This window comes from Schistocerca serialis, chromosome 5, assembly GCF_023864345.2.
Source record: "Schistocerca serialis cubense isolate TAMUIC-IGC-003099 chromosome 5, iqSchSeri2.2, whole genome shotgun sequence".
Lineage (NCBI taxonomy): Eukaryota > Metazoa > Arthropoda > Insecta > Orthoptera > Acrididae > Schistocerca > Schistocerca serialis.
Genome location: NC_064642.1, coordinates 786,576,172 through 786,720,350, shown reverse-complemented (window position 1 = coordinate 786,720,350; position 144,179 = coordinate 786,576,172).

Sequence of the window (144,179 nt, the reverse complement as noted above, 5' to 3'; positions counted from 1 at the left end):
TGTCAGTATATTTGCAATATTAGTGTCAAAAAGCTTGAAAAACACAAAAATTTCACTAGATATATATATTTTTTTCTTTCACCCAATCTCACAAGCTATAAAAAGATATGTCTCTCATCAGAACAGGTGCACTTTCAGACAAGTATCTGTTCCAGCTATTAGTTATTAAGAACCAAATACAGGGTAATGCAACTGTCATTCAACTTGAATATTTAAAATTTCTACAGCCCTGTACCCATACTGTTTGGCTGATCCATGCGCAGGAGATGTGATAAAATAACCTTGTTCGCCTTATTACTTGAGGTCATGGAGACTAAGGAGTTATTGGCTCTTCAGTTTGATTGGGTATGTAGATTAACAACAAGGGATTACTTCAGTCAAGAAGACACATCTGTTTGCAATTGAACAATGATAATTTATGTTAAACTTTCTGCCCCTCCATAATTTTGAAGGGTTGCCTTTTGGTAGCTTGCAGAAGTGAAGGTTCAGATAGCCACCTAAGATACATGTCATAGATATAAGACAGACTATTAGGACTTGAAAAATTTGTCAAATATGCTTAATTTCAGATCTCATTCGTTGCAAGTTTGCACATACCATCTTGTGCTGAATAAACTGTTACTGCAGAGGATGAAAAAATAATGCACTGCCAGTAAGTCTTATCAAATATGCTTGTAGAAGTGTTAGATTGGGTCAGCTAGCAGCATTTGATTTTTTTCTAATGGAAATTAATTTGTTATCTGATTGCTTCTCATTAAACATGAGGAATAAACCCATTGTAATTTACACTAGATGTTAGTGTGCATACGAAATGTTTCCAATGTCTGACAAGAAGGGGGCATGACAGAGACCAGGCAGTATCAGTACTTGATATTGTGTGCTTGGGATAAGCCAATAATCGTGGCATTTATGCAGGGTTCATAATTGAGACACTTCATGTGCTTGAAAAACAAGAGAAAAATTATCCCAGAACACTTAAGCATTGATTGGCAATCCCTCAGTACAGGTATGGAGACCCCAATTTCCACCACTTGTATGTGAAGTGGTCCTCGCAACTACTGTGGCCAGCGTAATAAGCAGAGATCCAAGGTTGTGGCAATCTGCTGGAGCAATGCTGTTATCTCACCTAACTCAAATCTTGTAATTTTTTCACCAAAATAGAGATCAGTTAGTCCACCAATGAAATCAAAATGGCACAGCAGACTTCACATGTCTATGTATGCAGATAATGAGTTCAGGCAACTTTCCATAAACTCACATTGTGTGGAAGTTTCTGGATTGAACTATGTCATTTAGATGTGCAAGCACTGGATAGAAATTTGCCCTTAGTTGTGTCATTGCTGTATTTCCATACTGATGCATTCTTGGCAGCATTAATTGAATGATTCTCATAAACAGTGTTGACCAAATTATCTGAATAGATGGTCTATGGTGTTATTTTATAGTATGCTAAAAATATCTGGGATAAACTTCCAAATTTTGAATTCACTTTCAAAACCAAAAGGAACCATCAAAATCTGATATACTTTTCTGAAGAATTTAGCATTTGCATTGACAAATGAACACATGATTTCCAAACTATTTTTCAAATCACCGAGGACTGATGTCTGAATTTTTAAGAAGGAAACTCCCTTCACAAGCTGTCATTGACACACCAGAGCCATCAGCGAAGACGAAGAATGGCCATTACCATGTGTGTGGAAGGAAAAAAGGTAACTCGAAGTTGAAGGTTTCTATAAAGTGCAGTAAGTTCACTTGTCAAGCACATCTGACTACAGTGCCTTTGTGTGTTGCATGTCATCAAGAGGAGACTGACTGGATGTGTTGTGTCAGTTGTGCAACGATACTCTTGTCAGTGGTCATGTGAATATTGTCACACTCACTGTTTGGTTGGTTGATTTGGGGGAAGTGACCAAACAGCAAGGTCATTGGTCCCACTGAATTAGGCAATGATGGGGAAGAAAATCGGAAATACCCTTTCAAAGGAACCATCCCAGCATTTGCTTGAAGTGTTTTAAGGCAATCACGGAAAACCTAAATCGGGATGGCTGGATGCAGGTTTGATCTATCATCTCCTGAAAGCAAGTCCAGTATGCTAACCATTGCACCACCTCACTCATCGTGTCACTCACATGAAAGAAATCCTGGACCTACACACAGCACAGACATCTGTCTAGACATACATATGGTAAGGGGAACAGTGGCAGATCGTTTATCTGCCACACCACAAATAAGAGGGCTTGTGAGCCCATATGTGCCAACATGAACTGTTGCAAACTGGTTATTAGTAGTGTGGCTAGCCTATCTTCCACCCATGGCACAACGTGGACTTGTGCTGTTCATGCTATCAAGCATCATCATAGACTTCAACAATTAAAGCAGATTCTGCCTGCAAGCAAGTCATACTCATTTGCGTGTATGACATGTACTGGTGAGTGATGTCTCGTAAAATGATTTCATTCAAAGCTCACTGGTCTCACAACAGGCCTTATGGTCAGGGTTGTGATAAACTACAACTCTCATTTATCTTTGCATTTCTGAAAGGGATGTGAACCATTGCTCTGTCCAGGCAGAACGTTGTTAGCCCAGTTCTTTTGCCATTCTTGCAGCAGGAAAATGATGTGTCATTCCAACAGGATAATGCTAGCCCACACAGTGCCCATAGAACTCAACATGTTCTGCAAGACATGCAGAAACTTCTCTGGCCAGCACTTTCTCCACACTTGTCCCCAATGGAGCCTGAGCTGGAGATGATGGTTGATGAGTCATTTCCTGTCCCAACAGCTCTTACAGGACTACAAGAACAGGTCTGACAGGTGTAGCATACAATATTCACCATGTGTACAATGGACTGGATGCCAGGGTCAGTATCCGCATTGCCACATGTGGAGGCTGCACCACATACTATACTGGGTAGAAATTTGCCCTTAGTTGTGTCATTGCCATATTTCCATACCGATGCATTCTTGGCAGCATTAATTGAATGATTCTCATAAACAGTGTTGACCACATTATCTGAATAGGCCGGAAGGTGGAGCTTAAGATTGTAATGAAATCTGTTGTCCATAACATTTTTGTGTATATCAGTTGATCAAATGATGGAGCATAGTAATAAATGAACAGGAGACTTGTTGGCTATATTGAGGTATCAAATAAGATCATAGGGTGACCTGACCAGTCTGTGGGACTAGTGTAGACACCACCCTATTCCTTAAACCAAATGGTGTGATTTTGATAAAAATTACACCATTCCCTCATGCAAGAACAAAAAACAAACTATCTTGATTTAGTTTACAATTTAATATGTAGTTGATGTACATACTTTTAAGGGTTTTGAACACCAAAGAAAATTTTTATTGACATAATGTAACATTTTTTGAAAATGCAACACTTTGTCATCATCAACCACCATAGTTTGTTGTCGTAACATCAGATAGAGGGAAGACATGCATCATAGGTCAGTCTGCACTTCCCAAGCAATTGGAAGCAAATGCAGAAAGACAGAATTTGAGTGACAGCAGGGTTGATTGCTTTGATCAGCGCCAAACTGTCACAGGGCATATACGAGGGGCACAGGTTTTCGAATTCTAAAGGCTACTAGCTGCAGGAAATTCTAGGAGCTCATATGTCTGAATAACACAATTTGCATTCAGATTTATTATTACACTGAAGGGTAATTGTAAACCTTAAAGAAAGTGAAGGATGCAACTGGCTGGATGACAGAAGACAGTGTTCCTGCCTGCAGGGTTACAGTGAATGGCTGTATCACACGTGCAGCACTGTAAAGTGCAAACTTCAACAAGGGCACCACTCCAAGTGAGAAAATAGATTTGTTGAAGCTTATCTGAAGCTTTTGGTAGGGAGCACACAGCATGTTATATTGGATGGAGAGTCATCTTCAGACATAGAAGTAATGTTGGGTGTGCCTCAGGAAAGTGTGTTGGGACTCCTGCTTTTCATGTTGTGTATTAATGACCTCTTTCAGATGATGCAGTTACATATAATGAAGTACTACATGAGAGAAGCTCGATAAATATTCAGTCAGACCTTGATAAGATTCCTACATGGTGCAGAGACTGGCCACTTGCTCTTAATGTTTAGAAATGGAATGTTTTGCAATCCACAAAACTAAAGAGTGGAATTTCCTTGGACTGTTACATCAATGAGTCACTGGAAACTGAATGAGGATCATGGGTAAAGCAAATGGTAGACTTCACTTTATTGGTAGAGTACTGAAGAAGTGCAAGCAATCTACAAAAATGATTGCTTACAAATCACTTATGCGACCCATCCAAGAATATTGCTATGAGGGTCTCATACCAGATAGGGCTAACAGGGAATATTCAACATATACAGAAGGGCAGCATGAATGGTCACCAATTTGTTTAATCTGTGGGAGAGTTTACAGAGATACTGAAGGGGAAAAAACTCGAAGATTCTTGAAGGTAGACATAAACTACCCAGGGAAACGGCTGTTAAAGTTTTAAGAACCAGCTTTAAATGATAACTGCAGTGATTCAGCTTCGGCCAGTATCTGTTACCTCAGTACCAGTTCTTCTACCAACCTGTAAATGTAGTCATTTCATGTACCCCATATGCACTGTTGCAACAATAAATCTTGAGTGAATTGGAAATCTTTGAGAGGGTGTACAAATTTCATTTTCCAGTAGTATATTTTTACACATGTCACTATTTACTTTTAATTATGACAAAATCTGTGTAACCATTAAGTAAATATGTGGATCATGTCAAATGCATGGAAGAAACCAACACAGTTTGCTCTCACAGCAGAAAAATATGTAATATTCATTGGACGTACATGTAGCTATGTGTAGGGGCAAACATCCTTTTTCTCAGAACATTAACAGCATCACGTAAGCATGATATTAACAGGGACATTACGCAACTAATCCAGAAGTCAACATCTTTCCAGTGTCATGTGCTACAATAGTTGTGCTTTAAATGAACTGGTCTCACACTTTTGATGAAATGTGTAGTTTGGCATCATCTTACAGTAATGAGTGCATCAGCATCAGTGTCGCTCATGTAGAGTTTTACCAGTAACACAGGCAGTCACATCAGTCTATTCAGAATTAGGTAGTGGAGCTGAAGTGTTTGAGGGCCATAAATGTCACTTTGTTACTAAAAGCTCCAATCTTACGCAGACTTTACAGTTCATGATGTGAATGTCTCCCTAGTGCCTGGTAAGGACATTCATCAGAAAACCCTGTGGTGTGAGGATCTGTCGTCAGAAGAAGTTTTAAAACCATTCAGTCTCTTAAGTCCCCCATGCAGTACCCTCCCAAATCAAAGCACCAGGTGACATCACCATCATATACAGTGAACCGCTTCAGCCTATGGCACCAACTCACCAGATGATGCAGAAGTCACTGCCCCTAAAACTGAAAAGCCTAGCTGAGATGGACAAACCTGATGGTAACAATGAGAAGGAGACCCTGAGGCACTTCAGAGAAATCCCTCTCACTTTGTGTGGCATGAGGAGGCTGCTTGCCCCAAATGGTGAGAGTTGTGGGACAACAAAACCACATGGCTTCAATTTGTTACACCCAGCCTTCCTCAATATAAATGGATGTTGATATTTATTCTATTTCATTACTGTCTGCAGGTTAGAATGAATTTTTTATTGAAGTGTTTGTGCTGAAGAAACCGTTATCTCCAAAAGTGAACACCAGATCAACCGTTTCACTCCTCTGCTCTCAGACCCACACACAGATCAGCCCCACCATCAGCAACAATCAAATGGTATGTGGGAAGCTACAAACAAACAAGCAAATTCCAGTTCTCACTCAATTTCTGTCCACCACAGCTTACATGGTTGAACGGACTGCAGATTTGTATTTGTTTATTAATGATACTGACACTGAAAATTTGTTTGGGTTGCATACTTTTGTTGCTTTTTTCTATTAATGAAAATATGTATCTTTCGTCAGATCTGGTTCCTTATCAAGACCTAGATTAATTGTGTTCTGAATTTTCAGATTTGTTTCTTTGGGATTACGGTGCGCGAACAACTTCACAGCACACATCAATCTAACAATTTGGCTTGGCCGCATTTTTTCACATTCTTACATGATTGAGTACAAACTGAATTTGTTGAGTCACTAGGCATAATTCAACTGCTTTAGACAAGTGAGTGGGCTACACCATTAATGATAATCAAAAACACAGGTGTGTCACCTCCAGCTTTGTGGGGACATCAAATTTATCAGAGTCCTGTTATTGACACATACCTTCTGCCATGAGCTGATGAGTTACTTGCGAAAGTGCACTAATCCTTTTCCCAAACTGTCTGGGGTATGGTCTCCCTGCAGGTTCCATTAAAGGACACAGTGAAGTAATTTCTCCTAGAAAGCATGCCTTTTGGTCTTTGTCAATATGAACATTAAATGTTTGGAGTAGCCAGCCCACAGCAAAATTTCTGTGCTCACCAGAGAATCATATGGCCGATGTTGCTTGCTGCATCAGTCATCTGTTCCCACAATATTGCAGTAACAGGCACTTCAACTAAATAACAATTATGTAACCTTCAGTCTCTCTCTAACATTTTGAACAGTGTCTGAAGTGTAATCTAAGTGACACACATTTTTCCCATCCTCTGTTGTATACCTTGGACACACAATTTGCACGAACAATGTGCAAGTCCAGAATAGCATGTCACCACTGCTAAAGCCCTGACATGTCCAACCAATTTGTGGGAACTACAGGCATTCCTCAGAACGATAGCATTGTATCACCAGTTTATTTCAGGTGCAGCCACTCTGGGACACCTCTGCACCAGTTACTTTATAAAGTTTTTCCTTTTAAGCAGTCTCTCACCTGTGGGTACACCTTTGTGGAACTTTAAAACAAATTATGCTCTGTTCCTCATCTTGCAAATTTCCATCCTGGTAAATCTTTAGTCTTGCCTACAGGCACATCTTAGAATGGGGTGGTGGCTGTTCTGCCTAAATGTCATGCAAACGGTTCTGAGCAACCTAGCATTTATTCATCTAAAGCATTTAACTTAGCACAGCATCACTATTCACAACTCAATAAAGATGCCCTTATAGTAGTTTACGCACCAAAAAAATTTTACTTATTCTAATATGCAATGAAGTTCCACTTAGCCACATGTCAATCTGTCAGTTTCCTTGTTTAACCCATCGTCTGATTTAGCTGACAAATCCACTCATCGCCTTTCAATATCATGGATTACTTTTATCAAGAAAAAAATTTACACCTCACGTCACAGCATGCAAATGCTGATACATTGTGTTGAGTGCCCATTACGGCTCCATCCACCTCTGATTAGCAATATCTGTTGGGTTTTCAGCTTTAGACAGAGGCATGATAATTTTTCCTGTACCAGCTCCAGGACTGCACCTGCAGTAGCTGCGGAGCCAGGGCTTAAACAAGTTGTGCGCACGATATGACATGGGTGGCCTGACTGTCTGCCAGGCCACCTGTCTGGCTATTTTTGGATCTTTTACAATTTCCATCATCATCTTTCTGTGTTAGATGGTGTCATTCTCTTCTCAATGGAGGAGGGTACTACCCTCGTCATGATTCTTACAACGTTACTTAGGAAGGATCTCAACCTGTTACTTAGTGGCCATCAGAAAGGCCACCAAACTAAACACTTGGCACATCTGCACATGTTCTAGACAGGTATCAATCATGAGGTAGAGTGCCAAGTCATGTTTAGATTGGCAGAGGGCACCGTGAACTGTTCCCCCCTTCCAGTATAATAATGCTGGCTTTCTTCAAGTACTTCCTCGTTGTTTTCACTGTCATTTTCCTCTGTTTCTGAATCTTCCTGCCTAACTTCAGCTGCGTCATCACAATCTGTGTCTACTTCATCTTCAAAACCCTTTTGAACTTCATCATTATCCTCTTGGAACAACATTTTTTTGTATTTCTGCAATATTATTTGGGTCAAGGAGGTTGTACATCTTACTGTAGCCTGCCATGATCAAGTGTCTCACACCTAAAATGATAAAATTCCTATAAAATAACACAGTCAGGCGCAGTGTATCAATTTGATACCTGATACTCAAACATTCTTAACTGATGATTAAATGGTCCAAAAAGAAAGTAAGCGCATTACACATTGTATATTAACATTGTACTACTTACTAAGTTATGTTGATAACCAAAGAAATGAACTGTTGAAATGAAACACGAATGGGCGCAGTGTATCAAACTGATCAATCAGCACATATATCGACAACAGGGCAGTCGTATCGACACTGAAGCACACAACAATGACAAGCATTTGGAAAAGGCTAGCTACTAGCGAGTTGGCATCAGTGCTGCCACTCGTTGGCAAATAATTTACAGTGAACTTCGAGGTGTATCAATTTGAACAGCCGCGCCCGATGGAAGGTTAATTATTTTAGCTCACACAATAAGCTCTGAAACATTGTGGCTCCTCCCTTTCATCCAGATTCCAATGGTGAGGCAAAACATCTTGTACAAACCATTGAATCTCAAATGGGCAAATACATCATGGAATTTCTGATAAAGGAGGTCCTCACATGTTTCTCAGTTCTTACTGAAAAACTCCAATTGTGGGCAAGAGTAGGTCCAAACACACACAGCCAGCAGCTGCAAACACTGCTGCCCCTCCTGCTGCGAGACAGGGATGCCCGTAACACTAGTATCTATCCGCACGGAATACAGGCTCTGTCCATAGCTGTTGTGAGCGCTTGTGTTGACAGTGCGTGCTTATGAGTGCTGGTGGTGCACCACTATGATTGGCTTTGTCCTTGGAATGCAAAGAAGCTCCCTACTAACCACCATGGGGGTGCCTCATCTGCAGTCATTGCAGTTCACTGTGGGCAGCATGCCATGTGGACCATGTCTGGCCACCCTCCCAATGTGGTCTCTGGCTGCTTCATCAGTGGACTGGTCCCCACAAGCTGCAGTGGCTTCTCTCAGTGGAGAGGACACTGAAGTTTGTGTGTCTGCAGGTGCCTCCTACAGTGATGCATTGCTACACTGAGAATGGTGACTGACGTCCACCCGCTGGCACCATCTACATTACCTCCAGACACTGCAGCTTTCCAGTTCACAGCACCACTCTGACAGGGGAGGCCAGAAGGTGTGTGTGTCTGCACTCACATGACATTCATTCCTACTCAGCAGTTTACGCAAAATGGGAACTGTTCGCACCTGAGATGACCACTTCAAAACTATGGATGTGTCAACAACTGTGCACCACAGAAGCACCGGAATCTGGTCGCTCTTCCCCCAAAACAATGAGGGTTTGTAGTTACACACACTTTACTATACCTCTGCCACCACTGACACAGAGTTGTTGGTACGTGTGCTAACTTGGGTAGTGTGCAGTTCAGCTGTTCTGTGCCCCCATCCGAGGACCCCGACCTCAGTCCAGCACCTTTATCACCTGCAACATAAAACTCTAGTGGGTGACTGCATCTTATATAACCATGTACCAGCTCCAGCCGGAAATCTTGTTTATGGTCTCAACCGTATTGTACTTAAGTCTGCACGCCATGACTTAGTAGGTATTAGGTTGATGTATAATTTTGTTGCATCTGTGTTTTGCATGTTGTTATTCCAATTGCTATGGATTTATTTGTGGTTCACCATTGCATGTTAAGTTTATATAATGTCATTTTTCAGTTGGAGATGGAGAGTGTAGCTGTGGACACTAGAAAATTGAGTGCCAAGAGAACATTTCTGACATATTCCTCTGTTTGAATTCAACTGAGGGGTGACAGCAGCAGAGACAGCCAGGAACATTTGTGCCATGTATGGTATTAATGCCGTTGGACACAGCACAGCAAGAAAATGCTTTTCTCGTACTAAGGATGATCGTTTTGACATTAGTGACACTCCATGTTCACGAAGTCCTTCGGGTTTAATATAGACCACACTAACCCACAATGATCCACGTCAGTGTACTCGAGAACAGGGAAATATAATTAAGTGTGACCATTCCACCATATGTTACATTTGCATGCACCTGGGTGTATGAGTACCATGTTCTCCAAGCCAACAACACAAAAGTCAGCAGGTGGAGATGTGCGCCTCTCTGCTTGATCAGTTTCAATTGGTTCATGAAGAAAACCAACCATTCCTGTCCTGTATCACCACTGGTGACAAGAAATGGTTTCTTTATGCTAACACAAGTAATAGAAAGGAATGGTTTAGTCTAGACAAAACAACAACTCCCCATACAAAGATCTGCACGCATCAACAAAAGCTTCACAAGGAAAAGACATTCATTATCAACAACTAAGACTTCTTGCAAATCCAATCCAAGAACAATGACCAGGAAGACTGTATGGAGTGATGCTGCTCCATAACAGCAGCCTCCAGCATTCTGCTAGACTGACAAAAAGTACTATACAGGAGTTGGTTTCGGATGTCATTCTGGAACTATCTTATTCAGATTATCTACTGCACTCAGGTTTTCACCTTTCCTGCTCTGTGCCTAACAAGCTTCAAGGAACTTACTTACTTTCTTTCTTTCTTGATGAAAGCGCACTCTGAAAATGGCTTGGCAAGTTCTTTGCCTCAAAACTACGTGATTTCTGCAAGCACAGAATGGTAAAGTAGTCCCCATTTTGGCAGTCTGTTGTAAATAGTGAAGGAGAATACATTACTGGTGACTGATAAACACAAGAGATATACATAAGAGACTTCAAACATATCACGCCGGTAGTTTAGTGGTAATTTGGCAGCTTTGGCATACAGACTCTCAACAGGGCTGGTGTAGAATGCTCCAGTCGCCAGATGTAACCCCCGACGGTGGATAGAGTTTAGACAGTGTACGATGGACTGTCGGGCAGAAGACTAGACAAAGCTCCCATAATATAGCTTTGATTGGACAATGGACCGATATAAGCAAAGCAGGACCATTCGATCTGCTCCCCATGACGTACCGCTGAGAACACGGAGGACATTTAGGGAACAGGTACAATGAGCAGCCAAGTAAGACACATGTGGAGACCAGCAAAGTTTCCTGTCAAATGTAAGACTTAAAAATTTTGTTTTCTCCACGAATGGGAGAGCAATGAGACTGAGATGTAAGGATAGTGGAAGAAACTGTTGTAACGCCAGAAGTTCATACAGACCATTTTGTCACCAGAAAAATGGAAACCGTTAGCGACACTCCAGGAATATAGATGGTCTAGACAATGCTGAAGACAGCACTCTAGGAGACATGTTCTCTGAGTGCTGCAGTAGGTCGTAAAGTCATCCACAAAAAGGGAGCCTGAAACGTCACCTGGAAGGCAATCCATTATTGGATTGATAGCTATGGCAAAAAGAGCCACGCTCAAAACAGAACCCTGGGGCACCCCATTCTCCTGGTGAAAGGCATCTGACAAAACAGAACCCACACATACCCTGAACATTCAATCCATTAAAAATGCATTAATAAAAAGAGGGAGGTGGCTGCGAAGGCCCCAAGCGTGCATGGTGCGGAGAATGCCCGCCCTCCAACAGGTGTCTTAAGCCTTCTCCAAATCGAAGAATACAGCCACCGTCTGGCGCTTATGCAAAAAGTTGTTCATAATGAAGGTCAACAAGGTAACTAGGTGGTCAACAGCAGAGCGGCGCCTACGAAAGTCACATTGGACTTTGGTAAGAAGGCATCGAGATTCAGGGAGCCAAACCAATCGAGAATTTACCATGCACTCCATCACCTTGTGACGCAGCTGGTAAGGAAGATGGGGCAATAACTGGGAGGAAGGTGTTTGTCCTTTCCTGGTTTAGGTATGGTAACAACAACTGCTTCATACCACGGTGCGGGAACATGACCTTCAGTCCAGAAGTGATTATAGGTGCAAAGAAGAAAGCCTTTACCTGCAGGAGAAAGGTTCTTCAGGATTTGAAAATGGATACCATCAAGCCCCAGAGCAGAGGATCGGGACCGGTCGAGTGCACTTTCAAGTTCCCACACAGTGAAGGTGGCATTGTAACTTTCAAGATTCAAAGACTGGAACGAAGGTGGCCGTGCCTCTTCCGCTTGTTTTCTGGTGAGGACAGCAGGATGGTAATGGGCAGAGCTCGAAACCTCCACGAAAAAGCAGCTGAAGGCATTGGAGACATTCTCAGGATCCACAAGGACTTCATTCGCTACAGTCAGGCCAGAAATCGGGGAGTGGACCTCGGTGCCAGATAGCCGGTGCAGGCCACCCCAGACAACCGAAGAAGGAGTAAAACTGTTGAATGAGCTGGTGAAAGCCACCGAGCAAGCCTTTTTGCTTTCTCTGATAACACGACGACATTGTGCACGGAGTCGTTTGTAACTGATACAGTTCGCCATTGTAGGGTGGCGGTGGAAGGTGCATAAAGCACGTCGCCGAGCACAAATGTCATCGCTGCATGCCGTAGTCCACCAGTGGACCGAGACTCGACAGGGAGAAGAGGAAGTACGAGGGATGGAATATTCAGCAGCAGTGAGAATAACGCCTGTGAGGTATGCGACCTGACTATTGCAGCTTGAGAAGTCCTGATCATGGAAGGTCGCTAGGGAGGAGAAAAGCCCCCAGTTGGCTTTGGATATGTTCCAGCTAGTGGAACGTGGGGAAGGGGTGTGATGCAGGAGATGGATTATGCAGGGGAAATGGTCGCTCAGGTATGTGTCAGGCAGAGCATACCACTCGAACTGACGTGCAAGTTGGATAGTGGATAATGAAAGGTCTAAGTGGGAATAGGTATGCATTGCACCCGAAAGGAAGGTAGGTGTGCCGGTATTTAAGCAGACTAGATTGAGGTGGTTGAAAAGGTCTGCCAAGAGGGAGCCTCTCGGGCAGGATGCTAGAGAGCCCCAAAGGGGATGGTGGGCATTAAAGTCTCCAATCAACAAAAATGGTGTAGGAAGCTGAGCAATCAGATGTATCATGACTGTCCTAGTAAAGGTAGACAATGATGGAGCGTAAACAGTACAAATGGAAAATGTGAAAGTGGGGAGAGTAATTCGGACGGCAACTGCCTGCAGATTTGTGTGCAATGTGATTGGATCGTAGTAGAGATCAGCCCAAACCAGCAATATGGCCCCTCCGTGAGCCGGAATACCTGCCACAGGGGGTACATCAAAACGCACGGAGGTATAGTGTGCTAGGTCAATATGACTGCATGGGCGTAACTTCGTTTCCTGGAGACCTACGACAAGCAGGCAGTGCATTCGAAGGATCAATTTTAGTTCCTCTCGGTTGTATCGAATGCCGCGAATATTCTGTTGAAGAAATGCCATTATGAAAAACCAAAAGAAAGAAAAAGGGAAAGAAGAAAGGGTCCCCTCGATGGCCGCTGAGGGCCTGGCTTTGAGGGAGCACTGCTGCTGCAATCGATAGGTGGTGAGTCATGGTCCATCAACTCAACAGTTGTGTCTGGAACCTTCCTGAGGTGGTCAGGAGGGGTAGCTTCCTCCACCAGTGAAAGCCCAGATAACTGGCTACCAGCGGTGCAGCCTGGTGAAACTGAAGATGGCCGAGGACAGCAACCACTGGGTGGCAACCGCTGGGCAGTGCAGGGAAAAGAAACGTACCTCAGCGGAGATGGAGAACTCTTTTTATTATGAGCCTTTTTTGAAGAATAACTTTTGGTCGAACGAACAGTTGATGGCTGTGAAGTTCGGGTAAGCAAGAAATCTTCACGTGTCAGTTCTTTTTTGAAGGTCCGAGCATCTGGCTTAGAGGACCTCGTCTTAGCAGTAGCAGATGATTATGTTTGAGCCTTAGGATTGGTGGGAGGAAGAGGAGACGTTGATCAGGCGATCTTGGCACTGGCCGATCTGACGACCGAATCATTAAATGTTAGATCGCATGTCTGCGTAGCTACATCCCTGGTAGGCCGAGGACAGGTGAGAACGGTACTGTATTTACCTGCTGGAAGCACAGTGGGCTTTCTGCCATTGAATAACTTGCAAGCAGCCGAGGTCGACACCTTCTCTTTGACTCTAATTTCCTGCATACTTTTCTCATCCTTGTAGATGGGGCAGTCGCAAGAGGAGGCAGCATGGTTGCCCATGCAGTTGACACAACGAGGGTACAGAGGTGGACAGTCACCCTTATGAGCGTCCCTGCGGCCCTGCCACAGGTAACGCATTTAGCCACACTTTAACAAGACTGCCACGTATGCTTAAACCGCCGACATTGGTAACACCTTGTAGGGTTGGGTACATACGGCCGAACAGAAATGATCTCATAACCCACTTTAATTCGTGAAGACAACATTGTCAAATGTCAGGAATATGGTTCGGGTTGGTATGAGGTCCTTGTTGACCCTTTTCACGACCCAATGGATGGCCGTCCCTCCCTCATCAGAGAGGAAAGACAGAATCTCCTCATCAATTAATCCATCGAGTGACTTGGTATACACCACACTACGTGACGAATTCAAGGTGCGGTGGGCCTCCACCCATACAGGGAATGCGTGTAAGAGAGGGGCTTGAAGTAATTTCTGGGCCTGGAAGGCGCTCTGTCTCCAACAGCAAGGTGCCGTTGCACAACCGAGTACAAGATTTCACTGGTCCTGCAATCGCATCTACACCCTTCTGAATGACGAAAGGGTTGACTGCTGAGAAATCATGACCATCAGATCTTGTGACAATAAGAAACTTCAGTGCTGGTGGTAGAATTTTCAGAACAGGAGTTGCATCTAGCTATCTTTTTTGGGCAGAAGACAGGGAAGAAGAAGAAGAAAAATCCATTGCAGATGAATCCCCCATGATTGCCAGCATCTCCAATGGCATGCTCCTTCCTTGTTGGGGCCCTTTCAGAGGGCACTCCCACCTTAGGTGATTGTCCACACCTAAGGCCACACCTCCCAAGAAATGGACAGAGGGACCAATCGGCACATTTGGAAGGTAACAGATCAGGCAATCACCCCTCCCTCGGCCTGGCCTTTACCAGGGGGTACGTGCGTACCTTACTTGTCAACCCAGGGCAGGGAATTACGCATTACCCCGTCACCAGCTATGCATGAGAATGCGTGGGTTGGCCTTCAGACACACACAGGGAGGTAAGAAGAGAAGAGAGAGAGAAGAGAGAGAGAGAGAGAGAGAGAGAGAGAGAGAGAGAGAGAGAGAGAGAGAGAGGATAGAAGAAAGAGTCTCAAATGCCGAAGCAGAGAATAGGACAAGGAAAAGAAGACAAAGATAATAGGGCAAGGAGATGGGGCAGAGAGAGAAGTAAGGGCATGAAAGCAAGGAGAAGAGCGAATGTAGGGAAAGACCAATAGAAAGCATGAGAATGGGGAAAAACAAAGGAAACAGGATCTCTGAGTGTTCAAACATCTGTCTCCAGACAAAGGCTCGATACATTACTCCCAAGAAGAGGGAATGTGAACGGAGGTAAGGAGGGGGGGGGGGGGAGGATTGGGGATGAGGAGGGATGGGGAAGGGGGGGTAGGGCAGCCCGGAAAGGAAGAACAGCACTAGCTCGGGGCCCCATGCTCGCCACGCACATATCCACGAAAGAGTTGTGGACTCACTGGGGTGGGGGTGGGGGTGGCGGGGGTGCACTGAGGGTGTCTGAGCAGATGACACAATTGAAAAGCCTGTGTCATCAGATATACTGCATGGCCCGATGCAGGGTGAAGAGCTCTGCTGAAAATACTGAGAAGTGTTCCAGAAGCCGATATCAAACGTACTACCACGAAATTATGTGCAAAAGTCATGAAACTGAAGGTGATAGAGCGAGGCTGAAATAGTGTACCTAGGAATTGAATGAAGGCTAAGATGAACATGGAATGCTGCACAAAGCGAAGGTGGTGAAGGGTTCACACCAATTGAAAAATTGGCAGGTAGTGTGAAGTTAAGCTGCCAGAGCAAGAGTCGAAAGAAAACTCCAGGATGTAACAGGAGAGGTACATACAACATACTGGCGATCAAAGACGTCATTGAAGAAAAGGGTATAGGATGGATGGCTGAGCAGGGAAGACTAACGTAATGCAAATCGGCTGAGGAGAAAGTCACAGTGTTAGGCCAGTGGTAGTTCAGCAGCTTCTGCATATGACTCAACTGGGTTAATGTAAAGGACACCAGTGGCCAAAGAGATGCCATACGGTGGATATTGTTGAGATGGCATAAGAGGGATGGATGTGCAAATGCATAAACAAAGCACCATAGACAAGTTTTGAATGGACGGGGGACTGATACAAACGGAGGAGGGTGGTTCGAGCAGCACCCCAGAAGTACCACCAAGCACACGTAGGACACAGAGTCCGCATACAGCAGGCTGCCAGGTAAGACATGTGGGAGGACCAAGAATGTTTCCTATCAAGCATGAGCCCTAGCAATTTCATAGTTTCAACAAAATGGAGAGTAAAGGACCCAAGATGGTTTTGGTTTCAGTGAAAATCAATGACACTACATTTACAGTGAGAATATAAGGTTAGTGTATGGTCTGTACAGAGCAGCAGGGGCTATGTTGTGTGTGGTGTAATGAATCGTCTTACATCACCTTTCTAATTGACTTTTACAACTATGCACTGTAGTTCTCAAAGGCACCTGACAGGAAAGGATCATACCTCCAATGGTGGTGGTGGTGGTGGTACAGGTACCAGTGTTGACACCAGAAAGGTCATTGGCATTACTGTGTTGTCAAAATACTGTCATTGTGCTAATAAACTGAATACTGAACACAGTAATAACATATATTTTCGATTATTTTAGGGGTAGAGATTCAAATTCTTTCAAACATGTTTTAGAATGCAAACCTTATGCAAATGGGATTGAGATACAGGAGCTAGGAATGTGTGGGGAATTTTCAAGAAAGGAAAGCCATTAGACTTTAATGGCTGAAGACTATGATCTGAGTAATGGAAAAAATGGTAAAGCTAGATCCACTGATATTTCAGCATGCAGTCTGTTCATGAACTACATGTATGTGGAAACTGTGAGTAAAGCTGTACGGACACTGATTTTCACATTACCTCCCCTTATGGTTGGTTAATAATCAAACTGGTGTAAGTCACTTTCATGAAAGTGGCTTAACATGATATATGAACACATGATCACTTTTTCTGTTAGGTCCAAATGTGATATAAATCATAGTACCATTCTAGTACAAAAGGTAACAGCACTTGCTTGTCTTACTGAATGAAATCTAAAAACTTTAGATTCAGTGACCTAAGCCAGACTAACACCAATTTGTTACTAAGCTTTGTCATGGAAACCCAGTCTTGAGGATGATGTCTGAAGAGAGAAACGTATCTAATGATGAGTTTTTGTACAAGGTATTATGTTTAGACAATATCAGCAGTGAAGGAGTGTGATGTGGGAGTGACAAAGATTGGGAGTATCATCCTAGTGAACACAACTTTGAAGATAAGTTACTTCAAGCAGGAGGCTACTATTTTCTCCAAATTGTCTGAACACTGTTTACTTATCTGCTACAGATTCTGAGCCTCTTCTAATATTATCATCTTCACTACATTTGACATACACAGTTTGGACTATTAACAGAAATGCCTTTAAGCTGATAGCTGTCTAGCTCTTTTGCCATAGGCAAAACTGAAGTATAGACTGTTTTACTTTCCCACATTTTTTTTCAGATATATATGAAGACCACTTCTACAATAGACAGAAAAGTACGGAAGTGACTGTTGACAGCTTAGCCTACACTCCATGAAATACAGAACACACTAATACTATCAGGTAGACCACTGAAGTAGATCTAAACTCAATATTGTATAATATAAATTTTTGATGAAATTTATAATAAGGTCTATTGATACTTCATCAGTTACTATCTCAGCTGAAGGCTTATTCAATAACATGTGATACTTTTCTTCTCTACAAGAGAAGATCACACAACACCTTCTGATCCTGCTGAACATGATGACAATAATTGAAGCTCCACAGATGCTAAGAGGCCAGAAACACAGACGATTATAATTGATACACCCCACAAACAACAAATGGAAGTGAAGAAAATTCTGAAGACATTGACAAGACCTGAAGCTATAAACCAAGCTTGTGCAGGATGTTTAAGAAATTCAGGTGAGACCTAAAAATAGTACAATGGGGAAATAACAGTAGACAATTAACTCTCCAATAAGGACTGCCAGCACTAATTGCACTGTTTTCATAATCTAATAATGGGAAGTCCAGGTTGGAATGATAATATTATGAAACAGGTAGACTGTTGAGGCTGGGATGATCTGGCAGTGGAGAAGGGGTGGATCCAGATTGCTCAAGTTGTGAAGCATCCATTGGCATCGAGAACATTATGTTCACCTATATGTTGTGCAGCAGGGTAGTCCACTTTTCTCTTGGCCACAATTTGGTGGTAGCCATTCACCCTGGTGGAAAGCTCATCAATAGTAAAACCAATATAAAATAGTGGGCAATAATTGCAGAAGAGTTGGTATATGACATGACTGCTTTCAAAGGTGGCCCAGCCACTGATGGCATAGGATAAGCCTGTGACAGGTCTGATGCATGAAACACTGGATGGGCGTACTGGACAGGCCTTCCACAGGGCTACAATCTCTGTGACAAGGGATTGGGATTGGAAGTTGCATAGGGATGGTCTAGAGTGTTGTGAAAGTTGAATGGGTGATTGATCACCACTTTAGAAGGGGAAGGATGTCCCTATTCCAGGGCACAATGATAGATAATCAAAGTCCTGATGAAGGATATGGCTCATTTGTTCCAGCCCAGGGCACTATTTGGTGATAAAGGTATGCTCCTTTGTAGCTGATCCTTGGGAGCGGTGGGAGAATTGGGGGTTTGAGGAGAAACGGCATGGGAGATCTATTTGTGGACTAGGTGTGGGGGACAGTGTCTGTCTGTGAAGCCCTTTGTGCACTCTTCAGTATTCTGGTCAAGGGAGTTTGTGTCACTGCAAATATTCTGCCCCCAGATAGCAAGGATTCTCTTGTGTGGAACAAATCACAGCTGTCAAAATGCAGGTATTGAGGTGGTAGGTGGGTTTAATGTCAACAGAGGTGTGGATGGAGCCATCAGACAGCCAGTAGTTTACATCCACAAAGTGACATTCTGGGTTGAGGAGTACCAGGTGAAGCAGATGGGAGAGAAGGTTGTGACGGAAATGGGGTAGGGTGTCTTGGCCTCGAGTTCAAATCATGAAGATGCCATCAATGAACCTAAACCAGACAAGGGGTTTGGGGTGGCTAGGAAGATTTCTTCTAGATGGTCCTTAATAAGGTTGGCATAGAAGGGTGCCATGCAGGTACCCACAGCTGTGCTGCAGATTTGTTTGTATACTTTCCCTTCAAAGTTGTAGTAGTTGTGTTTAGGATAAAGCTAGTAAGGCGTATGAGCAATGAGTTAGTGCACTGAAGCCAGAAGGCCATTGGCAGAGGTAGTGTTCAATAGCAACAGGAATATAGGCATGAGAGACATTGGTGTTTAGGGAAGTGGTTTCAATAGTGATGAGCAGGTATCGAGGACATAAAATAGTGGGAATGGTGTGCAGTCTGTGATGGAAGGAGTTGGTATCTTCAATGTGGAAGGCTAGATTTTGGGCAACTGGTTGGAGGTGTTTGTCGATGAGGGCTGAAATACTTTCAGTGGGAACATAATAAGCAGATACTATGGAGTGTCCCAGATTGTTGGGTTTGTGGATTTTGGGAGCACATAGTAGGCAGGTGTGTGGAGTGTCACAGGGGTTAGGAGGGAAATAGGTTCAGGTGAGAGGGTCTGGGAAGGGCCTAAGGCTTTAAGCAGGGACTGCAGGTTAATTTGGACTTCTGGAATGATATCACTCTGGCAGTGTTTAATAGGTAGAGCAGTCAGAAAACTGGTGTGGCCTTCCAGCATGTAGTCACTGAGATACATGACAACAGTGCTGGAACTTTGGTCTGCAGGTAGGAATACAAGGTGAGAACCTGCTTTGAGGTTGTGAATGGCTGTCCTCTTCAGCTGAACGGTTTGTGTTCTTGGAAGGGTCCTGGGGAAATATGGTAAGACCAAGTTGGAAGTAAGGAATTCCTGAAAGATGATCAGTAGGTGGTTAGATAGAGGATCATGGTTGGGTAGTGGTATGATCTGGGAGAGGCAGGGATCAATGTTGGAAATGGTTTGGCTTTGGATGGAGGGAGTGGTGGTAAAGAAGTGTTTCCATTGTGGTCACCAGAGCATCTCTTTGACAAGTCGATTATGGTTGAACTTGGGTGTATGGCTAATTGTGGGGAATTTGTATAGGACTGAAACTTGGGTGGAACCAATGGTTTTGGTGGAAAGGTTAATAACAGTGTTATGGAAATGTTATGATGCTAGATTTAGTCAAGTGCTGGTAGGGAGTTTTTGGTGATGTGGCAAGCTGAAAAGTTCTGATAGGCAGGATCTGAGTGCAATGAGGTGTTGGCAAGAGTGAACAATGTACGTAGGATAGGGGTTGGAGTAATGGTGCCCCAAGGTGGCAATAGGATGCCAGCAGGCTGGATAACTTATGGAGGTGGTGTTTGGAATTATCTTAAACTGTTGGAAAACAAGCAATTCAATTTCAGAGGTGTGATGTATGTAATAGGGATTGCACAGTACCATTTCTCTTGGAGACATAGCAGAGGTGATACAGGGATGCTTGTGCCATGGAGATGTACCTGAATTTTGACAGCTGCCATCTCTTCCACACTTAAGACTCCTTCCCATAAAGCCTGGGTCTCTGCAGTGACAAGAACTCCATTGCCCTGTATACTAAAGGACTCTCAAAGACCTTCACAGGCAGATACTGTCCCCCACCAAATCTCATCTGCAAACACATCACCCATGACATTTCCCCTCACACTCCCAAATCCTCCCACCAAATCCAACAATCAGCTACAAGAACCAGCTACAAAGAAGTAGTCCCATCGTCACCCACTTCCAGACAACATTGGAGTAATTTAATCACATCCATTATCAGGGTTTTGATTATCTATCATTGTTCCCTGAAATGAAGGGCAACCTACCCAAGATCCTTCTCACCACTCCAAAAATGGTCTTCTGCTACCCAGCCAACCACCACAACATCCTAGTCTCTGTCCCTCTCCCAATCCCAACCCCAACACACAGGCACTATATCTCTGTGTAAGACTTGCTCAATCCTCCCTCCCAGCACTTCCCATTCCCATCCTGTCATATGTTTATCCTATCTAATCTGAGGCCGGGCCACCCATGAAAGCAGCTGAGTCATATACCAGCTCTGCTGCAGTTATTGCATGGCCATCTTTATTGGTATGACTACCAACAAGCTGTCTACCAGAATTAATGGCCACCATCAACCTATAGCAAAGTGCAAAGAAGACAAACCATGGCACAACATGCACCTGAAAGTAACATGCTTGATTTCACTGACTGCTTCACAGCCCAGGCCATCTGGATTCTCTCCTCCACCATGTACTCTACTGTTTGCACACCTTCCACCCAAACAGTTTCCATACCATCTGCCCCATTACCACCTAGCTAAACATGTCCCCTCATCTAAATTGTGAACCACTCTCTGGCAAAATGCCCACCCAATTTTTGCCCTTCCCCAATACTCTCCTCCCCCCACCTCTCAAACCCCCTGAAAAATGCTAACATGAACTTGTTCTCCTTACCCCTCTCACTTGCATCCTGCTATCCCTCCACCTTCTGTGTCCACTCTGGACTGCTGCTTTTATTCAACATGAAAGCCAGAGATAGCTGTCACATGTGTATGAGGTAGCTTACGAGAGAGAGAGAGAGAGAGAGAGAGAGAGAGAGAGAGAGAGAGAGAGAGAGAGAGAGAACTGACTTTCCAAAAGCTAAATGCACAATTGTCTTTTCATTGTACCTGTCTGCAACTCAATGTGTCATGTCATCTTTGTGGTGGGTAGCACTATATTTTTCATAATATAGTTTTTCACAAATCTTCAGATAATCTATATTAAATAACTGCTTGTACAATGTCAGATTTAAGTAATTAAAATATTTACAGGAGTGGATTTATTTATCTGTGTTAATAAGGATGACACACAAAGGTAGAAGAAGAAGAAAAAGGAGAAAACTACCTTTGAGTAATTGGTACTAAATAGACTAGAAAACAATACAATTATGTAAACAGTATTTCCTTGACACACTTTTAGTACCAATGGTAAACATAGTCAACCAGTAAAGAAAATCAATAGTGGGTAGTCACCTGGTGAAGATCAATGGGAAAGTACACTTCATCAAGAAAAAATTCCTGGCATTTCATGTCACTCAAAAAGACACTTGCAAACTTTGTGACAAGTACAAACAAGCTGTTACTATTGAATGTGCTGTACATCAAAAGATGGTGTTACATATCTATGAACATATAAATATTGACACACAATATCAACATAATTGTAAATTACTTCAGACAATTCCCTTGTTCCCCTATGTTAAGGTAAGTTTCAGTAATGGAAATGTGTTAGACTTTGATAGTAAATTCAGTTTTATTTTCATCTTTTGTTAAATGTAATGATTCACCATGAAACTTTATCCATTTGTTAGGTTAGAGCTGGCCAGTTTGGCCAAGCGGTTCTAGGCGCTTCAGACTGGAACCGCGCGACCACTACGGTCGACAGAAGAGAGAAGGAAAAAGACAAGGTGCGGCAGTGGGAACTGGTTAATGGAAGTTTAGTCCAGTGGGAATGTGGGAGTGCAGGACATGTTTGAGAGACAATGCCCAGTTCAGAGAAACTTGTGCTGGAAAGGAGTATCCAAATAGCCCATGTAGTGAAGCAGTTGTTGAAGTCATTTGTGTCATGGTTTGCAGCATGTTCAACAACTGGATGGTTTGCTAGTTTGCTGGTAGCTATTCATGCGAGTAGACCATTGGATACTTGTTATGCCCATCATATGATGCTGTACAGTAATTTCAACACAGCTAATATATAATGTGGATTCTTTCTCATGTGGCCCTGCCTTTTATTCAGTAGTAAATGCCTGTATTCTTCAGATATTACAGCCTCCATGTCTGTTCTTTCTTTAAGACACTCTTACATAAAGACCCTATTGATAGAGTCACACTTATGCCTCAGTAATTTGTACAATCCTGCCTATTCCCCTTCTTATACATTGAATTAATAATTGACTTTTTTCCTTTCCTTAGGAACCTGATCCCTCTCCAAACCCTATTATACAACTAAGCCAAGATATCTTACAAAACCATAGTAGCTGCCTTAATTACTTTTAGTCCAAGGCACTCATGTATTGCTAGAATATTCACATTACAGAATATAAAAGAGAAGAGAATTTCCAGTAGCTTGAGACCCATTTTGTTTTCATTGATTTATAGAAGCCCTATGGTACTATACCACAAAAAGATTTGTGCACAATAATGAAGAATAGTGGCATGTGAACTCTTTTCATCAAATATGTTAACATTTCTATAGGAACTGTGTGAGCACCATCAAAGTATGAAATTTAGTGTCACCCAAGTTTCCTGTTACAAAACAGCTTTGCCAAAGGTGTGCATAGCACTGATGCTGTTTCGAATGCGTGTGGAAGAAGCACTTAAAGCCCGGAGGAGCAAATTTGGAGGCATGGGAGTCCCTAAGGGTAATGAATTTTTGTACACCCTTCTCTTTGCTAATGATCAGGTCACTGCAGGAGGAGACTAGGACGATGCTGAGTATTTGCTTTGGAAATTATCAGAGGTGTATGAAAGATAGGGCCTCACAATAAGCATGACAAAAATCTAATATCTGAAGGTTGGCAACAGTACCATAGAGGACCTGAAAGTTGGAGCATGTAAGGTCATGAGATATAAATATTTAACACCAGTGGGCAATGAGGACAAACAGAAGAAGTGATGGAAAAGATAGCCACTCAGACTGGCAACACGAATGTGCATTTCGTGGAACTGTTTCAGCGTCACGATCAGCCTCATCTTAATGCAGCCATCAGGTGTAATAACATGAGACTTTGGGGTGCGCTGATGACAGAAAGCATGGGTCACATTTCAGTGGTGTTGGTGGAGTCTATCAGCAGGACGGGTTTCACTAGACATGGCCTGCACCTCAACAGGTATGGGAAGAGGAGGTTAGCAAAGCTTATAGATGACAGCATAGGTGGGGTTGGTGGGATCACTGATGGGAAAATTTCTGCAGCAGTGGGTGTTAGAGCTGCACCTTTTTTAGATTGAAGTCAGCTGATAGGTATTCCTGCTTAAGGGAAGTCTCTCTAACAAAAGAACCACTTTTGACAAAGCTTAGGTATCCGAGTAATGAGGGAATTAGTATATTTCATCAAAATATACAAGGTATTAGAGATAAAGTTAGTGAATTGCTTATAGATGTTGACTCTGAAATTATTGGTATATCGGAACACTTCTTAAATAAGGAAATAATTCAGAGGCTTCCTTTACCAGCATACAGGTTGGCTGGCAGCTTTTCGAGGAGCTCTTTGTGGTGTGGGGGAGTAGCCATGTATGTGAAAAACGGCATCCCATTTGAGTCAATTGATGTTTCAAAGTACTGCACTGAAAAGGTGTTTGAATGTTGTGCAGGTGTGGTTAAATTTAATGGAGCTAAACTTCTAACTGTTGTTATTTGTAGATCCCCAGACTCCAATTTCACAACATTTTTGCTAAAGCTAGAGGAGGTTCTTGGTTCACTTTATAGGAAATACAAAAAGTCAGTTATATGTGGTGACTTCAATATCAATTGTATAAGTGATTGTGCAAGGAAGAGGATGCTGGTAGACCTCCTTAATTCATATAATCTTATGCAAACCGTATTCTTTCAAACAAGAGTGCAAGGGAACAGTAGAACAACCATAGACAACATTTTTGTTCATTCCTCATTACTAGAAGGGCATTCTGTTAGCAAAAAGGTGAATGGCCTTTCAGATCATGATGCACAAATTTTAACTCTAAAAGATTTTTGTGCTGCAACATGTGTTAAATATAGTCATCAGCTGTTTAGGAAAGCTGATCCAGTTGCTGTAGAGACCTTTGTAAACCTTATCAAGGAACAAGAGTGGCAAGATGTTTATAGCGCTGATACATTAGACGATAAATATAATGCTTTTCTTAAGACTTTTCTCGTGCTCTTTGAAAGTTGCTTTCCATTAGAACATTCAAAACAGGGTACTAGCACAAACAGGCAGCCTGGGTGGCTGACTAGAGGGATAAGAATATCTTGTAGAACAAAGTGGCAATTATATCAAAACGTTAGAAACAGTCAGAATCTAAATGCAGCAGCCCATTACAAACAGTATTGTAAGGTGCTTAAAAAAGTTATTAGGAAGGCAAAAAGTATGTGGTATGCAGATAGAATAGCTAAGTCTCAGGATAAAATTAAAACCATATGGTCAGTCGTAAAGGAAGTGGCTGGTCTGCGGAGACAGGTCGAGGATATAGAATCAGTGCATAGTGGGAATGTCCATGTTACTGATAAGTCACATATATGTACAGTATTTAATAATCACTTTCTGAATATAGCAGGTGAACTAAATAGAAACCTAGTCCCAACAGGGAATCATATAGCGCTCTTAGAAAAAAGTGTCCCGAGACTGTTACCTGAAATGCTCCTCCATGATACTGACAAGAGGGAGATTGAGTTAATAATTAAATGACTAAAGACCAAGAACTCTCATGGATATGACGGGGTATCTAGCAGAATACTGAGGTATTGTTCTATGTATGTTAGCCCAGTACTTAGCCATATCTGTAACTTTTCCTTTAGGAGTGGTCGGTTTCCTGACCGATTAAAGTACTCGGTAGTGAAGCCACTTTATAAAAGGGGAGACAAGGATAATATTGACAATTATAGACCTATTTCTATGCCATCGGTGTTTGCTAAAGTTATCGAGAAGGTTGTATCTACAAGGTTACTGGAGCACTTAAATTCGCATAATTTGCTTTCAAATGTTCAGTTTGGTTTTAGAAAAACAACAACTGAAAATGCTATATTCTCTTTTCTCTGTGAGGTTTTGGATGGATTAAATAAAAGGTTGTGAACGCTAGGTGTTTTCTTTGATTTAACAAAGGCTTTTGACTGTGTTGACCACAAAATATTACTGCAGAAGTTGGACCATTATGGAGTAAGGGGAGTAGCTTACAATTGTTTAGTAGGGCGTTCCCCAAGGGCCGGTGCTGGGGCCACTGCTGTTTCTTATTTATAAAAATGATATGCCTTCTAGTATTACAGGTGATTCAAAAATATTTCTGTTTGCTGATGACACCAGCTTGGTAGTGAAGGATCTTGTGTGTAATATTGAAACAGTATCAAATAATGTAGTTCATGAAATAAGTTCATGGCTTGTGGAAAACAATTTGATGCAAAATAACAGTAAGACTCAGTTTTTACAGTTTCTAACTCACAATTCAACAAGAACCGATATTTTGATCAGACAGAATGGGCATATTATAAGCGAGATGGAACAGTTAAGTTCCTAGGCGTTCGGATAGATAGTAAGCTGTTGTGGAAAGCTCATGTCCAGGATCTTGTTCAGAAACTGAATGCTGCTTTATTTACCATTAGAACAGTATCTGAAATAAGTGACACTTCAACACGAAAAGTAGTGTACTTCGCATATTTTCACACGCTTATGTCATATGGTATTATTTTTTGGGGTAATTCTTCTGATTCAGAAAGGGTACTTTTGGCTCAAAAACGGGCTGTTCGAGCTATATGTGGTGTAAGTTCGAGAACGTCTTGTCGACCCCTATTCAATAGTCTGGGAATTCTGACATTGCCCTCACAGTATATATTTTCTTTAATGTCGTTTGTTGTTAGCAATTTTAGCCTATTCCCAAGAGTTAACAGCTTTCACTCAGTTAATACTAGGCAGAAATCCAATCTGCATGTGGAATGCACTTCCTTGACTCTTGTGTAGAAAGGAGTGCAGTATTCTGCTGCATCCATTTTCAATAAGCTACCACAAGAACTCAAAAATCTTAGCAGTAGCCCAAACTCTTTTAAGTCTAAACTGAAGAGTTTCCTCATGGCTCACTCCTTCTATTCTGCCGAGGAGCTCCTGGAAGAGCTAAAAAATTAAGCAAATTCCAGTGTTACATTGTTGATTTTCTTTATTTAAACTTACGACTTGTCACCTGAATGTTTTTTTATATTTCATTTTATCTGTTTCTAATATCGTGTTATAATTTCATGTATTGACTCGTTCAATGACCATGGAGACTTCTCCTTAATTTGGTCCCACGGAACAGTAAATAAATAAACAAATAAATAAATAAATGACATAACAAAATAGGGCAGGGTAGGGTGGCCACAAGACAACTGAACTCAGTCCTTCAGAAAAAACAAAATAAAAACAATCAAAAAGGTGACAAATCTTTCAATTGTTGGAAACTCGTATGGAGCAGAAATGTGGGTCATAAACAAGTGTCAGTGAAACAAGTTCCTTGCACTACAGATGGACTTTTAGACATGAAGTTTAAAATCTCCAGCCTGGTCTAGGTTGTACCATGCACCAAATACCAACATAAGAGAGGCCACACATATCAATAAATCAGTAATAGACTCCACAGGTATGGAACATGTAAAATGGTGTGGACATCTGGTAATGCTGGATGATAGCTGATGACTAAAGGAAGTGTGGAAATGGACCACTGTGGCAAGATGAAAGTATGGATGATCTAAGCATCCGGAATCAAGTGGTCTGGGACATGATTGATGCCAGAAGACTAGAAGCAGGAGACAGGTGGTATTGGAAAAAATTGAAAATGGGTAGCAAGAAGTGGCACCAGCCATAGGTGATGTGCAAGATGATGATGAAATGCCTGTGACTGGGCTGTGTGGATGGGTGGATGCACAGGACAGGTCTTGCACCTCAGATGACAAGGGACTGACCTGTGGGATGTAGATTTGAGAGTAAGATTAATGGGGATGGACAAGATATTCCAGTTGTATAGGTTAATTTCCATCTTTAGCAATAGTAATCCGCATCTTATTAAGACCAAATTTTGCTTTACTTTAAAGCATCTTCAATGGTCATTTAACAAGTGTTCACATGCTTTACTCATTAGAATAAACAGTTTTTCTTCTTTTTGTTACTCACAGTGAATTACAGTGATCACTAAAGATGCTTTAAAATAAAAAGAAACACATCTGGTCTTGAGATTTATTACAGTGTTAAAGACAGAGGCCAACCTACACAACTTGTATATGTGTAACTGTAGAGAAAGAAGAGTTAAAAAAGAAAGTCAAAGTAGCCAACAAATATATTATCTATGTCAGATGGGTGGAAAAAGACTAGAGTGTGTGATGAAGGTAGGATTTTGGGTAGGTTATACCTCATCTCAGGTGTAACCAGATGTAGTGTAAGCCCTGGTGGGCAATGTGGTTGAGCTTGTTGAGCTTAGGGTTACATGTGTGATTCAGGGAGTGCTGGTCTTTGGCTGGTTAACAGGTTTATTGGTGTCAAAGTAGCAGATGGCACAGGAGACATGTTTACAGCTGAGCAGGATAGGATATTGTACGTCAGTGAAGATCCTGGTAAGGTTATCTGTTCATTTGGTAACTCATGCTTTACACTACAGATGCAATGTCCACAGATGGCAAGGCTGTAAGGAAGAGACTTTGATATGGAATAGGTGACAACTATCAATGTGGACATACGGTTGGTGACTGGCACTCTAATACGTATAGATGCATTTATGGAGTTATCTGAAATGTGGAGATTGACATGTAGTATGATGGTTCATTGAGTTGAGATAGGACAAAGTCAACCAAGGACCAGGACCAAGTGCAACATAGTCGGGAACAAGTGTTGTGGAGTAAAGGGTAAAGGGTTGCATGAAGTTTGGTGCTGTGGCATCTGAACAAGTCACAGCCGGGGAAAAGGCACCATCGGTGGAAAGATATGAGCTGGTGCCAGTGCCAGAGAAACTCACCACTTTCATGTGGTCCACCAGCACTATGGGCAGCACTAAGGATGAAGATATTGACTTTGTCTATGCCAATTGCTGGCCGAGTGCAATCCTCCAATGACCAGATGCCAATGGACAGAAACCTACTCAGAAGATAGAAGAGTAGCTCTCACCTACTTTGTTATAGATCATCATCCACGACTGAGACAGGAAATGTCTGTTAGTGAACCCTTGGAAGTAAACAGACAGTAGTTGTAAATTGATATTTGCTATTTAGTGTGAAGTTTACCTACAATTATTTCCATTTAGCCATTGAGGACCTTTTTTGTGTTATATTACAAGCAGTGTTGCAAACTTTATTATTCAACTAGTCACAAAGATAAGTAAATTTTTTAACTCATTTGTGTGACTGTTATCAATTTGTTGGAGTCTTGTCTTGTAGAACCTTTGTTAAACTATCCTGTTACCTGACCCTGTGGCATAGCTGTGTAATTGAGGCAGGGAGAAATTGTCTTAGCAGTGTACTGCACCAGAAGCCATTTCACGAACTCATCATACCCTAAAAGTAGTGGCAATTGGCCCCCCAAGAAGTCCACAAAGTAGCAACAACTCCTTTACAAAACTGGTGATGAGGGCTTACAAATTTGATATCAGGAAAACACTAGGAAAGTTAGTGTTCCATGGCTGCAAGGTCACAAACACAGATAGTGCTGGCATATAATTATGTCACATCCATGGTGACCAGCAACATGTCTGGTGGTAGCAGGACAGAAACTGTGGGGAGGTTTGGAAGAAAGTGATCTATGCCTTGAATATAGAATGTAAAGTTACAGACTATAGTTTGGAGATTCATTCTGTAGGAGCATTGCACACAGCCAAATTGAGATGACCACTAGGGAGACCTATGGGGTTATGTCTCTGGAGTAGGTAAGAGGTGGTAGTGCAGGAATGGCCTGGCACGTAGGAGCAGGTGGGGGGGGGGGGGGGGGGGGGCAGACTGCTGGTGTGAGTAGGGAGTCGGATTCAGGTGTCAGGTTTTGGTATGGACCTTAGGCCTTGGGAATCTGCTTGAGGTCCAGCTGGATTTCTGGTATGGGATCATGACTGTAAGGTCAGTATACAGAGATGTCAGAATGTTGGTGAAGTGGTGAAGACCCTCAGCCACATAGTCACTATGATTCATGACCACTGTGATGAAGCCTTTACCTGTGTGAAGGATGAAAAGATTTCTACTATTTTTCAGGTTAGCAGTGTGTTCCATGTGAGTGATGTTAGACTAATGGAGAAAAATTTAGGAAAGGAAAGGAAGGTGAGGCCAGGTTAAAAGTTATGAATTTCTAAAATACGAGATGTGATAAAAAATATGGTGAATAATTTTATTAGAATCAAAGTAACAAGCTTTAATCTCCTTTGAAGTACTGTACTTCGCTACCAATGCACTTATCCCAACACTGGATCAGTGGCTGAGCATTTCTGGAAAGCTGCTTTTGGAAGGGCTTTCAACTGCTCTGTCATGGCCCACTCAGTGTTGGGAATGGTGTCAAAATGGTTTCTTTTAAGTACAGTTTTTATTTTAGGCAATACCCAGAAGCTGCATGGTGCTAAATCTTGTGAGTAAGGCTGATGTAGGCAGACAGGAACACAACCTCTGGCAAAAAACTCACAAATCAAAAAGCCAAGGTGTGGAATGGCACATTGTCATGATAAAGAAGGAAGCCACCAGCCCATCTGTCTGGTCCCTTTCTCAGTCCATCTTTTGCAAACATTGCAGTACAGCCTTGTAAAATTCTAAATTTACAGATGTTCCTGTTAGAATGAACTTTGATCACACACTTCTCTCACTCTCTCTCAATTTTGGACACTAAGTCTGGAGTTAACTGCTGACAATCCTTCAATTTCATTAAAATTGGCACAATTTTCCATCTATTCATGACTCAAAAGCCTGGCAACAAATTTTGCACTCATCAGTCTCATTTACTAACACGAATTCTTTACCGATGAATGGCAAAACTGGTAGAAGCAGACCTCGGGGAAGATCAGTTTGGATTCCGTAGAAATATTGGAACACGTGAGGCAATACTGACCTTACGACTTATCTTAGAAGAAAGATTAAGGAAAGGCAAACCTACAGTTCTAGCATTTGTAGACTTAGAGAAAGCTTTTGACAATGTTGACTGGAATACTCTCTTTCAAATTCTATAGGTGGCAGGGGTAAAATACAGGGAGCGAAAGGCTATTTACAAATTGTACAGAAACCAGATGGCAGTTATAAGAGTTGAGGGACATGAAAGAGAAGCAGTGGTTGGGAAGGGAGTGAGACAGGGTTGTAGCCTCTCCCCGGTGTTATTCAATCTGTATATTGAGCAAGCAGTAAAGGAAACAAAAGAAAAATTCGGAGTAGGTATTAAAATCCATGGAGAAGAAACAAAAACTTTGAGGTTCGCCGATGACATTGTAATTCTGTCAGAGACAGCGAAGGACTTGGAAGAGCAGTTGAACGGAATGGACATTGTCTTGAAAGGAGGATATAAGACGAACATCAACAAAAGCAAAATGAGCATCACGGAATGTAGTCGAATTAAGTCGGGTGATGCTGACGGAATTAGATTAGGAAATGAGGCACTTAAAGTAGTAAAGGAGTTTTGCTATTTGGGGAGCAAAATAACTACTGATGGTCGAAGTAGAGAGGATATAAAATGTAGACTGGCAATGGAAAAGAAAACATTTCTGAAGAAGAGAAATTTATTAACATCGAGTATAGATGTAAGTGTCAGGAAGTCCTTTCTGAAAGTATTTGTATGGAGTGTAGCCATGTATGGAAGTGAAACATGGATGATAAATAGTTTGGACAGGAAGAGAATAGAAGCCTTCAAAATGTGGTGCTACAGAAGAATGCTGAAGATTTGATGGGTACATCACATAACTAATGAGGAGGTATTGAATAGAATTGGGGAGAAGAGGAGTTTGTGGTACAACTTGACGAGAAAAAGGGATCGGTTGGTAGGACATGTTCTGAGGCATCAAGGGATCACAAATTTAGCATTGGAGGGCAGCGTGGAGGGTAAAAATCGTAGAGGGAGCCCAAGAGATGAATAAACTAAGCAGATTCAGAAGGATGTAGGTTGCAGTAGGTACTGGGAAATGAAACTTGCACAGGATAGGGTAGCATGGAGAGCTGCATCAAACCAGTCTCAGGACTGAAGACCACAACAACAACAACAACAACAACAACAAGTCTCATTTGAAAATTATCTGTTAAAATGGTTTTTGCAGATCCGTACAAGATGCTAAGTTCTTTGGCATGCTCTACAATAGTTATGAGCCTGTTTGAACTATCAGTTTTTCTCACTTTCTGCAAGTTTTCTTCTGTTTTAGAGATTAACGGATGTCCCTAACACTGCTCATGTTTCATACACTCATTCCACATTCAAATCGCAAATCAATCTCTTAAACAGTCTTTCAAGTTACTGCGTCTCTGCCATAACCAATTTCAACATTTCATGAGTTTGTCACTTTTTTTAAACTTGAAAAAGATCTTAATGTTCACATGTCGTTCAAAATCCATGGTTTGAGACAGATACAGTAAACACATCCTCACTGGAGCCTCTCTGGATGCTGACTGACAATTCAGAATGTGTTTCAATGTCACAATGCCTGTTACAATAGATCAGGACATTGGACAAATTACATCAAATGGTTGTAACATCAGCACCTGCTGCTAAAAACATTCATTTCCTGTATTTCTCTGATCACACTTCATATTACCAGGGGTTTGGGTGGATAATGAGGATGATCAAAGTTGGAGGGAGCACAGAACTGCTGTAAAGAAGGTTCTCTACAGTGCCTTGCATGGCTGGTGTCAGTGAGATGCTTAGCAAAAAACTGTTTTCACTGCAAAGAATAAGTGAAGGAAAGAAGGTCTTTCAAAGGTCCAGCATGGTTGACATTAGTTTTGGGGCCATGTGAGGTCTTTAGAAAGTACTGAGACTTCTACAGAGATCAGAGCTGCAGCAGAAAGAATGTTACAGATTGAGTGTTGAAGTAATGTGTTTCATGGAGGGTGAAGGGACTTTTTAGTGATATGGAAGGTGGGGTAAGACAGCAAGGCACTGTTGAGGAGCTAAAAGTAGTTTATGTGAGTCTCAGATCACATTGGAAAGCTTTTTATTGGCCTTAGGAAGTCACACAGAGGCCTAAGACCAAAGTAGCTGGGACCGCTTCCACAGATGGTGCTGGGAAAGCTTTTCCAACAGTTTGAGTGAAAGAGTTTCTATCGCACTGATGCCATTCAAGAAGTTGGGGTCAGTGAGTAAAATGATGATTTGAAAATAGTAGAGGCTGTCAAGTAATAGCTCAAGCTGTGTATGATTGCAAAGGACCTGACTGCTGAGGGTGAGGGACTGATGGAATTGCAAAAGGTGAAGGCTCTTACAGTAGGATGGGTAAAATCTTGAGATATCAACTTTCATGGTTAGCCCATTAAGTGGGATACTATGTGCCCAACACAATTTTAGAAAGCAGATGTGTGATTTATAATTTTCAGGAATTTTCACTTATAACCTGATGACACTTTCCTTTCCTAAAGTGGTCCCAGTGAGTTCAACATCAGTCCTCTGCAGCACATGGCAGTTCATAACTTGAAAACCAATCTGGACCTTATCATCCTTCCCTCAGACTAAGGATCAGAAATCTCAGTGACCTTGGCTGAAGGTCTCTGCCAGCTTTTTGAAATATCAGTACACAAACCCAACAATCATGATCCTAGTCTAGAAGTCCTACAGGACCTCCAGCAGTTGTTTGAGGCCATAGTTTCATCCCAAAACCTGACACCTGAATCCACCTCCCTCCTCACACCAGTGACTCCCCAAACTCCACAAACACAACCCCACAGATCTCCTTACTTGTCACCCATTGTGGCTCAGTGCACAGTGCTACTATAAAATAAACTTGTTTCTCTGTTGGCTAACACCTTCAAATTATTTAAACAACCTACTGTCCTACATTCAAGACAATGCTCACATGCTTCCCTGCCACTCCACAGTTCCTGTCCCTTTACAGCCAGACCCCTTGCCAGTCACTGTTGATATAACTTTCTTTTACACTGACATATACCTGCCAATGGCCATTCAACCATGGAACACTAACATTCCTAACGTCTTCCTGGCACAAAGCTCACTACTCTTTCCTATTCCTTGTAGACATCCACATCCTTACCCCACAATTATTTCACTTTCAAAGGCCAAATCAACAAACAAATCCATGGTATTGCCATAAGTACTCTGCATGACACCATCCTATGTTATCGTATCTCTGGGCATTCTGAACGAATCCTTCTCATCCAGTCAACAGATAAAACCTCCTGTCTGGTTCAGATTCAGTAATGGCATTTTCATGATTCGACTCACACCAGAGGACAATCGTTCCCCCACAAACTTAACACCTATTCCCAAACCAAAACAAAACATAAAATCTAAAATACCTTCAGCCATCTATATTTCAGATTTTATTTTACTTATGTGACCAGTTTTGCCATTTCAGTACAACAATTTCAAGCGCCCTAATCAACATGTAAGAAGAATCCAGCCTCTGGTGCAATTTAAATAGGGGACACCATTCAGCAACTGGTATCCCCAGACTGCCTTTGTAGCATTTTGATTGTCTATCGATCTGTAATTGACTATTGTGCATCAATCTATGATTGACCAATGAAGGGATCACATTGTTAAAAAAGTAGTCTACAGATACCAGTTACTGTATGCTGATCTCCCTCTCGATTGCACACAAGGTCAGATTCTTCACACACGTCAGCCAGGCAGCATGTAGATGGTATGGTGCAATTTAAATAGGGGACACCATTCAGCAACTGGTATCCCCAGACTGCCTTTGTAGCATTTTGATTGTCTATCGATCTGTAATTGATTATTGTGCATCAATCTATGATTGACCAATGAAGGGATCACATTGTTAAAAATGTAGTCTACAGATACCAGTTACTGTATGCTGATCTCCCTCTCGATTGCACACAAGGTCAGATTCTTCACACACGTCAGCCAGGCAGCATGTAGATGGTATGGTGAAATACCAAAACTGATTACATAAGCAAAATGTAATCTGAAATATAGACAGCTGAAGGTGTTTTCAGTCTGACACTTTATACTGAATAGGTATGGGGAGGTGGATTCTGGTGTCTGAATTTGGGATGAAACTAAGATCTTGAGGAACTGCTTGAGTTCCCCAACAATCCTGTATAAAGATGGACTTGAGAGGGTTTGAAAATTTGCTTCACGCGGTCCACCTCAAATCACAGCCCCACTGTCCGAGATGTGGATCTCGACGTCTCACACTGCTCCATAATTAAGTCTATCAGTATCGAGAGCACCAACCACAAACACGACCTCCACTTTGACAGCTGCCAACCATTCAATGTCAAAAACCTCTGTTGTACAGCCCCACCATCTGTGGAAGCCACAGCAGCAATGGTACAGGGCCATGTGTGAAAGCAGCCACATACATGGGCCCAACAGGTCTACTCACAACTGTCTACTTAGATGGATGGGTGTGGCTACCACCAAGCTGTGGCATACTGCAAATTGATCATCCAGCTGCCAAACGTTCACATTGCAACACAAATGACTTCAACAACTGCTTCATTATATGGGCCATTTGGATACTCCCTAACAGCACACATTTCTCTAAACTATTTAGTTGTAGTCCAGTCATTGAGTGTTCAAAAGGAGTGTAGAGTGTACAGAATATATAACAATTCTTGACTTATTGACTGTTAGGAGGTAAACATACAAGTTCCCATCCTTGTAAGGTGAGCTAGAAGGGAGAATTTTTCTCTCTTTCTTTTTGTCAAACATTTGTTTGTAGTGCCTCCCAATATGGTTTCTCAGAAAAATTGTCATGGACAAAATATTAGGGCCTCAAATTTCATTCAATTTCATATAAAAATTTGCAATTTTGTCTTCAACAAATCCAAATTACTGAAATTCTATGCTGTATGCTCTAGTTCGATGTCCCTCTGCAAGCGAGCATGTTGAGAGCCTGTAGCATTTTAATTGCTGTAGCTTGTGATCATGATGAATAACATCAATTTAACAATGGACAAAATGTTATTGCACTTGAAACAACTGTTTTTAATTTAAAGCTTTTATAATATCATTAGGAATCATATACTGAAAGTGACTTTTCATATAGTGAGTGCATTTAAATGGAAGAAAATATGCACTCAAGACAACATATTGGTTTTTTGAGGTGCTAGAGTCGAGGAACACTGCTTTTCGTCAGCAATGGAGATGCCGTCAAAGTTGGCCATACCTCAAGCACGGGATCGCACTAACAATGGGGAGGCCCTTCAAGGAACAACAAAGCCCAACCACATGGCTTCTTCTGAGAGACTGTGTGAAGGAGAGTGGGGTTCTCACTCACTCCCTTTATCTTCAGTTCACTTCAAATGTTCATTGTTGAGAGTTGAGCATTTCTGTTTTGTTTCGTTGCCATACATCTGTTCTATAAATTTTTTAATTTACACAAATGTTGACAGTGTAGAGCATGTTACAGCTATTAGATTCTTTTTGTGTAATGAAGCAATTTAAGGTGGTGGGGTTTCCACAGTGACAAAGAAGGACTATTATCAGTCATTGAAGCAAGTAGAGCAAGAAGAGATGGTAATGCCCTTCTCATTCATACTGGACATGAAAAGGCCCTCACATCAGACTGCAATCCATCAATGCTTATTTGGACAGACAGGCTCCTTCAATGTCCTCTGAATCATCTTAGCCTGCAAGTTTGAGATCCAAACAATTAAAATTCAGCTCCAAAACAAAGTGTGTCTTTTGCACCAAAGGTGCTAAGGGTGAGCAAAAGACGTTCAAGGAGAGGCATAAGAGATTTTCGGTTACTAACATCACAAAAGAACACAACAAAGCTGACATACAAGTAATGAATATGGATGCTGCTGAAGCTAGACACAATCAATGAGGGATGAACTGATGGATTGTCTTTTCTCCCTAAATTTTTTTAGTTGCAGAGGAGGCTGCATGTCATGATGAATGTGAGTCGGACTTCCTGAAGCCATTATACCAGAAACTGTAAACATTCACAAATGAAGACTGTGTTTCAAATGCAATTGAAATGGTTGGTTAGTTACTGGAGGGGAATACTTAGTTTACAGGAAATGAAATTATGTGCACTATTACTGACCTGAGTGGAGAAGTATCATAACTGAACTGTTGAGGAAATATGAGAATCACACCCTTTATCACAGGGTTCAACAGATCCAAGGTAGCAATGATTTGATGTGGAAACACTGGGTACAAATTGTTAACCAAAATTTGATATGATAAGGAAAATTATGAGGAAGCAGAGCATGTCAAGATCATGTGAAAAGCTGCCGAGACAATTAGGCAAGGTATTCAGAATGAAGTGTCCAATAACAACACTTAGCCATCAAGAGAACTTCTTGAAGGATGTACATTCTCTCCCCCAATCCCTCCAAAACTTTCTCAAGGTGATTATGTTGGGGCAGGGTGTGGGGACTGAGTGATCAAGGAAGAAGTCTGTTTTGTGTATATACAGGGGCAAGAAGAAAAATTTCCTGGATTTCCCCAGGTGAAAATACGCTTCTTGCAGTGTGAAAAGACACTTTCTGTGTTAAATTACAGTAAATTTCCCCCAAAGATGTAAAACTCACCAATCCGTTCAATGATGAACGTTTTATACACTGCTAAAGAACATCCTGGCACTTAAGGAAATAAAACAGTGAAAAAATGTGTTTTGGGAAGATCTTTGATGCACAGCAACATGTACATTGTGTATTTTCTTATTGGCTCTGAGCACTGTGGGACTTAACTCCTGAGGTCATCAGTCCCCTGATTCTCTTATTATGAAAGGATAAATACAAATTCTGCCACATACAGCACATTAGTTTGCGAATCACTGAAATCGAGATTGCGATGTGCTTTCATCAGCCAATCATAGCTCATGTTATGTGATCTCACCAGCCTATGACAGCAGATACTTAGAGCATAAGATATGTGATGTAGTTAGCCAGTAGCAACCTCACTTTTAGGTAGCACTAACACACAAACAGGTAAAACTAATTGTTTAAATTAATACACATACAGCAAAGCTGAAAGCATCACTAAGCTTTTCCATAGAATATTGGCCCCTTTTCATGTGTGTTACCCTTTAAAATGTATCAAACACAAATGTGCCAGTAAAATATTAAATAATGACAGAAATGGTTGGCCTTCTGGGCCTCAAATTTTTCCAAGTGACAGGTCCTCAAAGTGAATAAGAGGCAAATGAGATTTAAGAAATTCATCCCGCATTCTCACTTGTAACATGGTTCATCTTGAATAAAAGGAAATTTACTTTGAAAGTAATGCTCCTCAAGTCACAATTAGCAATATTTTGCCACAACCTGTTAGAAATAGCTCCATTTGAACATGAACAGTTGCCAGAGTGTACTAGAAGAGAAGCATGACCACGCATGCGCAGTTAAGGTTATGTAGGGAGGCCTGCTTGGTGTTTACTCTGCTATTACACCTTTCATCGCATTTCAGTCGTATGACTGGGCCATACTGTTACCTATCATTTACAATCAAGTTTGCATTCACACAGCACAGTAAATAGCTAATTAGAAGAAATTCACATTTCTTGGGTGTGAGGGAGGGGGTGAGGGAGGGGGGTGAGGGGGGGGTGAGGGAGGGGGGTGAGGGAGGGAGGTGAGGGGGGGGGGGGGGTGAGGGAGGGGGGTGGTGAGGGGGTGGTGAGGGGGGGGTGAGGGGGGGGGGGTGAGGGAGGGGGGTGAGGGAGGGGGGTGAGGGAGGGGGGTGAGGGAGGGGGGTGAGGGAGGGGGGTGAGGGAGGGGGGTGAGGGAGGGGGGTGAGGGAGGGGGGTGAGGGAGGGGGGTGAGGGAGGGGGGTGAGGGAGGGGGGTGAGGGAGGGGGGTGAGGGAGGGGGGTGAGGGAGGGGGGTGAGGGAGGGGGGTGAGGGAGGGGGGTGAGGGAGGGGGGTGAGGGAGGGGGGTGAGGGAGGGGGGTGAGGGAGGGGGGTGAGGGAGGGGGGTGAGGGAGGGGGGTGAGGGAGGGGGGTGAGGGAGCGGGGTGAGGGAGGGGGGTGAGGGAGGGGGGTGAGGGAGGGGGGTGAGGGAGGGGGGTGAGGGAGGGGAGCAGAGGGGGAAGGGAGGAGGAGGACAGTTGTTCCTGTACACCAAAACTAAAGACAATAGGTTTTTTAAAAATGTTATCTATGACGCTAAGAAACTGTATAACTGACAGTTTATATTCTACTCCAGGAGTAAATATAAAGCCTTGTGGGAAATTACAATGATAAAACACGGTGTGCTGCCAGTCTATAATTTAGCGAAGGAAGGTGCACAGTAAATAAAAGAGATAAACAATCCAAATTAAGAAATAATGTCAAGCCTATAGGTGGTACTAGACAAGTGTTGAAACATTTGTGATCAAAAACAGTGTGCTTCACAGAAGGCTGATTTCTAAAATTCTGCTAAATCTGTCATTATATTTAAAACCTAAAATTTTATTCAATACTACTGACCAAATTCCACCTGCTTAGTGATCTTCACATGAACATTTACAATGTTTGTATGTAACAGATCTTACAGTATGTCATAACAGAATAAGGACATCAGAAAACTCCAAAAGCATCAGAGTTTTGTAAACCATATTGGTTGGTTGGTTGTTTGAGGGTTAAGGGACCAAACAGCAAGGTCATCAGTCCCTTGTTTCAAATGTGGTCCATTCCGCTAATGTGACATCTCAGGAAAGTCAGAACAATAAAAGGGAAAAGGCTAAAAACGTAAAAGGGCAGTCATGTTGTCAATGGTAAAAACAAAATGAGGGAAGTCAGCAAGAGAACGAACCCAACGCTATGCTGAAGCAGCAGAGGCAAGACCACCGGTGACTTAAAAGGTGCAACTGCTAGAATGTAGAAGTACGTATGGGAAAAGGAGACTAACCAATCCTAAAAAAATGATAAAAACAGAGTAAAAGGGGAAGAAAAGAGGATCTCTGTCAGGGAGGTGAATCGAGAATTTCCGAACACGGCTTACAGTGGGAGACACCCAAACACTCACCGCCCTGCCCCAACAGCAGAGAGAGATTAAAAACCTTAAAACTGAGAATAAAAACCACTTTCCCAGAGGAAACGGAGAGCCAGAGAGACTACCTGGGAATCGTCAGCCAACATCAAAGGTAAAGTGTGGGGGAGTCTGTACTTATCATGCAGAGCCAAAAGAAGGGGGCATTCAACCAAAATGTGGGCTACTGACTGCAAGGCTCCACAACCACAAAATGGGTGTGGCCCATCACGCAAAAGAAAACCATGGGTCAGCCTGGTATGGCCAATGCGGAGACGACACAGTGTGGTTGAGTTCTTTCGGGAGAGGCAAAAGGAAGAATGCCACGGTCCTGGTGTCACCTTAATCGCACAAAGTTTATTAGACAGGGGAGTAGCCTCCCAAGAATTGGCCCATGACTGTGCGAAGTGGGATTTGATGTGAAGCCATAAATCAGCTGCAGGAGGGGTTACAGAAAACGGGGGGTAAGTGACTGCTCCCCCAGCCAAACAATCAGTCAGCTCATTACCCAGGATACCCACATGGCCAGGGACCCAAAGGAAGTCAATGGAACAAGCAGCACAGTGAATATCAGCGAGATGGTCATGGATGTCAGTGACCAAGGGATGGCGCAAAAAACACCGGTCATTAGCAAGAAGGCCACTCATCGCGTCCGTACATAACAAAATTCGGTTGTGTTGGGACTGTTTAATAAAGGTAAGGGCCTGGGAAATTGCCATCAATTCCGCAGTAAACACCCCACATGTAGGTGGCAGCAGATGATTTGCCATTCCAACAGAGGACGTGAAGGCATACCCCACTTGATCAGCAGATTTAGAGCCATCAGTGTAAAAAACAACAGCATCCTGAAACTCCCATAAAATTTGGCGGAAAATGGAACGGAACACCACCGAGGGGATGGAATCTTTTGGACCTCGGCGGAGATCCATCCAAATTCGAGGCCGAGGAACTAACCAACGGGGGGTGGAGGGGAGGGAGCGAGGAAGACAGGACAAAGAAGGAAGCTGAAAATCACGGCAAAGAGACGCAAGGCGGAGCCCAACCGGTAAACCCGCCCGAGGGCGGGAGTCGGCTGGGCAACGTCCATGGTCTGGGAACAGGATAGAATAGGAAGGATGAGTGGGAGAGGAACGGATAGCGAGTGCATAAGACACCAGAAGCTGGGACCGCTGAACAGAAAGGGGGGGGGGGGATCCCAGCTTCAACCAAGAGACTATCAAACAGGGCTAGTAGGGAAGGCACTGGTGGCCAAACGGATACCATGATGGTGTACTGGATCCAGCACATGCAGTGTGGAAGGAGCAGCTGAACCATAAACTTGACAACCATATTCCAAGCGAGACAGAACTAGAGCATGATAAAGACGGAGGAGGAGGGAATGGTCCGCACCACAAGAGGAGTGGGCAAGGAAGCGAAGGACATTGAGTTTACGGAAACATCCTACCTTCAGAAGTCTGATATGTGGCAGCCAAGTGAGCTTGTTGTCGAAAAGAAGACCCAGGAAACGAAACTATGGGACCACAGGCAATTGTTGTGCATCGAGATAGAGCTCTGGATCAGGGTGGATCGTAGTACGGTAACAGAAGTGGACCACCCGCGATTTTGAAGGAGAGAATTGAAACCCGTGTGAGAGGGTCCATGCAGAGGCACGCCGTATAGCTCCATGGAGCTGCCGTTCTGCAGATGCCATCGAGGAGGAACTAACCCAAATGCAGAAATCATCCACATGCAGGGCAGGGGCGACCCAAGGACCGACAGAGGCCACAAGTCCATCGACAGCACTGAGGAAAATAAGGACACTCAAGACAGAACCCTGTGGGATGCCCGTCTCCTGGGTCCATGGAGAACTAAAAACAGTACCAACTCGAACTCTGAATGACCGATGGAACAGGAACTGGCAGATAAAAATTGGGAGTGGGCCCCGAAGACCCCACTGATGAAGTGCGAGTAAGATGTGATGGCGCCAGGCCGTGTCATAGACCTTGTGAAGGTCAAAAAACACTGCAACCAAATGGCGGCACTGGGAAAAAGCCTGCCGAACTGCGAATTCCAAGCGAAGTAAATGATTGATTGGAGACCGTCCCTCTCGAAAGCCACACTGGTAAGGGGACAATAGATCCCGAGATTCGAGGACCCAATTGAGCCGACGGGCTACCATACGTTCAAGTAACTTACAAACAACATTGGTCAAACTAATTGGCCGATAGCTGTCAACAGATAGGGGGTTCTTACCAGGCTTAAGGACAGGAACCACGATGCTGTCCCTCCACTGAGAAGGGATGTCACCCTGGAGCCAGATACGGTTAAACACCTGAAGATGATGGTGCCGTTGTGGAGCACTGAGATGTTGAAGCAGTTTGTTATGAATGGAATCTGGGCCAGGGGCCGTATCATGAGAAGATAGAGCAGAAAGAAATTCCCATTCAGTAAAACATTCATTGTAAGATTCTGACTCACAAGGGGTAAAACATAAGGTGGAAGCTTCAGCCCGCTGTTTCTGGCAAAGGAAAGTAGCCGGATAGGAGGCTGATGCTGGTGCCACTGCAAAATGAGTCGCAAGATGTTCTGCAAGATCTAATGGGTCCGTACAAAGGCCATCTGGGAGGTGAAGGCCTGGGAAGGTGGACTGCCGATGGCAACCTGGGAGAGAGCGAAGTGGAGCCCATACCCATGACAGAGGGACAGTAGAACCAAGGGAAGAAACAAATCCTTCCCAACATATCCACTTGCTCTGTTTGATTAAATAACGGGCTGTAGTGCAGAGGCGTTTAAAGGTAGTAAGGCTGGCTACAGATGGGTGCCTCTTAAAGTGTTGCAAAGCTCAACGGTGATTACGGATGGCAGTGGCAATGGCCGGACTCCACCATGGGACTTGCCGGCGATGAAATGGTCCAGATGAGCGCGGTACAGCAAGGCTAGCAGTGCGAACAATCGCGTCAGACATGTCACGTAGGACGTCATCAATACAACCTGACAAACAGGGAGAAAACACGAACTGTGCAGTGTATACAGGCCAATCGGCACGTTGGAAAGACCAACGAGGTAATCTGTCCATCGGGGAGCGGGAAGTGAGCGTGATGATCAACGGGAAATGGTCACTATCACAAAGGTCGTCGTGTGGCTACCAGTGTAATGAAGGGAGGAGAGAGGGAGAAGAAAGAGAAAGATCAATGGCAGAAAAGGTACCATGACTGGCACTGAAATGAGTAGGGGAGCCATCATTAGTGGTAAGGAGGCACAAGTCATGGTCTGCAATAAACTGGTCTATGAGAAGATCTCGTCTAGATGGAAAGGCACTGCCCCACAAGGGATGATGAGCATTAAAATCCCCAAGGAGGAGGAAGGGAGGAGGAAGTTGCTGAAGAAGGGCAGTTAAGGCAGCAGGTGTAAGAGTCCTGTCAGGAGGGAGATAAAGATTGCAAACTGTGACCACAGAGTCTAGGTGGGCCCTAACAGCAACCGCTTCCAATGTAGTTTGATGAGGAATCCACGTGCTAGGAATGTCTGTACAGACCAACGTACAAACGCCACCAGAAGCCCGCAGGGGTCCGACCCGATTTCGACAGAAAACACGGAACCCACGGAGGGTTGGTGAGTGAGCATCACTAAAATGAGATTCCTGGAGAACCACACAAACTGCCCAGTAAGAAGAAAGAAGGGATTTCAATTCTGGAAGGTGACGATAGTATCCATTACAGTTCCATTGGAGAACCACAGAGCAATGATTTAAATGGGAACTAAACACGCTAAAGCCAGTCATACCGCCGGGTCCCCACCCGTCACCGACAAGGAGGGGGCGACATCCATGAACGACAGGTCAGAATCCGGTTGTGAAGGGACTTCCGGTGACACCAGAGGCTCTTTGTCCCGGGACTTATGTTTCTTCTTCTTTTCAGGCTGAGATTGAGGAGGGCTGTGTGGCATAAAGGAGCCAGCTGCAGCAAGATCAGGAACAAAGAGAGACCGAGCGACCTGTGGGCCTACAGACCATGGCTCTTGCGGTCATCGCGCAGCAGCAGACCTTTGACCTGGAAGGTGCCGGGAAGGGGCATCCTGGGAGAGGTGCCCTTGACCAGCAGCCGCCGAAGGAGTGGGACACTTCTCCGGCTGGGGAGGGGGAGTAGCACCCAGAGGAGAAGGTGTGGGAGCCACAGGGGAGGGGGGAGGAAGGGATGAAGATGTAACCAAGGCTTAACTAGATGTCATGGACACAGGGTGAAGACGTGTATATTTCTTACGAGCCTCTGAGTAAGTTAAATGATCGAGAGACTTATACTCCTGTACCTTCTTTTCCTTCTTATATACTGGGCAATCTGGTGAACGTGGAGAATGACTACCATGACAATTTACACACACAGGAAGGGGAACACAGTGACTCCCCTCATGGAGTGGACATCCACAGTTACCACAGAGAGGGGCCTGTGAACAGTGGGAAGACATGTGTCCAAAACGCAAGCACTTAAAACGCCTCATAGGAGATGGGATGTACAGCTTCACATCACATCAATAAACCATAATCTTAACTTTCTCAGGGAGGGTATCAACTTCAAAGGCCAGGCTAAAGGCACCAGTATCAATGCAGTTGTCTTTAGGACCCTTCTGAACACGACGAACAAAGTGAACACCCCGCCGTCCGAGATTGTCCCGAAGTTCCTCATCAGTTTGAAGGATGAGGTCCCTGTGAAAAATCACACCTTGTACCATATTTAGAGACTAGTGGGGGGTAATGGACACAGGAATTGTGCCAAGATGGGTACAGGCACGAAGGGCCACAGACTGGGCAGCTGAAGCAGTTTTGATCAGCAACGAACCCGACCGCATCTTGCTCAGGGAGTCCACTTCGCCAAACTTGTCTTCAATGTGCTCCACAAAGCATAAAGGTTTGGTATTTGTGAAAGTATCTCCATCAGTCCTGGTGCAAACTAGATAACGGGGGAAAGGTTTTGCCCCTAGACGACGGGCCTGACCCTCTTCCCAGGGGGGTAGCCATGGAAGGGAAGGCCGAAGGGGCAAGAGAAGCAGCACTTGAGGAATCAGTTCCACGCAGAGAGACAGCCGCAGAAGAACAGCCAGAGTTTTGGACCCATATGTGTTTCATCTGCATAGCGTCCGCCCTGATACCACCCACTCCGATCAGGGGCTCTCCTCACGGGCGCCACCCAGCCACAGCAAGGGCCGTCTGGCACGGCGGCCATTGCCGGGAGTTCCGATGCTCCAGGATGACGAGCAACCACTCCAAGGCATGCATAAGGAGGTCACAGCTCAGGCATCAGAAGTGTGATCCCTTTGTGTTCAGGGGGCTCAACCAAAAGGGTACATAGCGACCCCACCACACGGGCTGGCTACCGTGCTGGCTATGCACCCTAGCATCAGGCAACGACGTGAAAGAAAAGGCGGAATGTACTAGGAAGGTGCACGTCGGAGACACTAGGTAAGGTGCTCTTCCCCAAATGGCTCACACTACAGAGGAGAAATTTTGTAATGGAAGTCAAACCCCAGAGAGGGGCCAAGGAATGCCAAAAGGAGGAGCTGATTATGCAACAAAGCCAAATTGTAAAACCAAAAGATCCAGGAGGATAGCGGGTCCAACATAAGCAAGGACACCAAGAGAGGGAGAGGAGAGGGCGAGGAGAAAGGAGCAAGGAGGGGAAAGGAGGGGAAGGGGAAGGGGAAGGAAATGCAGCCCTGGAGAGAAAGAAGGCTGCAATAGCTAGGGGCCCTGTGCTCACCACGCACGTATCCACAAAAGAGTTGTGGACCCCCTGGGAGGGTAAACCATATTGAAGTGCATAATTTGGCTTAAAGAGCAAATTTGTATGTCCAGTTTCACACTGAAGTATGCTCCTACCTAGTATTTATGTTCTAAGTGCGGTTGTAGGGATGCGTATTCTTGGGGTACCAGTACTGTATTACCTAAGTGTTGCTCCTTTATTAAGGCATTATGCCATACTTGCCGGAAAATGGAAACATGCACATGGAATTCAACGAACAGTTCAAACTAGGCAATAGTGAGGGATGAAACACTTCATTTCAAATAAATTGGCTGCCTCTACAGAAAGATTCATGAAAGCTACATTTCTTTATCGAAGCAATAAAAAGGTTCATTTTTCTGCAAGATAATGGTAAAAAAAAGGAAATAAAATAAAATCAGGAAACTGAAAATAAAAACATATTTTAGTCTTCCATGACTACGTGAATGTGTTTTAATTCACGATATCTACAAGCCACAGAAATGTGTAGGATGTGAGAGCTGCAAACAGAAAGAGAACAGCAAAAAATCATGAAAAATAAACAGAAGTCATTTTGAGACTACGTCCCCCTCCCCAACCCTGCCCCTTCACCCACTCACAACAACTCTGACTGTGCTGTAACCGAAACCGCTCCAGTCGCCGTGAATGAAAGCATGGCGGGACTGAACGGGAGCGGCCCGCGAACAAACAAGATGGACGAATGGGAAAGTGATGTGTGCACATCAACCTAGCGGTTATCGATCCCATCTGGCATAAAGTTTGCCTATATAGCATGTGCCTGTGGTGAGGCACGAAGAGCGAGTGAACATGGTGCTGCTAGGAGGTGCGAGTCGTGCATTCACTGTGTTTGGAAGCAAACTGGGCGGCAGTATAAGCTGGCAATGCATAGAACTGAGACAATTGGTACTGGAATTGGTGATTCTGACATTCATTGGTGGATGGGACTGAGTGGATAGCCTTGTTTCTGCTCACAATGGCATTGGAACCACGGATATGTTTTTAATTTTTTTTTTTTTTTTTTTTGGGTGAGCAAAATTTCACTCCATGAACTGTGGTAACAATGTGATTTAATGTATTGCTTCCTCTTGTTGTCTCATTTGAAATTCTTGTTGGCTACTTCACTCTGTGTTACAGGTAGTTGCCATCTGCCAGTCCTGAACGATTTCCTTAGTAGGGAAATGCCATGTTTTGATGGTTTGTCAAGTGTGGTTAAATTTCTTTTATTTTATTTACTGTACCAATTGGTTGCTTGAAGTTTTCCAGGCCATAGTTTAAATTATTATTGTCTTGCCTGTATTTCCTGAAGCACATATGGACATGTTTTTGAGGCTTGTTGAATTAACACCATCTGTTTGCGTATTTTAGAAGCTTGTTTTGTTACTTTGTGTTCTCTCCCATGTGTACAATGACCTGCCTGAGGAGACAGGCGAGGTGGGCCTGTTGATTGTTTTAGAGTAAAAGGGGTCATACCAAGAGTGGCAGTTCATGTGTAATGAAGGGAAAGCTGTGTAATCCTGCTTTGAGTATATGGCTCCAATTATAATCACTATCTCTTGATGCATTTGTAGTTGCATGAGTGGTGGCTTAATTTTAAAACCAGCAGTTTGCTTAATGTTATTTAATGATCCTGTGTTGAACTATTCCAGAAGTTAACTCTTAAGTCATTTACTTGTCATCCTGAATTTCTTTTAGAGATTTCTATATTTAACTACACTTTTTATGAGAATCTTTGAAACTTTTTATGCTGTGTTACTTTTGTTTTTAATTGTGAGCTCATTGGTTGATGCTGGCTTGGAGTAAGACCAAAACTTATATTCTGGCCTAGTTATTTTCCTAGTTGAAGTACCAGGCTTATTGGAGTCTGACTGCTTTGATAGTGGTTGTTTAAATATTACTGCTTGGTAAAATACATTTTGGTCTTATTATTTTAATAGCTTACCTAAAATTCCTTCCATTATCTGAACCTTTCCTGTGCTAGTGTGAAGTTGCGCTACAGAAAGGATGGACACACTCAACGACAGACAACCAAACAAGACATGAAGAGCAACAACACGCAAGAAGCAAAGGGGTCACAAGCAAAAACCTCATGAAATCAACAATGTCCACTCATACATGGAAATAAGCAAAGTAAACATGATTTCTGTAAGCTAGATATCAAGAGACTCATGAGAATATCAGACTGCCTTGCTGAGTGAGAGGCAGGCGGTTAAATACATGAGAGGGTATGCTGGGACCATGTTCTCCACAGTGGTACCCTCACCTTATATGTGGGCCAGGAGCACACACAGTCATGGTTTATGGTACGATGGCTGCAGAGACCTCTAGAGGTAATCGAGGTCCATGCCATCTGGTGCAGATTCAAAACCTGTGGTGCTCGATATCAGATCCCTCCCCCCTGAAACTTGTGCATAGCAATGGAAATGCCCCGGACGGTGCTGCGGTGGTTGGCAGATGAAAGAAGATCTGGGCCAGTCAACTACCGTTGGTGGGGAGGAAGAGATTTTTGAGGAGTCCATGATGGCCGACCCAGCGGCCAGGGCGGCAGAGGGAGCCACCGATCCACCAGGGGTTGAGAGGGCCAGCGGCAGGCTCATGGGGAGACAGCAACCAGGGGCAGTGGCGGCGACTTGAGAACCACGTCTGTACCCGAAGGAGGTAGCAGAGGAGGAGAAGGCGGTGGCAGCGACTGCGGCAGCAGCAGCGGGAGTCCCGTGGGGGTACGCAGATGGAGCTGGTTATGACGGCGGCGCTACAACCATTTTGACGCCTGCACTGACATCACATGCCACCCATGGGCCATGCCGACCATGGTGGGCACCGAACCTGCCTTGCTCCTGTACACATGGACCCACACTGCCGTGCCGGAGCCGTAAAGCTGAGAGAGCTGAAAGTGGAGGCGGGAGGGGGACAGCATCAGCAAATGGAGCAGGGTCCATGGCTGTTGCCCATGGAGGAGCTCCGCCGGACTATGTCTGTCAATTGGCGTGGTGTGATAGGTGCCTAAGAACAGGGTGAAGGCCGACGTGGTTGGAGACGTTTCTACAGTCTTCGTCAACTGTTGTTTAAACCTTTAACTGCTGCATACGTGTTAACTCATCATGCCTCGCCATTCCCTGGTGCACATGATGTGTATACATGTGGCCTTGGGTCTTCCCTACAGCGCTAAGGAAGTATTTATGCATCCTGTGCCATCAGCCTTCCCACTGCTGTGGACGAGTTTAGCTGCACTGAGTCACAGCTACCTGAGCACTACGGATGTGTATACACGCAGAGCTGTCTTTCTGCCCTGCAGTGAAAGCAATTTTTTCCAGATCACAAGAGTGGTATTATGTACAATACACTAACTATCTAGGAGATGGTGATTCTAAGGGATATAAAGCTGTAGAGGAACTCAAACCTTATGGCAATAAAATTCACATTAAAAAAACAGGAGTACATTGGACATGTGCAGAAGCGCATGAGGCCTCGCTTGTGCAAACTAAAGCAGACATTAGGATCCCAGAAGCTTAGTGACAGTAAGACCCTTGAAGGAAGAGGAAGATTGACAAAGGAAGCAATTGATAGATTGCAGAGGTATAATGGGTGTGCAATTAGGCAAAATACAATAAGCATTGAGCATATGAGGAGATTAGTATGGGCATTAGTTTTTCATACAGCATCAACAAATGAGCACACACAACACACACTGTGCCCCACAGGTGATTACTCATGGTGTAAGTACCAATCAGGAAAGGAATATGCCCATAAAAACAATTTGCCAGATGCTGTAATTGATGTAATTAAGCCCATATTCAGAGACTTATCACAGCCAAGTTTATTGGAAAAGTGTTTACATGGGAAAATACAAAATCCAAATGAAAGTGTAAATAATTTAATTTGGATTAGGATTCCCAAAAGAGTGTTTATACAGATAAAAACATTGCATTTTGGAGTGTATGATGCAGTGGCAACATACAATGAAGGAAACATTATCAAATGTGATGTGCTGAAACTCTTAGGTTTTCAACCAGGACAACACCATTTCCATAATGCTCCTAATTGCTGAAGAAAAGACAGAGGAGCAGGAAGAAGAGACAAAAGCCTACAACATGCAGCAAAAGAGAAGAAAAGACCGTTGAAAAGGAAACTAAAACTGGAAAAGGAAGAGGATGCTGATAATTCATCATATGGGGCAGGAATGTATTAAACTTTGGAAGCCTTTTCCCGTAACTTTAAAATTTTCACCTTTGAGGAACATTTTCTCAAAAACTGATAACAGTATACCAATGAAATTTACACAAAATATTGTTTACTTCTTTTCCTTCATTTTTATAACAAATTGTAAACAAATATTGTATAATTCAAGAGTTATGGACGAAAAAGTGCAAAACTTAAGAGAAAAAAATAAGCATCTGTTTAAAAAATTGTAAAACAAAAACCAATAAATATTTCTTAACATGGCATTATAACTTTGTAGAGAAATATTCACTGAACATGTAGCCCAAATTTCAGAGCAATATGTTTCATGGTTTTAGAAAAACAATGTTCCTTCTATTTGCTGAAATTAACGAGGAGGAGATGGATCATTCTAGCTCCGCTTAAGATGTTAAAATTAAGTGATTATAGCTCCAGAGATACACTTTTGAACACACCAGTTTTCAGCAAAATTATGTCCCCGAGACAGTTTTTGTCTACTTCTGAGAATGTTACACTTCAGTGATAACTCTGAGTACTAGAGGCGACAGTCTCTATAAAATTAAAACGATTGTTAACAATGTTCGTAAGATGTTTCATAATTCATTTCACCCACATCACAAACTTTGTATAGATGAAAGTCTCTTTCTGTTCAAAGCATGATTAACTTTTGAATAATTTATTCCAACCAAGTGAAGTAGATTCAGAATAAAGAAATTTGTACTGTGTGACTGTCAGATTGGGTATATTTTTGATTTTATTGTATATACAGGTGCAACAACAGAAATTGGGTTCCACAATTTGGGAAAAATTGGCGACATAGTGGCAACTCTTATAGGACCACATTTGGAACAGGGTCATACTCTATGTCAATAACCGGTACTGCAGCCCAGACATGTTCCTCTGACTTCACAACCATGGAACAGCCACATGTGGCACTGTTTGCAAGAACAGGCTCAACATGCCGAAACTGCAGAAGAAATTAAAACGAGGAGAAACTGAGTTTAGGTCCACTGAAAGGTTATTTATAGAAAGTGGAATGATAAGAGAGAGGTGTACATGTTGACCACAAGTCTCACAATATGGAAATGAAACATATTTAAGAACCTTGTGTTGTTAGGTTACTACATGCCAAGTTTCACGTTTTTCATAGTATTAGTTCAAGAGATGGAAGAAGTCAAACTTCGAAATTTTTTCAGGCACCTATTTTCTGGCTGATTTACCTACAATTTTGTGGCTCAGTATGGCTCATAAAATTCTTTTCATTATTATTCTTAAGAGAACACACAAAGTTGTACAATTTTATTTCTTTACAAAAACTATTACCCAAGATATTACAGCTCAAAGCTGCCAAAAATTCACGCTGGCTCTGCGCAAGTTGTATTCAGCCAAGAAATATTCAGCACAGCATGGGTTGAGCATTGTGGGCCAATCCAGTCCCAGAGGCTCCAAGAGACAGGCATGCAGCACAGGTCAACGAATTACACTGCATGCCTCGGCGACTCAGCAAGATAAGCATGTGGTGTGCCTTCAGCAGTCAAAAGGTTCAATGTGGGGACAAGCCTCTCCACCGCACCAGAGGAGGAAGGGTGGAAAGGTGGGCTAGAGATATGTTTGATACTGTTGGCCTGACAGAAGTCGTGGGAGGAGGATGCCTTGAATTGGGGGCCATTATTGCAGTTGCCTTATGTCCATTGTTAAAGTGGTGTTATTCATCATGACAGCAAGTTACAGCAGTTAAAATGCTATAAGTTCTCAATATATCCACTTCTAGAGGAACATCAAAATTGAGCACACATCATGGAAATTCTGTAACTTTCAATTGGTTGGAGATAAAGTGGCAAAAGTCTATCTAAAAAAAATGAAATTTAATGTTCTACCAACTTTGTCCCTGACAATTTTTCTGAAAAACTATCTTGGGAAGCACTACAAGCTAATATTTGATAAAGTCAGGCAAAAATTATTTTTTCTAAAATCATCAATTTTCTATAATGTGTATCTCTAAAACCACTAGGAGTCCAACAAATATGTATTGCAACAATTTTATAAGAAATTTAATTACCTTTCATATTTATTCAGAATATTTTTTCTACAGTGTACTCTTTCCGAGATGCAAGCGAAAAGCCAAAAAATGGGTCCTTTCCACCCTCTCCCACCTTTGGCTCACCTCTCAGGGGTGGGGAATTTTAGTATGTTTCTCTCCTAACTACTAACAATTTCCTGAAATCAAAAAGTGTTGCATATTTCATGCACGGTACAAAGTGTTCATTGACTGGAATATTGGCAATTGTCTGTCCAACAACTCCTCCACTCTCGCAATCCCTCTGCCCTAAGCATCTGCTAACCTGTTTCCTCTGCCTCATCTTGCCTTTTCCCTTCTCTCTTCTGTCACCACCACTCTTTCTTGGTCCAGATCATGCACTGCCTTACCCACCACTGTTCTCCCTCCTCCCTCTCACATGGACATTCTCCCTCTCCCCTACCCCCTCTTCCCCCCTAACTGCCTCTTTCAACACTTCCCTCTTCTCTCCACCCTCCCTTTATCCCTCTACTTTTTCAAGTTTCTCTCCTTTTCCCTTTCCCCTTTCCCTCTGCCCCCCCCCCCCCCCCACTCAAATATCTCTTGTTCATCTATCCTCTGTATTCTTTTTGTCTTGTTGCGTGGCTGCAGAGTTACCTGTCCATAGACTTACTTTTTTCCTGCCACCCCTTCCATGCCTCCATCAATAATCTAGTATCAGTAAGTCTTCCCTTGGCCACAGGAGTGCGTATTTGTGTGTGTGTGTGTGTGTGTGTGTGTGTGTGTGTGTGTGTGTGTGTGTGTGTGTGTGTGTGGTAGTGTGTAAGACTGTGTGTACTATTGCTAGAGAAAGAGCTAGTGTGAGTGCCATTTTCTGTTACATGTTTCTGTGCTCCACGCGTCGATCTGCTATATACGAGTGATTGCCTTTCCCTTGTTCTACATATTGCTCCACCCAGGAATTTCCATTGTTGTTATTCAAGTACACAAGGTATTATACAAGGAGGATTGTAACTTATTTGTAATGAAGGATGAAGTACTTTGTAAAATATTCAATAAAATTTTTCAAGTAATAATGCCAAATTAGAGGCAAATAATTCTGATGTTGACGAAATTTGACCTAATTTAGACTTATATGCTCCTCAAGGTAACAAAATATTTGAGAAAATTCACGAAACTGTGACAAAGAAAGCATACAAAAACAAATGAGATGAGTTGGTGGATTTGTATTTTAAGAGTGTCTGTAAGGGTACTGAGGATAATCCCATGTTATTGGCTGAATCCTGCAATGACAAACATTTACTTGACTTGACTTTTATTGCAGATCATTAGTTTGGCAAACGTATGAGAATTTTGGAAATCTCATTATGTGGGCGTGTGTGTTAAGTCAAAATTGAAGGTAGAATGTTTGCATGTAAAACTGTCAAGAAATCTGTCAAAATGAAAATGATTTTTACGCCAGTGTTACATTCTGCAAAAGTCAGTCAAAACTTAAGGACTGCCACAACGTGTTTGATGTTTACATTACATCACTGTTACATATGGGTAGCAGTATTAAATGGAACAGAGTGTTTCATCATGTATTGCAACTGTGCAAGCATTAAGGTGCAACATATACGTGACATACTGCCTATAATGTATATAAAGTCAAAATAAGGTTTTATAAGACACTCAGAATAATAATTGTATACACCTGTTGTTAGCAATTCTCTTTTGTTACAACTGATCAGATTTGTGACCAAAATGATTGTCTGTAATAAAAATAAAGGAGCACAGTTATGTATTACACAGTACAATTTTCAACCTTTATTAATGTAGTCCAGCACTGCCTGCACAAAATATTTCAAATAAGAAATATGTAAGTGCTGTGAATAATCGAGTTACATAAAAATGTTGATGCAAGGAACATTTCATTTATTGTTCAAACCACGAGAAGAAATTAATTCTGCTACTGAACTTATCTATGAATCATCATCTCACTTTAAATACATGGCATCGAATAAATCCTGGTGGAGGGACCATGTTTGTCGATGGAAACTCCTCAATAATTTACAACCACCAGTGATTTTCTTCTCTAAGCTTACTGTATACACTGCAACAGTTATCGGATTTGCAGATCCAGTTTTTATATTTGTGATTAAAGAAAATTCTGGATGTAACACATATTTTATCAAAAGCATTCTCTGAAACTTCTCTCTGTGCTCATGTGACCAATGTTCTTTTTCTTGGGACTTCCAAAACTTGCTTTTTAAAGTTCAGTTTCCAAAACATGTTTGCTCTCCCAAAAGGCTTCATCACTTACAATCACATTTGATAGGAAGTTGCTTCAACTTTGGAGATGTTGCTATGGGAAACAGTTTCATTTTGTATCAAAAGCCTGCAAGAGGACAGCCAGCTACTTTGCTGATGAATAACATAAAAAATTGCTCTAACATGGTGGCACAGTATCCTAACAGATTTTGGAGTGAATTGTTTAACCACAGGAGGAGGTCATCAAGTAGAGTAATGCCTTCACAAACCCAGTTGATTATAGCCATCAATTCACCAGCTGAAAGTACTCTCTCAAAATACTACTTCTAAAGAATCAAGTTATACCATAAAGTGGACTGCCATTTTGTTTCAAGCTGAAGGTGGTAACAGCCTGAGCAGTGACACTGACTGTCCACAACTGATTGAATCCAAACCATTCACTCCAAATTCAAGCAAACATGATAACCACCTCTTTTTCCCCACATGCTCCATCTTAAAACATAAAGAAAGTGATGTTCTCCCTTAAATATTTACACAAAAAAAAGTTTAGTTTGTGACATCCTTAAACATTCATGTATCATCTCTTATTTCCACCAACTCCCACCAGATAGCACCATTTAATTGGTCCTCCAAATGGTGCACTGGAACTTAGCCACATTACAAGCAAACAGCAGTTTTCAAATACATTTCTGCAAAAACCAGATTGTCACAAATACTCACAGCCATCTACAGACACCAGGAAGTGGATAAAAAGAGTGGTAAGTTGCTGAGAAAATTCATCCAAAGACCACGAAGAAGGATATCTTTGTTATCTACCACAGAATGACTGGCTATACACAACTTCGTGCAGACACACTTATTCAAGGTAATCAACGAGTAACTATCAAACAACTCGGTGCTCACCTTTTCATGTCTGCCAGTAGAGCTGACAACTGTCTACCAGTTTCTAACCCTTGTGGCCATCATGTTCCTCAATGCCTAACCAAAGAGCTTCAACATGAAAGCTCATTATGAGGCTGACGGTGACTTGTGAAACATTGTCAATAATGTCAAAATGTGGATTCGTCTTGTTCAGCCAGAAACAAATTGTCAATCCACGTTCTGGTACAATGCAACTCCTTCAAAGAGGTATTTTGAAAGAGTACCCTCAGCTGGTGAAGTCATAGCTACTGTCAACTGGGAGGCAGAAGGCATTATTCTATTCAACAACCTCCTCCAAATTTAATGAATAAATGACTGCACTGTGCTTGTGGCCACAAAGATGCAAACCCATTTCTCCTTTCCACTGTAACATGTGGCCAGACCAAAGTCTGTGCACCTGAGAGGAGACCATAAAACTTTGGTGACTGTTCTCTCCCATCTGCCATACAGGCCAGAATTCACAACTTCATACTTTGATCTCTTTGGCCCACTGGAGGATGAATTCCCTGGAAGCACTACAGTAATGATCAGAAAGTTATTGATGCAAGAAGAACTCTGCCCAGACAGACTAGTAGAGGGCTACCGTTACAGCATATGGACTCACATTAAGGTGGTGTAATGCCACAGAACTGAACAGAATCTATGTTGGGAAGCACAGTTTTATAGCCCAAGAGTTGGGAATGAATAGGGTTATTGAAATCATGATTAAAACCATCACACATTACTTATCAAATGATCCTTGCATAAAATACATTAGGATATATGAAAATTGGTATGGAATCTCATGAAGCTAATTTTTTGTCACACGCAACAGTTTTCGAAAATTTTTTCATAAAATTTGCAAGTATTAATAACAATTGAAAAAACTGCTGTCACACAAAGTACTTTATTCCATCTTGGTCTACATACAGCCCCTTTCCCAAAATATGTTGTTAGTGACTGGATATTGTGGTTAACTACTTTTCTTAGGTTGTCTTCCACATATGGCAAAACTGATGCAAACTCCTGACAAGTCAATGTGAAATGTCCTTCATACCTCTCTATCATTGAGAAGGTGGTTGTTTATCAATATGTTCAATACATCCTTATCCTCTCAGTTCAAAAGTTTATAATATATTGCTGGCTACTTTCCTGTCAAGTCATTTCTGAAAGTATTCATACTGAGTGCAGCCCAGTATGGAAGTGTACATGGACTATAAATAGTTTAGACAAGAAGAGAATAGAAGCTTTCGATATGTGGTGCTACAGAAGAATGCTGAAGATTAGATGGTTAGATCACATAACTAATGAGGAGGTATTGAATAGAATTGGGGAGAAGAGGAGTTTGTGGCACAACTTGACGAGAAGAAGGGACCGGTTGGTAGGACATGTTCTGAGGCATCAAGGGATCACAAATTTAGCATTGGAGGGCAGCATGGAGGGTAAAAATCGTAGAGGGAGACCAAGGGATGCATACACTAACCAGATTCAGAAGGATGTAGGTTGCAGTAGGTACTGGGAGATGAAGAATCTTGCCCAGGATAGGGTAGCATGGAGAGCTGCATCAAACCAATCTCAGGACTGAAGACCACAACAACAACAACTTTCCTGCCCTCATTGATGGGTCGGGAGGGGGCTTTTAAGGTGGTGGTGCAGGCCTGAGCTGCCCTGGGCACAGAGTTAAGGAGGGCACCATGATGGGCAGAAGCATTAGAATGGCTATTATGGTTTCTGGGGAGATAAACAAAAGAACTAAACCAACTGCAGTGTAAGCTAAAGCTTACATTACGTTGTGTTAGTAATAACTAACTAGAAATACTTTTGTGTGTATTTCTGTCCATTTTACAACATTTAAATACATAATGCCTTCCCTGCACTTGTGCTGTTTACATGGACTGTTAATTTTGTTTGAACAGTGGTATTGTGACACCCATGCCACAACAGCCAGAACGTTAACTGTGAATTGATTTTGCATGTACTAATGACAGTTAATGCTAACTTAGTTGCAAGAAAATTTAGAAAGTGGGTGAATTAATTATCAGATTACTTAAATCACACTGGTCCACAAATTTTCACTTTTTATTTTTCACAGAAACGGAAGTAGCTGTGCTTTGTAGACGTAGATATGTTGAGCATGAATATCAAGGTTAAAATTGTCTCCTACCTAAGGGTTACAAGTAAATAAGACGTTTACATTTCACAGTCATAAGTATGAAACATTGTAAGAACTACAGACAAAGGCATTGTGACAAGAATTCCTCTGCACCGAGTGAGTGGGGTGGACACTTCCAGTGCAATATGGCAACACTGCTATACACCATGACCCATGTCCACCATTTTGTCACTTGAGCAATGTCAAATGTAAAAACCAGACACATGTTTAACTGTCATTTGTCATGGGTGCATGCTCTTATGCTTTGTTTGTTCACTTGTGACTTAAGTAAGTGTCATGGCAGTTGGCAGTAAAGGTATGCGAGGTGAAGTGCTGAAATTTATGAACTATGTTATTGACCATTGATTAAGAGGTGAAACAAAGATACATCTTTTATTTCAGGTGTAAAGTCAGAAAGCAAGGTAAACTGTGGCCTCCACACCTATGTTGCACCTCAGTTTGTCTATACTGAATGCCTGGATGCATGGTAAAGGCTTTTCCATTAAGTTCACTGTGCCAATGATGTGAACCCTCAAATCATACACAAGACTGCTATTTTTGTATGATGCCTCCCTTGAGGAAAGGGGTCAGTCAACTTTAAGAGGAAGAAGAATATTCAATACCACGACATTTGTCACATGAGCAATGTCAAATGTAAAAACCTGACACAAGTTTAACTGTCATTTGTCACGGGTGCATGCTCTTATGCTTTGTTTGTTCACTTTGTTCATTCATGTTGTGGTTCATTGCAAAGGATTGCCAGTTCCAGTTCCCTGACGTGCACCACCATCGAGCATTGATAACAATGACTCTGAACTGACACATGCAGCCAAAAAAGTGTGATGATCCACCAATGACACTGACCCTACATTTACACCAACATAGTCACCAGGAAACCACACAAAATCCCATAGTGTGACCTCATCTGATTAGGGATTTAGATCTTCCAAAGCATAATGCTGAACTGTTGGCCTTATGACTGCAGCAGTGAAATCTCCTTGCTGACATTGGAAGGCAAGCCAACATTACATTCTGCAGTGACTGACAATTTCTTTGATGACCTGAACGTTACATATAAACAGAAAAAGTGGAGACTTTTTTAGAGACAAACCTGAAGGAACTGCTGTTACCCAATAGTAATGAAAGGCCATCCACTGATACTCATTGTAAACTACATTAATAACAATAAGCATGACTTACTGCTAACTGTGTAAGTGTGACAGTCAGGCAAGATAAAAACATCATACAGGAAATGGCCTCCATGAGCAGTTCTGGTGCCTTGGTAAAAGAATACTGGCAAAGAAGCTCTAATGAATCCAAACAATATTGTTCTTCAATCACTGAACATTCGATAAAGATGTGCACAGGAATGAAGCAGGATTTCAGCATTTGTGTAAGAAGTTTCCATGACTCAGAACAGAAAAGATCAAATAGTGGATATTCATCAGTGCACAGATACACCATCTGTTGAGGGTAACTTACTGAGTCCACTATCCCTGATCAGCTCCATGCATGGCATTGTTCTTGTTAACATAGCAGCATTGTTCTTGGCAAACAGGAGACCTGAAAATTACATGGACATTGTGGATGAACTCATTCATGCTTTAAAGTCATTGGCTGCAACAGGGCACTGGAAATGCACTTCCTTTACTTCCACTTTGATGTGTTCCTAGAGAACTGTGGTGTATTAAATGATTAGCACAGTGAACAGTTGTATCAGAACTTTTCTCTCATGGAACAGCGGTACACTGGATAGTGGGCTATGGCTATGATGGCCACTACGGGTAGACAGAAGCATCCGATCCCACGTGTTGGCTTTGACCCATGGCGTAAGGGGGGTGTTGTGTGTGACATGACAGCGTGGAGTTTGGTTTGCGATAGTGGTGTGTTTGTAGATGTCATCGTGTTGTGGTTTGTTGTGCCCTCTAGTGGGTTTTCGTTTGTTTGGTGTATTGGGCTCAGATTGCTGTTGCTCAGTGTCAAGTATTGTTCAAGTGTGTTTGAAGGGGAATTAGTTTCAGTGAGTTAACAATTTTGTGGTTTTGTGTGAAGATTAATGTAGTGATGATCACTGTATGTTGTGTGGTATTTTTATTAAATTTAATCGGTGGTTGTTTCTTGTTCAGGAACAGATATGACAGATAAGATTAATAGTTCTCGTTTGAGGGCTGTGATGGGGAACACCCCTTTAGAGCTAATTAAGTTTCTGCAGCTTTCTGGCTTAATTGCCGAGGTGGTCAAATGCAGTGTTTGGTATGAAGAAATGAAGTTGGCTGAAGTTCCGGCCTCTCAGACCAGGGACGTTTATATGTGGCACTGTCAGAAAAACGACATTTGGCGTTCCACACGGCGTGGCACCTGGTTCGAGAAGTCCAGGTTGGGCATACGCGAGATTGTATTGGTTACTTATTACTTTTGTTATAGATCCCCACACAGTTTTTGTGTGCATGAGACTGGTGTGAGTGAGAGGAGTGTGCTCGATTGGTATTCTTTTCATCGTGAATTGTGTTCAGAGCTTATTAAGTACAGGGGTAAGCTGGGGGGGGGGGGGGGGGGGGGGAGGGGGGCAAGGGGGGGGGGCGGTTGTGGAGGTGGACAAGTCGTAGTTTGGGAAAAGGAAATATGGGAGGGGTATGTCTGTGCCTGGTCTCCGGGTGTGGGGGGCTGTTGTTCCGGGGGTTGGGTGTTCCAAATGTGTTTTTGGGTTTGTGGAAGGGAGGTCTAAGGCCGAATTAGTGGGGTTAATTGAGGAATATATAGAGCTGGGGTCGACAGTAGTTTCTGATGCTTTTTCTTCGTATAGGGGGTTGGGTGAGAGGTGATTACATCATTTAGTAGTGAATCATAGCTTAGAGTTCAAGAATTATGAGACGGGGGCTTGTATCAATACAACAGAGGGGATGTGGGGGGAGGGGGGGGGCGATTAAGTCAGTTCTTGGGAGGGGAAGAGGTGCTCTTCCAACCTTCAGTCTCATTTAGATAAGTACTGTTGGCGGAAGAGTGTCCCCAAGGGCTATTGTGTTGTTCGGGTTTTCTTACGGGCTGTGAGTAAAATGTATAGGCCGAAAGTGGTTGGTTAGGGTGGTCTGGGTGGTTGGGTGGGTGGGTGGCTGCGGCTCAGGTTGGGGTGGGTGGTTTATTTTGTGTTAGAGTGTTCGTGAGGGGGGGAGGGGGAGGGGGGGGGGAGAGAGAGAGAGAGAGAGAGAGAGAGAGAGAGAGAGAGAGAGAGAGAGAGAGAGAGAGAGAGAGAGAGAGTGTGTGGGGTGTTTTTAGGTGTTGTGGTGTTGTGGTGTTGTGGTTTGTTGTGCTCCTCTCTGGTGGTATGTTCACGATTTTCGTTTTTGTTGTGTAATGGGCTCAGTTCACTTTTGCTCATTATCCAGAATTGTTCGAGTGTCAGCTGTGTTTGTAGTGGAATTCGTTTCAGTGAGTTAATGATTTTGTGTGAAGGTTAATTTAGTGTTGTTGGCTGTACATCGTGTGGTAATTTTAGTAAAATTAATCGGTTGTTGTTTTTGTTCAGGAATGTATATGACAGATAAAATTAACAGTGCCCAGGTCAAGGGAAGTGTTTGATCCCAATGTGTGGCTGTGTATGTTGATATTGGTATCAGGAGATGTTTTTGAGCTATATAGGCCAAGGGAAGTGTTTGATCCTAACTTATGGGATCGGGAGCTGCTGTTGAGCTACATCGGTCAACGGAAGTGTCCGATTCCAGATGATAGTGGTATTTTGGGAGTTTTGTGATGTCGGTTTTTTTCGTCGTTTTGCGTGGTTTTGTATGGGGGTGGTTGTCTAAATTCGTTTATATTTAGTTTTTCCCCACCCAAAAACCCACCAATTTCCCACGCTTGTCCCGTTAGTGTCATTAGTCTTTTTGTGGAACGTGTGTCTGTATTTGTAGATGTGTTTTTGTCCTCATAACGTGTACGTACCGACTTTATATGCGCCATGTTGGAATCATGGTTTATGGTCGTTTCCGCCATATTTGTGACGTCATGGGTCAAAGCAGACGGGCGGGATCGGACGCTTCCGTATTTCCGGCCACTACTAACAAGGGGAAGGCAACGAAGTGGCACAAATAAACTAGGTAAGTTCAATTAATGTAGACACACTATCCAGCGAGAACACTATGCCCTCCTACCGAATAACTAGTATGTCCATCTTTGGCACAGATAACCACAACAATGCATCATGACATGGAAGCAATGTGGCCTTAGTAGGTTGCTGGAGGGAGTTGGCACCTCATTTGCATGCACAAGTCACCTAATTTCTGTAAATTCTGAGGGGAGGAGGGGGACGAACTCTGACACCACATTCTTTCACCTCCCACATGTACTCAGTTGGGTCCAGTTCTGTTGAGTTATAGGTCCAGTGCACCAATTGGAACTCACCAATGTGTTCCTCTAGCCATTCCATCACACTCCTGCCATTGTGACACAGCACATTATCTTACTGAAAAATACCACTCCCGTTGGCAAACTTGACTGTCATGAAGTAGTGTACATGGTCTGCAATCAGTGTATGATACTCCTTGGCTGTCATGGTACCTTGCATGAAGCAAAGGCAAAACTGAACCAAACCTGAGTGATTCCCTTAAAGAAGGAAGAAAACTGTCAAAAGACTAGTTTAGTAAACCAGCTTACTAATGGACAAAAGGTCTGCTGCTGTTGGTTAGCATACAGTAAATAAAAAATAAAAAATAAAAAAATTAAATTTAAAAAATTAAAAATGCTTGGTTTTGCAAATCATGCAAACTATTTAACAATAACTTATTTGAGCAAACTCTCTCTTATGGTCAAGGATGTGATGAAAGTTAAACAAAAAAATTCCAGAGTACGAAAACGAATTGAGCCCCAAAAAATAGTTTTGCTCTTGGTGAACATTAGAGGCATCTCCATGTAAAGGTGGCATTGATAAAGAGTTACAGCAACAAATATCAGATGAGAAGAAGTATTGTAAATCAGTTTTAGTTGTAACTGTCAATATGATTCTGTATTTGGCATAACGAGGCACCCATTTTAAAGCTTTAGATGAAACATCTTGACTCTGGTGCCCCAAATTAAAGGAAGTTCTTAAGCACCATCAACATTGTCTCAATATCACGCCAAACTGAGGGAGTTGAAAGGTTGTCACAAAAAATGTCAAGTCAACTACTTCTCATATGGCATCTTAGGTGAGTTTTTGGAAAGAATTATATGCAAAATAAGGAATAAATAGTAAGCGATATTAACAAAATAAAATACTTGTCAATCATGTTTGTTTGGACCCTGATGGAAGTAATGTCACAAATTATCAGATATGTGAGATTCAATGGAACAGCTGCACAGATTTGGAATAGTGTCATTTACATTTTTTAACAATTTCTGAAAGACAGGGAAGGCACTTTCTGAAGTAATATTATAGAAATTCAGGAATGATGGGCCAGGATTAAAAAAACTATCAAGGTCCAATCTTACAACAAGGGGGCTAATGTTACTGGGAAGTGCAAAGGTATTCAGCCTCATTGACACGAAGATAAGTTAGCATACTTTGTGTTGCGTGTGACATGTTCATGTTCATTACATTTGGTCAGAATAAATGCTGTAACTGCGTCATGTGAGGCAGAAACTTATTTTGGAATCATCATCATCATCAGTTATCTGCTATATTAGCAGGTCCTTTGCCTCTCCATTTTCTGCGATCCATTGCTTCCTTCTTAAGGCTGCTGTATGTTGTACCATCCATCATGTCATCCAGTATCTGGAATCTCTTCCTTCCTCGCTTCCTTTTCCCTTCTACATAACCTTCTAAAACAGTTTTTATCAGTCCGTCATTCTTTCTTAATATATGCCCAATCCAATTTCTTTTTCTTCTCTTTATTACATCTAGTAACTGCCTTTTCTCTCCCACTCTTCTCAGTACCTCTTCATTTTTTACTCTGTCCATCCAACTTATTCCTTCCATCTTCCGCCATGTCCAGATCTCAAAAGTCTCCAGCCTTTCTCTGTCTTTTTTCCTCATAGTCCATGCTTCAGCGCCATATAGAAGAACACTCCATAGAAGACATTTTATGAGTCTCTTTCTGAGTTCTCTGTCCATACCACTGCAGAAGATTCTCCTTTTCTTATAAAATGCCTCTTTTGCCATTGCTATCCTTGTTTTAATTTCTGTGGTGCACTTCCAGTCGGTGTCTATCCTGCTTCCAAGATACTTAAAATTTGGCACCTGTTCTAGTGTTTCTCCATTCAGCACAATTTTTATTTCCTTATTTCCTCCTATTGCCAATACTTTTGTTTTATTTGTGTTAATTTTCATTCCATATTTTTTTCTGTTACTTGCAATGGTGTCCACCAAATCATGTAATTCTTTTTCCCCTTTGGCTAGAAGGACCATGTCATCAGCAAATCTCAAGCACCCTACTCTTCTTCCTCCAATTTCTACTCCTTTGTCGTCTAATGAGCATTGGTCAATCATATTTTCCAAGTACAGGTTGAAAAGAGTAGGTGATAAACAGCATCTTTGTCTTACTCCTTTCCCTAGTCTGATCCAGTTTGTACTTTCTCCTCTCACTTTAACTGAAACTTTTTGATTAAGGTACAATGAGTTTATAAGTCTTCTGGTTTTCCAGTCCACTCTCTTTTCTCTCATAATAGTCGCCAGCTTGTCCCAAACCACATTGACAAATGCCTTTTCTAAATCGATGAAGCACATATATAGGTCTCTTCCTTTTTCAATAAACCTTTCTCCCAACATTTGTAGGAGCCCTATTGCATCTCTGGTGCCCGTATTCCGTCTAAAGCCAAACTGCTCCTCGCCGAGATTCTCCTCTATTACTTTTCCAAGTCTTTTATTAATTATTCTTAACATCACTTTGGCTGCATGTGAAATGAGGCTGATTGTCCTGTGCTCGCTGCATTTCTTGGTTCCTTGTTTTTTCGGCAATGGAATCATTACTGTTGTCAAAAAGTCCTCAGGCCATTCACCACTGTCATATTTTATTACATAACCTCAATATTTCTCTTATTCCATTGTGGTTCAAGCATTTTAGTATTTCTCCCGGTATTGTATCTGTACCTACTGCTTTGCCATTTTTCATTGCAGCAATGGCAGACTTTACTTCTTCCATTATGATGGTCGGTCCTTTCTCTTCATCACTTACACTGTTGTGTCATATAGCTCTTTTATATATTCTTCCCATCTCTGGAGGAATACGAAACATATTCCATTTGCTCTTTGCATCATCTATTAACTATTAGGAGAGTTATCTCTTATCTACATCTACATCCATACTCCGCAAGCCACCTGACGGTGTGTGCCGGAGGGTACCCTAAGTATCTCTATCAGTTCTTCCTTCTATTCCAGTCTCGTATTGTTTGTGGAAAGAAGTATTGTTGGTATGCTACTGTGTGGGCTCTAATCTCTCTAATTTTATCCTCATGGTCTCTTCGCGAGATATACATAGGAGGGAGCAATGTACTGCTTGACTCTTTGGTGAAGGTATGTTCTCGAAACTTTAACAAAAGACCGTACCGAGCTACTGAGCGTCTCTCCTGCAGAGTCTTCCACTGGAGTTTATCTATCACCTCCGTAACGCTTTTGCGATTACTAAATGATCCTGTAACAAAGCGCGCTGCTCTCCATTGGATCTTCTCTATCTCTTCTATCAACCCTGTCTGGTACGGATCCCACACTGCTGAGCAGTATTCAAGCAGTGGGCAAACAAGCGTACTGTAACCTACTTCCTTTGTTTTCGGATTGCATTTCCTTAGGATTCTTCCAATGAATCTCAGTCTGGCATCTGCTTTACCGACGATCAACTTTATATGATCATTCCATTTTAAATCACTCCTAATACGTACTCCCAGATAATTTATGGAATTAACTGCTTCCAGTTGCTGACCTGCTATTTTATAGCTAAATGATAAGGGAACTATCTTCCTATGTATTCGCAGCACATTACACTTGTCTACATTGAGATTCAATTACCATTCCCTGCACCATGCGTCAATTCGCTGCAGATCCTCCTGCATTTCAGTACAATTTTCCATTGTTACAACCTCTCGATACATCACAGCATCATCCGCGAAAAGTCTCAGTGAACTTCCGATGTCATCCACAAGGTCATTTATGTATATTGTGAATAGCAACGGTCCTATGACACTCCCCTGCGGCACACCTGAAATCACTCTTACTTCGGAAGGCTTCTCTCCATTGAGAATGACGTGCTGCGTTCTGTTATCTAGGAACTCTTCAATCCAATCACACAATTTGTCTGATAGTCCATATGCTCTTACTTTGTTCATTAAACGACTGTTGGGAATTGTATCGAACGCCTTGCAGAAGTCTAGAAACACGGCATATACCTGTGAACCCGTGTCTATGGCCCTCTGAGTCTCGTGGACGAATAGCGCGAGCTGGATTGCACACGACCGTCTTTTTCGAAACCCATGCTGATTCCTACAGAGTAGATTTCTAGTCTCCAGAAAAGTCATTACACTCTAACATAATACGTGTTCCAAAATTCTACAACTGATCGACGTTAGAGATATAGGTCTATAGTTCTGCGCATCTGTTCGACGTCCCTTCTTGAAAACGGGGATGACCTGTGCCCTTTTCGAATCCTTTGGAACGCTACGCTCTTCTGGAGACCTACGGTACACCGCTGCAAGAAGGGGGGCAAGCTCCTTCGCGTACTCTGTGTAAAATCGAACTGGTATTCCACCAGATCCAGCGGCCTCTCCTCTTTTGAGCGATTTTAATTGTTTCACTATCCCTCTGTCGTCTATTTCGGTATCTACCATTTTGTCATCTGTACGACAATGTAGAGAAGCAGTCTTCCTCGGTGAAATAGCTTTGGAAAAAGACATTTAGTATTTCGGCCTTTAGTCTGTCATCCTCTGTTTCAGTACCATTTTGGTGATAGAGTGTCTGGACATTTTGTTTTGATCCACCTACCGCTTTGACATAAGACCAAAATTTCTTAGGATTTTCTGCCAAGTCAGTACATAGAACTTTACTTTCGAATTCATTGAACGCCTCTCGCATAGCCTTCCTCACACTACATTTCGCTTTGCGTAATTTTTGTCTGCAAGGCTTTGGCTCTGCTTATGTTTATGTTTGCTGTGAAGTTCCCTTTGCTTCCGCAGCAGTTTTCTAACTCGGTTGTTTTACCACGGTGGCTCTTTTCCATCCCTTACGATTATTGTACGATGGTTTTGAACTTTGTCCACTGATCGTCAACACTATCTGTACTTGAGAAAAAAATTGTGTGTTGAGCCGTCAGGTACTCTGTAATCTGCTTTTTGTCACTTTTGCTAAACAGAAAAATCTTCCTACCTTTTTTAATATTTCTATTTACGGCTGAAATCATCGATGCAGTAACCGCTTTATGATCGCTGATTCCCTGTTCTGCGTTAACTGTTTCAAATAGTTCGGGTCTGTTTGTCACCAGAAGGTCTAATGTTATCGCCACGAGTCGGTTCTCTGTTTAACTGCTCAAGGTAGTTTTCAGATAAAGCACTTAAAAAAATGTCACTGGATTCTTTGTCCCTGCCACCCGTTATGAACGTTTGAGTCTCCCAGTCTATAGCCGGCAAATTAAAATCTCCACCCAGAACTATAACATGGTGGGGAAATCTACTCGAAATATTTTCCAAATTATCCTTCAGGTGCTCAGCCACAACAGCTGCTGAGCCAGAGGGCCTATAGAGACATCCATTTACCATTCTGAGCCTGCTTTAACCGTGACCTTTACCCAAATTATTTCACATTTCGGATCTCCGTCAATTTCCTTCGATACTATTGCACTTCTTATCGCTCCCCCTTCACTGTCCAGCCTGTCTCTGCGGTATACATTCCAATCTGAGTTTAGGATTTCATTACTGTTTACATCTGGTTTCAGCCAACTTTCTGTCCCTAGTACTATATGAGCGTTGTGACCGTTTATTAATGAGAGCAGTTCTGGGACCTTTCTATAGACGCTCCTGGAGTTTACTATTAGCGCATTAATATTGTAATTCCCTGTTGCATTTTGCCTACTCCTACCTTGCCGCGTCTCAGGAGGCGTCTTGTCGGGCCTAGGAGGGACTTCTCTAACCTAAAAATCCCCCATGTGCACTCCACACGTACTCCGCTACCCTTGTAGCCGCTTCCGGCGTGTAGTGCACGCCTGACCTATTCAGGGGGACCCTACATTTCTCCACCCGATAGCGGAGGTCGAGAAATTTGCGCCCTAGATCTCCGCAGAATCGTCTGAGCCTCTGGTTTAAGCCTTCCACTCGGCTCCAAACCAGAGGATCACGATCGGTTCTGGGAACGACACTACAAATAGTTAGCTCAGATTCCACCCCGCGAGCGAGGCTTTCCGCCTTCACCAGTTCCGCCAACCGCCTGTACGAACTGAGGATGATCTCTGAACCCAGACGTCAAGAGTCATTGGTGCCGACATGAGCAACAATTTGCAGTCGGGTGCACCCAGTGGTCTCTATCCCCGCCGGCAGGGCCTCCTCCACATCTCGGATGAGACCCCCCGGCAAGCAGACAGAGTGAACACTGGTCTTCTTCCCCGACCTTTCCGCTATTTCCCTAAGGGGCTCCATCACCTGCCTAACGTTGGAGCTCCCAATAACTAATAAACTCCTCTCCCCGTGTGCCTGCTCGGACCCTGCTGAAGGAGCGGCCACATGTCCACTCACAGGCAGAGTGGGCGATGCCACACGGCCAGCCTCCACATTGACCCTCCGATTCGTGCGCCGCGAACGCCGCTGAACCCGCCACTCCCCTTGGGGAGAGGGTGGCCCAACCGCGCCCGGTACCCTGAAGATGTCTCGACAGCAGGGACAGCGGGTAAAGCATGTAAACCCTGGTTTGTACCATGCGACACACCAGACTCCCCACTGCCGCTACACACCGAGGCAGCAGCCTGAAGACGGCTGACCGCGGCCATCAACACGTTCAGCTGTTCGCGAACAGTGGTCAGCTCCTCCTGCGTCCGTACTCAGCAGTCACACATCCCATCCAATCCTGAGAAATCAATTTACTGTAGAGAGTTAATCAACTTTTAACTAGACTGCTAATTCACTAAAGGCAGCTGATTGTTGACTAAACTGTGGTTGCTAGCCACCTCTCGTAGAAAACAATGAAAATACCACTACCTATCTTTGGACTGTATAGAAAAACACTAGCACTACTGGCACTATGGTTGACTAAAGGGACTCTCTCTGACTGTATTCAAAACAAACACGAAATCTATGGAACACTATTACTAGCACTCGACAATTAAAGCTTCCTAAAAGCAAAAACACACGGAAGAAGAAGTGTTAAGTAAGAAAAATACAGTTACTACTTAAATTAAGGTAGCTCGCTGCACAGCAAACGTGAAGCAGACGGCAGTTACGACGACACAATACTCAGAAGAATGTTTTAAAAATTTAAAATACATACTATTTCTTTGTTGCTGTGTAGGTGTATTTTTATTTGTTTATCAGTAGTTGAATGTTCTACCCAAAGGCAAGTTGACACCATTTATTTTTTTTATTTTACCTAAGGCTCAAGTCTAACGTCAGGCATTACTTTTTTCCTTCGATAATGGAATGCTTATGTAGAGAAAATATTGGTAGGCCTATTTGAAAATTAGATTTTACTTTGTTACTCAGCATTTATTCTTTTATTTTACATCCGATAATTTGCATTGCTTAAAAATGCAGATTGGGAAAGTTGATTTGTTAGTTAAGTCTAGGTATGTTTTTCTTTTATTTATTTTTTGCTTTATAATTAATTAACTTTCTATAGTATATTTACATCTATGTCTATGTTACAAACAATGGCACCAAGCAAAATACCAGGTAGAAATGCAATACGGAAAACAACTAATGATTTGAAGTTCCTGTACACAAACCGTCATAGCGCAATAGTGGAAAATAATGCCTAACGGCCAGAAGTGTGTTAATAATTCAAACACAGTTCCAAGTGAAAATACTGATCAAATGTGCGTAAACCATTCAAACATTTCCCCCGTTTCTCAAGAACTGCCTACCAGAGTGAGTAAAAAGGTAACTTTCTCACAACAAAATTCATCAAACAAAACCGGTCTCGTATGTATAAATAGGTTCAGTGTTTTATCAGAAGCCAACAGCAACTCCATAAACATTGAAAATGAACATTACATCCAACAGGAAAATCAAATTAAAATGGCAGACGGTAAAATAAAAATCACGGGCTATTGTCGGCAGCAGGCAAAGAAATGCAATGTGCTTTTTCTAGCGGACAATCACGAGAGTAACCTAGCTACTATTTTACAGGAAATGGATACAGATTTGTGTGCAACTGGCATCGTGAAAGCCGGCGCGACGACCAAAAACGTTATTGACTGTGTCTCAGAACACGGGAACACACTGAAGAACAGTGACATTGTCTGTGTGACGCATGCCAACGACGTGGCTCATAACGAAGCCGGAAAGTGCACAACAGGTTTGAGGGATTTTTTGTACGTAAATATGACGAAACACACTGTTGTTGTGACACGACCTCATGTATAATGCGTGTGTGAATAAAGAAATCTGCTAAACCAACACTAGAATAAAACAATTATGCTCTATTTACGCAAAATGCAATGTAGTAGATATTAACAGACTGGCGAGGAATCTGCACACTGAACATGGTGAGCATCTGAATTACCATGGTAAAAAACTTCTGTCACGAGATAAGCAACATTATAAATGAAATTCAAGAGCGCAACTGACTATAGTTTTAAAAGACACTATTTCTGGGGATACTTATGGACCTACTTTTTTAGGCAATACAACGTTACAGGGGAAGGAAGGGTTGAAACCACGTTAAGGGAAAACTGAAGCAAAGTAATTAATTCAGATAACTGTGTTGTTTTAGATCAATCGGTGAAAATAATTGAACATGGAAGACCTTGTGACATCAAAATACCTTTCTGTGGAGATAACAATGTCCTCCTTCTACATATAAACGTACAATCACTTCGTGGTAAAATCAATGAACTGCAGTACTGGCTTGATAAAATTAACTGCAGTATATTGTGTATCAATGAACACTGGATGAAAGAGTCTGAAATAGACTTGTGTGTTCCTCCGGGATATTTGCTAGTTACTAACTATTGCAGAAGAAGCATTTCACATAGATGCTGTGAATGATTCACACGGTTTAAAAATGGCAGGACGGAAGTTAAAGACGACACTCGTTTACGACGGCCTTTGACTTCTACCGACGACGCTCACGTAAGGAACGTCGACGAAATTGTGCATGGCAGTCGAAGAGAGACTGCCTGAGGATTGCAGAGGAATGTAACATTTCAGTTGGGTCATGTCGCGAAATCCTGACACAGCATCTTGTAATGCATCGTGTTGCCAACAAGTTCATCACACGGCTCATGAGTCAAGGCCAGAAGGCCTTCACCTCGCAATCTATGAAGAGCTTTTGGATCGCGCGAATGAGAACGAGATGTTCCTTAAGAGAATCGTAACTGGTGATGAGACGTCGTCCACGGTTATGATGTTGAGACCAAGGTTCAATCTTCACAATGGGTCGGAAAAGTTTCACCAATACAAAAAAAAAAAAAAAAAAAAAAAAAAAAAAATCGTCATGTCAAATGCCAAAGCCATGCTCACTGTTTTCTTTGACACTGAAGGATTAGTTCGTCACGAATTCGTGCCACAGGGACACACTGTTAATCGGTGCGACGTTGCGACGCCTGCGTGAAAGTGTGAGGAGGAAACGGCCTGAAATGTAGCGAGTTCATGATTCCTGCATTACGATAACGCACCCGCACATTCATCCCTGTTGGTGCGTGACTGTTGCACGCAAAATGATATGTCAGTGCTGCCTCATCTTACGTACTCTGCAGACCTGGCCTCTGCGGTCCTTTTTTATTTCTAAAGCTGAAAACCCCGTTGCAGGGACGAAGATTTGCAATGACACAGGAGATACAAGTAAATTCGTAGACGGCGCTTCGCGCCATCCGACAAGTAGCTTCCGGAAGTGGAATCGATATAGGGAGCGGTGTATCAATTGTGGACGGGAGTATTTCGAAGGAGACCATGTACAATAAGTAAAAGATAAGCGTGGCAAAATTCTGTGGACAACTTTTCGGAATTTCTTGAACAAATCTCTTACAGTCTTTCAATGATTACAACTCCTCTACGTTGTACAACCCACAGGACAACCATACAGCAGAAATATCCCTGAAGTGAGATACTATTTTACAATTAACTCTTTTGAAAGAATGTGGAACCTAGAATTGCGCAATTTGCAGTGAATTAAGTTTTAAAATATTACCTGCACATGTCAAAAAAAAAAAAAAAAAAAAAAAAAAAAAAAAAAAAAAAAAAAGACAACTGACTCCAGCTAGATTTGAATGCCCGTCCTTTACGTTCGTAAACCGTCAGTCTACCCACTCTTGAAACAGGGGTGAAGCGCTTGTCGATGTAGTAACTATACCGACGAGGAGTTCTTATATATGAACTGTTTCTACGTGACCGAATAATGATTTTCGAAGAAACATATGATATATTAAACTGCAATGAATCTCGTCATGTACTGTATCCTATTATACTGCTCAAGGAATGAAGAGAAAAGGCAGGCTTTCAGGACAAAAGTACAGGAACTTTACACATGGAACAATATTCTCGTAGAATGAAATAAGTGACAGCCCGAAGCAAACTACTATTGAAAAAAGCAGAAACGAAGTTCGTTTATCGTACCTCCAAAAGCGTTATTCTAGATTTAAATCAATAAGAAGAATGCTTGACAACTTACAAATTTCAAATACGTTCACGTTTCCCATACTTCAAGCAAATTCCTATAAATACGATAATCGCTCACGATAGAAAACAGGAAATCCTTCAACAACGAGAAGGGAAATAACATGAGGTCCCAATGTGCCACCACGCCATCTGACCTCTTAGCAAGCGACCACAGAAACGTCAGAATTGGAAGGCCAACCGAAAAGACGTTTTACTCGTGTGTCAGTAGTGAAGGGCCGTACACAGCACCAACCGGCCGAGCAATATCGAGAAGGGGGGGGAGGAGGGGGGGAGGGGGAGGGGGGGCGGGGAGGGGGGAGGGGAGGGGGGAGGGGAGGGGAGGGGGGAGGGGAAGGGGGGAGGGGGGGAGGAGGAAAGACCAAGACCACCACCACACAATAATGGCGCCAACGGAAGCGTCCGATTCCACCCATCTGCTTTGACCCCCATGGGTGCTGTGGTGTGTGACATTATTATGGCGCGGACTTCATGAACTGGTTGTGTTTGTAGATGTCGTCTCGATGTGTTTGATGGCGCCGTGTGTGTGTGTGTGTGTGTGTGTGTGTGTGTGTGTGTGTGTGTGTGTGTGTGTGCGTGCGTGTGTGTGTGTGTGCGTGTGTGTTGGATGGCCGACCTCCTTTGCAGCACCGAAATTTGTTGGTGGTACGTAATTTTTTTTGTCTATTTTTCTCGAGTTGTAATGTTTTGTGTATTTATTGTGTATTGAATGTGTTTTAATTTACGTGTGGATGTTTGACTTTTGACTTTTTGAAGTGTTGTGGTTTTGGTTTTCGTAGTTGTAGGTGTTGGATTTTTCGTATCAATAGTCATGGTTGAGCTATATAGGTAAAGGGAAATGACCGATTCCAATTTTTGTAGTTTTATATGTAAGTATTGGTGTTTTGGTATCGTCAGCTGTTCACGGGAAATTATGTTTCCAATCTTCGTAGTTTTTGCTGTAGGCATCGCTGTTTTGGTGTCGTAAGCTGCGGTTGAGCTGTATAGGTCAAGGGAAGTGTCCGATTCCTGTAGATTTTATAATTTTTTTTTGTTCGTCGTTTTGTGTGTTTTGGGATGGTGGTGAGGGTTTTTTTACTGTTATATTTAGCTTGTCCCTCCCTAAAATCCCCAATTTCCCTTGGTTGTCCCGTTAGATTATTTTTGGAGGGAGATGTTATTGTATTATTTACACGTATTTTCGTGTTTGTTGCCGTGTGTATGTAGTGCCATCATAGGCGCCATATTGGTGACGCTTAGAATAGTTCTTTCCGCCTATTGATGGCGGAATTGGGTGGAATCGGACACTTCCGTAATCCCCAATAATGCAATGAAAGGGGAACTAAGGACAGAGTTTCTGGAGAAATTTAAATACTGCAGATGCTTTGTGGTAAATGTACGACAAGTATAGCAATACAGGTACAAGAAATGAGGCACTTTTCATTTTTCTTAACGAATCGATAATTGTTTCATGAGGCACATAGAATAAAACTACGACGATCTTCAGTATTTCCCTTTTTATGTTTTATTTCCGATACTTATCGTATACCAAATCTAAAAACCGAAATATCGACATTCAATGGACGTTAATTCATAAAACATGCTTGCTTCAGTGTTAAAGTTTTATAACGTCCAGCCTATATCCATGTTGTGTGCTACGAGTAGCGAAGTGCCGGACTTGTGTTTTACAGTTCGGACAGTTGCTACAGGATGTACTTACGTATCTGTTGTATTTATTAGATGATGCGAGCCACCTCCATGTTTTGTCTTTCTTCTTCGAAGAATCAGAAACGAGTTTGTTAAACTGACAGATCATCTTTCATGCTACAACAACATTCAATGCCGGAATTAGTGTAATTTAGGGCAACGAAGATCAAGTGAAAGCGGACAAACCACACTACACAGTCCAACAGTGCACCTTACCAGTAGCGCCCGTTTTCAAATGTGTCTACTTTCTTGGCTTGCAGTGGGATTTGACTTCGAGATACAGAATTATTTAATTTTAATTTTCAACTATTCTTGAAATGAAGGCAGCCATGACCAGGAGGTCTGAGTTGTGTCACCAACAGGGCGGCCAGTACGAATTAAAAAACAAACCTTTGAATTTCAAAGATTAGGGGGGAGGGGGGCGGGGCGGCGGCACATTTTATAACTACGAAACTCATCGACTCCCAGCTAGTTAAGTAAGAACGCAGGTGCAGTTAAAAATACTCACAGAACCATCTTTGTAAATATTCAAAAGTGTACTGTATACAAGAGCACACTTTAGCAGTTTACGTATGTATTCAGATTTACCTAACTACAATAAACTTAGAAGTAATAATCTGCACGTAGAAATAATAATCTGCATGTAGAAATGGAAATGCCGTGTGGCTAGGGCCTCCCGTCGAGTAGACCGTTCGCCTGGTACAAGTCTTTCGAGTTGACGCCACTTTGGCGACTTGCGTGTCGATGGGGATGAAATTATGATGAAAGACACACAACACCCAGTCATCACGAGGCAGAGAAAATCCCTGGCCCCGCCGGGAATCGAACCCGGGACCCCAAGCTGCGCACTTCTGCATGCAGAAAGAACCAGAAAGACGAAAACTCAAAAGCATTTGAACCATTATGGAATAAAGCTGTGTAATTCTCTGCCGATTTGCATCAACGGAATTGAAGATGAGAGAAAATTTAAGACAGTTTTCAAAATTGTCGGTTAAATTTTTTTATAACATAAATGAGTTTGAATCCTGGTGGCACTAAGACACTTTTATTTTCTTCATCATTCTGTCATGCTATTCTCATTCTAAATTTTATGTTTTGTTAACTGTAAATGACGTGATAACTGTTTCTCAAAGTGCACTGCATGTATGCAAGTCGTCAGAGAGCACGTGTAAAGCCAATGCAATAGTTCTGATTTTTAATATTTTGTAAAATGTAAACTTTATTATATTTATGCATCGAACTGTGGTGTGCATATGCTGAATCGTATGACAGTTCCCACATCACTTAAGTGATGCAAAAGATACTAATAACCCAAACTAAAACTTGACCCATTTGGCAGCTAAAACGAAGCAAACAGTACCAAAAACCAACACAGTGAACTCATCAAATCCGTCACGCAATCTTACTCATCCGATGTTACACGAAGTCCACTGTACAATAAACGAAAAGTCTCCCATATAACTAACCAAAGATGGTAGACCAGAATACACGACACCTACCAACCACAATAAAACAGAGAGCAAAAATAAGCAGCACAACCACTGCTGATTAAAAAATTTCAACCATCCAACAAATCTGAACAGGGATATAGATTCATTTTGCTATTAACTGTCAAAAAAATATTCGGGATGAGCACCCTATTATGTATGTTCTCTCAGAGTGAAGTTTTAATGATCGAAGAAGACCTTACAACGTTCATTTTTGTTTTGTATACATCAAATGTTTCAAAACAATGTGGACTTATTAGTTGAAGCTTTTTTACTCAGTAATTGGTTTACTTGATCAAGAACTTAACAGCACTGCAAAATACGATTTACAAGAAACATAAGGGAGTTCACTTACTGTGGCTGTCAGACTGGAAGTGTCGTCCCTCCCCTGCAGAAAAAAAGAAACACTGTAGTGCTGAGACAAAAAAAAAAACCGACAAAAAATAGCAAAACCACCCACACCCATAAACAACCCACATAAAGAGCAAACACACACACACACACACACACACACACACACACACACACACACACACACACACACCAAAAAACCACACGCACGAAAAGCAACCCACACCAAAAATTACTGACACAAAAACTTCAGTACTGATACAAAGTGACACCACAACTAACACCCAACTACTGTACCGCCACAAAAACTGCTCTATTGACACAACAACTCTACTGAGACAACTACAACACTATAGACACAATAATAAAGCACACACTGACCCACTATATTCTTCAGTAATCGCACAAACGTTACCGGTCACTGTCACGAAGCGGAATGACTCACAACCCTTTGTTTGGTAGGTCGCGGCAGTGAGCCGGACCACGTCACTCGCCAATAGCACCAAGCGGCCGACCGTCTAATTTGACCTGTGTCGGTATATTGACCGTCCGACCGACCGACCAACTTGCAGCGCCAGGATGTCGGGCGCGTAACGCCAGCCGACAGCCAACCCCCCTGACTACCTGACACAGTGCCCGCCCACGTTAGCTGAGTGGTCAGCACGGCAGACTGCCAGGGCAAGGGGCCCGAGTTCGATTCCTGACTGGCGCAGGAGATTTTCTCCGCTCAGCGACTGGGTGTTGTGTTGTCCTTCTCATCATTTCATCCCCATCTCCGACGCGCAAGTCGCCCAATGTGGAGTCGAATGCAATAAGCACTTGCCCTCGGCGGCCGAACTTCCCCCGAATGGGGGACTCCAGGCTTGCAATGCGTACGCTCATTTCCGTTCATTTTTTTTACCCGACGCAGCGAACGTGTCGTGTGTAACGCTGTTGTGCCAACCGCTCGCGTTTTGTCACTGCGCGCGGGAATAAATACTGCTCTGATATACATGACAGGGTGTGTGGCGGACGAAACTTTGACGGAGTTTTTAGAGGATTCAGATGTTTGTGAACCACATCGTGCGAGGAGTATAGCAATAGTGATGCAAGAAATGAAGCACTTGTTCCATTTTTTAAGGAATCCGTCTGGTTTCGTATGGTACATAGAGAGATGAAGTCTGTCGGCCTTCTGTATTTCTGGCTCTGGCTCTGAGCACTATGGGACTTAACATCTGTGGTCATCAGTCCCCTAGAACTTAGAACTACTTAAACCTACCTAACCTAAGGACATCACACACATCCATGCCCGAGGCAGGATTCGAACCTGCGACCGCAGCGGTCACGCGGTTCCAGACTGAAGCGCCTTTAACCGCACGGCCACACCGGCCGGCTCTGTATTTCTGTTTTCAGGTTTTAATGCCGATACTAGTCAAAACGAAATCTAAAAACGGAAATATCAACATTCCATGGACTTTAATTCATAATATCTACTTACTTCATTGTTGTATGTGTTAAAAAGTCTAACCTATATTCAAGATCTCTGCTGTGATGAGCAAAGTTGGGACTTTTTCCAATTCTAACAGCTCTTAAATGCTTCATTTCTTATGCATCTGTCGTATTTATTAGATGGTATGCGCCACCACTACGTGTAGTCTTTCTTTCTCGAATATGAAATGAGTGTCTTAAATTTACATGTCATCTTTTATGCCACAGCTATAAATAAATTAATAATAACATTATTACCATGTACCCTCTGCAATGACTGCATTATTTTTGTTGTTGTTAATAATGGTTTGATGACGTTCAGCATCTCCGAAATGCGTGATTCATCCATTCTTAAATAATTACGAAATTCATAGGCTCCCAGGTGTTCAAGTAACAGAATATGGGCCAATTTCTTTCCTTGAATTAGCCACTTCTTTGCTTACAGCTTTCTCTCGGCTCTGTTTGGCCTTGTTACCTCTAACACAGTCAAGACAGCCCCCCGTTTTTGTTTCTGTGTAAAACCAAGCGGTATCTCGTAGATACAGTTCAATGAACTTAGGCGAAACAAAACAAAACAACGGGTCGGCTCTGTAATCACTGATTGTGAGTGCAGCCGGTCGGGATGTGTGTTAGGGTGCCACGGAATCGGTCGGTCGGCCGATAAATTGGTGCTTGTGAAGGGGCCTTAAAGGTCGTTTACGGCACACTAGAGATTTATTATACACACGTCACCGTTGGTACGATTTTTCATGATTAAATGTCAATAATTAATAATGCACTGGCGGTAAAAGACTTCCGGAAACTCTAGGAATGAATGATAATAATAATTAGCCATGGACGATGGTTCGAGCGCTGCTGTATGCTCTTTCTTTTTCTTTTTCTTTTTTCATCTTTGCCCTTGTAATAGATTCTCGGACCACTAGTTACATTTGCATTCGTACTTGTGCAGAACTAACATACCACATATGGTTCTTTTCGTTTTTATACTTGCGTATTACGAAAATATGCTTTTTTAGTGATACACTGCATTAAACATCTCTCCAAAATCGAGTCATTTTTTAGTACGCCTTTTTCTGCAAGTGTCGGGAAATGCACATACATAAACGTGAAATGCGCGCATGTGAATGTTACACTGAATTGAAGTTCCAACTTAGCGTTGCATGTACGTTTGTAGGCTGACGGTTTTCGTTGGCTTCTCATTACAACTGAAGACGAAATCTGGAAGCAGAATAATAATTAACAACGATCAACACAACATGAAGGAGGGCTCTGGTTAGGAGCAATCGGGAACATTTACGATAGCGATTGTTTTGCATTTCAGAAACTGAAACATGTGAACTGTGGCCTGAGTGTAGAAATCTAGACAACTTAATTTGAATATCTTAATGCCACTTTCAAGAAGTTTCGGTTTAGCCATTGATGAAGTAACTTGTTAAATATTGCAAAAATCAAGAAACAGTAAGTACAAATGGTTTATTTCTGGAGCTGCTAATTTCTCAGCTGTCTGCGCATGTGTGATACAAAGTTTCAAGGCCTTATACGAGGCGTGTTTTTTTTTAAGTAAGAACCGTTTTGAAATTTAAAAAAAGACGTGCTAAGATATCTCAACAATTTTATTTTTACATGAAAGGCTGTACCTTAATCTACGCACTGACGCCATTACAGTCTGATTGTTCCTTGTTTACGTTGTGTACTGATTGTTTAAGATGCTTCCGATAATCGTTAGTCCCGCCGACTGTGAAGTACGGGCTGTTATAAGATTTCTTAGTGCTAAAGGGCTAAAAGCGATCGATATTCATGGTGAGACCTGTGCATTTTACGGAGAAAACAATATGAGTGATGGAATGGTAAGAAAGTGGGTGAGAGCATTTAAAGATGGCCGCACAAATGTGCATGATGAACAACGGAGTGGGCGACCTTCAGTCGTTAATGTAAGTTTGGTGCAGGAAGTGGACAATAAGGTGAGAGAAAACAGACGCTTTACGATTTCCTCCTTGCGGGATGACTTTCCTAGTGTTTCTCGTAGTTTTTTCTATGGTATTGTGCCGGCCGGAGTGGCCGAGCGGTTAAAGGCGCTACAGTCTGGAACTGCGCGACCGCTACGGTCGCAGGTTCGAATCCTGCCTCGGGCATGGATGTGTGTGATGTCCTTAGGTTAGTTAGGTTTAAGTAGTTCTAAGTTCTAGGGGACTGATGACCACAGCAGTTAAGTCCCATAGTGCTCAGAGCCACTCTATGGTATTGTGACCGAGCACTTGAATTACCGAAAATTGTGCGCACGTTGGGTACCGCAAATGTTGACGGATGTGCACAAAACCAAACGTCTAGACAGTGCATTAACTTTCCGTGAGCGGTGACGATTTCTTAAGCCAAATAGTTACGGGCGACGAAACACGGGTGGCATACGTCGCACCAGAATCAAAGCAACAGTCCATGGAAATTGAACAAAGGCATCGTTTTGCTGTTAAGACAATGCCCGTCCGCATCTGGCGAATCAGACCAAAGATCTCATCACATCTTGTCGATGGGAAACTCTAGGTCATCCTCCGTACAGCCCCAATCTTGCGCCCAGTGAATACCATCTGTTCCTGCACTTGAAGAAACATCTGGGCGGTCAGCGTCTTCAAGACGATGACGAAGTCAAAACAGTGGTGATGCAGTGGTTAACAAGTCAGACTACTATGAGGAGGGTATTCAAAAACTGGTACAACGTTATGACAAGTGCCTCAATATTGACGGGAATAACGTAGAAAAGTAGATTAAGGTACAGGCTTTCATGTAAAAATAAAATTATTGATATATCTTAGCACGTATTTTTTAAATTTCAAAACGGTACTTACTTAAATAACACACCTCGTACATTTACGCAATACGAGCACGCTCCGCGGCGGGACGCTAACCTCCTCCATACGTCGTCAACTGTGTGTCTGCGAGACGCACTCGTACGTTCATTACGTATATTCCCGTACAGGGAGACATTTTAATTGCCAGTCCTGTGCCCGATGTTGATGAATAAGTACGATACCGCTGTGCCTGTGTGTTCAGAACTACGATGTATGCGTGCATGCTTTTCCAAAGGACCACTGCATCGTAATGTTGAACAACAGAGGCAAAGGAATATCGTACAATACTTCGTAAATTCGGACATTTAATTCTTGATTAATTTTCTTCCTTGTTTCAGCTGAATGTTTCCATCTTGTTTTCAAACTAATTTGTAAAGTTTCACCTGCTATTATGATGGTTTTTATACAAAGACTGAAATTCTGTTTTGCAGTCAACTTGGTAAATCACTAGTGTCTCATAAACAAGTAGAGTACTGTACTGGGTTCAGTGTGGTAATTTCTTCGGAGAACAGCGATTTCATCTTTGCCGGTCACATTTACTTAAAAATTAGCGTAAGTAAATAGCCGTACTGTATGAGAACTGTTACTGCAAATTTATTCAAATACAACAGGAATTTGTGCAGTGGTAAGATTTGACGCTATTTCCTTGTTAGTTTCGCCAAAATGTCAATGTTAAACCAGCCATAGCTTGTTGTTGCTGGTAGTTCGCACTTGGACCGCGTGAACCGAATGTCACGTGATTATTGAAGAGGCTCGATACTTTATTGAAGGATTCGGCGAATCGACAGATGTCGAGCACACTCCAACGTTAGTATAGTTCGCCCAGCCCTATTTTCCAGTGTGTAAACACGGAATTGGCATCACTATTTCAGGAAGAGCTGCGCTGTGTTTTCACTTCACTTTTATTTACGGCAGCAAATTACTAAGACGATATACGTACCTTTTACAAAAATGAATTTTCTGACGACATTAGCGAAAGTTCGCCATCCAGGAAACTTTTTTGCCGTTGAAGGTTAAGTGATCACATCAAGCGCGTTAGGTCTTAGAAATGCATCATATTTTCATCCACCCCAAACCGGAACTGTGTCACAATTTCCTAACACGAGATAATTTCAGTTAAAGACGAAGCTCAATGGTCTGCTCGTGCGTCAAGTACCGTCCTGCCTAACTGTTTATTTCTAAAATAACAAAAAGTTTAAGAAAGAGCTGTATCATAAATACAACCGTTATTGGGAGAAAGAACAACAGAATATAAAAAGGTAATTCAAAAGTATAGCAATTACACTATAAATTGTAATATTTATTATGTGTGATACATACTGAAATACTGCGACGAACTTCATGTGAAGTTATTTGTCGATCTGCTTATTAAAATGTGGAAATTTAACAAAATATAATTTCGTAATGTAGTTACTTCCCATTTCAAACTGCGTCCTTCAAACATACGGCTGAATCCACTTATAATGTACTTCATTTCTATGGTAATAATGGAACTCCATTGACATCACTATCGTTGCCGTTACAGATGCTCGAAGTATCACTGTAACTATCACTGTAGTTATTTGACGAAATAATAATATCTTTCATTGAATATTCCAAAACGGCTTCATTCTGCCACACTTTCTCCATGATGCTCTACTTACGTTAGTCGGCGATGTTCCAGTCCCGTGACATCGCGTTGCAGTATATCCTCCCTCTCACCAACACCGTCGGCCTCAGAAATGGCAATACGAGATGCTAGGTCGACCAGAACTGTCAAAACTTGAAAGAAAGAAAAAAGATTCCAATAACTTGCTGAGTGTCGAATGTTCTTTTCTGCTGTGGAAAAGCCTAAATGTCACGTCGTACCGCATCCTTAGCAAGTGAATCTATACAGTATACGTGATCCGCTTATCCATACAACGCCCTCTCCTCCCCCCCCCCCTCCTCCCCCGTCCCCCCTTCCACCAGAGATTCGATCTTTGATGTTTTTGGAGCCTCCTTTTCTTTCTTGAAATTTTACTTGCCAATCTACATAATAATGTTTTTGTTTCTATTCAGATCTGCAGCAGTTCCACCGAGCAACCGAATACCATTAAGTTTCCCTGTCTCAAAGTCAATTTGACTCCATGCCACCACTGTGTGTGAAGGAATATGTCAAACGTTTAGACGGCCGACTCAAGACAAATAAGTATACCCACACTTCCCTCGTTGTGAGCATGATGATATAAGCATACCTTTGACGGCTCAGAAGGCGACTGGCACAGGCTCTAAGTGGCACACTAGCAAAGGACGCAAGTCTCAACATTTAGGTAGAGACCTGCAGTTCTTTACTTGCAAAGCGCCAGTACAAGAGTGTCTTCTTCCTTTCTGCTCACTTCCTCCTCAGCTCGGTACCAAAAGCACATTTACATTTTAGACTCCCCCCCCCCCACTTTCTCACAAGCCAGTCACGAGCTGGAGCCCGGCGTTCTTAGCTGGGAGAGCGGCGTTTGCTCGGCAAACACCAATTTGACCAATCAGAGACTTTAAAGTTAATCGCGAGAAAAAGGAAAAAAGATTCAGCTTTGCAGCCTCTTTCCCACGCATTTGCTATGTCTTTTGCTAACAAAATGCTCAGGGTGGAAGCACAGCCCTCCATAAACAGCTTGTTATCTCCCCTGTTGCATCCATTTCAAAGGTTCGTTCTGCGTATCTGACCTCACAAAACACAGTCAGCCAATGAACAGAGACCGACGTTGCCAGAGCTCGACTGTAGTGCAGAGCACAGACGAGTGTCTTCAGTTTTAGAAACGTTCAGTCATAAATAAAGTAATTGAACAAAAGCAATGTCTTGACAGCAGACTTTCTTTTATAGAAAGTTTGGAGAAAGCATTCCTTATACCAATTGCTTCATATTCTATTAATGAATTAAAACAAACAAGCAATAAGCCTCCTAATTCAGGCGATAGCAAGGAAAGGTGTTTGTATCATTCTCACGAACCGCTTTTTCGCAATAAAGCACTGCGGTAATTGTATTTTTCCTATTGTACTTCGACGAAGCGTGGATAATTCATAGTCATACCAACATTGTTTGTCGGTATTTTGCGTGATATTTTAGAGTCTTCCATGTGCTGTGTTGAATGATGAGTTGCGTTACCGAAATGGTTAAGGTGTGTGGCTGCTAAGCGAAAAGTTCCGAGTTCAAACCTTGTTCGGTGTTTAATATTTTCTTTATTTGAAAACAATATCGAAGTGTCTTCATGAATTTTATTCGTTTGAATGTAATTTTTGGAAATTCTAGTGCATTGTCTCTTCATTATAATCATAATAAGTTTCCGGTTTCTCTAATTTTGTCCTCCAATATTACTTTTCACAGCAATTAAAAACAATAAAAAGGCGCACCTACAATATTCATGTTATCTGTTTTGTTTGCATATCTTCTCTTCCGCAGTCGCTGTTTTACTATTCATTTTGAGATATATTCTGTTGAGACAGTATTAAAAGTATTATTTAGAGCAGAATTTCGGCTCGTACACGTTGCCGAGCTACTTGATTGTCTGACGCAATTCTTTGCTTCGCTGCTTTGGCAACATCATATTCAATGTTTTCGTCGACTGATCTATGTTTTGGCAAGTATTTGCTGTCCGTTGTGACAAACACAAATTTTTTGCGCACTGCGCCTCACTGACAATATATTTTAGATTTTAGTTTCTATTTTGTATTACGTCCACAATTCAGTTTTGTGTACTTCGCCAACTTTGTTTTAATCAGGACGTTTTAGAAAAAAGCCAAATGACTCTGGTATAAATAAAAGTTTTATAAAGCTAAAGATGGAATATTTCCCAATGTGTAAACACTGTTAATGTTAGAAAGGGCGTCCATTTTAACTTGGAACATTGAAATCTCTTGAAAACGACACACAGAGCCAAAAGAAATCCTAATGAAAATTAGTTCCTCTCGGAAGGGGACATCCAATTATAACAAATTTGACCACAAATTCGTCGGATTTGGTATCATTGGATGTCCCCCTCGGAGACAAGCAAATTCGTTTGATCCGATGTGTAGATTTTCGGATATTTCAGTCTCCATTTAAAATGAACACACTGTGTAGCTGGAACCATGAACGACTGTGGTGTCACCGCCAGACACCACACTTGCTAGGTGGTAGCCTTTAAATCGGCCGCGGTCCATTAGTATACGCCGGACCCGCGTGTCGCCACTGTCAGTGATAGCAGACCGAGCGCCACCACACGGCAGGTCTAGAGAGATGTTCTACAATGGTGGATTAAAGTTAAGTATTACATCAACTACGTACTTTATTTGCAATTCTCAAGATATTGTCCTGTTCCAGACCTCACGCCAGTCAGCGTGTAATTAAACGCGTGCATTTCGGCCTCCTCTAGAAACACAGTGTTGGCTCTTCTGCCAACACTACAAAACGAATTGAATACGGCGCCCTGCTAGGTCGTAGCAAATGTAGCTGAAGGCTATGCTAACTATCGTCTCGGCAAATGAGAGCGTATTTGTCAGTGAACCATTGCTATGAACGTCGGCTGTATAACTGGGGCGAGTGCTAGTACATCTCTCTAGACCTGCCGTGTGGTGGCGCTCGGTCTGCTATCACTGACAGTGGCGACACGCGAGTCCGGCGTATACTAATGGACCGCGGCCGATTTAAAGGCTACCACCTAGCAAGTGTGGTGTCTGGCGGTGACACCACAACGACTGCGGTCGATTTAAGGCTCGTTCTATGCGCTGACAGCCAATGAGTGTTCAGTAGTTTTCTTAGCGGTCTGCTGTGAATGCTTGGTGAGTGCGAATGTTAAATGTGGTTGAAGTTACTATTTTGTGAATTTTTATCACATTTGTTGCAAGTTGTCATGACTGATGACGGTGGTAACCGACAAACTCTCCATAAACAGGAGAGGGACATAATTTACAGGATACATGCTTTTTTCAAGCGCGAAGCAGAAAACGGTGGATCTCAGGAACGTACTTCAGAAGCGAGAGGCGTTAGCTAGAGAACCGTTCGGCGGGTTGCCAATGAAGGAAAATTATCTACGGAGACCTGTGAAAGCCCACTTTTCAAATCGCCAGGGAACTATCGCGCTCGTGAGAGGACTGTAACCAATTTAGATAATTTCGACAAAGATGTACTAAGACGAGAAGTGCTCAACATGCACAACACAGGCGAATTTCCTACTGAAAAAAAAATCACTGTGAAAATGCGTGAAACCTTAAATTTTAAAGGTAGCATGACTTCAATGAATAGAATACTTAAAAACATTGGATTCAAATATGTACATACAAATGACGGAAGAAAGTTGTTAATGGAACGTAATGATATCGCTGCTTCAAGGGCACAGTTTTTAAGACGTATTATTGAAGTAAGAAAATCCGGGAATAAGAACATTTTTTTCTTGGACGAAACATGGGTAAACCAAAATCACACAAGGAAAGCGTGTTGGAAAATGAGTGATGGTTCGAGTGGGTTTAAAGTACCAGTTGGTAAAGGTGGACGAATAATTGTGCTTCACGCTGGTTCTGCTTCCGGATTCATTCCAGAAAGCAAATTAGTGTTCCGGGCAAAAAAGAGCAATTCAAGGGATTATCATTCCGAAATGACTCAGAGACATTTAAATTGTGATTTAGGAACCAGTTTCTCCGTTACCTGCCTGCAAACACGATGATTGTAATAGACAATGCGAGTTTTCACTCCGTTGTTGTTGACAAGACACCCACAACAAGTACAAAAATGTTCAAATGTGTGTGAAATCATATGGGACTTAACTGCTAAGGTCATCAGTCCCTAAGCTTACACACTACTTAACCTAAATTATCCTAAGGACAAACACATACACCCATGCCCGAGGGAGGACTCGAACCTCCTCCGGGACCAGCCGTACAGTCCATGACTGCAGCGTCCTTAGACCGCTCGGCTAATCCCGAGCGGCAACAAGTACAAAAAAAGCCGATATCATGCTGTGGCTTGCAAGTAAAAATATACCACATACTGCCAACCAAACTCGTGGTGAAATGTTGAATCTTGTAGCGCTCAATAAGCCTCGCACAAAAGTTTATGAAATCGATTGTATTGCACAGGAACATGGACACATCGTTTTGCGTTTGCCGCCGTATCATTGTCAATACAATCCGATAGAGTTAATTTGGGCACAAGTGAAAGGGTATGTCGCAGAACGAAAATGACATTTAAAATTGCTGATGCAGAAAGGCTTTTGCACGAAGCACTTGACGGAATTACTCCTTCAGCATGTGCTGAAAGTGTTCGGCATGCACAAAGGCTACAGGAGGAGGACATGGATAGGGAAATTGTAATTGACAATCTGCTTGAACCCATCGCCATCACTCTAAGACCTGATGATTCGGACTGCGACACTGACTACGGCGATGCAGATGACAATCGCAGCGATTGACAATGAAAGGTAAGGCACATACACAATAATACTCACGTTATCTTTCTTGTTTTTGTTCCACAGTCGCAGTTTCACCAATGATATTGAAATATATTCCTCTTCTGCAACTGTAATAAGCGTCTTATTTAGACCATACGCGTTTTTCTCGTTCGAATTACCTTCAGTGGACAGTATTTTGTCTCCTCCATTGCCAAGTCACCTTTCGTAGTTTTGTGCTTCGGTAACACAATATTCAACGTTTGTATCGGCTGATCAGTGTTTTAACAAATAAATGCTGTTTGTGTGTGCCACACACAAAAATTATATTTGACATAGCTCAGAGCACTTCACTGATACAAAAACATTAGGACTTGAATATACTGTGTAAGTCCACAGTTTTGTTTAATGTATTTTGTCCCTTTCCTTTTGATTGATTGAAGTGCTTTAAAATAAAGCTAAACGCGCCTGATGTAAATAAAACTTTTATTACAGTCGCGAAAGACGGAATATTTCTCAATATTACATAGGACACCTAACTGGTACTTGAATTAAATTAAATGAAATATTGTTATATAGTAAATTTTATATGAAATTTAGGTATCTTGTCCACATTTCATTCTCAGCATTGTGGCAACTAAAATCGACCATACGGAAAGTATACGCTATGGACTTTTACCTCTGCAAACTCTTCAAAATTTCGTGCGATGGTTTACTACATTTATTGCTGCACAATAACTGCGATGAACATCGAAACAAAATTAAGTCATTTATGGGGGGAAGGTATCAGTCAATAAGATGTGTAAAAATCAAATTTTTGGGCCACACAGTTTTTGTGAAATCGAATGATAAGTGTGTCAAAGCAGTTGGAACACCATGTGTCTGCACAGGCGAGCAGTGCAGTGATGACAAACCCGGAGAGCACGTCTCTGTAGCAGCGAAAGGGTTAATGCGGCCGTTTTGGCTTTACTTCATGAACTGCGCGCTCCCCCCTAAACGTAAGTTTGCGAACTATACTATACTATGGCGCTCCTTCTCTGGGAACGTGCGTCGTTTGCAACTGGCAACGCAGCAATCTCCCGCGTCTGGGGCGGGCATGCCCGAGCCGCCAAGATAAAAGAATTGAACTATAAAAGCAGTATAAGTGGAGAGTTATGATTTACGTATCAAGGAGAACATCCCCAGAACTTAATCCAAATGTTTTTCAGGCCAGAACTGTGTGGCTCATTATTTATTGTATTGTTTTGAGGCGCAAAAACAACTGGAGTCATACGCGCCCAAGACAAAACTATAGAACATTAATAAGAGAGGAGTTAAAACAACTATACATCAATCCCAAGTGAAGTAAGAAGACAGCTAAAAACAGGGACGTGGGGAAAGGGCTACAGAAGTCAGCATACAGAAATGGAGGACCAGAACTAAAATTTAAATGGTCTTTGCCATATTGCTACGACGGATAAAAACTAAAAAGCGGTCGGCAGCCATCGTTTCGTTTGCTAAAACGGCCGATAACATAGATGGCAATCCCAAGGGGATCGTAAACGGTTAAAAAATGGGCATTAAGTGAGGGAAGGGCGGACACTTATAATCTGGGAGCAATGTGTATGAAGCGGTGGGGGATTGGTTGGTTGGTTGGTTGGTTTAAAAGAGGGAGGAAGCGACCAAACTATGAGGTCATGAGTCCCTTGTTCCTAATAAAACAATGCCACAAGTGTTAGAATAAAACAGACGAGACATATAACACAAAATGTAAAGAAAGGAAATCCCACAGGAACGAAGGAAAGGCAAGGAACGCTAAAAGGAACACAAGAGGACAAGAAAACAGAGATACGCTAGGAACAGAAGAGAGCAAAACAAGAAAGCAGATTACAGTGGCTGGCCGGCCACGAGAATAAAAAGGAAAAGCCAGCCACTCTGCAACACATTAAAACCTACAACCTAAAAGCACTAGAGTGGAGGACACAAAGGGAGAAAGGACATGCGCTAAAACTTAGATCAAGTGATAAAACCCACCCTTACGAATAAAATTTAAAACTAAACCAGCCATGAGGGGTTGTCAGATACAATGAGCTGCAACGAGTCCGGTAACCCAAGATTTCGTCGCTGGGCAGTCAATGTGGGACAGTGCACCAGAATATGGACCACTGTCAACCAGGCGCCACACCGACATTAAAGCGGGTCTTAATGGCGCAGGTGGAAACCATCGGTTGCCCAAGCGTGGCCAATACGTAGCCGGCAGAGGACAACTGATTCCCTGTGAGAGGCCCACATGGAAGACTTCCACACATTCTTAGCCTTCTTAATAACACGCAGTTTGTTGTGTGTACTTTTATGCCATTCCGTCTCCCAAAGCCGAAAAACCCTACGGCGTGAGTCAGAACGCATGTGCCCATCTCCAGAAGTGGTTCCCGCGTAGCCTGTTTGGCCACCCTGTCAGCAAGTTCGTTGCCTAAGATACCGACGTGTGCTGGGATTCACACAAAAACCATTGAATGACAGGACCGGTCCAGGGCATTGATGGACTCCTGGATGGACACCACCAAAGGATGGCAAGGGTAGCACTCGTCGATAGCTTGTAGGCTGTTCAAGGAGTCAATACACAGAAGAAACGATTCCTCGGGGCATGAACAGATATACTGAAGTGCATGAGACAGGACCACCAACTCTGCAGTGAATACACTGCAGCCATCGGGCAAGGAATGCTGTTCAATATGGCCTCTGGGGATAAATGCGAAGCCGACGTAGCCATCAGCAATCGAACCGTCGGTGTAAACTACTTCAGAGCTCTGGTACACTTCAAGAATCGACAGGAAGTGACAGCAGAGAGTCGCAGGGTTAACAGAGTCCTTAGGGCCACACGAAATGTCAAGGCGAAGCTTCAGCCTACAGCAACACCACGGAGGGGTACGTGAATGGACCTTGAGGATAGGCAGTGAAGGGAAGAACTCCAGTTCAGACAGAAGCGATCGTATGCGAACCGCGATCGTTAGCCCTGACGTGGGCCGCCTATGCGGGAGGTAAACCGTCGTGGTTGGGAAAAGAGGACGGTAATTAGGATGTTCAGGACAGCTTTGAACGTGTGCAGCATAAATGACGATCAGTTGTGCATGTCGGATCCTCAATGGACGGACTCCAGCCTCCACCAGTGCGCTTGTCACAGGACTCGTCCTAAAAGCTCCTGTCGCTAGTCGAACTCCACAATGGGACAATAGGTCGGGCAAACGCAATGCTAAGCGCCGCCGAACCATAAATCACACTCCCATAGTCAAGGCGGGATTGAACAAGGGCTCTGTTGAGCTGTAGCAGCGTGAAGCGATCTGTACCCCAGTTGGTGTTGCTCAGGCAGCAGAGGGCATTGAGGTGCTGCCAAAACTTACGTTAAAGCTGACCAAGATAAAGATGCCAAATCAAACGAGAGTCGAAAACCAGACCTACGAATCGATATGTCTCCAATACAGTAAGTGGATCGTCATTACGGTAAAGTGCTGGTTCTGCATGAATGGTACGACGCTGACAGAAATGCATCAAGCACGTCTTCATGGCGGAAAAGTGGAAGCCATGGGCTAGAGCCCATGACTGAGCCATGTGGATGGCTCCCTGTAGGCGACGCTCAGCAACACCACTACCGGCGCAGCAGTACGAAATGCAGAAGTCGTCTACATACAGAGAAGGTGAGAAGGAGGGCCTGACAGCTGCTGTTAGACCGTTAATGACCACTAAAAATAGACACTCGATATAGAGCCTTGTGGGACTCCATTCTCCTGGATATGGATGGAACTATGGGGGGCACCAACTTGGACACGAAAAGTATGAAGCGACGGGAAGTTTTGGATAATAATCGGGAGCGGGCCCCAAAGACCCTATTCGTACAATGTGGCAAGGATATGATGTCACCAGGTCGTGTCGTATGCTTTACGTAAGTCAAAAACGACGGCAACAAGGTGTTGGCGCCTGGAAAAGGCAGTTCGGGTGGCAGCCTTTTCAGATGGTATACTCGAGGGGCACAAGATTACCAGTGGTAGAGCGACCCTGGCGGAAGCCGCCCTGACATGGAGCCAGTAGGTCTCCTGACTCCAGGACCCAACCCAACCGCCGACACACCATACGTTCCAGCAACTTACAAAGAACGTTGGTGAGGCTGACGGGCCGATAGTTGTCCAAATCAAGCGGGTTTTTACCGGGTTTGAGCATCGGAATGATGGTGCTCTCCCGCCATTGCGATGGAAAGACGCTGTCGCACCAAATCCAGTTGAAGATGGCATATGTCTCTTGAGGTCAGATGAGAGATGTTTAATCATCTGGCTGTGGATCTGATCAGGCTCAGGAGCTGTGTCTTGACACTGTGCAAGGGCACTGAGGAGCTCCTACTCTATAAACGGGGCGTTATAGGATTGACTGTATTGTTCTTCCTCATGCACTCTACACCCTGGATCTTGCATCTTCCGACTTCCATCCACTTGGGTCAAAGAAGGATGCTCTCCGCAGGATGCAGTACGTAGATGATGGGGAGATTATTGATGTAGCAAAAAGTTGGCTCCGCTTTCGACTAGCAGAGTGGTGCCATGTGGGCATACAGCGAACCCTTCACAGTAAGGTGACGTAAGGCCGTCGCATTGAACGGACATTGTGTTGAAAAATAGGATTTTGTGGCTAAAAGAGTGGAGAGTAACATAGCGCATTGGAATAGCGAACAGAACCGACCTGCTTCCATAAAAATGTGTTGCATTATTTATTGAACGCCCCTCATATAAAAAACAGTAATTGCCAGGCAATATTGCCGATTATACTTTGTAGTATGGAATATATGCATTGTTTTTGGCCAATAAACTGGTGCTTGCAACGATGAAACATCACTGAAACACTTGTAGAAACGCTAGGTGATGTCAGTTCGTTCTCTGAACCACGAATAACAAAGTGCTGCCACACTTTGCGTATTTTATACTTCAAAATACCATTGTTAGACATGATAAGCGTCACAGAACATTTGGGATGTGGAAATATTTAATTTGACGATCCATTGTGCCTTAAACCAAATGTAGGCCTAAAACCTATCTTCCTAGGTGGTAATTTCTTATCCTGATCTTTTTAGACACGAAAATAGCATTGTGGAATTTAATTTCGGAGTTCACACTCATGCTTGAAGCACCAATTTAATCGATGTGTATATACATGTGTGTTTACGTGTGTATGTATACGACTGTGTGTGTGTGTGTGTGTGTGTGTGTGTGTGTGTGTGTGTGTGTGTGTGAGAGTGTGTGTGTGTGTGCGTGTGTGTGAAAAATCACATTGAAGTTCCTAATGTAAACATTGCATTTTTTATCTTGCTGATGTATTTCGCAGACAGTTTAGATGCTGAATTAACATTATAACACTTGGCAAGCAATAAACTATCTACAGATGCAGTCATCTGTTGTGAAGGGAGGCAAGGGGGTGATAAAGCAGCAGTTAATTCAACCTGACATTTTGAATCATTGCGAAATAATGGTTGAAGCAAAATTATTCTTTGGCAACTACATATTTTTAATTATTTAACCACATTTACTAAGTTTACGTTGATTTTTTAACTATTTATGGAGAGTATTTGTTTTTCTTATATTCCATAACGAATACTGTATAGTGTTCAACGGCATTCGCAGGTGTGAGATGAGAATTGCTGACGAGACAGTATAGAATTTGACGTAAGCAATTTTTAACAACGTATCAAAACGTAGTTGGCAATGTTATTTGCTAACATGGAGCCATTGGTGTATGTGTGTGTGTGTGTGTGTGTGTGTGTGTGTGTGTGTGTGTGTGTGTGTGTGTGTTTGTTTGTTTGTTTTGCTGACGTACTTCAGATGTGGAATAGCTATACTACAAATAACACTCTTTACTATTTTTTGTGTAAATACTTTTGCCTTTAATGCACAAAAAATAGTATCTTTGGGATACTTTTGAGCAAAGCTAGGATACTACTCTAAGGCTACAGTGGGATTTCATTTCAACGTCCACTAAAATGCTCCAATGATCGGTTGTTTCATTAGAATACTGCACTTATACTTGCTGTAGTGGTGAGAGGGGAGAGGGAAAAGAACTTCGGAGGATGTTAACGTGTTAGGTAAGGGGGCTGTGGGTTATCACGTGACAAACAAAAGACGCGTGATATGTCATGTGGTATATAAGAGGACATGGCAACCTACATCTTAAATTTCTTAACTTCCCGCCATCATCAGCAACTGCAGCAACTTAACTACGAATCAGTGTCGGCGTACATATACTGCTAACATTGATGGCCGATAATAATCGAATTCTGTACGTAAGTATTAAATAGTGACTTTATAGAACGACATAAAAAGTAACACATAAATGCGTCCAACATTATATTTATTAATCTATAAATACGACACTAATTAAAAATGCATATCCTGTAGGATTTTGTGTACAGGCCGTAAAAAACAACATTTTTGAGTGAGGTTTCGGCTACAGTGTATTGCAATACTGATAGACAGCATATAATACGTTTTAGGACAATCTTTTAGAAGCTGACGACGTCGTTATGCAGCTCAAATACTTCGCGTACAATCATTTGTTGTTATGGTTAGGAAGTATCATTGATGCCTTCTAATGGACCTAGTTTAAGATAGACGGTGATCTTTAACACATGAGATGAATTGTTTCAGTTTGTAAATTGTTCTTTTCGTATGCTATTTTGTAATATTCAGTCCAGAAATCATATCTGATTCCGGTTTCTCCGTAATGTATCAACGTCTGACCCATACTCACTGAGAGTCATATCGTCAGCTGCAAGGAAGTCCTTGATGGTTTTCATTACCTTCTAAACGTTGAATGATCTTCAAGGTGAGTGTTAATCCAGGCTCGAGCAACACTGATACGCCTAATATGTTAATTTATCCAACTAGTAGTAAGGGTTTTATGATTCTGTGGCCATGATACTCTTCAGATTCTCTCCGCACTAATTTTTGGGATTATTTCACTTCTTACAAAGTAGTTTTCTACGCAGATTTCACGAGTAGCCACTTCCAAAGGCTGAAAAACAAGATACTACCATCATCCATATCTACATTACCTGTGGCTTTCTGCTTGGTTAGTGCACTAGCACGTTAGTTGATAATATACTTGATCACCGGACCCTGCTATAAAAATCTTTCAATGAAAACGCCATGTACGACATTTTCTTCCAAAAGCTATTTCTATTTCGTTAACCACTACACAACGGTCGTTATGAGACATATTTAGAAAAAGATTCGTTTAAATAGCGTCAAATTATTGACAGTAGTAACAAGAAGCCTGGTTGTTTGTCAACATAGATGGTCGATATTTTATATTTATCACCCATATTACGACAGTTCAAGTACTTTAGTATCGAAATTCATTCATCGGTGTTTAATTTCCCAATATCACTACTTTGTTAATATCGATGATCATCAGACATACATAATTTCCAGAAACAAGTTTCTGATTTATGTTCAGTGAATTTCCACACTCGTGTTGGTCCTTTTACGATTTACATTCTTGAAACGTGATCATGCTATTCTAAACACCGACAATATCAAATGGTACCAGATGTTTGAAATTCTGAGAAAAATAGGGGTAAGCTATGGGGAAATACGGGTGATACACAATTTGTACAAGAGGCAAGAGGGAATGACAATAAGAGTGGAAGTCCAAGAAGGAAGTACTCTGATTAAAAATGGTGTAAGAAAGGGATGAAGCCTTTCGTCCCTACTGTTCAGTCTATACATCGAAGAAGCAATGACGGAAGTAAAAGAAAGGTTCAAGAGTGGAATTAAAATTCAAAGTGAACGGATATCAAACATATGATCCCCTGATGACATTGCTATCCTCAGTGAAAATGAAGAAGAATCAGGGGATTTGCTGGATGGCATGAGCAGTCTGGGTATAGAATAATGTTTGAGAGTAAAAAGAAGAAAGACGAAAGTAATGAGAAGTAGCAGAAATGAAAGGGGGCGACAAACTTAACATGGGGATCGGTGATCAAGAAGCCAAGGAATTCTGCTGCCTAGGCAGCAAAATAACACATGACAGATGGAGCAAGGATGACATAAAAAGCAGACACGCAAATAGAACATTCCTGGCCAAGAGACTTTTACTGGTATGAAACATAGGCCTTAATTTTAGAAAGAAATTTCTGAGAATGTACGTCTGCAGCACAGCATTGCGTGGTAATGGAACATGGACTGCGGCAAAACCGGAAAAGAAAAGAATCGAAACCCTTGAGAGGTCGTACTACAGAAGAATGTTGAAAATTAGGTGGACTGATAAGGCCACAGCTGACTTGTCTGGCCGTAATAAGCGTTTGTATCTTCGATGTTCCTCACATCTGTCATGAACGGTGCATGTTGTTGGACTTATGTATGACATCTCACAATTTCCGCAAGGAATGTGATACGGACCCGCCTTATGAAGCAATAAATCGTCCTTTACGGAGACGAGTAAGGCTGCAGTCTTTGTGGGAGGCCGGAAGACCACCTTACCCCAGTGTTTCTCGAGAATACGGCCGATCTTCGAGGAAAAAGCACCTACGTAGGGCAAAAAAAGCACTTGATCTGAAGGAATTACTATCTTCTACCCCATTTGATACCTGCATTCTAGGCTTTATGTTGAATGCTCTACGAATTTGTTGCGGACCCTGTGTTCACACAGGGCATTCCATAAACTACAGTGATGTCAAGATTCTAACACCTAACTCTTCCTTTTTGGATTCTACCTTCAAAGAAGCTATAGAGATTAGATTAGCTACTAATTTAATAAATAGAGACACTGGTTTTAATTTGGACAAAGCATAGAATCTGGCTCTTGGGATAATTAAACTGCAGAGAAGTCGTCATGATGTCATCACCGCCAAACATACATCGATAAGCGAATGAATGTCTGTATGCCATCGCCGCAGGCAGTGTGTGTGCAAGCGTATCTCTTTGTTGCCGACCAGCGTCCGTAACTCGCAGGCGCGTACCGCCACAGTGGGGCATAAAAGGCCGCGCTTGGCAGTTTCTCGTTAGTTTGAAATTAATTTGGAAGATATGGGGACGACATATCAGGGGAAGGAAGTTAATTTGCGCGGATGGATGACTGGAATTTGGTGGAGTATTGACTACACCACGAAAAGTTGAAAATTCACGTAGAAACGTGTTAAATGAATCTCATGTACACGTAATTTTTACGTATTGTACACAATTTACTGTTATTGGTAAAAAATTCCGGTGAAATAAACTGTGTTGTGCGTAATGGTAATGGGCAATGTAGTTTGAAAAGGAGCCCTTAACTTTGTTGACATATGCAAGTACAGCAAGCGCGCGGCGCTGGGGACACAAGGGACAAAGACACGGTTAACCAGAAGGGGCGGCATAGAAACAAAGACACTCCTGGCACTGTTGTCGTTGGTACGCGAATTTGAGAATCAAATAGTTGAAAGCTACCGGCTGACGTTTATTGTTGAACAGTGTTTCTATCATGCAGTCGCTTTCGATCAACCATGGGGGCATAAGAAAGAAAAGGTACACACTAAATGAGAAACTAAAATTCAATCGGGAGCTTGATGCTAATTCAAACAAAACAAAATCTGAAATTGCTTCAGACTTTGGAATTGTCCATATCACACTATCTGCAGTTATGTCCAAAAGAACCAGTATTGTGATCGAGTTTTTAGAACTGGATGCAAAATCACCGGAATGCAGCCGTCAGCGAGAAGGTAACTACGTAGATCTGGAAAAGGCACTTTTTACATGGTTCCAGCAAAAACGGGCTGCAGCTCTACCGATCAGTGGCGATATGCTCAAGGCAAAGGCGAAAGATTTAGCTACAAGTATGAACCTCACCGCTAATTTCAATACATAATCAGGACGGTTACAATGATCTTTCAGGGAATAACAGGGAGAACAATTTCCGGCGAATGGAAAGCGGTGGACGATGTCACGGTGCAATACTAGATACATGAAGTTCTGCTGGGTATCCTGAGGCATTATCAACCTCGAAACATCGATAACTGTGACGAGGCCGTTAACGCGAAACCGATTTACGCAGGAAAAAAGTAGTTCCAATTTTGGCCACCAGGCGCAAATCTGGCGCTGTGAATGTAATAAAGATATATAGAAATGTCTCCGTGATTTACTATTCAGCCCGCTTCCTTGTAAAACGATGGAAAAGACAACTCACCTCACAGAGAGCAGAAAAGAAAATTTTTCGTGACAGTTCTTCTCCCCATGAATGCAGGTGGATTTGACAAACTTCCTCTCCTTGTTATAGGAAAATCTAAGAATCCGAGGTGTTTCAAAGATGTAAAGACGCAACTTACGGAAAATGAAAGTTCTGGGATGACTAGGATTTTAATGGAGCAGAGGTTAAAAAAAACTGGACATTAGATATTTTCTCATTATAAGCAACTATTCTTAGTAAATATAAAAGATATTCAGTTTTTTCGGCATAATACTTACATAATATCAAAATTTAATTTATATCATAGTGATGTAGCCTATACATAGTTATTGAAAACTGAAAGGTGAAATAAAAGGCAAGTGTAAAATTCTTTACATCAGAAAATTTCATTCGAAACTGTTGAACAATGTGACACAGATTATTTACTATACCAGTAAAATGGAATTGAAAATAAAGTATCAAGTGTAAACTTTTTAAGTGTGAATGGTTCATTTTGTAGTGGTTTATAGAAGATGACAAGGAGCCGCCAAAATAGAAAGCCGGTATATTGATAGGTACGTACACAGGAAACATTACTATTCCAAATTAATGGTTTATTTATCTGTCTGTACCAATTACACACAGGAAATATTTTGAAAACGAATATGTTTCATTGTTAGGAGAAGTGAAGGTGAGAGCATCGTCATAGCCTTTTTGAGTAGACAGATTATACTGTACTGGTGCTGCTAGCTGTTCAGTTTCAAGCCTCAGCTTCTTCTGCTCTGGCGCTTCATATCAGCTGTCTTGTTTTGAGGAGTAGGAACGGCAGTCTGCAGATAGCAATAGAGCTACATCTGGCTTCAAATGTAGATTTTGGAGAGGGCAGTTAATAATTTTCATTTAATCCCAAATTTGTTTTTCTCAAAGAACATCATCCTTCTGAAAATGGATATGGAATACATGTAAATAAAAATGAATACCGAATATAATAGGAATTGGACAGCTAGGTATTTTAAGCGTGGTTTTTACACTTCCTACGCAATATATCACAGATGCTCATGAATGATCAAGCGGTCCTCTTTTTGTAGTGTTAGTATAATGACTGTGTTATTGCTTTACATACATGATGTAATTCTGCACTCTTTCGCGGCGATATGTTGAATATTCAGCTCTCCTGCCAGTTGTTTGCGTCGTTCTTGCACGATATTTAGACGACGCGTCACACTGTCTTCTTCAGGTGCTTCCTGAGTGGACGGCGTGTCTCGCTGTATCTTTCAGGTGTTCAGGGAGCACCTGAAATAGACAGTGAGCCGCACTGAGGAAATACCGTGCGAGAACGATGTGAATAACCGGCAGAACACCCGATTATTCATCACACATAATGTTACTGCCCTGATGGGGAAGAGACACACACACACACACACACATACACACACACACACACACACACACACACACACACACACACACACACACACATATGCAGTACACCCATATAGAAATATACCGTAGAAGTTTTTGTGAAAGAAAGAAATGTGATTAATACGAGCACTGAATTTATTTATGTTTGGCTATAAACTATTCGAAATGATAGTGTTCAAAATGGGATATCTGTTGGGACTTTTTGCATCTCTCTGTTTCAACTATTATTTCAGAGTCAATGTCTCAGTTCATTCACAGAACCTGATAGTGTGAAGAAAGCTAAAAAACTGCCACTTATGTGCAGAATAATAGCAGAAACACATGCACACAGTCATTGTCAAATAACTTAATTATGTGCTTACGAAGGAAGCGTAGAAGCGTAGGGCACTTATATGTAATCTGAAATTCTGATCCAGGAATTAAGACAGTTTGCAGAGAGAGCTGATAAGATACAATGTTAACATTACGCAATTGTGTTCACAGTTTTTTTAATATTTTTACCTGTTGACATACTAGAAATACCAGAAAACAAGAAATTTGTGTCTTTCCATTTCCTATATTCATGTACTCATTAATTTTTCGATTTTCTGGAAATCTATCGATAATCTTAGAGAAATATAGTTAGCCTACCTGTGCATTGTAAGATTAGAAGCATTTTTATTACTCTCAGAGTATTACGCGATACGTTACTGACGCTGATTTCAAACATCAGGTTGCTGCAGATAGCCTAATGTTTGGGGGATGTGCTGATATGCTAGCTACTACTAATTTAGTTTTTGTTTACGGATTAGAACTATAGGTTGCTGCAGATAGCCTAATGTTTGGGGGATGTGCTGATATGTTAGCTACTACTAATTTAGTTTTTGTTTACGGATTAGAACTATAGGAAATTTCTAGTCGTTTTTGAATAGGCAGCTAACTGAAAGCTTTTGCGGCAGAAAACGGAACTGACTACTGCAGCCAGACCGATTTGTATTATTACTAACAAATACTAAGGAGGGAATGTACGGCCATGTGAACGCAAGGAAGGTAGCCTTCCGTAGAAGCATTTGATGACATGCACTTAGAATCACCGTAACATGCACTCTTCGCCATTAAAATTAATCTGTTTTAACAAATTAAGCACAACAAAAATTCACCCATGAATTCCAATAAGGAGTTAATTCTTCTGTGACTTCTTGATAACCATTTCCTCCTTGTTGCTTAAATACAGTAATTCCTGGGTTCAAATGGTTCAAACGGCTCTGAGCACTATAGGACTTAACTTCTGAGGTCATCAGTCCCCTAGACCTAGAACTACTTAAACCTAAATAACCTAAGGACATCACACACATCCATGCCCGAGGCAGGATTCGAACCTGCGACCGTAGCGGTCGCGTGTTTCCAGACTGTAGCGCCTAGAACCTCTCGGCTACCCCGGCCGGCAGTAACTCTTGGGCCTCCATCGTAATTTCACCTGTAAGACGTCACGGAATAACAAAACGGCAGTTTGACACTAAAAAGAAGATAATGGTTTGGTAGAACACTCACAAATCGTCCTATCTAATGCACACAATGTAAAGAAAACAGTTCACGTTCAGTCACGCATTAACTGCATTCACGAACGATCTCCGTTATGATAAATAGCGTGCAGTGTGAATCTTCCTCTGTTGTCCCCATATGACACCACGCTGTGACGACATGCACTATGTGCACAGGCTTTCTTTTTTTTAGGATCTGCAGAGAACACTCATCCACTAAAGAATGATGAACACCGTAAATGTGTACCGCATTAAATGATGGTAAATCCAATGCTTAGAATAAAATTCAATCCAAGTTATAAACGGTTTTTAGTATAAAGTAGTGTAATTAGCATTACTGGCAAAAGACGATAAATGCTTCACAACCCATGATAAACTACGCACTGTAGTGTGAGGTCATTTTCGAGAGGACATTGATAGTCACCAACCGTATACGAAACAGGAAGCTATTTAAAATTTATTTAATAGTAAAATACTCGTTGCAAAGGTAACAATTTCTGAAACTGAAGCCTACGTGTAGTATGATGGTGGAAACGTAACACATTGGCTGTAGTGTTGCCTAACGGTCAGGAGGGAGAGACGGCGATCTTAATGTAGTTTGTTAAGCAAAAATAAATAAAAAAATAGATAAATAAAATAAAATAAAAAAATTAAAAGCAAAAACTATTAATCCCTGGATTGCAATTTTCCTATCACAATTAAAGCTCAATAAATAGTTTCTACCTGCAACCATCTTCAGATCGCTCAAAATATGACAAGGCGGTGAATAAGCATTGGAAAGCATCGTTAGCTGTAGTCATGCAAAACCACGCAACAGTACCAAAACAACAATAGTATGTAGTTGCCAACGCCACCACGAGCAAGCCAGGTTATAGAAGCTTATTTCGTAGGTTGACGGTCATAAATGAAATTGTGCAGTTGCATGAGTATAACTTGAATCAAAAGCTGGATATTTGCAATAGTATAACAGTTATTATCGTGAGAACAGTATGTGCAACAGTTCCAAAAACTGCCAGCTGTTCCATAGCCTGGCTTACTCAAGAATGCTCCTACGTGGCGTTTAACGTAGTCATCTTTATGAAATACTTACAAATTGAAGGATCATATGACAACGTTGCACGGCCACCAGACTGACAAGACACGTCAAAGTAGGAAAATTACGGTCTAGGCATTAAAAATTTTTACTTTGAAAAATTCTTTGTGTAATAAACGACATTGGCTGTGGATGTATTATGAAACTGTATGTGTTTTAGGTGGTAGAAATCACGTAAACTCAAATTGTGACGTACTGGTTTTAAATATAGTAGAGACGCAACTGATCTGTTTTGACAATGTAAGGTAAAACTTCCTTAGTATATGTAGCTACGTTATGGGCCACATATCGCACTGGCGTTCATTTGATCTGTACTTACCAGAACAGAACGAATGCCTGCTTGAAGCTACGTGTATGCTACTCAGTCACAAACATCTACCAGTTCCCTAGTATGTGTCATCAGCACCGGATGAAAATGATGATATTCCCCAACCAACGTTGCTGTAGGAAGCTCGCTGACTGAGTGCTGGAAAAGCGACGGGCGTGGCGAGTTGACGTGAGATGGGTGTACAGAATGGGTAGGGGAAAGAAAGAGGGGGGGGGGGGGTGAGAGATCGAAAGGCAAAGCTTAAATGTGTTGGAAAATCGATATTCTATTCCTACTGAAGTACCTGTATCCGCCATTCTATCTCAATTCCCCTCGTTGATAAGCATACAAGTTTAAAAAATCCTATGGTCGACTGTCACAGGTACAACTAATGTATGTCGATGAAAGAGGGTTTTATTTATTGAGACAAAAAGTTTCTGAAAAAGTTTTTTTTAATTTGGATACACGCGTATATGAATCAACAGTAATTTTCCAAAACATGTGATACAAGCTTCATCATTCAGTGAATCATAGGGATGAACGTCCCCGGACGCTGCGAGTTAACAACAGGTTCCTCTGAGCGGCTGGACTGTTACACGTAATTTTAAACGAAAATGTAAGACAGGTTTATTTATGGCGTCCACACCTAGTCCGCACAGTTTTCTCTCACACTAAAACCAACCTCTTTTCACTGGCCCGAGTAATCGTGGGCGTAATATTCGTCGTCGCCGGCGTACAAGTCCTGTTCGTCCGAGTCCACCTCCACGGCCGCAACCTCACCATACATCTCTTGCTGTAGCTGAAAGAAAATTTAAGATAAATTTACTTAGCTTTACATCAGCCGTCCTTAGCTACACAACTATCACGTATGTAATTTAGTTAAGGAAATAATTTATTTCAATAAATAAAGAGCGAAGTGTCAAGTTCTTGATATACGCTTATTTTAACGGATAAATTCCGAAACTCCTCATGTGAGCAATAAACTCTTTCCTTTTCTGCTATTTGACTTTTACCGTTGCCAGCAAATCAGCCTGAATGCAGAATTACTGACTGTTTTAATTTCAAGGTTGACGTCGGATAACTGATGACAAAAGAATTAACGATTTTGGGATTGTTTCCTTTATTTGTACTGGAAAAGCTTACGTATTGCCATGGTTCATGATTCTAGGTAATCGGGAAATACCCCATAGGTTTTGATGAGTGAGTTTGAATCAAAATTTGTGACATACATGGCTATATCTTCCGAATGCATTGACTTTGTAACCTCCCCACAAAAATTTTAAAGACAGAAATAATAAATGAATAGGAGCCAAACGTCCAAACGTAACCTCCCTGCAATTAAATTTAATGACAATAAAACTGATAATCGCAATCTGACTCAAATATAAATTCTTCACAAAAAATTAAAGTCCATTCAGTGATAAGAAAATTCAATTAAACCGAAATATCGGTCTTTGGCCCTGTGTAAAACAATCAGAATTAAAGTCTTACCTCAGAATAACTGGATGTCAAATTTCTGCTCTTATTTCTGCGCACGGCTTGGAGGAACTGCATTGCAAATAATAATATTCCTTTTTTCTGTGAATTTACTGAAATTTTTCTTCAAAAGAAGTGGAATGAAATGGGAAGTGCAACGAAATCTTTAGTTCAATAAAAAATAAATTTTTTTGAAAAATGCTTTTGAAATAAAAATTATTATTGGGGAACTTGTTGGAGATTGATTACAATAAATAAGTTTTACATTGTCTAATGATTATATTAATTAACAGTATACCTCATTCAGCATCTTGACCAGTGTTGCCGACCGCCTACATCACACAACCGCACTGGGCTGCTACTACTGACCGACCGCTCTGCATGACGACTACTGACTGAGTATTGCTCTGCAACTAAACAGAGCTACAGACTCGCAACGACTACAGACAGAGTACTGCTCTGCATAGCGACAACTAGCGAACTGCTCGCAACACTCGCGCGGTCAAGCGCATACTCCCTGGTCACAGATGCTACAATGCCTCGCCATCGCTGCTATGTTACATACGTGTTTCATAACCCTCCACTGGGGGGGGGCAAAAATTTGGCAGCGATGGTGAGTCATTTGGACTTGCCAAGCGCGGCAAAATTTTTCTTTAATTAACAAAATTCTACAACTTACAGAATATTTAAATGTTGTGCACACGCACTAAGTACAATATATATCAGACAAAGACAAAATGTGAGTACAAAACATAGTAGCAAATCAGAAAAATGTATATACAAATTATTTGACAGATAACAAAGTGCACAGGCACTGAAAAAATTCTTTAGCATATTCAGAACAAATAAACAGACTGGCAAAAAATATTATGTTGACAAGTGACATGAGTGCACATGCACTGCAGTTGAGAACATATCCGTAATTGATGAAATGTATATACAATTAGTAACAAATGACATAAGTGCATACGCATTGAAGTATTGAATATACAGAATAGTACAAATCATATTGAAAAATGAGAAAAGTGCACAGTCACTGAAGTTCAGTAGGAAACATTAACGCCTAACATAAGTGCACATGCACTGTAGTTCCGAACATATCATTAAAATAAAAATGTATATACAATATAAAAGACAAGAGTGTACATATACTGTACTTCAGAACAAATCGAAAAATGTCTTTAGCATTTTCGCAATAAATAAACATAATGGCAAAAAAATCATGTCCAAAGTGCACACACACTGAAAAATGTCTTTAGCATTTTCACAACAAATAAACATAATGGCAAAACATCATATCGACCAGTGCCATAAGTGTACTCGCACTGGAGTTGAGCAAATAAAAAAAAAAAAAAAAATGTATAGCCATGAACATAAATAATGTTAGCCAAAAATTTTTTTTCCTTATGTGACAAGAATCAGGATAGGAAAGGGAAGGATTGCATCATGGTTGTAGCACTTTAGATTGCACACAGCTGTTCTGAAAGTCCATATCTTTCCACAGAAGTACAACACCAAGTGACACAACTTGAAGTTCTTTTCCCATCAGAATTTATCAGTGTAGCCAAGACACTGAACTGTCGTAGTAATGTTCCATGTTTTCATTTTGGCAGTACATTAGGTACACCAAACAGTGGGACCATAATAATGTCTTCATCGCTCACGGTGGTGGACAGCATGTCGTGTCAACACCACGCTCTTACAAGGCACACCAACGTAGAATTAGTGCAAAAACCAAATATAGTGCTCCATGATCAGTGGGATAAACAGGACAAATGGACATTGCAGTAATTCAGGGTAGTTAACTCATGAGGTGAAGGACATTATGTCACATAATATTGACAATTACAGTCTTCATTGATAGTTTGTGGCATTAATAGCCCAGTTATTGAACATTTCTGTACCAAGTATGTAGTATTACAGAAAAATGTTCATTAATTGTTTTACATAGAATCAGTAGCCTTCTTTTCCTGGTTACAAAGTATTATGAAATAATCGCATTCTTTTCAGTTACAGAGTATAATTAAGAATCATTAACCTTCTCCTAATTACAGATAATTAATCATTTGTCATTCCAATAATAATCATTAGCCTTTTCCTAATTACAGTTGATTAATCATTTGTCGTTAATTAATCATTTGTCTAATTACAGTTAATTAATCATTTGTCTAATTACAGTTAATTAATCATTTGTCGTTAATTAATCATTTGTCTAATTACAGTTAATTAATCATTTGTCGTTAATTAATCATTTGTCATTCTAATAAAGTAAGAATCATTAGTCTTCTCCTAATTACAAAGCATTATTAAACAGTACCATAGTTAATTAATTATGTGTCATTCCAATCTATTAAGAATCACTAGCTGGCATCATGGGTAATCGTATTACAATAAACAGTGGCGGTCCTTGGCCAGTTACAAAGTATATTTAGTATGACAGAATAATGTTCATCAGAAGTCTTAGTTGAAAAGGAGAGTCAATTATTGGCCTAGCATTAACATAATACATTCAGTGATACAAATTATTGGCACTCATTGGCCATTAACCAAAACATGAAAACTCAACATGGGAAAAAAAGGCTAATTAATGGCATAATTAATAACAATTCTTAAGTGACACTAATTATTGGCACTCAGTGGCCATCAGGTATCGAATAGTATAAAGCATTGTTCCTCATTCAGTATTATTCAGATCATTACGAAGTCATTATTAAAAATCAGTTAATTATAGTCATAGCATTAATAATCATGGGGATTATAAGTAGTCTCATTACAATAACAGTGGCAATTACTAGCCAGTTACTAAGCATTATTTTATATATATGTGTATTTTTGTTGTCTCATTAAGAAGTCATAACTCAAGTGACATACTATTCAGAGTTGATCAGTATTATTCAGAATTATCATAAACTAGTGACATTATGTGGGACTGGTAATACCTCTTTTAGCAATGCATTGCGTTGGGATCGATAATTAATTGGTGAGGCATAACACTATTTGTTTTTGACCTATTGCTGCAAATGAGGATAGGTAACGTCATTCGTCATGAGTCAGCTGTAGCAAGATTATGTAACAAGGCAGTACATGTGATCACATTTATAAATGATAAACACAAATGGGTAAAAAATATAAAAATGCAAGTACTAGAACAGGTATAATAAGTAACAGGTTTAGTAAGTATCATGAAAAACTTCTCCTGGAAAAATTACAAAATGGATTATTAACCTGAAAGAAGAAACGCACACTATGCTGAAAAGTAGTGAACTTCGAATTAACAGGTAGTGAAATGTGTATAAAATGTGTTCCATAGCTGTCCTTTCCAAAACTTTCCGTCATCCTACTATGCAATATAACACTTGCTGTCAAAACAAACTGCAACAAATACTTAAATAACTACATAGTCTAAATACATAACTTCAACATTATCTTCATCTGTAAAGAAAACTTCATTATACATCTCATCATAACACTATTATCATCATCACCTGTAAAGAAAAACTTCATTATTCATATCAGCATATTCTTCATCATTATTCATCAGCACTAAATATCATCTGCAAAAAATCACTTCATTACTCATTACATAACTATTCCTTATCACTAGCATATTTCATCACTAAAACTAAGATGTGTAGTTCTGTCTGACAGCCTGCATCAATCACCTTGTATTCTGAAAGAAAAAATTAGTTAAGACTGCTATTCTGTGATGAGTATAGTATAGTCTTGTTAATGCTTGTTAATCCTGATCCATTTACTCTTCCTCATAAAGTTATTGCATCTCCTTTCGTTTATCCCGTAGGTGAAATTCCCATTTCTGTTGAATTTATTTCTTACATGCATCATTTCTTTCTGAAATTGATGACAGAGATTAATGTCCTGCATTTAAATCATATATCCACTAAATAATGACTGGTTTATGGTGACACAATTAACCATACAGCATAACATGACAGAAAACGTAATATGTTAAAGACGTTGACAGTGTTCAGATGCAAAAATGTACACAGAATAATACAATGCAGTAGCAAAAAAAAAAAAAAAAATGTAAAACAGTCACGATGTTGAGATGTCATAGGGCAAAAAAAAATGTCAACGTCGACTGGTGTGTGTTATATCTTAACTATTTCACAGTGCATATAAACAAAACTGGAATACAATCATACATAAAAAGACAAAATGTGACGTTCGTTGCGTTCAGCTTGTATGTAGTGTAGTTAATCGAGGCGAGAATTAAAGACTTTAATGAAAAAATGTAATGAAATTAACACGTCATTAGCTAACATTGCATAATTAGTCATAAAGTACGTGAGTTCATCTGGAAAAATATGCACGGTCTGATGTGTAACGACAAGAAAAGCGACCTGCTAACCTTACCTTGCCGGGTACCTGCCAAGATAAAATACGATAATCATCAGTAATTAGTCAGGTGAAATAATTGCATTAATAAATGGCATCATAGTGTGTTGAATCATACAGTGGTTTCACTCAATAAACGGTTTAATGTTTGATATATGGTGATTGCCTTTCGATTTTCTAGTTCTCAAAGTTTCGACGTGTACAACATTGGGGTGAGGGATGCTGCGAATCCGATATGGACCTGCGTATAGAAGTTCAAATTTACTGCACTTACCTTTTAATTTGCTGGATAAATAGTGTGTACGTACTAGTATCTTCTGTCCAACGTGAAAGTCTCGGCGTGTACAAACCTGTTTTTGCTGTCTTCTCCGGCGCTCTGCGGCACGTTTGATGTTGTTCAGCGCAATGTCAATTATTTCGTGGTGTCGTAATCGACGAGATGTAGGAAATGTTATTAATTCTTTAATTTTGTTAGGTGGTTCAGCATTTTTCAGTATAACAGACGGAGATAGCATAGTGGATTCATTTGGAATGGAATTAATTACATCTTGGAATGAGAATATGTGTGTGTCCCAATCAATATGTCTTTTGTGGCAGTATATTCGGCACAGTTTACCAATTTCTTTCATTAATCTTTCACAAGGGTTCGAAGAAGCGTGGTACTTGGATATATAGATCGGAGAAATGTTTCTGGCTCGTAACATGCGTGTCCATACGCTACTACGAAATTGAGATCCATTGTCAGAAATTACTTTCATTACATGCCCTACATGAGATAGAAAATGTTTTACAAATGCTTTCGAAACAGTTTTAGCAGTAGCTTTGCGTAACGGAGTGAAAGTAACAAATTTTGAAGTGAGCTCAACAGCGACAAATATGTAGCAAAAACCTCTGTTAGTTCTGGGAATCGGACCAAAAATATCTACAGCGGCCATATGTCTTAATTTAACAGGTATAATGGGATATAATGGAGGAATATGTGAAGTGGTGTCTGATTTAGCTTTCTGGCAAATTTTACAAGACGCTAAAACTCGTCGTATACGTTTCTCCATGTTGGTAAAATAACAGTTCTGTCTCAGTATAAGAAAACATTTTCTTGCTCCGTAATGTGCGTAACTTAAATGAGTGTACCAGATTAATTTGTTAACCAGTTCGTCAGGAATGCATAATAACCAGCTGTTGCTGTCAGGATGAGAGCGGCGAAACAGAATGTCATTGCGTACAGTGTAGTGGTTTCTAATCGTAACATTATTCCTATCTTGCCAAAGGTGTTTAATTTCTTTCCACACATTGTCTTTATTTTGCTCCTTTGCTATGTCCTGTAATGACGACGAAATAAAATTTTCAAATGCTACTTGTTGAATGTACATGACACTGAAATTTGCTTTGCAGAAGTTGGTTGCTACGTCTTGCTGATTGTTGCCGAGAGAACGCGATAGTGCGTCTGCTATAACATTTTGTGTGCCGGGAATGTGAACAATCGTAAAATTAAATTCTTGCAAATAAAGTTTCCATCTGCTTAATCTGTCGTGAGTAAATTTAGCTGAAAGCAAAAATTGTATTGCTCTGTGGTCTGTGTAGACGGTGGTATGTCTACCATAAAGAAAGTGCCTAAATCTCGTAAAAGCCCATACAACACATAATGTTTCCAGTTCTGTAACGGAATAATTTCGTTCAGCAGGTGACAGAATGCGGCTTGCAAACGCGATGTTTTTAATTACTGTAGAACCATCTTCTTCAATTTCCTGGAAAATGTGTACGCCTAAAGCGGTGTTGGAACTGTCGGTAGCAATGGAAAAATTTCTGGTAAGATCTGGGTGCGATAAAAGTGGAGCATTCAACAAAGCATGTTTCAGGTTCATGAATTCAGAGTGTGCTTGCTTATCCCAAGACCAAATAGTGTTTTTACCTGTTAATTGGCATAGTCTAGGCGTGTCTAAAGCGGAGTGATGAATAAATTTACGAAAAAAGTTAATTAAGCCCAAAAAACTGCGTAATTGCTTCTTCGTCGTAGGAACAGTAATGTCACGTAGAGCTTGAAGTTTTTCCGGATCAGGTGCAATGCCTTCTGCTGAAATTACGTGTCCAAGAAATTTTATGGAAGTTTTGCCAAAGTGCGATTTACTAAGATTAACTGTAAGTCCTTGTGCATGAAAAGTTTGTAACAGTTGTTCAAGAATCAGATTGTGTTCAGACCAGTTAGGTTCTGCGATAAGAATATCGTCTACGTACGTCGTAATTCTGTCTTTAAGTTCTGTCGGAAGTATAGTGTTCAAACCGCGAATAAAAGCTGCAGAAGAAATAGTTAAGCCGAACGGTAGTTTGCAAAATTGATAACAGTCGCCGAAACAGAGAAAAGCTGTATATTTTCTACAATTCGGATGAAGTTGAATTTGCCAAAATCCCGATTTCAAATCTAGTGTAGAATAAATAGCTGTACCATGAAATTTCTGTAAAAGTTCCTCTAGTGTCTGTGGTCGATCTGTTTCATTAATAATAATGTCATTAATGTGACGTGAATCAAGTACAAGGCGAAGTGAGCCATCTTTTTTCTTAACAATATGTAGCGGGTTTATGTACGGACTAACTGCTGGTTCAATAATTCCTTGATCAAGCATATCCTGCAATTCTTTTTTAACTTGTTCTCTATGAATATACGGAATAGGATAATGCTTAGCTTTAAATGTGTCGTGCTGTTTCAGTTGAAATTCATACATAAAGCCGGACATAGTACCAGGAATGTTGTCAAAAACTGGAGCTTGCTGTAAAAGAATTTCGTGTAATTGCGTTCGTTCGTCGTCTGTAGTTGCACTGCTCTCTTTAACCTTATCAGAAATCATCTGTATTACGTCGTAGTCAACTTCGTCTGGAGTATTATAGTTGTGTACGTACGTATCCGTGAACAACGTGGGATAACAGTCTATGTTACGTGTTGCGGAAATGACCTCTGTGCGGTTAATTGTTTGCTCTTCCGCAGATAGTGAGTGCTGAAATTCTAAAGCAAGTTGTACATTTTCATCCTTTAACATTAAATAAGAATTCTGAAAATCAATAACTGCGTCGTGTTGTACCAGAAAATTCGTACCTAAAATAACGTCTGTTGTCAATAAAGGAACAATCCAAAAATTAGAGTGAAAAGTATGACCTCCAATACAAAATGATAAATGCGTCTGTAATTTAACGTCTACTCCTTTACTCGGTACTGCTCCTTTCACTTTTGTTTTGCCTAATGGTAATGTCGGATACGTATTCTCTTTGTTGCACTCGTTGAAAGTCTCCTCATTTATTACTGATATTGGTGATCCGGAATCAATTACTGCTGAGAATTTCGATGAACCAATTTTAATTGCGATAACAGGATGTGAAATGGTTTTCTGAATAACTGGTCTTTCCTGCAAGAGAGTGTCTCTGATATCGTCAAAAGTAATTACATTTTCGTGAACAACATTTTGCGTGTCAAAGGTAGGGCTTGTGTTATTAGAAGATGCGTCCTGTGCAGTATCTAGTCAGATTCTATCTGACGTGTTATTATTATTAGGAGGATTCTGTGGCATTTCTACTATTTGAACAGTTCTATTACTTCTTCCAGACGTGTTACGCTCTGGATGGTACCTACTGTCGGGTTCATTCATGAGAATATGTTCTTGCGTATGATTTTGCTGTTGGTGAGACCGACTGTTATTATATGTACGCTGGTAATTGTGCTCATCGTTTTTACGTCTGTCGTAATAGTCATTCCTATACGGTGTATTGCGATGGGAATTGAAATACTGTCTTCTTTGTACATAGTTGTTTCTCTGCTCCCGTGCGTTACTATTTGTTGGACCAGGGGCTATACGTCCACGCGGCGAAACATTAAAGCCTGGTTGACCTTGTGTATTCCATTGTTGGTTAGGTATGCTAACCGGCTGGTTTTGATGTTGTTGTTGTGAAACACCTCTATTGTTACTAAAGTGTTGTTCCTGTTGCTGAAAATTTTGACGGTATTGATAATTAGAATTTTGCCTGTTATTAAAGTTTTGGTAGTTGTCGTTCCTAAAGCGTCTGTTATCTTTCCGATTGAAATTACGTCCCTGATCATAATTGTAGTACTGTTGTTGACCTTGGTTGTTACACGAAAAGTTTTTGTTTACAAAAGAATAATCAGATTGCTGTACTTCCAAGAGCTGTAAAAGATCTCTAAACGCTGAAATATTTTCTTTTTGCTGACCTGTTAGAAGTGACACTCGTAATGACCGTGGTAATTTGGAAATGCATAATTGTATAAGTGCGGATTCACTGTACGGCTCACTTAGGTACTGGTTTTGTTGGACCATATGCTCAAAAAATTGCGTGACACTGGGAAAATTTGAGTTCTCGTAATTCGGCAAACTAATTAACTGATCTTTAATTCCGCGCTGTGTCGTCTTCGACCAATACGCAGATAGAAAAGCATTCTGAAACTCTTCTACTGAATAGCATTGCCTCGCGATCGGTCTCATACGAGTTGCCGGTTCGCCTTCCAAAAAACTGCAAATAAATTCAAGTTTATGCGTTACAGGCCAAGTCGGTGGAAGAGCAAAGCTAAATTGTTGAATCCAATCCAGTGGGTGAATCTGCGTTCTATCGTTTTTGAAAACCTTAAACTTTCTCACTGACAGAAAATGTTTGTAGTCGAAATTATCATCTCTGTGTGATGGAACAGGTTCAGGATCGTAAGAGAATCTATTGAACTGTGGTTGATCGGAATCTAAGTCCCGTACTCTCTGTAGATTACCCAAATTATACGCGCTGCGTGAGTCTGACACATGTTCATAAAGTGGCGTCTGTTGTGGCATGTTATTAACTGAAATGTTTTTCATCTCTGTTACTTCTTGTTGTAAATTTGATAACTTCCTACGTAACGTGTTGTTAGATGAATCGAGCTCATTAATTGTCTGCTGTAAATTTTGAAATTCAGGTGTTTGGATAAATGAAACCGGTGCAGTATCGTCTGATTTATTGTCATTAGTATTTTCGATAGCATCAATACGACTGGCCAATTCATCACATTTTTCAGTCAGTATTTTAACCTGATCATCGGTTTTAGAATCAGACGCATTAATCTGTTTTTGCAACTTGCGCGTAGTTTCACTCAGTTTTTTAACATCAGCTTTGATGACATCGCAATCCTGTGTTAGTTCTAATTGTTCGAATCTGTCTGTCACTGTTTGAATATTTACTGTGTGTGTATCTGTTTTTGATTTAAGATCAGAAATTTCATCCCGTAATTCCGCGTTCCATTGTTCTATGGTATTAATTTTGTCGGACACTGTAGTAATATTATTGTCTACATACGTCTTCGCTTTCGCGAATATTTTACGTTTGTCTTCTTGTCTTTGTGCAGAGATTGTTTCCATGACTTGTCGTTTTACTTTGTTTTGATCTTGAATAAATCTGCGGAAACGCGTATCACTGTTTTGTATGTGCTGATTAAAGCGCTCGTTCAACTGAGTGTTCTGTTGTTCAAATTTCGCGTCTATCTTTGCGTCCATTGTGCGCGAAAGTTCTACCGTCATTGCTTTAAACTCATCCCGTAATTGTGTAGCTTTTTCAGAGCATTGTTTAGCGACTCCGCTAATTTCGTCTCTGAGTGTGTCTGTTGCGGCTGTTTGCATTTCTCTTAATTCCTGCGCAACAGACTTAATTTCTTCGCTATTTTTTTTTGAACAAGCTTCAATTTCCACGCGCAGCTGTTCCTTAGTGTCATGGCACTGCGCGGCAACGGCTCTAATTTGTTCACTAAGCTGTCTGGAATTGTCGTCTAATTTTTTATTAAGTTGTTTGAGATTTTCGTCATTATTGTCAAGTTTTTCATTTAAGTGTTTGTTATCTTCCCTAAGTTGTTTGAGATTTTCGTCATTATTGTCAAGTTTCTCATTTAAGTGTTTGGAACCATTATCCTGTTTTTCAGCCATTTGTCGTAAAAATGCCATAACTTGATCCCACCCAAAAGTAGCTGTTGCATTCTCAGTACTGTGTGGTGGTATATGTGCAATTGTCACGTTCTGTGCGACCATTTGGTCATTCTGCATTTTAGAAAAAGGTTTGCCAGTCAAATGTACATTATCAGTCATTGTTTCGGAATTAAATAAATCCGTCCTACTTTGTGTGATCTGTTCATTTTCATTAGACAAATTTGTCTGTTCGTTACTTGAGTTTTCCAAATCGGGTGTGTTAAGCTCGGCAGCGCTCATTACAATAGAGCGTTCTGCGTCATCAATTGTCGTCCAATTAACAGACGAGACAATTGAGTTCGTTTGTTCATTATCAGGGTAAAAGTCATCACTAGTGGTTGGAATGCACTGATTGTTAGTGAACGCAGGATTGTCATCATTACACTGCGTGTCACATGTCCTATCGGTAAAGTTGTTTGAGTCGGTAATTTCATTCATAATACCTCGCGATACACTATTCACAGTCTTTCGCGGCATTTTTACAATAGTCAAAATTTTTCACAAAACAAATAAACACAATGCAAAAGCAACACACAAATACAACAAAGCAACAAATTGCCGTTGACCTGTAGAAGGAAAGTCACAAGATTAGTAAAAGCGTTGCGCCAAATCCTAATTATATCTAAGCAAATAAGAGCAGATATCTGACTGTTTTTCAAAAGATTCTCAACGAAATACGATCCTGGACTGGGTGTCGCCAAGTGTAACCTCCCCACAAAAATTTTAAAGACAGAAATAATAAATGAATAGGAGCCAAACGTCCAAACGTAACCTCCCTGCAATTAAATTTAATGACAATAAAACTGATAATCGCAATCTGACTCAAATATAAATTCTTCACAAAAAATTAAAGTCCATTCAGTGATAAGAAAATTCAATTAAACCGAAATATCGGTCTTTGGCCCTGTGTAAAACAATCAGAATTAAAGTCTTACCTCAGAATAACTGGATGTCAAATTTCTGCTCTTATTTCTGCGCACGGCTTGGAGGAACTGCATTGCAAATAATAATATTCCTTTTTTCTGTGAATTTACTGAAATTTTTCTTCAAAAGAAGTGGAATGAAATGGGAAGTGCAACGAAATCTTTAGTTCAATAAAAAATAAATTTTTTTGAAAAATGCTTTTGAAATAAAAATTATTATTGGGGAACTTGTTGGAGATTGATTACAATAAATAAGTTTTACATTGTCTAATGATTATATTAATTAACAGTATACCTCATTCAGCATCTTGACCAGTGTTGCCGACCGCCTACATCACACAACCGCACTGGGCTGCTACTACTGACCGACCGCTCTGCATGACGACTACTGACTGAGTATTGCTCTGCAACTAAACAGAGCTACAGACTCGCAACGACTACAGACAGAGTACTGCTCTGCATAGCGACAACTAGCGAACTGCTCGCAACACTCGCGCGGTCAAGCGCATACTCTCTGGTCACAGATGCTACAATGCCTCGCCATCGCTGCTATGTTACATACGTGTTTCAACTTAGAAGCTGACGTTTATTGCACTGCTAAGGGACCATAGAGCTTTGTGTGACGTACATTTCAACTTTGATAAATCTACTTCTTCCTGACCAAAAGAGTTTTTAACAGACGGAAGAACAGACAAAGAAAAACTTTTTTGTGTGATATAGCTACAAATTTATAGTTGTCGTATTTTTTTTTCTTTTTGTTGTACTGTTAAACCTCGCTATTCGTCATGATTCTATGCCAACAGGAAGTGCCCTAAAGGTTTTGGTGAGTGAGTTTGCGAGTATAAAAATATATGACCTGAATGGCCGTATCTCTTGGCTGTATAGTCCTAGAAGCTTATATTTATTACATCACCAAGGGAATACAGACCATAGTATGTCACATAAATTTCAACTTCATACGTGTACACTTCCCTGAGAAAAAGACGGCTTAACAGGGGGGCCGTCTGACACAGTCAGATAACAAATGAGAAAAACGTTTTTTTTGTTTGCGTGATTCAATTTTCGCGTTTTTGCCTTTGATTGTTGTGTGGAACCCTCCTTCTTGCCAAATTTCATGACACTAGGCCAACAGAAAGCAGCCCATCGATTTCGATGAGTGAGTTTGCAAGTACGGTATCAAACTATGTGACATAAATCGCATATCTTTTGACTGCACCGGCTAAGAAGCACCAATGGTTTACACCGCCAAGGGACCGTATGCCTTAGTATGTGCCACACATTTCAACGTGATACGTGTACCCGATCCTGCGAAAAAGCAGTCTTAACAGACGGCCGAAGAGACAGAGAGTCAGATAAGAAATGACAAAAAAAAATCTTTTTCGTGTGATATAATTACAAATTTACAGTTTTCAGATTTTCCCTTCGGTTGTTCTGTGAAGCCTTCTTTTTCGCCAAATTTTATGTTTGTAGGCCAATGAGAAGCACCCTTTAAGTTTTCATGACGTAGTTTGGGAGTAAGAAAATATGTGACATAAATGGGCCTACCTGTCGATTGCATTGACTTAGAAACTTTTATGTTTTACATACCTCAGTATGTGGCTTAATTGTCAGGTTGGTACGTCGACCCATTCCTGAGAAAAAGCGCTTTTAACAGTCGCACAGACAGAGGGATGATAAACCGATCCTATAACGGCTCAGTTTTTAGCGAATGATCATTTGTCGTTAAGTACTACCTATATCACTTAGTTCCTGAAGCTATACGTATAATCTTTGAGCATTATGCTACATTAATCTACGGTAACACTGTCAGAGGCTGCGTTTAATCGTTGTACCACACGCATCTTTAATCTGCAATCGCCAAAACTAGCGATAGGTGCAGTGCTCTCGTTCCCTTGAAATGCATGAAATTTAAACTGCTTGAAGATATGCGATGTTCCATTGTTACAACATACTACAGTTTCACTGCTTTCTTATCTCATTTCCCCTATCCGTGCTAAAGCTACAGCCAAGCGTCCGATCCATGCTTTGCTATCTGCGAGCTCCTTCACAAACTCATTACACCAGATGTAAGCTACATTAACACTCACCTACGGATTCGTGTTATTTTCGCCTGATTCAGACTGATGAAAATGGAATGAGCTATACATGGAGCAGAGGTCCTACATTTATTTAAATTTCCTTAATTCGTTCATCTCACAACGAGTTTTAAACTATTAAATTTTCGTTCCATTCGGAACCGATATCCTTCATCAACATCAGTATGAGGTGTGAACCAACAAGCACGAACGCACTCTTCTGTTCGTTGTGGCATGGGCACAGACAGCCTCGAATGTCGTCTTGAGCGTCCTGTTTTCATACCCAAACAGGTGCTGCGTCAGTTCATTGTGGCTAACGGCTGCTATCAAAGTACAGGGTTATTACAAAAGATTGAAGCGATTTCATAAATTCACTGTAGCTCCATTCATTGACATATGGTCACGACGCGATTTCATAAATTCACTGTAGCTCCAATCATTGACATATGGTCACGACACACTGCAGATACGTAGAAAAACTCATGAAGCTTTGTTCGGCTGAAGCCGCACTTCAGGTTTCTGCCTCCAGAGCGCTCGAGTGCGCAGTGAGACAAAATGGCGACAGGAGCCGAGAAACCGTTTGTCGTGCTTGAAATGCACTCACATCAGTCAGTCATAACAGTGCAATGACACTTCAGGACGAAGTTCAACAAAGATCCACCAACTACTAACTCCATTCGGCGATGGTATGCGCAGTTTAAAGCTTCTGGATGCCTCTGTAAGGGGAAACCAACGGGTCGGCCTGCAGTGAGCGAAGAAACGGTTGAACGCGTGCGGGCAAGTTTCACGCGTAGCCCGCGGAAGTCGACGAAAAAAAGCAAGCAGCGAGCTAAACGTACCACAGCCGACGGTTTGGAAAATCTTACGGAAAAGGCTAAAGCAGAAGCCTTACCGTTTACAATTGCTACAAGCCCTGACACCCGATGACAAAGTCAAACGCTTTGACCGAGCGAGGTGGCGCAGTGGTTAGCACACTGGACTCGCATTCGGGAGGACGACGGTTCAATCCCGTCTCCGGCCATCCTGATTTAGGTTTTCCGTGATTTCCCTAAATCGCTTCAGGCAAATGCTGGGATGGTTCCTTTGAAAGGGCACGGCCGATTTCCTTCCCCATCCTTCCCTCACCCGAGCTTGCGCTCCGTCTCTAATGACCTCGTTGTCGACGGGACGTTAAACACTAATCTCCTCTCCTCAAACGCTTTGAATTTTCGGCGCGGTTGCAACAGCTCATGGAAGTGGATGCATTCAGTGCGAAACTTGTTTTCAGTGATGAAGCAATATTTTTTCTTAATGGTGAAGTGAACAGACACAATGTGCGAATCTGGGCGGTAGAGAATCCTCACGCATTCGTGCAGCAAATTCGCAATTCACCAAAAGTTCATGGAAGTGGATGCATTCAGTGCGAAACTTGTTTTCAGTGATGAAGCAACATTTTTTCATAATGGTGAAGTGAACAGACACAATGTGCGAATCTGGGCGGTAGAGAATCCTCACGCATTCGTGCAGCAAATTCGCAATTCACCAAAAGTTCATGGAAGTGGATGCATTCAGTGCGAAACTTGTTTTCAGTGATGAAACAACATTTTTTCTTAATGGTGAAGTGAACACACACAATGTGCCAATCTGGGCGGTAGAGAATCCTCACGCATTCGTGCAGCAAATTCGCAATTCACCAAAAGTTAACGTGTTTTGTGCAATCTCACGGTTTAAAGTCTACGGCCCGGTTTTCTTCTGCGAAAAAAACGTTACAGGACACGTGTATCTGGACATGCTGGAAAATTGGCTCATGCCACAACTGGAGACCGACAGCGCCGACTTCATCTTTCAACAGGATGGTGCTCCACCACACTTCCATCATGATGTTCGGCATTTCTTAAAGAGGAGATTGGAAAACCGATGGACCGGTCGTGGTGGAGATCATGATCAGCAATTCATGTCATGGCCTCCACGCTGTCCCAACTTAACCCCATGCGATTTCTTTCTGTGGGATTATGTGAAAGATTCAGTGTTTAAACCTCCTCTACCAAGAAACGTGTCAGAACTGCGAGCTCGCATCAACGATGCTTTCAAACTCATTGATGGGGACATGCTGCGCCGAGTGTGGGAGGAACTTGATTATCTGCTTGATGTCTGCCGAATCACTAAAGGGGCACATATCGAACATTTGTGAATGCCTTCAAAAAGTTTTGAGTTTTTGTATGTGTGTGCAAAGTATTGTGAAAATATCTCAAATAATAAAGTTATTGTAGAGCTGTGAAATCGCTTCAATCATTTGTAATAACCCTGTATATGTCCACCCATGCCACTACAGACATCCTCTGTGCGTGGTGAACCTGATGACTGTGGCACGTCAGTTAAAGAAACATTCTTTCCTGGAGCCGTTTGTGAAGTAAGCTGGAGTGTCGATTCTTGCATTATCCTGCTGTAACAAACCATTTGCTAACCTACTCATGATGTGTGTGACAAGAGATTTTACCCATTTTTATACACACAGACGGGCAATAGCCTCACTTCAAAAGTCATCCAAATCATTGCTGTTGTCATACACAATAGTTCCATAAACCGTGATACCAGGAGTTGGCGAGATATGTGTCCCGAAAATCGTGGCTTCCTGTGACACTTCACAGCGTCACCTAATGGCCACGTTATCATCGATTTGACGTCAAAATAAATAAATAAATAAATAAATAAATAAAGAACGGCTCTCATTGCTGGAAACCACAGAATCCCGCTCACTGTTCCAGTAGACTCTCCCAATATATCGTACAAGCTTCTGTTGTCAGAGGTCCCACACAGACCCGTGGCCGCTCTCCTTGCCCCACTGCTGTTCTGAATCCATCCTGCCACCGTTCGTTTTCAGTCATTCCTCTGCAGTCAAATACCTTATCGATCTATCGGTATGACTCTAGAATGAAATTTTCACTCTACAGCGGAGTGTGCGCTGATATGAAACTTCCTGGCTGATTAATAAAACATGTGTGCCGGGCCGAGACTCGAACTCGGAACCTTTGCCTTTCGCGGGCAAGTGCTATATCGACTGAGCTACCCAAGCACGACTCACGCCCCGTCATCACAGCATTACTTCTTCCAGTACCTCGTCTACTACCTTCCAAACTTTACAGAAGGTCTCCTGAGAACCTTGCAGAACTAGCACTCCTGAAAGAAAGGATATTGCGGAGACATGGCTCAGCCACAGCCTGGGGGAGTTTCTAGAATGAAATTTTCACTCTACAGCGGAATGTGCGCTGATATGAAACTTCCTAACTCATTGTTTGCTGTTGATTATTGCAAACACACTTTTCTCATGTCGATTACCTAGTTTACTAGTGGTTTGACAGCCGGACCATGACGTGTACTGGTAGTTACTGACCTACCGAGCACATCTACTCTTCGGTTTTGGAATAATTTTTCCTGGCTTTGAGAACACAATTTACAGCTCACGCCTCCTCTGTGCTCCGCTCTCAGTAAATTCTTTGTTGTTTGTTCAGATAACTTCAATTTTTGTTGATGTTAAGTGATGATGTGTCATTAAATTTACGTTTTGTGTGTCGCACGTCATTACTAAGAATCAAATTTCATATTTAACAAGGTAATTATGTATTGATTAAGCCTGTTACCACGCCAAGTAACCGTCCAGTAATCTCATGTCCTCAGCTATGGAATCGAGGAGTTAGCAACATCCGACAGTGACAACGAAAAGTGGCGTTGAATATTATGGTATTTTCTTCCTGTGCCTGTAGTTCTTGATAGTTTAATCTTCTGAAGACAGAATGAGTTTGAAGGAGTTCAGCTGATGCCGTTGCAGGGCTTACAGGGCAACAATGTGTATGACAACAACAAGAGCAACTGTTAGAAACCATACATTTTTAAGCTAAACGGGTAAATTATTCAGCACCTAGGTCTGCAGTTGTACCGTCAAAGAAGCTTGCATTGTGTAGTACACTGGAGTACCCGCGTCGTAATAAATGAATGTGCCAGACATGTGGACTCCACATGACACAGAGGCGTGGTTTGCACAGTACCACAGAAGTGAACTGTCTCTGGTTTACCAGTTCTTACACCGTGGCGCCTCACAAGAGAAAATTGTGAAACATTTTTAATGTGAATACCTATATTTATGTTAATTTGACAAACATCCACATCTGCATCTACATGGTTACTCTGCAATTAACACTTTCGTGCCTAGCAGAGGGTTCATCGAACCATTTTCGTACTACTTTTTACCATTCCACTCTCGAATGACGCGTGGGGAAAAGGAACACCTAAATCTTTCAACTCGAGCTCTGATTTCTCTAGTTTTATTATGATGGTCATTTCTCCCCAAGTAGGTGGGTGTCAACAAAATATTTACGCATTCGGAAGAGAAAGTTGGCGATTGAAATTTCGTAAATAGATCTCGCTGCAAACAAAACCGCCTTTGTTTCAGTGACTGCCACACCAGCTCGTCATCATAGTCGGCCGCGGTGGTCTCGCGGTTAAGGCGCTCAGTCCGGAACCGCGCAATTGCTACGGTCGCAGGTTCGTATCCTGCCTCGGGCATGGATGTGTGTGATGTCCTTAGGTTAGTTAGGTTTAAGTAGTTTTAAGTTCTAGGGGACTGATGACCTCAGATGTTAAGTCCCATAGTGCTCAGAGCCATTTGAACCATTTTTTTCTCGTCATCATATCAGTGACACACTCCCCCCTATTGCGCGATAACACGAAACGAGCGCCAACGCTAACTAAACTATAATTTTAAGAACGCTTTTATTGCTTATAATTAAAGGGTTAGTTATAATAAATGAGAAGCACCAGTTTGCTTTTGTTCTACAGTATTATTTCTATTGAGTTAACCGGATTTCGACTTTTTATTTATTTGCTGTTCAATTTTTTGCTTGTTACATTGGATTATCACCACACTGTCAAAGATGTTACTTATTGTACGTTTCTATGTCTCTTTCCATGTTGTTTACAAACACTGTAACGTCTTTCGTGACAATATTCAGTAAATGTCTGAAGAAGGCTTGTAAGCCGAAAAGCGGTTAACGCAATAATGGTAACACTGTAGAACAAAAACAAACTAATAGCTTTCGTTTATTATATTGTTGTTCTACCAAGAACAAACGTAAGATTCAGTTAACATAAAGGGTTCATTACTTTGATCCAGAATCTTTAACATTTGCGTGTAATTTCATTATAAGATGATGTTCTGGTAGTGAAACTGGCACTAACAAAACTATACAGTCTGATAGTAGACGAAGCAGCGACTACTCGTAAGAATGTAGCTCGCAGTATCTTACGAAGACGACTGGGTCGATCCACGAAATGTTGTTGTTGTGGTCTTCAGTCCTGAGACTGGTTTGATGCAGCTCTCCATGCTACTCTATCCTGTGCAAGCTTCTTCATCTCCCAGTACCTGCTGCAACCTACATCCTTCTGAATCTGCTTAGTGTAAAACAAGCGTTATTTCGAAATGTGGTGCTACAGAAGAATGCTGAAGATTAGATGGGTAGATCACATAAATAATGAGGAAGTATTGAATGGGATTGGGGAGAAGAGAAGTTTGTGGGACAACTTGACCAGAAGAAGGGATCGGTTGGTAGGACATGTTCTGAGGCATCAAGGATCCACGAAATATTGTACGTAAAATGGAATTAGCAGCTCCAGTGAGTACCCGAGAGCACACCATTCTGTAGTAACGCGGAGAAAATGCGAAATATTACGTACAAGGAGAGAGCTAAATACAAAGAGAGAAACATCAGAACGATACAATTGCCAACAAATGTGGCTCGGTAATGAAGATTTAATGCAGGAGTTATCGGAACTTCCGTTCTTCTCACCGCAAATGGCACTGTCGGCCCTCCGTCTGTTCACATCTATTAGAAAAATTAGCCGTCAGAGGAGCTTTGGATAATTGGATAAAACGAAGTTTCTTATTTTATAGAGCTGTTATAACCTCAATCTGGGACTGCAACATACTCATTGGAAAAACGTAAATGCATTTAAATCTTAAAAAGTCCTAGCCTTCCGCTGCCAGGCTGATAATCTTTTATCTTTTCCTCTTATCCGACGAACGCAAAATCCACAGAACCACATAGCAATGAGTGGAAACGGTTCACAGATTAGGGTGATTTTTTGGAAACATCGTAAAATCAGGTCGCTTTTGGTTTACAGTGTAGTGAAAAGTTTTCGATAGCCGTGGCGAAAAGAAACCCTATGTCGAAACATCTACAATACCTGTACTTTTACAGATGATAAGTAAATGGATAGACTGATAGATGCACATACTCTTTGGTCCACAGATTCCAAGATCCCCTCTTATTTCGAAACACTACAGTGCGTTTAATTTTTAGGCAATGGGATCTTTCGAAAGGCTGATACTTACAAACAGATTACGGTGGGCAACTGTTCAAACCTTGTGCCTGTAATTAACTGCCACACAAAAAAGTAATAACTAGTGATGACCAGTATCCCCTGCAATAAAAGACGATGTCCACTGACCTAGTTTCTTAATCCCCAAACGACAGAACACGTCTAATTATGTCCTCATTCGTGCTGACAAAATTCACAAATTAAAGTCCATTGATTTCAATGGAGTCACAGTTTGTTCGTGATGATTCGGTACGAATCTGATTTATAAGTATAGCAAACTCGCCTATAAATTATTTCACGTGGCGGTATCCACGGTAACAGTGGGTATTCGCGTGAAGCGTGTAAGATGACATACAGTCCTTTAAACTTACTTTTGTTCAACACAAAACACTCTCGAATTCACATCGCCTCACGAACGTGTATGTATCAAACAACATACCCCTCGATATGGCTGTTGAATACTTCCCACTTTAGCATTCAAGCGTACACACCCCGCGACTCTTTCCCGAGACGTTAACTCGGCGCACAAACGCACGGCGCAGGGCACCGCAAGACGGGGCACAGCAGCCCAGAACCGCACAGAATGGAGCAGACTATTCGTAGTTCTGTAATAGTGTTCCAGCGTGGGTCACTAGCGATGATGAAAGAGGAACGCTCTCCGAACAGAACTGGGCACAAACAAGCCATTTCCTTTGATGTACCGACACTGCGCGGAACTTGTTCATTGTTTCACAGATCTACATCTACATCTACATCTATACTCCGCGAGCCACCTTACGGTGTGTGGCGGAGGGTACTTATTGTACCACTATCTGGTCCTCCCTTCCCTGTTCCATTCACGAATTGTGCGTGGGAAGAACGACTGCTTGTAAGTCTCCGTATTTGCTCTAATTTCTCGGATCTTTTCGTTGTGATCATTACGCGAGATATATGTGGGCGGTAGTAATATGTTGCCCATCTCTTCCCGGAATGTGCTCTCTCGTAATTTCGATAATAAACCTCTCCGTATTGCGTAACGCCTTTCTTGAAGTGTCCGCCACTGGAGCTTGTTCAGCATCTCCGTAACGCTCTCGCGCTGACTAAATGTCCCCATGACGAATCGCGCTGCTCTTCGCTGGATCATGTCTATCTCTTCTATTAATCCAACCTGGTAAGGGTCCCATACTGATGAGCAATACTCAAGAATCGGACGAACAAGCGTTTTGTAAGCTACTTCTTTCGTCGATGAGTCACATTTTCTTAGAATTCTTCCTATGAATCTCAACCTGGCGCCTGCTTTTCCCACTATTTGTTTTATGTGATCGTTCCACTTCAGATCGCTCCGGATAGTAACTCCTAAGTATTTTACGGTCGTTACCGCTTCCAATGATTTACCACCTATGGTATAATCGTACTGGAATGGATTTCTGCCCCTATGTATGCGCATTATATTACATTTATCTACGTTTAGGGAAAGCTGCCAGCTGTCGCACCATGCATTAATCCTCTGCAGGTCCTCCTGGAGTACGTACGAGTCTTCTGATGTTGCTACTTTCTTGTAGACAACCGTGTCATCTGCAAATAGCCTCACGGGGCTACCGATGTTGTCAACTAAGTCATTTATGTATATTGTAAACAATAAAGGTCCTATCACGCTTCCCTGCGGTACTCCCGAAATTACCTCTACATCTGCAGATTTTGAACCGTTAAGAATGACATGTTGTGTTCTTTCTTCTAGGAAATCCTGAATCCAATCACAAACCTGGTCCGATATTCCGTAAGCTCGTATTTTTTTCACTAAACGTAAGTGCGGAACCGTATCAAATGCCTTCCTGAAGTCCAGGAATACGGCATCAATCTGCTCGCCAGTGTCTACGGCACTGTGAATTTCTTGGGCAAATAGGGCGAGCTGAGTTTCACATGATCTCTGTTTGCGGAATCCATGTTGGTTATGATGAAGGAGATTTGTATTATCTAAGAACCTCATAATACGAGAACACAAAACATGTTCCATTATTCTACAACAGATTGACGTAAGCGAAATAGGCCTATAATTATTCGCATCTGATTTATGACCCTTCTTGAAAATGGGAACGACCTGCGCTTTCTTCCAGTCGCTAGGTACTTTACGTTCTTCCAGCGATCTACGATAAATTGCTGATAGAAAGGGGGCAAGTTCTTTAGCATAATCACTGTAGAATCTTAAGGGTATCTCGTCTGGTCCGGATGCTTTTCCGCTACTAAGTGATAGCAGTTGTTTTTCAATTCCGATATCGTTTATTTCAATATTTTCCATTTTGGCGTCCGTGCGACGGCTGAAGTCAGGGACCGTGTTACGATTTTCCGCAGTGAAACAGCTTCGGAACACTGAATTCAGTATTTCTGCCTTTCTTCGGTCGTCCTCTGTTTCGGTGCCATCGTGGTCAACGAGTGACTGAATAGGGGATTTAGATCCGCTTACCGATTTTACATATGACCAAAACTTTTTAGGGTTCTTGTTTAGATTGTTTGCCAATGTTTTATGTTCGAATTCGTTGAATGCTTCTCTCATTGCTCTCTTTACGCTCTTTTTCGCTTCGTTCAGCTTTTCCTTATCAGCTATGATTCGACTACTCTTAAACCTATGATGAAGCTTTCTTTGTTTCCGTAGTACCTTTCGTACATGATTGTTATACCACGGTGGATCTTTCCCCTCGCTTTGGACCTTAGTCGGTACGAACTTATCTAAGGCGTACTGGACGATGTTTCTGAATTTTTTCCATTTTTGTTCCACATCCTCTTCCTCAGAAATGAACGTTTGATGGTGGTCACTCAGATATTCTGCGATTTGTGCCCTATCACTCTTGTTAAGCAAATATATTTTCCTTCCTTTCTTGGCATTTCTTATTACACTTGTAGTCATTGATGCAACCACTGACTTATGATCACTGATACCGTCTTCTACATTCACGGAGTCGAAAAGTTCCGGTCTATTTGTTGCTATGAGGTCTAAAACGTTAGCTTCACGAGTTGGTTCTCTAACTATCTGCTCGAAGTAATTCTCGGACAAGGCAGTCAGGATAATGTCACGAGAGTCTCTGTCCCTGGCTCCAGTTCTGATTGTGTGACTATCCCATTCTATACCTGGTAGATTGAAGTCTCCCCCTATTACAATAGTATGATCACGAAACTTCTTCACGACGTTCTGCAGGTTCTCTCTGAGGCGCTCAACTACTACGGTTGCTGATGCAGGTGGTCTATAGAAGCATCCGACTATCATATCTGACCCACCTTTGATACTTAACTTAACCCAGATTATTTCACATTCGCATTCGCTAATAACTTCACTGGATATTATTGAATTCTTTACTGCTATAAATACTCCTCCACCATTGGCGTTTATCCTATCCTTGCGGTATATATTCCATTCTGTGTCTAGGATTTCGTTACTGTTCACTTCCGGTTTTAACCAACTTTCCGTTCCTAATACTATATGCGCACTATTTCCTTCAATAAGAGATACTAATTCAGGAACCTTGCCCAGGATACTCCTGCAGTTTACCAATATTACGTTAACTTTTCCTGTTTTTGGTCTCTGAGGACGGACGTTCTTTATCAACGATGATAATGTCGGTGCAGTTTGAGTCTAAAGTAACCATATGTCCCTCTGTCGGCGGGGAAGTCCTGCTTTCAGGTTGTCTGTCCCGTTGTGCCGAGCCAGAGCCGAGCCAGAGACCGCTTTTGGAAAGAGATCCCCCCCCCCCCCCCCTCGCCCTACCAGCCTATTATACTAGTCACATTCGAACGGCGCCAGTTACGGCTGCAGGGTCGGCGGCGTAGAGAACAGAGGACGAGTAACGTGGCGAGAACGAGGGAGATGCCGCTCAACTCAGCCAACAATCACATCGCGCGAGTGGGAATTTGACATGCGCCAGTTTTAGTTTATATTGGAATGTACGGGCGCACGCACACAATCAAACAACTCATTCGACGACCTCATGTTTATGTCTTTGTAACATTAGAAAAATGTGTAAAGGTAAGTGTACCTCTTTTTTTTGCAAAATAAGCATCCATTTATAAAACAAAACAGTGTTGCATCAGATGTTACCTGTGAGAAGTGTCGTACTAATCTTGGTCATGGTGGTGCCTGCGATATTAAGAAACATTTAAAATCAGAAAAACACAGGCTCTCTGGTCAAGCTGCTGCTTCCAGCTCGTCAATGGTTGCTTTTTTTTTTTTTTTTTTTTTTTTTTTTTTTTTTTTTTTTTTAAATAAACGATTTACCGACTTCGAAGAATTTGGATGTAGCTGCAGTAGAAGTTGCAGGGGCATATCACACACTTCAAGAAAACCACAGCTTTCACTAAAATGACTGTGCCTCTAATTTAATTCAAACATGTTTTGAGAAAAAATTTTGATGTGCTCATAAAAAATACTTGGGTATTGTTGTAAATGTGCTGGCATCTATGTTGATGGATGAATCGAGAGAGCATCTTCGTCAAGCCCATTGCATTTCTTTATTAACGGTTATTTGAAATTGTAGCGGCACCACCGTTTAGGATAGGCAAAGTTAATTTTGTGCATTATTCTGAGTGCAAGTTACAGCCAATTGCGGGCCGGATTGCAGTGAGTTACGCATACCAAGAGTTGCGAAGTAGAACAGAGGCCACAGGGCATCAAATTGCTGAAAGGGTATACGTAGCGGTTTTGCATGTAGAAAATCACAGGCAGAACGGGCCCACTGGCCAACCTAGCGTGTTACGAGTACGCGATGCAAAGCAGCGCATATGGCAAAACAGAGGCACACAGCCACATATAAATAGGTGTGGCTTTCTAACGAGATTCATTCAAGTGTGGCAGCTCTCCTGGACAGCGGGGGGTGTCACATCACCAGCTACATGCAGCAGCAGATGGGGCGCCAGTGTTCCAGTAAACGGTGGGTCACTGGTTCGACCCTCTGAGGCTGACACTCGGTCTGTAGTTAGCCAGCGGCGGGCCACTCAACAGCTCGCTACCACGGGCAGTCGTCCTGGCTTCCGACACATGGCAGAGGCATCACGAGGCGAGGGCCGCACATTCGGACGCCAGATCACGGGTCCTTGTTGTCGCGATGATCTCAGCCACGCCGGCGAGAAGCACGCAGCTGGCCGCCTGCGGCTCACACTGAGCGGCGCTGAGTCGGCAGGGACACAGACCACTGAGTTGACTGCCGGCATCCTGACGACGCTGCAACTCGGCTGCTGTACAAGGCTGACACACAACAGTGTGTGTACAGGTCATTGAGACAGCCATTCCATGCCAAGCCATTCCATGCCAAGCCATTTTGCAGACAGCGAAGTGGTGTCCTCAGCATTGCGGGACCAGGTGACACAGATCGGGAGGAATGGGGACACTGTAGTTGGAAACAATAAATCACTTGGAAAGCTCGGACGACCCTTAATACATTGCCTTCTACCTCTTCCCGCTACATTTGATCATCCTGATACATTCGTTGGTAGAAGTTGCCACTACAAAATCATGGCTAAGTGAAATTATTCCCTTTTTTTATTCGATATTTTTTTGCGTTATGAAAGTCTAAAAGTCAAGATTTTAGAGTTTCGAGAGCAGCCTTGTGAGACATTAGATATTGTTGTCGATTATTTGTAGGGCCTATTATCGTGTATTGATTTAAATAAGAAAATTGTGGCATCTTGTGGAGATTATGCTAATGCAATTTTGAAGGAAAGAATAGAAAAGGTTCTACTAATATTTATGCAAAATTGAAGCTATCACTCAGAAGGCAACTCATTGGGATTGGAAGTGGAAACCATATAGTTCACAATGCAGTCTGGGGGACAAAGAAAGAGCCTAAAAGAAGAGTGAGAAAATCCACTCGGGCATCCCCTGGACAATGGCATTTGCTGGCTAACCTTTCTACCCAGCGACTACAAACCTCATGAGAGTGCGGAAAATGAGAGATCACAAAAGGCTCCTTTCAGAGCCAACACTGACAATTATCTCATTCAACGCAGGACTGTCACATGCAAAACAAGATCTTATTTCAAATTTGTGTAAGGATTATAGGTGCGACTTTCTGTGCCTCCAGGAAACGCATAGAGGACCAGATTCCACAAGGACAAGAATACCTGGCATGCAGCTAATCAAAGAGATTCCCCATAACCAATACAGAAGTGCAATTTTCGTCAAGAACGATCTCAAAATCACAGAAGGTAGAACTAATGTTCAGAATAGCGTAGTAACATAAACATCCACTCTGTATATAAGCCACCCCTACATAACATATCAGTTCAGTATAGCCCTGGGGAAGAACAAGGATATACCAGATATAATAATGGGAGACTTCAACAGTCACAATGTGCCCTGGGGGTATACATAAACTAACAAAGATGGGAAGCTAGTGGAACAGTGGGTTGAAAACAACAATTCCATTTCATCCACGATCCAAAACAGCCTCCATCATTCAACAGCGGCAGTTGGAAAAGAGGATATAATCCAGATCTATGTTTCACTAGCAATACTCTTGCGAACATATACCAAAAGCTCGTATTGAATCCCATCCCAAAGTCCCAGCACCGGCCAATACTCTGCATAATCAGCCCTTTGATACAACCATCAGAGTTTCCCATTCGAAATATATTTAATATCCAAAAAGTGAACTGGGAAGCTTTCTCGAATGGGGTGGACAACAAGCGTTCATTCCTTCAACCTCTACCAGAAAACTACAGTGAGTTTGTTAAAGCTTTAACATACTGTGCACAGTAGAGTATACTGAGAGGATGTAGAAAATCGTACATTCCAGGCTACAGCGAAGAGACAAAAGAAAAATACGAAACTTGCTGTGATCTCTATGACACCAACGTATTCTCACCAGAAATAATGGAGGTGGACGAAGAAGTCATACAACAATGACTGAAAATAGAAGACAGAAATGGCAACACACTGTAGAAAACATTAACATGACCCACAGTAGTCGGAAAGCAGGCAGGCTGCTCGAAAAGCTAGATGGTATATCTGCAGGTACACCAGGCTTTGTTGGCGTTGCAGCAAACCAAATAGGCTCCCAGTTGCTGAAAAAAGGTAAAGCGGAACACAGGCTGAAAAAAGGGCATACGAGAAAATTAAATGCTTCCCAGGAAGAAAATAATGAAACACTCGATCACACTTTTATATTATCAGGACTAAGCGAAGCAATCAAAAGTTTAAAGATCGGGAAGGCTGCAGGCATGGATTATATTAAAAATGAACGGCTGATACATCTTGGTGTTCTCTCTAAATTGTGGCTGTTGGAGTTTATGAACTGCTGTTGGGCAACTGGACGAATCCCTAAAATCTGGAGGCAGGCAAAAATAATTGCAATTCTTAAGCCTGGTAAGGACCCAGAAAATCCTAAGAGTTATCGGCCGATCTCTCTGTTGTGTAAAACTTACAAACTTTTAGAAAGACTGATACTAAATCGATTCAAAGAGCTGATTGAGGGCATCCTAATAAAACAGCAAGCGGGATTTCGGCGTGGCAAATCGTGTACCAGTCAAGCTCTCAGCCTAACTCAGTATACTGAAGATGGGTTTGAGAAAAGACTAGCTACAGGAGTGGTGAAACTTCCTGGCAGATTAAAACTGTGTGCCCGACCGAGACTCGAACTCGGGACCCTTGCCTTTCGCGGGCAAGTGCTCTACCATCTGAGCTACCGAAGCACGACTCACGCCCGCTACTCACAGCTTTACTTCTGCCAGTATCTCCCCTCCTACCTTCCAAACTTTACAGAAGCTCTCCTGCGAATCTTGCAGAACTAGCACTCCTGAAAGAAAGGATATAGCGGAGACATGGCTTAGCCACAGCCTGGGGGATGTTTCCAGAATGAGATTTTCACTCTGCAGCGGAGTGTGCGCTGATATGAACCTTCCTGGCAGATTAAAACTGTGTGCCCGACCGAGACTCGAACTCGGGACCTTTGCCTTTCGCGGGCAAGTGCTCTACCATCTGAGCTACCGGAGCACGACTCACGCCCGGTACTCACAGCTTTACTTCTGTAAAGTTTGGAAGGTAGGAGGCGAGATCCTGGCAGAAGTAAAGCTGTGAGTACCGGGCGTGAGTCGTGCTTCGGTAGCTCAGATGGTAGAGCACTTGCCCGCGAAAGGCAAAGGTCCCGAGTTCGAGTCTCGGTCGGGCACACAGTTTTAATCTGCCAGGAAGTTTCATATCAGCGCACACTCCGCTGCAGAGTGAAAATCTCGTTCTGGAAACATCCCCCAGGCTGTGGCTAAGCCATGTCTCCGCTATATCCTTTCTTTCAGGAGTGCTAGTTTTGCAAGACTCGCAGGAGAGCTTCTGTAAAGTTTGGAAGGTAGAAGGCGAGATACTGGCAGAAGTATAGCTGTGAGTACCGGGCGTGAGTCGTGCTCCGGTAGCTCAGATGGTAGAGCACTTGCCCGCGAATGGCAAAGATCCCGAGTTCGAGTCTCGGTAGGGCAAACAGTTTTAATCTGCCAGGAAGTTTCATATCGGCGCACACTCCGCTGCAGAGTGAAAATCTCATTCTACAGGGGTGGGGTTTATAATTTGCCGGCAGCATATGATACCGTCAACCTCAGAAATCTCATTGCGAAAGTGCAAAAGACAACAAAAAAGCCCTGAACTCACTGCTGTACTCAAATCAGTTCTATTTAACATATTTCGTTGAGTTCCAGGGTAACAAGAGCAGATGGCGACTACAAAAAAAATGGCTTCCCCAGGGCAGTGTTCTTGTCCCCCTGTTACTCAATATTTATACAAATGACCAGCCTATTAATTCCCGGTCAAGATCTTTCAGTGCTGATGATAGGGCAATAATTCTTCAGGCATCAAACTACGAGGATATTGAGGAAATACTAGCTAAGAACCTGGAAAATCTCACCAACTATTACAACAAAAGTCAGCTTAGACCCAATCCAAGTAAGACCCATATTTGCCTATTCCATCTTAACAACAGAGAGGCGAAACGAGAAATGAATGTTTGGTGGAATGACACACGATTAACACACTGCCCTTTCCCAGTGTACTTGGGAGTTACTCTTGATAGGACATTGTCATTCAAGTGGCACATTGAGAAGAGCAGGGCAAAAGTCCAATCACAGAATAACTTACTTGGCAAGCTAAAAACACCAAAATGGGGAGCTAATCCAAAAGTTTTATGCACCACCGCAATGGCACTCTGTTACTCTGCTGCTGAGTTTGCAAGTCCTGTCTGGGAGCGGTCATGCAACACAAACAAACTGGACACTGTCCTGAACCAGACGTTTAGACATATTACTGGATGTCTTAAACCAACAAGAGTAGAACACCTATAGTCCTTATCAGGAATTGCTCCGCCAAATATCCGACGTTCAATACAGAGCAGAATTGAACGAACGAAACATGTCCAAGATCAACGTCATCCGTTACATGAGTACCAAATGGTCTCACGATTCTGAGGAAGAGCTACCACCAGGTGCGGAACTTGAGTGGGAGAGATGGAAAACCCTGAACAGGTTGCGTTCAGGAATGGGCAGATGTAACAAAAATCTGCATAAGTGCGGAATTAGAGAAAGTGCTTGCGTCTGTGTGGGAACATCCAGATCATGAACCACATGTTTCAGTGTCCGCCAGTAAACTATCCAAGAGCGTGCACGGCCCAAGACCTGACGGGTTGGATTGCGTTGTTTGGGGGAAAAGACCAAACAGCGAGGTCATCGGTCTCATCGGATTAGGGAAGAACGGGGAAGGAAGTCGGCAGTACCCTTTCATAGGAACCATCCCGGCGTTTGCCTGGAGCGATTTAGGGACGCGGGATTGAACCGTCGTCCTCCCGAATGCGAGTCCAGTGTGCCCAAGACCTGATGGCGTGCAGCGAGACAGCGACGGCATATGTGGACTTCTCGAAGAATGAGATATGAAGCAAAGACTGGACAATAGTTTACTATATATATATATATATATATATATATATATATATATATATATATATATATATATACAACGCAATCCAAACAGCTTCAAATTGTCTCCATGTGAAGTTCGTATGTGTCACAGTGTCTACAGCTTTCGAATGGAAGCTCTGAAAGGGTTCTCTGATTCCAGTGACACTGAGTATCAGAAACTGCTGGGCTACCACGAAACCACATGGCTCGCGTTAATGCCGGCGCTTGAAAGCGTTCTAAAAATATTGCAGCCCTTAAAAAGCCATTCTCTGAGCATGAATAAATGTACAAATATGAAAAATCCCACCGCTGAGGGACGTCTATACTTTTTGTGTGCACAGGCAGCGACTTTCCATCAGACGGCGCTAAAAATTGAAGCACAATGCATATCTGCTGTAGAATGTACAAAGGAAATTGTGTCTCCTAGATAACTTGGCACGTAAAGAGAGTTCGCTTTTTATTCCTCACGCCGTCCGTGATCTAATAAAATTGCAAGGAACTGACGCTGTCGTTCAGGGTGTAGAAACTGCGACGGTTAATTTTCGTAAGACGAGCAAAGAATACTTGGATCAGTGGTGTCAGTTGAATGCAAACTTCGCAGTGTTTGAATATACAACTTTGAGAAAAAGAGCTACGTGGGAAGAAATACAGAATGTGACAGATTTCCTGATTACACAAGGATTTATTAGCAGCGACCAAGATACGTTCGTATTCGATGGATTTTCGCTTACTTCCAACTACGTCACAGATGAAAAATATCAAGCTGGAACGCTAAAAGTGTTGCTACTGAAGACCGTTGGTTAGAGTTGCTCACACATTTCCTCGACAACAGTCTGAATTGTACGAAATTTCGTATAATATTTATGTTTTAGTGGAAGTAACACACCTGTCGAAAGAGTTTTTTCTCTAATGAATAAGATATGGACAAGTGACAAAACACAGTTAACAGTAGCGCTTTTGAAAGCCATTTTGGCTACGAAGACTAACATCAATAAATCGTGTGATAAGTTCCTTCCCTCCTTGAAAACTAGACCTGACATTTTGAAACTGACTTCCTCCGGCGACAAATATTAAACAAATGTGTCTGCAACCGCAATCTAATGTTCATTATTTCAAATTATAGATAACTAATACATTGTTACCATGTCCTTGTTTTAGAATAAATTATCAACAGTAAAATAAGTTTTTTTCCTCAATTCTGCAAGCGTCCCCCTCTGACAAAAGAAATGGCCGCGCCAGGTATGACGTCCACACCGGACAGCCACGGTGCACCCAAGCACTCCCCGTGTCGTCACCACGCGCAGCGCAGAGCGGAGGCGGCACCTGCGGACGCGGCTTAAGCAACGTCAGAGCGACACGACAGTGCAGCAGCCGCCTCAAACAGACACTAACAATACCGTAGTAAAAATTTGAAAGTCAAGCCCGCCGGCTAGCGTATCCTATGTCAGACTCGCCAAGTTTTAAAGACGCTGTGCTCTTACAAGATCCTGAGTGATGATTTTCTCAAGGATATGGATCACGGCATAAAAACAAAATACTTAATTCAGATTTGCAGCAGACGAGCGATTGTAATGGTCCTTCCACGGAGCCTAAGTGAAATAGTTCTCTAGAAAGTGGAATAAGCAAAAAACCTGAAACATCTACATCTACATACATACTCCGCAATCCACCATACGGTGCGTGGCGGAGGGTACCTCGTACCACAACTAGCATCTTCTCTCCCTGTTCCACTCCCTAACAAAACGATGGAAAATTGACTGCCTAATTGCCTCTGTACGAGCCCTAATCTCTCTTATCTTATCTTTGTGGTCTTTCCGCGAATTATAAGTTGGCGGCAGTAAAATTGTACTGCAGTGAGCCTCAAATGCTGGTTCTCTAAATTTCCTCAGTAGCGATTCACGAAGAGAACGCCTCCTTTCCTCCAGAGACTCCCACCCGAGTTCCTGAAGCATTTCCGAAACACTCGCGTGATGATCAAACCCCGCCTCTGAATTGCTTCTATGTCCTCCATCAATCCGACCTGATAGGGGTCCCAAACGCTCGAGCAGTACTCAAGAATAGGTCGTATTAGTGTTCTATAAGCGGTCTCCTTTACAGATGAACCACATCTTCCCAAAATTCTACCAATGAACCGAAGACGACTATCCGCCTTCCCCACAACTGCCATTACATGCTTGTCCCACTTCATATCGCTCTGCAACGTTACGCCCAAATATTTAATCGACGTGACTGTGTCAAGCGCTACACTACTAATGGAGTATTCAAACATTACAGTATTCTTTTTCCTATTCATCTGCATTAATTTACATTTATCTATATTTAAAGTTAGCTGCCATTCTTTACACCAATCACAAATCCTGTCCAAGTCATCTTGTATCATCCTACAACGACGACACCTTCCCGTACACCACAGCATCATCAACAAACAGCCGCACATTGCTATCCACCCTATCCAAAAGATCATTTATGTAGATAGAAAACAACAGCAGACCTACCACACTTCCCTGAGGCACTCCAGAAGATACCCTCACCTCCGATGAACACTCACCATCGAGGACAACGTACTGGGTTCTATTACTTAAGAAGTCTTCGAGCCACTCACATACTTGGGAACCAATCTCATATGCTCGTACCTTAGTTAGGAGTCTGCAGTGGGGCACCGATTCAAACGCTTTCCGGAAGTCAAGGAATATGGCATCCGTCTGATACCCCTCATCCATGGTTCCCAAGATATGTGGAAAAATGGCGAGTTGCGTTTCGCAGGAGCGATGCTTTCTAAAGCCGTGCTGATGTATGGACAGCAGCTTCTCTGTCTCAAGGAAATTCATTATATTCGAACTGAGAATATGTTCGAGAATCCTGCAACAAACCGATGTTAAGGATATTGGCCTGTAATTTTCCGTCCTTCTACCCTTCTTATATACAGGCATCACCTGCGCTTTTTTCCAGTCACTCGGGACTTTACGTTGGGCAAGAGATTCGCGATAAATGCAAGCTAAGTAAGGAGCCAATGCAGTAGAGTACTCTCTGTAAAACCGAATTGGAATTCCATCAGGACCTGGCGATTTATTTATTTCCAACCCATTCAGCTGCTTCATAACCCCAGGAATGTCTATCACTATGTCCTCCATACGGCAACACACTTTTAATTGAAAGTATGCCACTCACCAATTGAAGATCCTCCTGGGCGGTTCCGTATGGCGACGGCCTGGTGAAATTAGGAGTGGGCCAGTCCTTTTCCAGAGTCGGCAAGTCCGGTATGGTTTCTAGTATCCATTTCCTGTGGCAAAAGCAAAACACTTTCGTACTGGCTCATGCCATAGTGTGCACATCCGCTAATGTACAGTCTAATGGCTAAGGCAACACTGCTAATAACTACACAAACGCAGTGCGATGGTTCTTTCTTTTAGTTCTTTGTGACTGTGACACACATTAATTTATCATAACGATTATAGAAACTACTGTAATTTTCATACTTTCGCTTCTAGGCAGCCCTGTAAAAAAAGTTTTACATGTTTTCTCATTCAGTTTTCATACGATAGCACTTACTTTGTATGTGATGCAGTCTCTCTCTCAAATTACAGAAATTACTCCAGAGAAGGAAGGTTTTTCCAAATGTGGAGGACTGTTCCAAGATACAACATCGTTATATACGAGGTTTGTTGAAAAAATTCTGGAACATTTTTAATATCGCACCAGCGTTGTATTGGAGCGCAATGTGGTTGGGGTCCCTGCACACACTTGTGTTTAATGTGTAAATGCCGCTAGTTTCATTTTTGTATGTCTGTTATTTAATGTCCAGTGCTGTATTGAGTAGAACGTTGTGTCGCTCAGTATGCGAGTTTTGAGATAGCAGAGTGAGAAGAGCAACACGTCGGCACAAAATGTTGCGTGAAACTTAAGAAAACCCTTACAGATCACATAAAATGATGCAGGAAGCCTACAGTGATGAGTGCTTGAGCCGTACTCGGCGTTACGAATGGTTCACGCAGTTTAAAAATGGGTGGGCGGAAGTTTGAGATCACCCTCCTTCAGGACGCCCATCGACGTCTAACGGCGACGCTCATCTCAGAAACGTCAACGAAATTGTTCGTGCCAATCGAAGACTGACAGTCCGAGAGATTGCCGAAGAATGCAACATTTCAGTCATATCATGTCATGACATCCTGACACAGCATCTTGGAATGCATCGTCTTGCCGCCAAGTTCGTCTCACAGTTCATGAGTCAAGACCAGAAATACCTTCGTTGCGAAATTTATAACGAGCTTTAGGATCGCGCAAATGAGAACGATATGTTCCTTAAGATAATCGCAACTGTTGAAGAGACGTGGGTCTGCAGTTATGATGTTGATACTAAGGTTCAGTCTTTACAGTTGGTCGGGAAAGTTTCTCCAAGACCAAAAAAAGCTCGTCAGGTCAGATCATATGTCAAAGCCATGCTGATAATTTTCTTTAACTTTGAAGGATTAGTTCATCATGAATTCGTGACACAGGTACAAACTGTTAATCGATGGTACTGTCGGGACGTGTTGCGACGCCTAAGAGAAAATGTGAGAAGGAAACGGTCTAAAATTTGAGCGAGACAATTCATGGCTCTTGCATAACGATAACACTCCCGAACATTCACCCCTGTTGACGCGTGACTATTACACACAAAAAAGAAATCATTATGCTGCCTTATCCTCCGTACCACCCAAACCTGGCCCCTGCAGGCTTTTCCTATTTCCGAAGTTGAAAACTCCGTTGCAAAGACGAAAATTTGCAACGATAGACGACATAGAAGAAAATGCGCAGACAGCACTTTGCGCCATCTGGCAAGAAGCATACAGAGACTGCTTCGGGAAGTGGAAACGGCGTTGGGAGCAGTGTATCAATTGTGGGGGAGAGTTTTTTGAAGGGGACCATGCACATTAAGTAAAAACTAAGCGTAGAAAAATTTTCTGACAAAGTTCCGAAATTTTTTGAACAGACCTCGTACTTAGAAACAAGTATTCTATTCGAATTTAAAAGTATTGCAGTCGATAATATCTTATCAATATGTGTTTGATAATCTATGTGCTACGTTACTACTCTACTAACACACCAGCAACCAGTAAGCGAAATCCTATTAAAAACAGGTATGCCGCGCGGGATTAGCCGAGCGGTCTGAGCCGCTGCAGTCATGAACTGTGCGGCTGATCCCGGCGGAGGTTCGAGTCCTCCCTCGGACATGGGTGTGTGTGTTTGTCCCCAGGATAATTTAGGTTAAGTAGTGTGTAAACTTAGGGACTGATGACCTTAGCAGTTAAGTCCCATAAGATTTCACACACATTTGAACATTTTGAAAAACATGTATTAACAAAAAACAGTTACAAGTTAAAAACTTTCTGAAATAAAAGTAATAGCCAATCACACAAATTTTCAGTTTAATGACAAAGGAAGACGTTGAAGAAACTCAGTTCGCTTGTAAATATCACGTGACCCATCGTAGAAGACGTTCCGTTTCAAAGTATACGGTGGTGCAGCATCGATGATAAGGCTTAGTCAGCCACACATTATAAAACTAGTTTCAAAAATGTACACAATTATACTCACCATAAATCTGTGTAACTGAAGAATTAACCATATCTAAGAAATAGCTTTAAAATATTACACGGCCCTCAAATGCATGAAACGCTACAGAAAACACAACCGCGTGACTCAGAATAACAGAGACAGGAGGAAATGCTATTTTGTCAAAAACTGACATTTTGAGCCCGTGGCTGTGTACAAAATATAGGTTGACTCTTACACAGAATATTGCAGCAACGAGCCACTCTCTACAATGCTATTTATTTATTTAAACAGCGCCGTTACCGGCTTCGAACCGACGGATTCGTCTTCACACGGTTAGTTCACGTTTTACATTAGATTTCGCCTTTTGTTTGCCCAACTGACAAAATTTCCTTGTGGTGGTGGCGGTGCCCTACAACCAAAACAAGATGTGAGACAATGTCTTTTTAGCTGCAGTAGTGTCGCACAACGATTTTAAGTGATGTAAACAAATTTTCGGTTGCTTACGATGAAGAATCCGCGTCATTATTTTCAAGTGCAGACTGCTTATGATCTTGCAGCATCGAAAACGGTATAATGCACATTTTTCGGTATACAGACTGCGTTCCATAACTAATGCGACCAGTTTCTTTCTGACGCAACGGTACACCACCAAGTGTAATAACCGACTGGGCTAAGTGGAGGGTGGTGTTCGCGTCAAACGCTCTTTGTCTCATTCGGCTGCGAGCTACCGGAGAGTCAGGACGTGCATTTCCGTCAACCCCGTTTAGAGTTTATGCAACACGGCACAATGGACCATTCTGTAGAGCAACGGTACGCTATCAAATTTTGCGTAAAACTTGGGAAGTCCGCCACCTAAATGTTTCCATTATTTCAGCATCGCTTGTTCAAATCACAATTTTTCCGATGGCACACGTCGTTCATGGAGGGCCGAGAGGAGATCACCGACGAACCTCGCAGTCGACGGCCATCAACCGCACAAGTCGACGAAAATGTGACGCGTGAGCGTGATTGTTTGAACTCTGACAGACGGTTGAGCCTTCAATTGATAGCACAAACTCTAAACATGTCAAAAATAAGCATTTTCCGCATTGTGACCGAAGATTTGAACATGAGGAAGGTGTGGGCCAAACTCGTCCCAAAAGTGTTGACCGACGAACACAAGCACATGCGAGTACTTCGGTGCCGAGAAATGTTGGAAATGTGTGAAAGTGATCCTCATTTTTTAAACTCAGTTATCACTGGTGATGAGTCGTGGGTTTTTGAGTTCGACTCTGAGACAAAAAAAAAAAGAAATGGTTCAAATGGCTCTGAGCACTATGGGACTTAACTTCTGAGGTCATCAGTCCCCTAGAACTTAGAACAACTTAAACCTAACTAACCTAAAGACATCACACACATCCACGCCCGAGGCAGGATTCGAACCTGCGACCGTAGCGATCGCGCGGTTCCAGAGTGTAGCGCTTAGAACCGCTCGGCCACTCCGGCCGGCTGAGACAAAAAGGCAGAGTTCTGAGTGGCACACCCCATCGTCGCCCCATCCCAAGAAGGGACGCATGAGCAAGTCCAGGATCAAAACCACGCTCACTGTCTTCTTCGACGTCAGAGGCATTGTCCACCACCAATTCGTACTTATCGGGACTACAGTGAACTCAACTTTATACTTGGAAGTGCTCAAAAGACTGAAAAGGAGGGTCTCGCGCTGCCGAAGCGACATCAAGGACACGTGGAAAGGTCACCACGACAGTGCGCCGAGTCACAGCGCCTTCATTGTCAACGACTTCCTGGCCAAGACCAAGACCCCCTTGATTCCCCAGCCTTACTACAGTCCTGACCTGGCTCCCATTGACTTTTTTTGTTTCCTCAGCTAAATGGAGTCATGAAAGGAAAACATTAGGACACGATTGAAAGCATCCAGGCGCATGTTACATAAGCTCTAAAGGACATTCCGGAAAAGGCATTCCAGGATGCCTGCCAGGCACGGAAATACCACCTCCAGACGCGTATAGACGCAAAAGGGTACTATTTTGAAAATTTTTGATAGTTGTACGAATATATTCAATAAAAGATTTTTTAGGAATTTGGTCGCATTACTTATGGAAAGCGCCCTGTATGTGCATACATACTATTACGAAATGAATAAAACCATGAACTGAATTAAATGCACCAGAAAATGTACAATACGCACAGGAGATTGAGCTAAAGGTGAATCAAGACAAAAAGGACTTCATGCAGTTAAGGCAAAGACAAGAGCAGGAAGAATTTCTTGAGACGAATAGCATGAGGTTCAAGAGACATCACCAGTTCAAAAATAGGTGGGACATTGGTTTACCAGTGACATCAGCATAGAAATGGAGATAAAGGAAAGAACAGCGGTGGAAATGAATGCATATACTACCTCACGGAGACACTCATCTCTCGTTCAGTATTAGCGAACACTAAGATGAGAATCTATAAGACAGTCTTACACCCAGCAGTCTGGTATGGTTCAGGACCTTAGGGCATCACTGAACGATGAAAGAAACTAAATATTTGAAAGAAGAATAATGAAGAAGATATAGGGACAGATTTTAGTTAAAGGAAAATGGAGGAGAGGGAAGAACGAGAAAATATACTACTTGACGCAATCATCAACTATCCTACAGAAGCTGAAGAGCAAAAGGATCCATTGGCTTGGCCATATAGCCCGTATGCCAGAAGAAAGACAAGTGAAAAAGACACCTGAGAAGAAAGCAAACACGAGACCCCCCCACAGGATGACCGAGGCAGCGCCGGATAGATGACCTGGCGAAGTGCCTGAGGGCTGTGAGCTGTGGGGACTGAAGACACCTGGAGGGACGGTGTAAAAAAAAAAAAATGGAAGCAGGAGTTCACCTGCAGGGCCTGAGATCACTGGGTACGTGTGTGTGTGTACAGTCTAGCTGGTTAATCTACTGTTTTTTACATTACACAAAATGAGAGTTGGGAGAAACTTTGTTATGGAGTCATTGTACATTAACTCCATTTCACTGTATTTCACGTCAGCATCATTTTCACCATATTTTAGTTCAAGAAAAAGTTCTAAAGGTTGTGGAAGGGTGAGTTTCGGGCATTTATTTGTAAGTAGAGATTCCGACTAGCTGGTTATTTCTTTTTTGTAGAGATCTGCCCTTTTCAGTTGAATCTTACTTTTTGGCTTGTGGCCTTAGATAGCTGTAGGTAATTCGCTTCCCACTCTTCTTACTAAGTACACCCTGTCAATGTCCAAGCTATAGCACAAGTGGGAATTGGAAATAAAATTACACTGATTTTTCTGATCGAATTTTGTCAGGTAGGCTTCACTAGGAACAAAGCACAAAACGTTTGACGCCACCAAGGCAATTCGTGATTGGGCGAATAATGTCACCAACCTGCACAGGCGCGCGGGTCAAGCAGTGACTGAGGTGGCTCTCTAAAATGTTTGAAGAACTGAGAGAAGCTGTGATCACAGGGTGAGTAACACGTGCTCGTATGTGCGCTCCTATTATAAATTGAATTTTGGTAGGATGAGTTCATCATTTCAAAATCAAATGCAGGTGTTTATTGAGTTAGATTAATTTAACCTCCAAGAGTATTAACACCCTCTGGTAGGGAATGTGATTGGTTGCCCTTCCACTAACAAGGTCTGAGTGTGTTCTCGTGGATCAAATTATCTCTCCAGTGGTTGGTCAGATTTTTCGAAGATGATCAGAGTGAGTACGAGGGTCAACATCTAAATTGTGATGTGTGACGACTTTTTTGAAATCTCCCTGTTCTCCGCAGAATGCATTTGAGGGGTCTACTTAGTAATGATGTTGCCGTGTCGCAGGTCCTACTCCAGTCTTTGAATGTTGTGAATGCAAAAAAACGAGGGAAGAATTTAATAGTTTGATAATCAGTGGTAATGATTAGAATCTCTGTCACTATGGTGAACTTAGTTTGTGATTCTTGTATCTACATCTCTGATGCCATTATCCTTTACTTGTGCTCGTTTCTCTTGTATTTTTACTTGTTAATTTATGAAAACGTGAGGATGTTCTGAATATTTGGAGCTTATTATTTTCCCAAGGGGGTCCGCGTCACTGTCTTTCACCAATATTGATATTTATTGAAAGTTCATTCCCCAACTCTTAAGGAAGCATAACATTAATTTAATTTTTTCGGCACTTCATTTCAAGGAGTTGACAGAAGAATAATGCTTGCTTGAACAGAGAATTCTGATGCAATTCATTTTCTGTCCCATAATGTGAAGTTATAATTTCCAAATTCCGTTGCACATTCTAACATAATTTAGTGGCTTATGTGGATTGATGATATCATATGGAACTGAAGGGTAGGGGCAAATATAATAAAAGAAAAGGGGATGACGAAGAGGGAACATCAACCTTCTATGTGGTTCCTATGCTCATTTCTGTGAACACTAACAAAAATGTCGTACATTCGATAATGCTCAACACAAAATGATAGAGATAATGCTTCATAGCTGTATGAATTTGCTACTGTACAGTCGGCCGTAGTGGCCGAGCGGTTGTAGGCGCTTCAGTCTGGAACCACGCAACCGCTACGGTCGCGTGTTCGAATCCTGCCTCGGGCATGGATTTGTGTGATGTCCTTAGGTGAGTTAGGTTTAAGTAGTTCTAAGTTCTAGGGGACTGATGACCTCAGATGTAAAGTCCCATAGCGCTCAGAACCATTTGAACCATTTTTTTGCTAATGTACAGAAGAAAGAGTTACATTTGGCAGCACATATGTGGTTTATATGTTGCTCTCTCATTTGAAAAACATTTTACTTTGGATATACCTATCGTCTAGCGTTTGTAATTAAGCGTTTCTCCATTCTTGGTGACTCTAGATAGGTTTGAAACACTTTAACATTGTCTTTGTCACTACAGGTTTCCTATCTTCAATGCGCTTTGCATGGAGAAACTTCACATGGTGACTTCACTCTCTGAACATCTTATTTAATCATCTCTGAAGAAGTATGAGCATTAGTCACAGTGCTTCAACTTATTTGCACCGAAGATTGATACCTACTTATGGCAGGAACGTACCTCTGCAACTACTATTTTACTCTAGATGGTACTTACGTCTGCATCTCCAGCAGACACTTGTCTGTGTTCCTTAAAAAATATCGACAAAAATCTCCTTCGTATATATAACTCATATCTCAGTTCATTAACGTTGTCATCTCAGCAAAACTTCCTCTTTAAAACGGAATCAGCATGTTTCAATAAAGGTTATAGCCACACAGAGAAAATCCCATTGCCTGCTGCACCTCTCAAATATTCAAGCAACTAAGTACTTATAATATTTTCATGGACAAAATACAAAATTTAACTCACCCATTACTTCCCGGCAGAAGGATGTATGCACTCAACAACCAGCTATAATTATTGTAACTTCTCGATGCATTTGCCTAATAGATTCTTGTCTTAATCTAGAAATTTATTAATGTTCGGTATGTGATGCACGCGACGAGATTTTCTTGTGCACGGCGTCTACTACATTTAGGTGAAGAACTCTATGTATTCTGAATGCTCTGCTGTGCACGTTAAAAATTAATTGCACAAGAAACTATTGTTTTCTAGACAAACGATGTGTCTCCACTAAGACATGGTCCCCTCCCGTCGGGCATATATTATGAATGACACCTTTCTGACTGTTCCCATCCCTGTTTCGTGGCTCGTTCCATTTTTTCAGTGGCCTTGTAAACAATTTCGGCTTCCCTGTTTCTCGTACCTTGTGAGATGATAGCTGATTCTGTACTACAAGGACTCAACAAAAATGTTATTACTTACTAGAAAGATGCACCAGAATAGACGTTTATAGTAGTTATCTATATTAAGGACAGACTGTATCGGTATTTATCGCCATTGTCAAGTAGCTGCGAATACAATTTTTGTGAGACCGTGAATAAATATAAATGTAATTTATATTAAAGCGGCTATATTGTACTCACATCTAGAATGATGTAATGTCCATATTACGCCGTTAGTGAACTGTCTTATAACTCTCAATGCTTTGATTAGATGGTAAATGACGTAAATATAAAGAAAATATTACGTTACTTATGTTTTTCAATGTATTTGCGTCATTTACCATCTAATAAAAACATTGAAAGTTATAAGACAGTTCACTAACGATGTAATTTGGACGTCACACTACTGTAGATGTGAGAACAATATAGTCACTTTAATGTAAACGAGATTCACATTCACAGACCGCCTCACTAAATTTATATTCGCAGTTACTTGACAAAGGCGATAAATATCGAAACAGACAGTCGTTAATAAAAATTAATTGTTTTAGGCAACTGTTCCCGTGCATGTTTCTGACAACCATGGTGTTATCTCAGATTTATTGTGCTGCTGCCCTAAATAAGAAAAACACATTATTCATCATTGAAACCTGCCATCTGGTTCTCAGAATACAACTACTCTCCTTATCGTTAAACGATATTCTAATTACTGTACAGTTACCGAATTCAGATAACAGCCGGCCAGAGTGGCCGAGCGGTTCTAGGCGCTACAGTCTGGAACCGCGCGACAGTTACGGTCGCAGGTTCGAATCCTGCCTCGGGCATGGATGTTTGTGATGTCCTTAGGTTAGTTAGGTTTAAGTAGTTCTAAGTTCTAGGGGACTGATGACCTCAGCAGTTAAGTCCCATAGTGCTCAGAGCCATTTGAACCATTTTTCACATAACAGACAACAACACTCTCCTACCTCGTCTAAACTGGTTTTCGACGACACGGATATCCTTCTACTGTTTAGTTTACGACGCACTTCCGTGCCCCTGGTCAGTTCCCAGAACTTCGTGAATTCATGAGCCGGTATCACTGATCGGCGATATACACCCATTCTGACTCTTTAGTGCAGCAGTCTTCCCAGTACTGGCTGTCGTTGGGAGCCCCCTTCCCTGTTCGGTTATGCCCCGTTCCTCCTGAACTGGTACGCAAACGCGCGTGCTTTTCCTCGCTATTCGCAGCAGCGTCGTTTTCTGCGTCCTCCGACTTCGGCTCCTAGTGAAACAAA